This window comes from Vicugna pacos, chromosome X (genome assembly GCF_048564905.1).
Source record: "Vicugna pacos chromosome X, VicPac4, whole genome shotgun sequence".
NCBI classification, from domain to species: Eukaryota; Metazoa; Chordata; class Mammalia; order Artiodactyla; family Camelidae; genus Vicugna; species Vicugna pacos.
In genome coordinates this window covers 23,288,605-23,432,783 of record NC_133023.1, presented here as the reverse complement: position 1 = coordinate 23,432,783, position 144,179 = coordinate 23,288,605, and the positions used below count along the sequence as shown (strand labels likewise).

General features: G+C 38.1%; 1 protein-coding gene and 2 pseudogenes across 3 annotated transcripts; 1 reads left to right on the top strand and 2 right to left on the bottom strand.

Annotated features, from left to right (window-relative positions):
* Positions 1–28,393: 28,393 nt before the first annotated feature.
* LOC102545477 (tRNA 2'-phosphotransferase 1 pseudogene) lies at positions 28,394–29,141 on the bottom strand (annotated as a pseudogene).
* An 11,026-nt stretch (positions 29,142–40,167) lies between these two features.
* Positions 40,168–40,938, bottom strand: LOC102545732 (translationally-controlled tumor protein pseudogene; annotated as a pseudogene).
* Positions 40,939–42,613: 1,675 nt separating this feature from the next.
* Positions 42,614–126,822, top strand: TAB3 (TGF-beta activated kinase 1 (MAP3K7) binding protein 3). 3 transcript variants are annotated; one of them, XM_072956761.1, is made up of 10 exons: positions 42,614–42,837; positions 69,345–69,466; positions 93,450–93,641; positions 97,523–98,984; positions 99,839–99,999; positions 104,929–105,006; positions 105,424–105,517; positions 108,567–108,650; positions 114,570–114,671; positions 123,193–126,822. In XM_072956761.1, the coding sequence occupies exons 3-10, from the start codon at positions 93,540–93,542 to the stop codon at positions 123,339–123,341; spliced, it is 2,232 nt and encodes a 743-aa protein (XP_072812862.1). In that variant the 5' UTR covers positions 42,614–42,837; positions 69,345–69,466; positions 93,450–93,539; the 3' UTR covers positions 123,342–126,822. The 3 variants fall into 3 exon arrangements, with proteins under 3 accessions (XP_072812862.1, XP_072812863.1, XP_072812864.1); XM_072956762.1 differs by lacking the exon at positions 104,929–105,006; XM_072956763.1 differs by lacking the exons at positions 104,929–105,006; positions 114,570–114,671.
* Positions 126,823–144,179: the final 17,357 nt, after the last annotated feature.

The window sequence follows — 144,179 nt, the reverse complement described above, 5'->3', positions numbered from 1 at the left end:
CCATGAAGCTGAGCAAGCTTTAGCAGTGCCAGAGAAAGCTGTTGGCAAGAGAGCAAAGATAGACAGATACATTGCAGTGGGAAGCTACTAGCTTACTGAGAATGTCCACAGCTTCAAGTGACTCAGGCAAAGCAAGAGGATACCGGGCAGAATGTCAATGACATTTATTGTATTAGATGCCCTCTCTCCACTGATGGCTCCTGGAACTGTTCCAAGGTCTCCAAGCAAATCTCTCATCACTTCCAAATTTAATTTCTTCAAACTTATCTTCTCAGTAACTCAGGATAGCCACAGTTAACCCCTACGTCCCATGAGTTTCCCCAGGCAGGCACCATACCTAAATAACTGGAAAAGTGTTCTTTATTTTGTTTTTATAGTCAAGCTCTTCAGGAGGAAAAGTGGCTTTAAAAACTCAGAGTTCTACTCCCAGCCATGGTGGAATAACTGAGGCTCAACATACCCTCCCACTGTAAACACCACAAATCTAGCCAAAGTATGCAAGACAATAATCTCTGGACGTTGGAAGACAGGCAGTACAGGATCATAAGGATGTAAGGAAAACAGACAAATAAAGTGAGTCATACAGTCACTCCAGTTTTCTTCCCAGAGGCAATTTCCAGACTGTGGGGCAGAATCTCAAGCATAGCAGGGAGGTGCTGCTGAATTGAAGAGACGGATAGTGTTCAGGAAGACGTAGATGGCTGGAATTTGTGGGGCAGAGTACCAGGGAAGAGGGAGATGTGCAGAGAAATAAACTTAGAGGTCCCATTGAATCTGTTGCTGAATACTAAGCTACACACGCATAGGGTGAAAATACTGATGTGTCGAGCAAAAGGTGTTAGAGCAGGCAGATAGCTAGATATGAGCAGAGAAAGGGGGGCACGGGCCAAAGGGCAGGAAACCATGCATCTTGTGAACAATGGCGGAAAAGCAAGAACCTCCGGACTGATTAAAAAAATCACACATTTTGGGATGACAAGTGTCCTGGAGGCAGACAAAGAAAGGTGGGGAAAGGCAAGAATCTCTGGCGTTGGAATGTAACCTTTTGCTTATTATGCCCTCATACAATAAAATCAGCCTTGCAGATTAGAAGCACCCATCATGCACCGAAGCCAAGACACTTCCGATCCAGACTAAATAAGGACAAAAATCCCTCCTCCCCTTGGGCTGAAAATCAGGGAATATGACCCCCAAACCTCTCCCTCACCAATGGAGATTCCACTCATTCATTTTTACACCCCATATAACCAGCTTGGCAAAGAAACGGTGCAGCTGCTCACCTGAGCCTGCCCGCTCCCCTCTTGAGAACCTCCTATCGCTTAACTTAAACATCACGCAGGACTATGAAATGTTTAAATTGTGGCCAGCTAGAGAAATTTCATGTTGAATATCCAGGATTTCAATGAAGAGCTCAGAGGCACATGGTTTAGTAGTGAAACTAAACTAGCCCTAGAGTAAAGGCTATTCTAAATCCACCTCAATCAAGCTAAAAACAAGCCTCAGTGGGAACAAGTTGATCTGTAACTAATTTAAATGCCTATCAGTACAACGCCCAAAATGCTTTAAAGAAAAATGAGACCTAGCACCCCACAATGTAAAATCCCAATGTTCAGCAACCAATCAAAACTCATTAGACGTGCAAAGAGGCAGAAAGATGTTATTCATAATCAGGAGAAAAAAATCAGCCACCAGAAACAGAATCAGAAATGACAGTGATGATTTATTTAGAGGGAAAAGACTCTAAAGAGCTGTTATGACTATGTTCCAGTATTTAAAGGAAAATATGAGCATTATCCAAAGAGAATTTTGAGATAAAAAGTACACTATCTGAAATGGAATATTATAGCTACTGAAAAGAAACTCAGTAGATGTGATCAAATAGACTGGACCCATCTAACAGAAGGACTAGTTCATTGGAAGATAGTACTGAAGAATTCACACAGAATGCAATGCTGAAAAAGAAAATAATCAGAGAAAATATATAAAGACTCCTACAACTCAACAACAACAAAAACACAGCCCAGTTCAAAAATGGGCAAGGGACTTCAATAGACATTTCTCCAAAGAGAATATACAGATGGCCAGTAAGTACATGAAAAGATGGTAAACATCATTAGTCATTAGGAAAATGCAAATCAAAACCACAATGAGATACAACTTTATCAGATTAGAATGGTTATTATCACACACACACACACACACACACACACACACACAAACTGAAAATAAGTGCCGTTGAGAATGTGGGGAAATTGCACCCCTTGTGCATTACCGGTGTAAAGTAAAATGTTACAACCACAGTAGAAAATACTTCAGCGGTTCCTCAAAAAGTTAAACTTAGAATTGCCGTGTGTTGCAACAATTCTACTTCTCAATATATACTCAAAAGGATTAAAAGCAGGGACTCAAACAAATACTTGCATATCAATGTTCATGGCAGCATTATTCATAAAGAGCCAAAAGGTGGAAGCAAATCCAATGTGTATTAACAGATATTGGATAAACAAAATGTAGTACATACTACAACGGAATGTCATTCAGCCTTAAAAAGGAAGGAAATTCTAATACATGCTACAACACGGATGAACCTTGAAAACATTATGCTAAGTGAGGCAAGCCAGACACAGAAGGACAAATACTGTTATGATTTCACTTGCATGAGATATCTAGGCTAGGCAAATTCATAGAGTCAGAAAGTAGAATAGAACTTACCAGGGGTTATGGGGAGGGAGTAATGGGGAGTTTTTATTTAAAGGGTACAGAGTTTCTGTCTGGAATGATGAAAAACTGCTGCAGATGGACAGCAGTGATGGTTGCACAATATTGTGAACATACTTAATGCCACTGAATTGTACACTTAAAAGTTGTTAAAATGGTGATTAAGTTTTATGTTATGTGTATTTTACCTCAACAAAGTAAACTCTCAGAGAGAAGAGACATGGACAATATATTGTGAAGTTACATAGTATGTCTGACGGGGCTACAGAAGAGAAAGGGGGAAATAGCAAAAAGTGGCATTATTTGAAGAAATAATATTTGAATTATTTTCCTGTATTTAAAGAATAAAGTCCTCACTTTTTTAAAAAAGTGCATCCTGAGTACCAGCAGAATAAAGATAAATCACAATCAGATACAGGCATATTTCATTTTATTGTGCTTCGCATTATTGTGATTTTTACAAATTGAAGCTTTGGGGCAACCCTGCATTGAGCAAATCTATTGGTGTCACTTTTCTAAAAGCATTTGCTCACTTCATGTCTGTGTCACATTTTGCTAATTCTTGCAATATTTCCAACTTTTTCATCATTATTATATTTGTCAGGGGAATTTGTGATCAGTGATCCTTACTGTTACTACTGCAAAAAGATTACAACTTGCTGAAGGCTCAGATAATGGTTACCATTTTTGGCAATAAAGTATTTTTTAGTTAATGTATGTTCATTGTTTTTTTGGACATAATGCTATTGCACACTTAATAGACTACAGTATAGTGTAAATATAACTTTACATTCACTGGGAAACAAAAAAAAATTAGTGTGACTGCTTTATGGTGATATTTGCTTTATTGTGGTGGTCTGCAACTGATTCTGTAATATCTCGGAGGCCTGCCTGGATATCGTGGTGAAACTGCAAAATATGAGAAAGATCGAAAGCAAATTTTAGTTACCTACCCCACTGTTCAAGGTAAATAAAGCTAGATGCTGTTATATAGAAACAGTATTATTCAGCCATGAGAAAGGATGAATTTTTTCCATTTGCAACAACACAGATGGAACTTGGGGGACATTACGCTAAGTGAAATAAATCAGACAAAGACAAATACTGTATGATCTCACTTTTATGTGGAATCTGAAAAAGGCAAATTCACAGAAACAAAAAGTAGAATGGTGATTGCCAGGGGCTGGAGGGCAGAGGAAGTGGGGTGCTGTTGGTCATGAGTACAAACTTCCAGTTATAAAATGAGTAGGTCCTGGGGATCTAATGTACAGCACGGTGACTATAGTTAACAATACTGTGTCGTATACTTGGAAGCTGCTGAAAGAGGAAATCATAAATATTCTCACCACAAGAACAAAATGGTAGTTATGTGACGTGATGGTCTAACACTATGGTGGTGATAATTTTGCAATATATAAGTGGATCGAATCAACACGTTGTACATCTTAAATTTACACAATGTTATATGTCAATTATATCCCAAAAAAGCTGGGGGAAAAAGAAGAAAAGCCTTTCACATAACCTTCCAAGGATCCAGTCTCTGTTTTCTAGGTCCCTGTGATCCTTGGGGTCTTCCACTAGAACTGCTGTATCCAGCCCGGAGATAAGGAAACAGTGTGTACATAAAACACACCAGTTCTTAACTGCCTCATATTAGAAATGACACATCATTCACAGTGATTATCTGCATCAGAATGACAGTCTGATGACAGACTGCAAAAAACTGCAAAAAAATTCAAGGGGGTGGGGTGTCAGTATAACACAGACTTACAAACTGGCCCTAAACTACATATTAAAGGAAAAACTTCAGCACACAAGAAAATGAAACTGAAGGGAAGAAGCAGGGAAAGAAAAACAACAGTGATCATGGGAAGCATTTATATTTTGGTAAATTCGATGATCTGTTGTATTTTTTAAAAGACATATATTTTACCCGTAAAACTGAGAAGTGTTTAAAAAGAAAGATCTCACTTGCAACAATCACAAAAAAGCTTGTGTACCTACAAATCAGTTTCACCATTATTAAAGGACATAAAAAGTATCTAAAAAAAGAGAGAAAGGGTGTTCATAGATGATGCATTAGTCAGCTTAGGCTAAATTGTGCTGACTTTAGAGTTAAGAATCTGTTGTTACTTCTATTCATTGCTACAAAGTCCCAAAATTCAGCGCTCACTCTACTCCCTCTCATTCTTGCAAAGTGGCCCAAATTTTGGCTGGGGCTGTCTCTTACTTGTAGAATCTCTCCAAATGCAGCCAGTAAGAGTGAAGGCACAGTACTAATATTGTCCCCTGCCCTCTCTCCCTAAACCTACAGGCTCCTTCAGCACAATATATCTGCCTCTCCCAGGTATCACTAGTGAAGCTTTATCAAATGTTTGCCACTTCATAATATGATTGTCTTCTTCCCAGCCTTTAATAACTGTTTCTTTTCCAAACACCACTTAACTTCAGGGCCAATGCCATATCGTTTTATGTTTTTTATGGCAGCACCCCACTTTTGATACAAATGACACAGAAGGCTCAGTGCCTTATAACAACAAAGCTGACTTTTTGCTTTTGGATCATTGCTATCACAGGACAGCTGAGACTGCTTCATTCTAGAATTGTCTTAATTCTAGCATGCTGGCTGAAGAGGCAGCTGCAATCTGGGGGATCTGGGGTGTTGCTGGTCTCATTGGAAGAGTAAAAAGGAGACATGTGATGGCTCTTCAAGTTTCGTTCAGAATGACACAGGTTACTTCTCACGTCATCTTGGTTAAAGTAAGTCATGTGGCCAAACCTTACTTCCAATGGATGTGGATCTATGATGCTCTCCCAGAAAGGGGAGTGAATATTTTGAATAATTACATAATCTACCACAGATATGAAAACTCAATATTGAAAAGACGTCAGTTTGTGGGGGAGGGTAATAGCTCATTGGTAGAACACATGCTTAGCATGCAGGAGGTCCTGGGTTCAATCCCCAGCACCTCCATTTAAAATAAAAACCTAATTATCTCCCCTCTGCCAAAAAATAAAATCATACCAAAAAAAAAAAGAAAGAAAGAAAGATAAGAAAAGAAAAGAAGTCAGCTCTTCCAAAATAAAATGATTGGTTTGAAATGCAATTCAAAAAAATTCCAACATGGTTTGCTGTTGTTGGGCGCTGGTGGGGAGGGATGGATGTATGTATATATGTATGTATTTAGCTTTGGTTTCTGTCACCTGTTTTGTTTTCCCAGAACCTGCAAAGCCAATTCTAAAATTCTTATGGTGGTACACTGTACCAAGAATTGCCAAAACCATTTTAAAGGAGACAATCAAGGAGGGGAGAGTTCCTTTGTAAAATGTCCTTCCTCATTATAAAGCTATGTTAACTATGAGATTGGGACTTTGGGACAGAAATAGACTCAGCAATTTCACTTCTAGGAATATAGTGTAAAGATATTATTACACAGGTTATAAGAGAGGCTAAAGAATTATTTGTGATTTGAATTGCACTGTTTGTAATAACATGAACTTCGAAATAACCTGTATGTACATCAATAGTTGAATGATTTGTGATACATCAAAAAGTAAAATGCTATATTGACTATTTAAATAACCCAAAGCTACAAATATCAATATGTATAAATCTTAAAAGCACACTTTTAAGAGAAAAAAGGGAGTTGCAGGACCCGTACTTTATAAAAAAATTTATATAAAAATTTTTAAATGCAAGAAATAGCACATATTATATACATATAATATATAATACCCGTATTACTTATGTTTATACGTATATGGAATAATAATATTCATGTTATTACGTATGCTATATAATCCTGGAAAATATGGATTGTGCATTGAGGAGGGAAAGAGATGAATGGATTAGAGGGATCAATACAGAGGGCTTTGTCTCTGATGTTTCATTACTTAGAACACATCTGAAGCAAATATGGCAAAATGTTAGCACTTGATAAAGCCAGGTGTTAGGTACACAAGTATTTGTTATTTTATTTTCCATAAGTTTGTGTGTTTGCAGTATTTCATCATAAAATATTTCTAGCACCTAGCAATACTCAGTTAACATTTTTTACTGTAAACTTCCAGACCTCTTCTGTGCTTATATATGCAAATATGTAAGTTCATGTTTTAAACGATATTGAGTTCACAGACTTCATAGCACTTTGTTACATGCTATGTTCACACCAAGAATCATGAATATCTTTTATGTTAATGAATATACATTTAAAATGCCTTAATGGCTTTTAATATTTCATTATACATTTACATCATAATTTTAAACCAATTCTATATTATCATATGTTTCCAATATTTCTGATTCTGATATTTTTGATTCTGATACTGTCACAATCAAAACTGCAATGAATATTATTTAATAAATGTCTTTATTCAATTATGTATTTATAGTCTTATAAAAATTCCTTAAAGTGAAGATGCTTAGATGAAAGAAATACACTTTTTAAAGCTTCAACACATATTGTCTAAGTTTTTCTTCAGAGAAATCTAATCCAATTTACTTCAGGTGTGCCTGAGATTGTGTTTTTCTCTATTTTAGTCTTTGCCAATTTTTATAATCTTCATTATTTAAAGATTTATTTTTGGAAACCTAAACTTCCCAACTGACGGAGGGCAGCTAGGGCTGCTTCTCCATAAACTAGTTGTCTGAAGAGAGCTGTGTTTGCTTAAATGTAAAAATTTCTCAATGAACTAATTATAAATTGCATTTTGCTGAGTGATGAGAAATGTGACAAATCTTCGGAAAATATTGTCTATACCCTTGAGGACAGTGCTATATTTTTTACTATAGATATTTTGAGCTCTGTAGAAAGTGTAGTTCTCTTTCACTTCAACTGGTGACTTGTCCTGAAGTCTAATTAATCTAATTCGATAGGGAGATTAAAGGTTGAGAAAAGTAATCCTGAGCAAAAAAGATTTTTTTTTTATTCCATTTGCAATTTGCTGCTGCTTCTTGAAATTGCCCTGAGTGCCTGAGTGACACTTCCCCTTTCGTTTCTAACAACAAACCAGTGAAAATTAAAATCATGTTCCAAGTTTTGGTAAATGTGGGCCTCACCCTTCTAGTTTCTGGTTTGACGAGTACTGCTGGGATGCAACAAAACAAAACTTTAACCAGGTCAACGTGATGCCGCATGAAATGAGATACAGAAGAGGTGATCTTGGAGGATCTTATTAAGGTGAACCCTTATTACAAACTTCTTATTGCCTAAGAAATTGCTCTTACCCCACACATAGGCCAAGCAACAGTGTGGGGGTTAAATCAGTTGCCAAGTATGTCCATCACAATTATACATTCAAAGATTAGGAAACTGACTACCAGTAGGTCCATTAAAAGAGTAGAGACATTGTAAGCTAGACTTTGACCCCATATGACTCCATTCTAATAATGGGTCACAATGATGCTCTGAGTCTCTGTATATCAAGTATCAGCTCAGAGTCTATGTCCAATTGTCCTCAAAATGTCTGCATATTTCCCTTCCCTAACTGTAGGGGAGCAAAACTAATTTTCCCTCTATCCTTCTAGGTTCTTGGCTGAGACCACACTTTAATAAAAGATAGATAAATAGGAGAAACACAAATAGAAGTTTAGTAACATGCATCCCCTGTCTACACGGGAGAGACCCAGGAAAACTGAGTAACTTCCCAAGGTGGCCCTAGCTATCACCTTAAATACTATCTCCAGCTAAACATAAAAGACACTGGGGGGTGGGGGAGCCAGTTATGGGAGGTTACCAGAAAAAGCACAGTAAACAAGGGAAAGGTTGTTATGCAGATATAAGTTGTTGCCTTCTCCATTGATAAGAGTTCCTAGAGATTTAGTCATCCTTCTCTTCCTGGAAGAGAGGGAGACACCCTTACAAATGGAGATTCCCCTTGTAAATGTTTCTTAAAAAAAAAAAAACCTTCTACTCTGTTTTCATAGCCTTTCCTGTGTCTGCCGTTTCTTAAAAATAATCAGCTCAAGCTAATCCTTACTCTAAAGAGGCATATTTAGGGATGGCAGATTTTGCCTCCCCTTCAAGACCAAATTGAGCAAGAACAAGGAAGTTACACTGGGCACTTGCTGTTTTGGGTAAAGCACAGTTACTTCCCTTATATGGAACAAAGGGAAGTCTTGTAGCCAAGTCAGGTAACTTGTGCTGAGCAGGCAAGAGCAGATCTGTTGACCCAGACCTTCCTTTTCTGGGAGAGCCAAGCATAGAAACTTAGTAAGATTTTGGTTTGCTGACATGGGGCTTAGTATGAGTGACTCCATCTTGAGGCTAATCTGATTTCTTTAACACTGGGAAGCCAGAATCTTTAGGGGCATCCCCCACATATCCTCATCCTGAAAAGAAGCAGGACACTGTGCCCCACCCCCTGCCTCTTGTTTATAGAAAATCTGAAGTCTCCCAGGCCTCCCTGAGTCATAGAAGAGCAGGCTCAAGCCTTTGATGAGGACAAGCCTGCAGGCATTGCGGGATGGCAACGACTCTGATCACCTATCTAAACGATTAATTGAGATTATTCCTTCATTTCCTTTTAAAACGTTCATGGCTGAACAGAATCTTTGGAGATGGTTTTTTGGGGGTGATGCTGGGACCATCAGATTGCAGGCATTCTGATTAAAAGCAACTTTCCATTCTGTTACTAAGACTGTTGTCCCCAGGATCATACCCCTGCCCCTTCCTCAAGTAAAAACCAATTACTCTTACTTAAGTCTCAGGAGGCAGCTGCAGAGAAGAAACAAGAACTGGTTAGAACCAAGGGAGCCCAAGATGGTGGAGGATTTGACTTCTAGTGGACCTTGAGTCTCATTATAAGCTTATTGTAATGTATTAGCATGCTAAATGACACACCCACCAGCACCATGATCTTGATGATTGCCATGACAACAAGAGGAAAAGGCCATACAAGGACTGAGAAGCTTAGACAAGGACTGATTGGCTCCACCACACCGGGAAGGAGGACATGATGGCAGAAGCCTCTCATAAAAGTCTACGTGGCCCGACCCAGGCAGGAGCTGTCTCTACTGGCCATCTTGGCTGATGGCTCCCTGCTCCAGCACCTTTTCCTCACTTGAGTGCTTTTTTTCTCGAGCACTTTCCTTCCATTTCCCCTTATGAGCAATAAAGTGGCTCTTCATTTCATCCCTCTGTCTCAGCTGTGCCAATTCTTTTACAGCCAGCAGCAAAAACCCACACTTTGGTGGGCTTCCTAATTTGGGGATCCCTCTACCCGCTAACACTCCCATGTATCAGATTCCCAGGTTGCCCAAAACAGGGCTCTGACCTCAGCATAACAGACTGTCTCAGGTGAGCATTCAGTCATCTTTGAAGGTCAGTGACTAGTGTCGACTGAAATAAATGCGCAGCCTAAAAGTTAAGAGTTACGTTGTATTTGGCGGGAGGACTCGAGCTGGAATGACAGCCTCTCAGATCCTCTGAGGGACTGCTCCGAAGAGGTAGGGGAGGAGCTAGGAAATACAGGAGCTTTACAACAAAGACCAGGTAGTCGGAACAATGAAAGATTGCTTGTTACCTAAAGAAAACCAGGCATCTCAAGTTAAAGAATTTAGTGCTTTTCTATGTATGGGAGGAAGCAAACATTTGGGCTCACTGAATTCATTCCTTTGACAAGCACCTAGCTATCTAGGGCCAGTATCCTGTCCTTTCTTATTCTGAGTCCACTCAGAGGGCACCACTGTGAGTGGCTGCAGAGGCCAGGCTGCAGGCCCGTCCCCACTGAGGGGTGGCGGCAGCCCCTGATGACTTAGTTTCAGCATTCTTTGTTTGCTGATATGGTTGCAGTATTTTCACTCACATTGCAGTATTTTCGTTCACACTAGAATTATTAAATCTTGAGTTTTGTCTTCAGCTTTTTCCGCTTTTCCACTGCAGGAGATCAGGGCCTCTTTGTAAACTACCAAAGAGGCCTTCTGGCCTTCACATCTGTTTTTCAACTGTTTACTAACTGCCCTCAGTTTTTCATTATCTCTCTGTACAATGTCATTGAAACAATAGCAACAGAGAATTCCATGATTCCTTTGTTCTTCTACACATTGCCACCTCCCCCGACACCGCACTCCCACTCAACATCTCTGGACTTTTCAAATCCTTCCACCAGCCTCAGCATTCGCCTCCCATCAGAACCTTCTCCCAAATCACCCCCCCACCCCGTGTAAGATTTAGCAATTATGTTAGAGCAGGCAGACAGCCAGACATGAGCAGAGAAAGGGGAATGCAGGCCAAATGGCAGGAATTGAGCAGAAAGGAGGGGCACAGGCCCAGTGCAGGAAACCATATATTATGTAAACACCTGGGGTCTCTGGGCAAAGAAAGAAAAGCAGGATCCTCTGGGCTGATAAGTGGTCACACCTTTGAGGGTGAAAAGTGGCCCAGAGGCCAACAAAAAAAGATGGGAAAAAGGCAGAAATCTCCAGTGTCTGAATGTAACGTTTCGCTCATTATGCCCTCATTTCAATAAAACCAGCCTTGCAGATTAGAAGCACCCATCATGCACCTACGCCATGACACTTCTGATCCACACTTCCCTTTGGGAAGGTGGAGTTGGGATGAAAATCAGAGAATATGACCCCAGACCCTTCCCTCCCTAATGAATATTCTGCCCATTCATTTTTACACCCTATGTAACCAATTTGCCAAAGAATCTCGGGCAGCTGTTCACCCTTGAGAGTGCGCTATCCATTACTTAATAAATCCTCACTTTATTTTTTTGACCTCCAAGTCTTGTCTCTGAATTATTTCTCGGACGGGACAGGAACCTGGAACACCGGTTACGTCCACCAGCAACAATTAGACTGCCACATTAGGCCAGGGATGGTCCATGTCCTAAATACTATCCAGATTAGGGTCCTTATTGCCAGACAGGTGGTGAGTGACAAGTTACCAGTTCCCAACTTTTCTCCTGCTTTCTCATACCACGGCTAGTAACAGCTGTGTCAGTGCAGGTCCTCTGGGAGACCAATGGGGAGACAGTGAGGAGTGCAAAAAGTTTATTGGGGCTGCTTGACACTTGGGGAAAATGGAGAGGAAGCAGAAGCAATAGAGAAAGTCTTTAAACTGTGATGCAGATCAGACACCTATGAAAAAAATGGAGGAGAAAGTAGAATCAGACAGAGGAAGCCTCAGGCTGCAGGCAGATCTGACAGTCCCAGCCAACCCAGTGGGGAGCTCTGACCCAAGATTGCCCCGTAATGAATACCTACGTTGGGCAAAAATGGCCAGGCCTTTATAACCACCTTATACTCAGTCACCAGGTAGGGCTTGTCCCGAGAGAGCAGGGTCTCCCGATTATGTGCTGAGGCACATCTTGAAGACACTGAATTTGGAGGCTGTCAGCTAAGTGCACTTTTTGCAACTAATGAACAAGTTCCTTCTTAAATGAAGATACCAGCGGCACATCGTGTTTGCTGTGCCAGGGGAAAACAACAGATGTCTACCTCATTTTTATCAGGAATGTGAAAACCTTCTATGCTAAGCAAGCAAGTTACAAAGATTTTTATCCTCATGGTTCCTTTTTATAGAAAACTGCCTCACCCACAACCTCCACAGAGAAAAAAGTAGATAAAAAGTATATAATCATTACTATTTACTAAGCACCTGCTATTTTTAGATACTACACAAGGTGCCTGGTAAAAATTCTCTTTAACCTTTACATGATTCATTGTTCATGGGTAACTCTCATCTCCAAAGATGTACCATCCCACACTATTGGCAAAAGTTATCGAATAAAAGCTGCCACCTTCCCTGACTCAGATTCAGATTCACTCTGGCCCTCTTCCTCCCACCACTTTGTGTGTGACCTTGGCTGACAGACGTTCCTGGCTTTATCTCTGGGTTCCTTCTCCTTTGACTACATCTTAGATTCGCTGCTCATTTTTGCCTGGTTTCTCTTCTAGGCTTCGGTCCCTCAGATAGAGGGATCCAGGCCTTGGTCCATTTTCTGACCCACACCCTGGTACTATCAGGTCTCTGGCTCCTAGTCACGAGGGTAAAAGGTACCCAACACCATCTTCCGCTGACCAAGGGTCATCACTGCTTGGCCTCCTTTAGCTGGGGAGCAAGAAGATGTAAAAGAATCAAGCAAGATAGATATTGTCACCCCAATTTTACAGATGAAAAAGCCGAGTCCCAGGGAATTTAGGGAATTTAGATATTCTAGCTATTTTAGCGACATTACTTAAAACTTGGGAAATAAGGGGAGAATTGTGTTGCGTGTGTCATTTCAAAGTCATCTTGTGATGTTGACAGGATCACCTGAAGATTATTTAATTATGCAGGGGATGTATCTGTATGCAGTTGCCATCTACTATTAATTAAGGGCTCAGACTCTGAAGTTATATGGTAATTTTTCTGTCCAATAGAAATTATAACCCCAAAGTTACAGTTTCATTGCCCTTTGGACATTAACCAGTTTTGTCTCTAACTTAGTCAATTTATTTCAAACTGCCTTTCCTGGTGGACTGCAAATATGCCGTCCTCAAAATGTTCTTGGAACCAGAGTTACCATCTTGCTGATACTCTCATTAATGAGTTGAATAAAATCATTGACATATGTCCATTCTATATTCGTATGAGAGCTGTGTTTTTGACTTCAGAAAATCACTTTGACACCATGATGTTTGACTTCAAAGTCCTTGGTCTTTCCCTGCATTAGATGACCTTCCAAGATGGGCATGCTGATATACATTGGAAGAGGAGAACGGTGACCCTCTGAGGTTCATTTTTTCTGGAATTGAGAGAGAGATCGTACGCTGCTTATCTCTGCTCATGTCAAGGCTAGGCCCTCATCTTGGGCCATGTGTTTGAGAAGAGCTTTCCTCTTGCAGTGATTTCTAGGGGAAAGAATAGCTCAGGTACATTGACCATGAGATCAGCCTGAAAAATTGTTCCTGAGGTTTTTGAAATCTTGAAACAAAGCCTAAGTGCTTGAAGCAGATGCTTGAATTTCTCTTTGAGGGCTCTTTTGCTTCGGGAAGCCTTCAGGAGACATAAAAGTAAAGCTAAAATCTTATTCTGGAATGGACTGTAAGAGCTAATTGACTCTGTATAATGCAAAAAAAATGTCTTCTTTGTGGACAGGGTGACATGCTGAGAGTTTATGGTGCTTTTTGTCATGGTAACTATTGTTGCCTGGCAAGATGCTGGAGCCCCTTCTTCTACACCTACCACCAGAAATGCTAGATAAGAAAAAATTTTTTTACAACGTAGTTGAGCTCAAAAGCAAATCCCCAACGTGTCAGAAGAACGAGGAATGTTAGAATCAAAGCAGTGAGGAGGAATTAAGCCAGGCAACTTTTGGAATATTGGGCCTGAAGACACAACTTGGGCTACACTATGGACCTGAGAACAGGACTGGAAGCCAGGCTGAAGGAGCCAGTCAAATCAGGAAACCAGACCTAGACTCTCTAAATGAAAGTGGGCACTAGGCAGGGGTTTCCTTGTCCTTAGTCAGAGAATAAAAGTAGAATGTACACAAGCAGGGTGCCCACCTTGGGCCAGCGGAGGAAAGAGAGCTACTGCAAGAAACGGGAACCCTCAGCATCATCTCTGCCTGGGGGTGGGTACAAAGTTTGCACTACCTTAGAGTAGGAGTTTCCTCTGCTGAGAAACTTACTTGAAAATGATCTTGAATTTATGAATTTTGCAAGGCTAGAGCAGAGGCAAATGATAAACCATCCAACTGAGATAGCTCCTCAACCCAGGGCACACAGAGGACTCTCATGGAAGCTTAACCATAAACTCAGCAGAGGAACCAGATGCGCTATTAACATATACATAACAGGAGCTATTAGCCATTACATGTCTCCTTTTTTTCTGCTAACATCTGATCTAAAACAATTTTATTGTCTAAAATTTAATAGTTACAAGAGGAGACCTTGAAGTCATAAGGTTGCAGCTGCCAGCAGACACTGCTACGAGAATGGCTGACTGTCTTCCGAGTACGACACAGCTCAGAAAATTCGAGTTCTCAACAATACAAGAACATGTCTGAAATCACACCCCCAGTGGCCACCTAGTTTCACCTTGAATGTCTGAATCATAGCTACTCCGTTTTGACTTTCAAATGCATGCTCCTCCTCAAGGCCAAAGCAGATGCACAATGCATGTCCAAAAGGCCATAAAACAGGCCACTTCGGTAAGTAAAGTTTACGTTAAACTATGTGTAAATCAGAACGACTTTTCCATACCTCAGTATGTGTAGATTTTTCCATCATTTCCCCTTTTGACTGCACATTTTTCAGTAGAAAGCATTAATACTCAAAATATTCGTCCCTCAATGCTGGGGTGATGGCTCCTGCCCCAGATTCAGATCATGTCCTGCGGTGCTGGGCCTCCTTCATATTTGCCTAGTTATTCACGTTGGGGAAATTTAATAAGATGTTGTGAACAGGCTCAGAGGTATGTTATTGGGGAAACACATTGTCGGCCATACATTTTATCACTTATACCCAATTGTCACACAAGATTATACCTGTGCTTTTAGCAATAGACATAGACCAAGCATTGTTATACATCATGAGTAGTTATCCTCTGTGACAACTCCCTTAGAGAATTCTCTTTCAATCCTAAACATTGGGGGCAACAGTGTGGTTGGAAGTAAAACAGTAATACTGATAGGGAGACAAACATCTGATAAACAATTCAATTAGAAAATCTAGATTAAAAGCCAGTAATATCTTAGACAAAACCAAAAAACTATAACCATGTTCACCAGTCTACTCAATCCTATGTAATTAATCTTTTTTACTAACAGTTTTACAAAATCAGAGTTTTTGTTAAAATTTTAAACTTTCTTACCCAGTTCAGCAGTAGGATTTAAGAGAAACCTGTACTCGTCAAAAAGTCCTTTTTATGAATCTTACTGGAGATGAAGCAGTTTTGCAAAGCACCAGCTTAACTCTCTCTGAATAATAAAAGACTAAATAAAGTTAAAGACTAATAAGACTAATCAGACTAAATAAGTTTAAAAATCTGGTTGCAATGTTTTGTGGGGTTTTTTGTTGTTGTCTTTTGTCTTTTTTGGACAAAGAAGCGTAATCAAGTTGCTGTGGCATACAACATTGTAAGATAACTAGACTGGAACTAGAATTATGGCCAGAAAAACTAAAATTATGACTGATAGCATTATACCAGGACATATCTAAATTTCAGAAACCTTATAAAATTTCCAGAACGTCTAGGTTAATAACATTTATCCATATCGTATAATCTGAGGAGGTTTATCACTCATCTGACAATGCCATGTGATTTAACATATCAACCAATCCTAGTTAGTTTAATATTTTTCTCTGAGATGTCTCAGGGGTCCTCTGAAGCCTCCCAAAGTTAGCTGAAGTCAAAAGGACTTTGATTAGAATTTGATAGGAGGTGTGACAACAACATCAAAAAGTTTCACACAATCTGTTATCAGAAGCATCTGTTACCACAAGCAAGTAACCTTGTTCTCTTAACAGAGAGGGACCCAATCTAGTCCTGCACCAGTCTTCTTTTAATGACAAAATCCACATCTACCATTTCCTTAAGTTTAATCTAGCCCGACCTGCACAAAACTCCGTTTTTAGGGGTCCCTTTCTACAAACTTTTCCCTTAACAAATTGTAGTTCCATCCCTCATACTTTTTACTCAAAACATATATCCTACCTTCTCACTGTATACTGAAATATTTCCTGTATTATTTTAGTAGCTTTAACGACATATTTAAATTAGAATTCTCAACTCTTAAAAACCGTAATTTCTAGCAAAAACCAAGAAGTAAGCAATTATGAGCTGTCTTTTATATTAGCATTTGGTAGACCGGCAAACATAAATACCAATAATTTCTAAAAACATGTGGTTTTATAGAATACACCTCAGTGCGGCACCAGACATATCTGATAATAGTCCAAAACACCTTTAGTTTATCTGTACAGGGAAACCAATGTTCAGTAAATAATGTTCCAGCATCTTATTTTGTTTGGGAGTGACCTACCTATTTAACAAACTTTCATCATTTAACTTAAGTTAGTAAAACTCTAAAATTTTAAGTTACCAAGTATCTGGAGACATCATTTTTAAATAGACAGTCCTAAAACAGAATTATTTTCAATGAGTTCACCCAAAAACTTTTGTTATTTGCATTCAATTTACTTATAAGAATTTTGTCATACCAAATGAATTGAATTTTTTTTTCTTTCTGACAAACTCTGCAACAGAAACAACATGAATCTATTGCCTTCAGTATATCTAGGTACAATAAAAGATGTCTGTGTTGATTATACCAACAAGCTTAAGTAAGCTTTAATATCAGATATTAATTTAATATTAAAAATGTCCTAGATCATATGTGCCTAAAATTTGTTGTCTAGCTTCTTTTATACTTAGAAGTATTTAATCTTAAGTGCTTACTTTTAAGTCAATTAAATAGAGCTCTTTTACATGTTAATTTTACATAAATTCAGGTAGAACCAGCGATCTCACAGTTTTTCTGTGTGAGTTTTTAAAAAACAAACAAACAAACAAAAAAAACTTTTCCTTGAGAGCCCAGGTAGATCACTTACATCTCAAAGGCACAGAAAGAGACAAATTCCTCCTCTAACGGTTTATACAAAACCCAATCATCTTGGTTATTTTCAGGGATTTTTTTCCCCCAGCTCCCTAATATCCACTCCGCTTTAAAGAAATAACAGTAATAGACAATGAGATATATATCATTCACTCACATTCAGATGCCTCACTTTCAGCAAAACTAGGAAGAGAGAACAGGATTTGAACTCAGGCACCAAGATACTCATACACATACACACCAAGATAAAAGCCAAATTGCAAAAGGCCCACTTTGATATAACAGCAGAGCCATTAGGGCCACTGTTCTCCAGATCTCAGGGAGTACTGAGGCCACACAATGTTATAATAAAAAATACCATTTTCTTTTATTTATGGAGCATAGCTGAATATCTCCCAGTTCTGCAAAATACACTCTAGGAGGACTATATATAAGATAGAACAGAGCTCTAATCATCCTTAATTATTCACGGCCAATGTTATCAAATATCAAGCAAACAACAATTCAAAGTGGTCTCTCAGGGTCACAGTGCCCTAGCCCCAAAGAGAAACTCCTAACCAATGACCCATCAGTCCACAAGGGGAGAACCCCAACCATTGCCCCATCAGAGACAAAGCTGAATGAATGACCAAGGCTCGAAAGGGAACATCCCGACCAATGCTTCACCACAGGCGAGGCCAACGCAATAGAGATGGATACCCTGGTGTTGGCACATGTGACACGCGAGCCCTGTTACTCAAAGACGTCTCAACCAACCAATGCAAGTTCTGACACACATGTAAAAACATCAAACAAAAGATCAGGCAAGTTGTAGCCCCAAAATTCCACTTCCATTCCCAGACAGAGGCCTCCAAACAGATTGGCCCAGCTCTCAAAAGAGATGGACCCAGAGTGGCTCACTCCCTGCAAGAGAAGGAGCCCAGATGGAGCAGGTAGAATTTTCTCACCCTGCGCAACTGGAGTGGCTCACCCCAAAAACGATACACACAGGAACACAAACAACAAGTAAGCGATGGTCGCACAGACAATCAGAGGAGGTGTTGTCGAAGATTTCTACTTCCACTCCCAAACGGAGGCCTCCAAACAGACAGGCCCAGCTCCCGAAAGAGAATGGACCCACAGTGGCTCGCAATGAGCCCAGAGCAGCTCAGTTCCTAGTGGAAATGAGCCCAGATGGAGTGAAGAGAATTCCCAGCCTGTGCAAGCTGGAGCGACTCACCCCCAGGCAACTCTGAATGTGGATGGTAGCTCTGGATGTTCCTTGGCTCCAAACAGCCTCATGCGTAGGGTGGTCAGCGCCTGCGGGGGAGCATCCCTCCTGGTTCCTGGGAGCCAAGTGAGCTCCAGCAGCTGCTGGGACCCAGGGAAGGGGCTGCCCCTGGCTGGGGTCGACCTGCCACGGGCACAGACTCCTGCGCTGGCTCACCAGAATTGTTACCGAAGGCAAGTTCATATGCCCACTGCACCGAGGCCAAACTGAAACATGAAAGTTTGGAACAAGAGAAAGGTTTATTGCAGGGCGAAGCAAGGAGGATGGGGTGGCTCACGCCCAAGAAAAACCCCGAGCTCCCCAAAGGGTTTCAGCAAAGTATATTTAAAGCCCAGGTGAGGGAGGACGTCACAAGGTGCCTGACCAGCTCACGCACAATTCTCTGGTTGATGCTGAGGGAACAGGGTGATCAACACTATCAACCCTCAGGCGCCAGAAGGTCTGGGGGCTACGCATTCTCCATCATCAAGTAGTTAATTTTTTCCCTTTGGTGGTACTTTAAAGCATCTGAAAAACTCAGGAAATATACATGAGATACTATTATCTGGGTGCTTCAGAGGGGAGCTACAGCAGAGGACATGGGGGAGGGGTCTGATCCTGGAAGGCCCCACAGGGTTCTGCTCAGTTCCAATGCTGATAATCAAAGGATTCATTGCTAGAAACCACAGAGAAATCTAGTAAGTGTAGGGGAATCATCTTCTCCTTTTTCCTTATTCTTAATGAGCTTATTAAAAAGGAACATTTGCTTCTTGAAGCAATGGAAAGGGTTGGTGCCTTGGTTTGGGCCCCACCAGAAGCTGATTCTGAGCTGATTGCATTTAAGTGCACACAGTTCATTCAGGCTGTACAGAAATCAGCTGGGGCTGAGGAGTGCTGCAGGGAAGGCAAAGCAGATAAGGCACATTTTTAAGCCAACTTACTATGATGGGCACCTGGAGCTGAACTTTATGGGGCAACTGTGAAGTGGTGTAAAATACACACCTCAGAATTATCCCACCCAAGGGAAGCAGGAGCTGCGGTAGTAATTATGAGAAATAATTTATAATGGGGGATAATAATTACAATGAGAGTTTTGGCTGAGGGATGTTCTCAGAGTGTTCATTCCCTGGCACTTCTGCCCTGCTGCACCAAGCACAGTAGTTCCAGAAAACAAAAATAAAAACAAAAAAATCCTTTAAACACAGAGATGCAGCTACTGGCCAGCGGAAGTCAGAGAGAATACAATGAAAGATGGGAGGGCAATGGATGGAGCACTGAGAGTGTCAGCTACAAGAAACTTCTGACTGCATCTCTGCCTTTTCTTTCCCTTTACCTAGGTGGTCATGGGCAGAATATGGAGCCCCTTCCAGCAACACATTTGTAAGTTTCTTTTCTCCCTCTGACTCTCCTTTCTTCTAGTCCTTTATATAGCTTTGGGTGGTTCTGATTGATTTGGTCTTCTTCCAGATCTTTCTGTGTCTACCCTGATGCCTTCAGGGCCTTGGCTTTTGATACCCAAACCACTAAGGCTCTTGTGATCCAAAAATCTTTTCTCTCATACATATCAGTTCTGCAAAAAGCTTCAACAGCATATTTGGTAGTACAAAAATAAATGATTATATTTTCTTTCTGCTCATTTTCATAAGGAAAGAAATGCGAAGTTATAAAGGAATTACTAATAATGAAAATCACATTGGTTTACATTTCAAAATACTATTCTTTTTTTAACATTTTTTATTGATTTATAATCATTTTACAATGTTGTGTCAAATTCCAGTGTTCAGCACAATTTTTCAGTCATTCATGGACATATACACACTCATTGTCACATTTTTTTCTCTGTGACTTATCATAACATTTTGTGTATATTTCCCTGTGCTATACAGTGTAATCTTGTTTATTATTCTACAATTTTGAAAACCCAGTCTATCCCTTCCCACTCTCCACCCCCCTGGTAACCACAAGTCTGTATTCTCTGTCCGTGAGTCTATTTCTGTCCTGTATTTATGCTTTGTTTTTGTTTTTGTTTTTTAGATTCCACATATGAGCGATCTCATATGGTATTTTTCTTTCTCTTTCTGGCTTACTTCACTTATAATGACATTCTCCAGGAGCATCCATGTTGCTGCAAATGGCATTATGTTGTCGGTTTTTATGGCTGAGTAGTATTCCATTGTATAAATATACCACATCTTCTTTATGCTGGGGAGGCTGTGGAGAAAGGGGAACCCTCCTACACTGCTGGTGGGAACGCAGTTTGGTGCAGCCACTATGGAAAACAGTGTGGAGATTCCTCAAAAGACTAGGAATAGACTTACCATATGACCCAGGAATCCCACTCCTGGGCTTGTATCCAGAAGGAAATCTACTTCAGGATGACACCTGCACCCCAATGTTCATAGCAGCACTATTTACAATAGCCAAAACATGGAAACAGCCTAAATGTCCATCAAAATACTATTCTGCTACAGGAAATATGGCATTGCTTTGTTTTCTATAAATCACCTTAAATTCTGCTTTGAGTCTCCATTCTCACTGGGCAGATGGTCTCAGTCATTATTGAAACAACGCCCCTCTTGCTGTTACATCAGAATCCAAGAGTCCTAAAGAGAAAAGGGGAAGAGCCCTATGTAGTAAGGAATTTGGTCTTGTCAAGAGTGGTCTGGTCTTTGTCCTGACTCTTGGAGGTAACTTCTAAATGCTTAGAAATTCCCATGTGGTAGGAGTGTCTTTGTTATGCATAGTAAGCTCCCCGGACCACATCTGACATTTTATGTTAATGAGATGACTCAGGGTGGGACTAGCCACATTAGTTTTTCTGTGTGGGCTGCCCATACAAGGAAGACAAACCATAGGGAGGTGATAGAGAGGTAGATGGAGACTCAATTCAACCGCATTTCAATCAATCATACCTACATAATGAAGACCCAATACAAACTCTGAACACCAAAGCTTGGATGAGCTTCTGGATTGACAATATGCATGGAATATTGTTACACATTGATGTAAGGAGAGTAATGCATCCTGAGGACAATGGAATCTTTGAGTTTGGAACCCTTTGGAACCCTCCCAGACTATGCCCTATGTATGCATCTTTGGCTGATTTTAATATATCTTTTCCCCTGTGAGTACAATAGATTTCATTGAGTTATGTGAGTCTTTCTAGGGAATTACCCAACCTGAAGGTGGCTTGAGATACTCCTGCCTATGTACTGTTGGTGGGAATGTAAATTGATGCAGCCACTATAGAAAATAGTATGGAGGGTCCTCAAAAAATAAAAAACAGAACTACCATACGATCCAGCATTTCCACTTCTCAGTATATACCTAAAGGAAATGAAATTATTATATTGAAGAGGTATCTGCACCCACATGTTCACTGCAACATTATTTACAACGGCCAAGACATGGAAACAACCTAAGTGTCCATCAATGGATGAATGGATACAGAAGAAATCATTGATATATGGATATCTATTTATATGTGTGTGATTATATATGTATAATAAAATATTATACAGCCATAAAAAAGAAGGAAATCCTGCCATTTACAAGATGGATGTATTTATGAGGGTATTACGGTAAGTGAAATAAGTCAGACAGAGAAATATTGTATGATCTCACTTGTATGATCTCACTTGTATGTAGAAGCTAAAAAACAAAAAACAAAATGAAACTAAAATCCATGCTCATAGAAAAGAGATCAGATTTCTTGTTACCAAAGGTGGGGGTGGGGGTGGGGTAATTGGATGAAGGTGGTCAAAAGTTACAAACTTCCAGCTGTATGAAAAATAGGCACAGACAATCCCTGATTTCTGATGGTTCAACTTACCATTTGTTGACTTTACGATGGTGTGGAAGGGATACACATTCAGCAGGAACTATAGGTCAAATTTTGGATTATGATCTTTTCCCAGGCTAAAGATATGTGGGACAATACTCTCTCATGTTGCTGGACAGCAGAAGCGATCCACAGCTCCCAGTGAATGGTGTGATCACGAGGTTAAACAATCAATACACTTAAAACCATTCTGTACCCATACAACATTCTGTTTTTCACTTTCAGTATAATACTCAATAAATTACATGATATATTCAACACTTTATTATAAAGTACACTTTGTATTAGATGATTTTTGCCCAACTGTAAGCTAATGTAAATGTTCTGAGCTCATTTAAGGTAGGCTAGACTAAGCTATGATGTTCTGTAGGTTATGTATATCAAGTGCATTTTCGAGTTCCAATGGGTTTATCTGGATGCAACCTTATTGTAAGTTGAGGAGGATCTGTATTGGGGATGTAATGTACATGATGTCTTTAGTTAACACTACCGTTTAGTACATTTAGAAGTTGCTAAGAGAGTAGTAGATTCTAAAAGTTCTTATCACAGAAACAAAAATTTTTTTTTGGTAACTATATGAGGTGATGGATATTACCAAAACATTGTGGTAATCATTTTGCAATACGTCAAATTATTATGCTGTACACCTTAAATTTATGCAGTACTGTATGTTAATGATATCTCAGTAAAAACTGAAAAAAAAAGAAAAGAAAAGAAAACCCTTGAGCAGAATTGGCAGTCTGTCGGACTGTGTCTTTCACCTTGCACTTTGTCTCACTCCAAGTAGGCCCCTAATCATTTCATTATGGCTGATTGTTCTGTTGTCAAAGACTGAGTTTCACTTGAGATACAGCAGTTCCCTGCTTTTGTGCCCTGCATGGGTCACAAAGTTTGCAGAGGTAAGAATCCCCATAATTATGTCTACTTCGCACCAACTCCTTTGAGTGTATAACTAAATCACTATGCTGTACACCAGAATCTAACACAACATTGTAAGCCAACTGTAATTCAATAAGAAAAGTAAGGTGGTATCTTGGGCCATTTTTGAGAGATTTACTCAGTTTTCCTGAGTATTTCCCATGAATACAGGAGGTATACATATGATTAAATTTGCTTTTTTTTCCCCTCCTGTTAATCTGTTTTTTATTACAGAGAGGTCTCAGCCCAGAGCTCAGAAGAGTAGGGGGAAATTTATTTATTTTTCCTCCTTTACGTGGTTATTCAAGGGGTAAGGACTGAAAGAATGTACAAGGGGGCTTCTGGGACTCTGGAAATACTCTCTTTCTTGATTTGCATACTACTTTATGTGTGTGTTCACTTGGTGAAATTTTGTAGAGCTACACACTTATGATTTGTGCATTACATGTTATATTTCAATTAAAAGTTTGCATTAATATGGTATCCGGCTCTTCCTTTGACCTTAGGGCCACTTCTCTTCAGTGAACTCAGGGTTTAGAAAAAATTCCAGGATGGGCGGTGTCTTGTACTGACTTCTGCCTAGGGTGACCAACTTGTCCCAGTTTGCCTGGGACTTTCCCCATTTTCATACTGAAAGTTCCATATGCCAGAAACTCCCCCTCCACAAGTCCTGGACAAACTGGGAGAGTTGGTCACCCTTTTTCAGTCTACAAATATAATACAAATTTAAAAGACCATAAAAAGAATTGACTAACTTTCTGGAATGGTGGGAGGAAGAACATACATTATGCTCTCAATAAATTATCCCACTACAATACTTACAGCTTACTTATCACTGTAATTGACAAAAGACCTCTCTGTTTGGGCAATGAAAGGCACACTATATCACTTTAAAAGTCAGAACCTACATTACCCTAAAAGTTCAGGTCACACGCACACACACAGAGAACCATCTGAACCTAGATCCAGGGGGAGATATTCAAATGGAAAGTTTACTTTTAAAAAGGTCAAGTTATTCTTCCCTCAAGTTCCTATAGACAAGTGATTTCAGAGACAGAGGCCCCTTGAGATCTAAAGGAAATACTATTATAACACAAATAAACCTTCGTGCAACCCAGCTGTGACATTTGATACCAGAGAGAATATGACTGAAAATACACAGTACTACTCTGGCTTTTCTCAAATGCAAAGGGAATTGTCAGAGACAACTGGAACTTGCAAAGACAAAACCCAAAACATGTGAATTTCCATTTATAGTTCAAAGGATGAAGTTGCTGGGGGTGAGTGGTAGGGTTGGGCTGAAGAATAGCTGCTAGAAAGATGGAGGTCAGGCTTGGCCAAACATTTCCGAAATGAGAAGCCAGAAAAGAGAGGACCCACTTTAAGTGAACTTCTTAGTCAACAAGTCCCTTAAAGTGTTGTTTCTTTAACGTCTTCCATTGCCCAGTGGTTAAATAGGCTCCCACACAACCCTGATTAAAATCATTTTCTGGGGCGCATTTTTCCAATTCCAGTTCTACAGCACTTAATGTTCCCTCCAAAATTGCTTTGGGGAGAGCAATTGCATGTCAAGGAAATGATTTCAAAAGTGCTTTCCTATAAGGGCTGAAGGAAATACATACCTTCAATCTACAACTTGCAAAATACCAGGCTTTAGATTGCTTTTGGAAGTTCACACAATAAATTCAAGAAACCTGATATCGAGTGAGGTAATCTTTAGAGAGTCTACATACACACTTAGTCTTTAAAACTATCATTTTAAAATAGGCGATTACCAATATTCTGCAGCAGAAGGTATTTTTTACCCAAGTCAACTATTTGGGTAGCGTGTTTTGTAAGCATTAGCTTTTATAAAATACCTTCTTTTCAGAGGCAATACCTTAAAACTTTTGCCTTCACAACTTTTTGACACACTATATATTTAAATCCTGCACGTGCTCAGCCACAGACCTCAAAGGGATCCCATGCGGGTTTCTGGATCTTTTCAGTCTAGGCAAAAATAGACCTCATTTCTCACTGTGATCCAATCCACCTTACCTAGGTTAAGATGTCTATGGAGAGGTTTGGGAGCCAAAGTACTGCAGAGTGCGTATTAGTCTGCTTTGGCTACCATAATAAAATACCATAGACTGGGTGCTTTAAACAGCAGAAATTTTATTTTCTCATAGTTCTGGAGGGTAGGAAGTCCAAGGTCCAGTCCAAGGTGTTGGCCAATTCAGTTTCTGGTGAGAGCTTTCTTCTTAGAGTGCAGGTGGCCAACTTCTCGCTTTGTCCTTAGTGCATGTGTGTGGAGAGAGAGAAAAAAAAAATCTCTCTACCTCTTCTTACAAAGCCCCTAATTCTATCATGAGGGACTCACCTTCATCATCTTCCAAAACCCCATCTCCAAATACCGTCACACTGAGGGTTAGGGTTTCAACAAATGAATTTGAGAGAGAGACAAATCTTGAGTCCATAATAGAGGGTTCCTACTAAATCGTTTTTCTAGAAATCTATAACATGGTAGGTTGTTTGCAGAGAATTCTGAGACTTTGGCTCCAGTCATCATTATTTCCTTCTTGGAAACCCAACAAATATTATGTATCACTTTGGACACTAAAAGAGAAAAAAAGCCCTTTATTAACTCGGAACACATAATGGCATTACAACATTAGTACAATATCCTTAACAAGAAGAAAGGAAGATATGTTGCAGAAGAGGGTAAGGGACAGAGAGAGAACCACAGAGTAGCTGAATGCCAGTGGAGCATGACTTATCCAACGTACCTTGATTGTGAAAGACCTTTAGATCTTGGCTCTACCAATCAGCAGCTGTGGGACTTTGGACAAGTTACTCACCTCTCTGAAGCTCAATTTCCACATTTGTAAAGTGAGAATAGTAATAGAAACCACTTGTCAAGTTTGTTGTGAGACCAGGAAACTATATGAAGAACACATGAAAATGTTTATTTCAATATTAACATTGCCAGTCATTTGGACTAGTGTCTTCTCAGCCATTATCTCCCACCAGAGACACATATCTGAGACACCTGTATCATATAATTGTGTTGCCACAGTTCGTGCCCTTCCTCTTCCCTCTTGGTTGAATATTCAGAGACATCAAACTGACGTTAAATGTCTTTTTACCCTATATGACTGCTTTCATGAATTTAAATAATCTGATTTATATAATCCCATCATGCCTTCTCCTTGTTAGACTAGAAAAGCTCCAACTCTCTTCCAACTACTTTGGTTAGATATTTTCCAGTATATTTTAGGGTTATTAAAAAGAAAAATACATTAATTCATTAACCAAGTAGATATTTATTGACTGTCCACTAAACACTATTGTAGGTACCAGGTGTATAGCAGTGAACAAAAGAGATCAAAGTCCTTTATATTTCAGACCAGTATGAAAAACTATAATAATATAAACTTCTTGAAAGCCATTGACTTTGTTCCAGAACTTCTGTTTAGAATGGTCATTGTCTCCATTCTCAAATAAAATTGATATTTGATTTGTATTTAGATGGTGCAAATTAATGAAGGTATCTTTAGTGCTAGAGATAAAGGAATCTGGGGTAGATTTATCACACAATATGAACATCAAGAAAATGACATGTAATACTGAGAAAAGAAAGCGAAATCTCTTTGTGACAATCATTAATTTTTCATTCTCTTTAAAGGTTTATTTTATAACATAATAAGAGAGGAAACATTAACAGATATTTAGAATATATTACAAGTGTGAAATTCACATTAAATATATCTGAAAGAGAATAAAGAATTTGGGAAGCATCGTCGGCAATCTGGCAACCATATTACAAAATTATAATGATGCATGGGTTTTCTCATATTTACAGTTATTAAAGTCACTGTTTACCTGTTTCACTAGACTTTCAAAATCAAGTTTTTGACAGGGCCCCAAAAGTCAGCTTCATTGCTAGTTATGAGATACTCTTTGAGCATTTATATCAATCATATCAAAACTGGGAAAAGTTTAGCTGCAATTTTTGTGTGTATGTGGGAAGAGCCGTTTCCTTTTTGAAAGTGAGTCCTTTGATACCGTACGATATGGCAATCTGAGGGTGCCAGTTTCTACTTTGCTGGCCCCTGTGCCTTCTACAAATCGCTGACTCACTTTATGGAGTGGAATTAAGAAACTCTGAATCAATAGGCATTTGTGGCAGAGTGCTAGTTCTCACTCAATATCCATTTTCTCTTTCTTCTAAGGAAATGGAATTTTAGCTAGGCACAACATTAACCAAGATTGGCAAGCTCTTGGACAGAAGCTCCCAGGCATCGGAAGCAATGTCCGACAGAAGGGTAGACGCCAGTCAGAGCTAGCCAGACAGCAACCAAAAGTGGAAGAGAACATAGCTCTGTCAAGACTCATTCTTTGCCTGTGGCCTGTGATTTCAGAGCCCCACACAAGTGAAAATGCCAACTGCTTTCTGCAGCTTCACACTGAAGCATTTTAAAGGGGCTGCGAAAAGGGGAAGGCTTACAAGAGAAAAGACTGTGGCTCCTCAAGGACTTTCCTTCCTGACCAATAAATGAAAGTCAGAGCACAGGTATACAGTTAACCTCTGTATCTGCAGGTTCTGCATCCGTGCATTCAATGAATCATAGGTAGAAAATATTTGAAAAAAAATTCCAAAAAGTTGCAAAAAGCAAAATGAATTTTCAGCAGACCAACAACTCTTTATGTAACAGTCACATTATATTTACTATTATTTACATAGCATTTACATTGTATTAGGTATTATAAGTAATCTAGAGATGATTTAAAGTATATGGGGAGATGTGCATAGGTTATATGCAAACATTATGCCATTTTATACAAAGGACTTGAACATCCATGGATTTTGGTATCCTGGGGGTCCAGGAACCAGTCTCCCTTGAATACTGAGGAACAACTGTATTAAGGATGTCAACTTCCCACCCAAACCTTCTAAGAGCTTAAGGAAGCAGCTATCAAGTTCAATAAGAAGAAGATGAGTCAGCACAGAGAACAATGAAACAGTAGGAGAATTTGCCTGGAGGAGATCTCAGGCTATCACTACCTCTTTTTTCTTTCTTTTTTCAAACTTGAAGGGTTTTTCTCTTTACATTTCTTTTTTTTTTTAAATAAATATTTTATTGTTGAATCACCCTTCTACCTCTGGAGCTGTGCTTGGGGCCACTCTGACACTCTGTCTCCTCATTACCAGTCCAGGAGAGGGGCTTCTGGGCAGAGCATAGCTGCAGGGCCTTTTTCAAGTACTTGGGAAGCCGGAAATTATCAGTTCTTCCCTGGAGTCAGGGTCACTCCATTGACAGAGCAGAAGGGTGTTCCATCTGCCGGGGCCAGGGGCCATTGATGAATACCGCCACTTAGCCATTTGGCCGCATGCCACTGAGGATACCAGGGTCCCCAGGCAGTCCTGAAGCCAGGTGGCTGTGCATCCTTCCCTAGCAGGACAGGCCTTTGAGCAGGATGGATGGCCAGTGCTGCCAGAATGTGCCATGAACAAGCACCAAAGGCAGGGCCTGTGGGGTCTCCAAGGGCATCAGCCCCAACTCAGTTACTTGCAGGGATGAACTCAGATGAGAGGGCACATGCTGGCATCCCTCGGCCGCTGCGTGAACCACTGCTTCCCACTGGTGTCCACCACTCACTCACATCTTCAGCTGAGAAGCTGAGGACCTGGGGCAGATACAGGCGGGTGCCCAGGGGCAGGGAGGCTTTGTCCCCCATGGGTAGTCCTAGCTTCAAGGCTCCATGACCTAGGACATAGGACCAAGCCTTGGGTACTTGCACATCTTGGTCCAGTTCCCGGGGTCTGTGAGCCCTCCTATCCCTGGGCCCTGCTGTTTTCTGCCTCCTTCCTCTGGAGAAGTTCATGGCCAAGACAGACTCCTGCTGCGGGGCGGCTCATTACTTCTGAATGTGATTGACAGGCAGGAAATAGAACAGAAGCCTATTATTAAATGTTACAGGGAATCTGAAAGCCAAAGAAAGCATAAAGCCTGGCAAATGCCTATGGTTATTAGAGTCACTGTAGGGGAGGAAAAATAACTTTCCCTCTAAACTTCTGGGTTCTTGGCTGAGACACCCCTGTAATAAAAGACAGGTTAACAGAAGAACGACTGAAGTTTAATAATGTGTACTTCCCTGTGTACATAGGAGATGCTTAGGAAAACTAACTCCCCAAAATGACCTGAACCCACAATTAAATGCCAACTGCAGCTAAAGATGAAAGAAATGGCACTGGAGGTGGGGTGGGGGTGGGGGTGGGGAGCAGGGGCTGTCAGTTGTGGGAGGTTACCGGGCAAAGCACAGTAAACAAAGGTAAGGTTGTTATATAGATTTAGGTCGGTGACTTCTCCATTGATGACGGTTTCCAGATATTTAGAGCCATCCTACTCTTCCTGGTACAGAGAGGGAGACACCCTTACAAATGGAGGGTGTGTTATAAATGTAAATGTATCTTACAATAGGGTAACTTCTAATTGGTTTTCAGAGCTTCTCCTATGACAGCTGTTTGTTAAAAATAATCAGCTCAAAATAATGCTTATGCTAAAGAGGCATATTTTGTGGCGACAAATTCTGCTCCCCTTTTCCTCCAAGCAGTGTTAGGACCCCCAAACTGCTCAGCAGGAAACAGGCTGTGGAAATTGAACAATCCCAAGAAATGCCCACTGCAGATGTGGCTGTAATAATCAATAGAAATTAAAATTCCAGAGGGCAAAGACTAAAGCCATAGAGGAAAACAGACAAGGGGTTCCTTTAAGAGAGCAGAGCTAAAGATTGTCAGATGAGCCAACTAAGAAATTTAATCCAATGATAGGACAATGAGCTTCTGCATTTCCAAGCCTGTTGGACTCTAATCGCCATGAACTGATGACTACTGAGTGGTTCCGCTTCTCCCTTTCTAGTATCAATGTTTCTGTTCTTGTCATCTTGCTCCTACTCCACTATGATGTTGTGGCTGGGGTACATCACTTGTCTTTTTTTTTTTTTATAGATTTCAGAATCACAAGAAGACACAGCTGAACCTGACATAGGAGATCACACATCATTCAGAGATCCTGCACTTGAAGACGTATGCAGTGTAAGGGAGGAAAAATAATTTTCCCTTTCTACCCTTCTAGGTTCTTGGCTGAACACTCCACTCCCTGTAATAAAAAAAAGATTAAGAGGAGAAAAACAGAAGTTTAATAACATGTATACCTCCTGTATACATGAGAGAGACCCAGGAAACTTGAGTAACTCCCCAAAATGGCCAGAGCCATCACCATCTTCTGTTAAAGACAAAAGAAGGATGTTGGGGGAGAGGGGAGGCCAGTTATGGGAGGGGACCGGGAAAAGCACAGTAAACAAGGGTAAGGTTGTTAATGCAGATTTAAGTCTGCCTTCTCATTGGTAAGTTTCTAGGATTTTAGTCATCTTCCTTTTCCTGGTACACAGAGGGAGACACCCTTACAAATGGATTTCCCCTTATAAAACTCTCTTACAAAATGATAACTTCTGCTCTGTTTTCAGAGCTTCTCCTGTCGGTTGCTTCTTAAAAATAACCAGCTCAAGATAATCCTATTTGGGGGTAGCAAATTTTGCTCCCCTTCAGTGGTAATGGGATTGTACTTGGGAGCTCTCTCCCTTGGTGATGGGTGTGTTCTGTGTATGGGGAGAGGAGCACACATAGATGTTTGTGTGGCCAGAAGAGCAGAATGGCAGAGGCCAATAGTATCCCCCCAATATCTGTTCTCCACTGCTTCTATCATAATAGAATTTTGAACTGAGTATATGGCCATCTAAAATAAAAACTTCTTTTTCTAGTCTTCTTTGTAACTAGATGTGGTCATGGAACTAAGTTCTGGCCAACGATATGTGAGAGGAAGTGATGCGTGCAACATCCAGATTATGCCCTTAAAGGGAAGGCACATGTCTTTCTCTTTCCTACTTTCCACTAGTTGGAATCTGGAGGTGGTGGATGGCCATCTGGGCTCAGGAAACCATGGCAGCACTCTATGAATGGCAGAACAAGCTAGAAGGAGCCAGGGCTTCTGACATCATAGAGCACCTACTAGCCTAGACATTTATAGGAGAGCTTTTATTTATCTGTTACACAGTCAAACTTATGTGTTAATCAATAAGCAATTACTTATCATAACCTAATTCTAGAAATCCAGAAGAAAATAGAGTATTTTTAAGCTTTGTGTAAGAATAACAACTTCTTTAGCTTTGAGCAATATGAAATATAAAATGTGATAGAAAAAAGATTAATAATTATATCATATTAACAAGTCACTCAAATTTATAAGACACCAAACTCCAAAGTTAAGGGAATGAACAGACAATTGACTCTTGAGGAAATACATATGGTAAAGGAAAATCACTTGACAAATGTTTATCCTACATAGACATCAAAGATGTGAAAATTAAACTAATCTAGAGGTTTCACATTACAGCTGATAATTACATAGGCTAATGTTTATTGAGAACCTATTTCATGTGTTTTATATTTATATTTATATATTTAGTCTTCACAACATTTTAATATGAGAAACTGAAAATTGAAGATGTTAAGAAACTCACCCAAGATCACATGACTAGGAAGAGCTTTGAGCAGGATTTCAAATCCAATGGTATTTGAGTCAGTAGTCTCAACTACTATTGTCTCTCATGCCAAAAGAGCAACATTTATTTTTAAGTATAGTCAGTTATAATCTGTCAGTTTCTGGTGTACAGCATAATGTCCCAGTCATGCATATATGTACATATATTCATTTTCATATTCTTTTTCATTAAAGAATATTACAAGATATTGAATATACTTTTTTGTGCTATATGGAAGAAATTTGTTATCTGTTTTTATATATAGTGGTTAACCTTTGCAAATCTCAAACTCTCCGATTTATCCTTTCCCCTGGTAACCATAAGATTGTTTACTATGTCTGTGAGTCTGTCTCTGTTCTGTAGGAGCAACGTTTATAATGCACAATGCTGGAAAGACTGGTGAAGGGGTTTACCCATCCATTACTGTCCAGATACCTCACTGCCCTGTTCTTGCCCTCTGTGCCGTAGGTAACTATATTCTCCAAGTTCCTTTGTTCCCTGACTTCTGGGTAGATTTGGTCAATGGATAGTACTTTCAGAGAATTGGAGAGTAAGAAGATGAAAGAGTCCAAAGTATTTTTCTCCCTTTCTCTTTCTGTTTTTTTTGGTTATCTCTTCCATGGATCCAGCTTTTTCCACCTTATCCAACTGTCCCTCCATCCCCAAGGGTGGCAGAATATTTCTGGCGTCTCCAATCTCTGGGTTATTTCACCCCTGACTCCTTAGCTTCTTCATTATGTGTGAAGTCAATCTCTTGTTTTCTTTTCCCTCTAGCACTAGAGTGGCTTTCATGTTTTTTGCTGGAATCTGACTTAATACACAGACAATATACCCCTTTTGGGAATAAGTGTAGTAATTGTGGGGCCAACTGGTGCCCTTCAAAGTCCAATGACCCCCATTCCTGGGCTCCTAGATGTCCACTTGCAATCCCTCAAAAGATAAAGTAAATTATTTTCTGATGTGTGTTTTGCCCTAGCAGAATTAATAGCCTCAGGGAAGGGCTACTCTCACAATAGCTCAGACTGGTTTGTTTCAACCCGTATTTCCTCCTTATCAGAGTCATAAATCCCGCTGCTCCTTCACAGACCCTTACTTTCTCACCTCACATATATCCAATCAGAAACTTGTGCACGAGCTGATCATGCTGCCCACAACCCATTGTGTTCACCAACTCCTTCCCCATAAAAGACCCTATGCTTTCATCCTCGGTGTGCACACAGGCACATCTCATCTGTGTGGCCCACTGTTGTCTGTGGTAGTGTACCTAATAAACTCCCTTACTATTCTCCTCCTTTGTCTTTGGTAAATTCTTTTACTGCCCATTGTACCAGCCTGCCTTGTCCTACAACAATAATGATGATCATACACATTGACTCAGTTTTGTATGCTGAAAAATGTATCCTAAGGAAATAATTTAACAGAAACAATAAAACTTTGCACAGATGTCCATTTCAGCATTATTTATAACATCAGAAAATTGGAAACCACCTAAATGTCTAACATTGGAAGAAAGGACTGAAAAATCAGGGTACATAACACAATGGAATAATGTGCAGCTATTATAATCATTGTACCAGCCAGCTTTTGCTAGATTATGCTGCAGTAGCAGATAATCCCTAAATCTCAGTGATTTATCACAGGTTTATTTCTCATTCAATTATTACCCATTGTTTGCAGTTCAGCTGCAGCTCTGCTTTATCCCAGGACCTAGTTGGAAGGACTAGCTCCATGTTGATCTCAAGGCAGCAGAAAAAGAGCTAGGAGAGAATAATAAAATAGCTCTTAAAGCTTATGCTCAGATGTGGGATAGGTCATTTCTGCTCAAATTCCACTAACCAAAGCAAGTCACATGACCAGGCCTGACATCAATGGGGCATATAGGGAGACCTACAAAGAACTGGATCTGTAGAGATGGCCCCAGAGGAAAGAGACAGGAAATATTTTCGACAATAATAAAATATTCCACAATAATGAAGACCATGGAAATAACATGGAAAATGTTTGATATAATGATAAGTAATGTAAAAATCTACAAAAAGATATATATATATATTAAAATCCATTCTAACCTGCTTCCTGGGCATATGAAGTTAGACACAGTCATATGACTAAGTTCTAGTCAATGATACTATCTACCTGGAGATAATGTTAGATCTCACAAGTTAAGGACTCAGTCCCACAGGACTGTCCCTTCCCTCTCTACTTCAGATGCCAATCTCACATCCATGTTGTCACTTGTGCTTCCGAACAACTGACTATAAATTGGAGGCTCCCACAAACCCTTCCTTGGGTTCGATTAATTTTGCTAGAGGAGCTCACAGAATTTAGGGAAACAGTCTATTAGATTACCAATGTATTATAAAAGATGTAACTCAGGAACAGCCAGATGGGAGAGATGCGTAGGGCAAGATATGGGGAAAGGGCATAGAGCTTATATAGCCTTTCAGGACACGCCATCCTCCAAGAACCTCCAACGTGTTTACCAACCTGGAAGCTCTCCCAATCCTGTCCTTTTGAGTTTTTATGGAGACTTCATTAATTTAGCACTGTTGATTAAATCATTAGTCACTGGTGATTAGTTCAAGCTCCAGCCCCTCTCCCCTCCTTAGAGGTTGGGGAATGGGGCTGAAAGTTCCAACCCTCTAATCACTGACTCCTTGGTTCCCTTAGCAACCAGCTCCCATTCTTAGGGGCTTTCCAAAAGTCACCTTATTAGCATAAACTCAGGTGTAGTTGAAAGGGGCTTATTATGAATAACAAAAGGCACTTTTATAGCTCTTATGACTCAAGAAATTCCAAGGGTTTTAGAATTCTGTGCCAAGAATGGGACAGAGACCAAATATATATTTCTTATTATAAATCAAGTTAAAAAACAAGACTCAATTGAGTAGAATTTAAAGATTGTATTGGCTTTACTCGACGATTCACAGATCGGGCAGCACCTGTCTAGCAGACAGCAAGGAGCTCCAAAGAGCTGTAGATAATGGAAGACTTTTATAGGCAGAAGGAGGTAGCACAAGGAAGTTATTCTAGCAAAGACCTGATTGTTTCAGGCAGTCAGCTTCTTTTGGGGGACAGCTGTGGTCTATTAGGCAGATTACCTCCCTAGTGCTGACCATGTAATTCCAGATTGACTGGTTTAAGATTCCATTGCTGTAAGAGACTGAAACTGCAATTAGGTTAGATATTAAGCCTTGGTTTGGTATCATGGGCTTAGCACAAGTGACTGTATTTTGGGCCTGTTGTCCCCTTTTTAACAATCACAATATCACAAGGACTCACTCTCATGTACCCTGATTTACCATCTCTCAGTTATTCCCTCCCAATTTTATCAGCTGATGACAATTGGTCAGAAGATCACAGAGTGAAAAGTTAAGGAAGAGCACCTGATTGGGAGCACAGGATTTAAGTCTCCTTTTAGATATCAAAAGGAGAAATTTTTTTCTTGGTAAACGTAATTTCTCCTTGGTAAAATTGAAATAATAATTAACTATAAATATTTACTATTTCACTGACAACAACTGAGTATATATTCACTCGTTTTCATTATGAGTTTACACATGACCTCCTTTGGGACAGAGTCCCCAGACAACTGGCTGCTTTCTATAACTTTTCCCAACGTTCACTCTCCTACTTTCTCCAGAGCCATAGTTTTTAGAACACCAAAGGTATGAACTATGGCTTCATTTGCTACACTCCATATTTTTTTTAAATTTTTTTGCTCATTTGTTTATATGGCATTTTTCTCCAAAAGACTGGGAAATATCGTGAAGCAGGGACTTTGTCTTATTCAGCACTGTATATTCTCAGAACCTGGCTCAATAAATATATGTGAAACAATGAATGAATTCCTATGGCCATGACTAAAGGACACTGACTACTTCTGGTGTTCCTGGCAGAGAGCTCATTGCATTTGGGAAGGGAAGGCTCAAATTCCCATCTGGGCTGGACCAGTTACCTATTACCTTGGGCAATTCTCTTAATCTCAATTTTCATCTGTCAAATGTCTCTTTGTACTATTCCATGTTTACTATGAAGGGGAAACTGTGATTCAGAAAGACCTCAAGATCATCTGGGAGAGAAAATGTATGTGAAGATTCTCTTACAGCATCATTGAGCTTATCAAGCGTTACAGAAAGTCACAATGAACTCATTTAGAAGTATATTTTCTATTTGAAATGTACTTTTTGGGAAAAGAAATTAGAGATTACTTTGTACTGGTCAAGAGAACTGGTCCCCTAAATGCTTTTATTCCTATTACTAACTTATTTTAACTCCAAAGAAGAAAAAGATGTTGAACCAATTTGAACTACGCTCTTTCTTCTGAGAGGAAGCTTACCACTCCTGAGATGAGAGCCTTGGTAGAGATAAGCCAGTGTGGCGTTGACCACTGGACGAGGGCATTGGTGTTTAGAAGTGTGAGCCAGCAGGGAAAAGGAGGAATGTGAAAAAATGGATCCTGGTCACCAGCTGGAGTTGCTGAGATTGGTGTACGGTATCCAACCAGTTCGAGTGATGGCCTGAGACTCAATCCTATTCCTCTGGCTTTTCCTAAAAAGAGTCCTGGTGAGTATAGGTAAGTCGTGTTCCAGGAGAAGCACTAACCCATTAACCATCACCAGATACACAACTCCCAAGTCAGAGAATTTTGAGATGTGAAACAATGAGTATGTCCTTCCCCAAGACCAGGGATAAAAGGGTGGGGGTTATGGGCAACTGGTACCTCTTCCTTCTTTGTCCTTCGTACTTAACTAATGATTTCTCCCTCTTTAAGTGTCTTGATATAAAAAGGGCCCAATTCTGTTGTTCGTTGTGCTTATGATAGGGAAAATGAGAGCAGGCTACCTTTAGTTCTTCCAGCAAGACTGGAAGGCATTCTGACACTTTCATTATTTAGAGTACTGGCCAGTACAAGTGCTAATGAAGGTTAGGTGGGAAGCAAAGTAGGGGGTAGATTACAGGGGGAAATTTAGATTATAAGGAACCCCTTTCCCACTGAGACTCACCAAATCACAAGGTAAAAATAAATCAAGGGGTCTACACAAGTGAAAATTAACATAATTTAAACACAATATTTTAGTACAAATTTGTCTGGAAGTGATCTTGAAAATTCATGCTGAGTTGCAGGCAAAAAGCTAACTGGAGCCAGAGATCTGCCCTTCTCCCAGAGGGGTGGTTGCACCCAAACTCAGCTTCCCATGGGATTTCCTTCCCTCACAGGAGGACTGTACCATCTTATCAGCCTCACGTTTCCAGAAAATGCTTATGAACAGCTGGCACGCCGAATCCAGATTCCCTGGCACCAAGCAACCCGAGTAGTCTGCCATCAGTAAGGTTCCTCGGAGGCTTGCTCTACAACAAGGCAGAACAAGTGCTCCTGTCAATAGAAGCCAGGCTTGCCCTTCAGGTCCAACAAGGGTTCCCTCATACTAAGGCACAATTAGCTACCACTGGCCCAACCCACCACCTGCAGAAACCAACACTGATCCATATTATGGCAACATTTCTCAAGGAGAACAGCCAGCCACTTGGGCAAATTGATTATTTTGAATCCCTTCCACATGGGGTGTGTATCTGACTGTAGGGCAGTAATTCATTCTTTCCAGAACTGATTCATACTCTCATTATGAGTTTGCCTTTCCTATCCACAGTTCTCCCAGCAGCACCACCATTCAAGACTTTACAAAACGGTCACCTATTGATGTGGTATCCCACACACTATTGCCAAAAACCAATGGACCCATGTTACTGCAAAGGAGTTGCTCATGACCCTGAGAACCACTGGTCTCATCATATATGTCACCACTCAGAAGCAGACAGCCTAATGAAATGGCCCATTAAAGGCCCAGCTAACTTCTTGGCTTTTAGACCATACTCTGTGGTACTGGGGTCACTTAGTAAGAGGGAGCCATTCTGGGCCCCATGAATTGCCTCTATTCTTGTCACCATAAGTGACCCTGGCTGAAAACAGAAGAAGCAGTGCCCAGCTGAGCCCAACCCAAATTGTTAACTTATTGCATAAGGAGCAAATAAAATGGTTATCATTTTAGACTATTATGTTTTGGAGTGGTTTTGTTACAAGGCAATAGATTATTAATATAACAGATGATGCCAAAATATTTGAAATTGTACATAGGATGTGTCTGATACAGCTGAGGAGACTACATTCTAAGTTCTATCGCATTTGAAAGAGGGTTTCTAGGCTCTTCCCTAAAGGATCATCAATAGGTGGTGAAACCGGTTCTGTGACTATCACTCAAATACTTCCTCCAGCTGAAATAAGAGAAGGGAGATTTTTATTAGTTCTCATCTTTGAGAGAGTGTTGTAGATTTTCTCTCCCACTGGGGAAGGCAAAGCCAAGCGAGGGGGCTTTTGAGAGCTCAATGAGGAGTGTCTTCAAGGTGCGTCACAGTCCAGCTGCTTGGTTACTATACTGAACTGCAGCTACCTATAGGTCCAACCTAGGGTGAGAATTTCAGGGAGAGCCAACCACGTATCTTTGGAGTTTGGAGACCTGTGTTGACATAGACATCGCTGCCTGCTTCTTGCCAGAAGAATTCTGAAGGCAGGAAGCATATTGAGCAACAATGACAGGGCAGCATGTCTGTTGTTCAACCTGGCAAGGATATGTGAGTTTCCTGTGGATGAAGTGACTTTCACAGACAGCAAAGAAGCTTCAGCCTCTCACTTGTGCCCTGCCAGTGTATGAGGGGGATACTGGAAATAAGAAGTTGTGGGTATTCTACAAGAGGCAGGGACTGAGAAGAAGTTAGAAAAGGTTGATTCCATGTAAAAAAATTGTGCAGTCAGGAAGGTACTGAAGAGCCATGCTCACCCCATGAGAGAGCCAGCATTTTGATGCCTGGCACATAGAAGCCACTGACAGCCTAGAGAGGACTTACAGCAGCATCAAAATGTAAAAGAGACAAGGGGCTGAGGAGAGAGAGGCCAGATAGAGGAAAGAGCATCATTTGTGTCCTAGGACATGCTATCAAACATTCCCAGTGGGAGCCTAAGAACCCTCAAGTGAAACCAAGAGAGAGCGAGCTAATTTTAGACATTTTCATGTCCAGAGAGGACACTATCTTATGATTGTACCTGTAAAGCAATAATTTGCCCACCTCCATTCCCACCTGCTTCTTTCCTAGAGGAGAAGAAACTGTGTTTAGTAAAACAGAGAGAAGAAATAGATCCCTAAGGAACAGAAGTAAAAGGGTTATACCTGCTTTTTTTTTACTTCAAGCTCCTTACTAGGGGCAGGACCCAGCTGCCAGAAAGGAGAAGAAATAATTTTAAATCAAGGTCTGAGTTTTTATTATTTTATGGGGCTGCTGGTTGTCCTCCCAACCTTTCCTCTAAAGTCATAGAATTTTTAGTTAGATACAAGTCTGCTTAGAGTAAGATCCCATTTCCCAGTCTCCCCTGCAGGTAGACACAGTAATAGCATTAAGTGATGTTAACAACCCATGGGTAGTGCCCTTAAGGGAACTGGGTTTGTAACCGAGCAGGACCCTTTGTGGCCTTCCTGGGTCAGAACCCTCCCCTATATGTGCTGCTGTAGCTTCTCTCTGAAATATCCAGATAATAGTATCTCATGCATATTTCCTGAGTTTTTCAGATGCTAAAAATCACTAACAAATGGAAGTAAGTAACTATTTGATGGTCTTGAGCACCTGGCCCCCAGACCTTCTGGAGCTTAGAGGTTGATAGTGTTGACTGCCCTCAACATCAACCAATCAGAGAATCATGTGTGAGCTGATGATCACGAACCTGAGACCACCCCCGCCCCCTTACCTGGACTTTAAATATGCTTTGCTGAAATCCTTCAGGGAGTTCGGGGTTTTCTTGGGCATGAACCACCCGGTCCTCTTTGCTCAGCCCTAAAATAAACCTTTTTCTGCTCCAAATTCTGTTTCAGTTTGTTTTGGCCTCACCATACAATGGGCACACGAACTTGCATTGGATAACAGGTAGGCCTTCCTCTTTCTAAGCACTGGAATGTCATGTGGTGCCGAGCCATTCTGGACCAAATATACTAGGACGGCAGTCTAGGGATGGTGGAGCAAGAGGACAGAAGGAGACTAACTCCTGCTCATTTTGTGGAACAGAGCTGCTGTATTAGTCCACTTGTGCCATGTAATAAGCAAAAGTCTCAATGTCAAACTACGATATGCATTTATTTCTCATTCATGGGGTTTTTTTAATTTAAATGCATTTTATTTTTAGACAACCTATACATGTTTTTTTCTCAAAAACAATGCCTCCGCTCCAAATAAATCAACATCAAAATAAATGAAGCTCAAGATGGCATCAGTTCCATTTGTCTTTTAAGTCCTGGTGTTGTGTGGATGAAAGCAGTGGCCAGCCAGTTATGACGACAGGTGATAGATCCAAAGTAACAGCCAAATTTGTTAACATTTTTCCATTTCTAAATCATCCTTAAAGAAAATCATATATGGGGTCACACCATCCTCACGGTAGTCCAGCAAAGCCACCATGCCATCTGGATTCATGTTTTCACCAATAAAGAACTGATAGTTTTTGAAATTAGAAAGGATGTGCTTGATTTGTTCTGCAGCCCCTGTCATAAAAGGTTTTACTCTTTCTGGTCTCTGTTCTTCAAGTTTCCCTTTGATTGACTTCATGTAATCTTTGATGTACTTCTTGTAGGCTTCTTTTGTGAAGCTGGTTTCCTGCAAGTGATGGTTCATGACAATATCGACACCAGTGATTACTGTGCTTTCGGTACCTTCGCCCTCGGGGCCTTCAGCGGAGGCATTTCCACCAATGAGCGAGTCCTCAATGTTACCCTCTGTCCTACTGACCATCTTCCCCTCCACCTCCAGACACAGCCCGTCCGCGACCTCCCGGATCTTGTAGATGTCGGAGAACATCTCATCATGGCTGATGAGGTCCCGGTAGATGATCATGATGGCGGCTGGAGGGACACGACAGCGGCTCTAGCTTAGCTGGAGCTCGGAGCCAGCGCGGTGCAGCCGGAGCGGCGCTCGGGGGGAGGGGGGAGCGGGCGGAAAAGGCCGACTCTGCCGCTCCCCAACCTCATATAGAGGGCACGTCCCTCTACGTCATCGCCCGCTCTCATTCATGGGTTTGAGAGTTGGTTAGGGCAGCTCTGTTTGGTATGAAACCTTGACCTCGAAGCAGGTTTTCCACAAATATTTCAACAAAATGGTTCCCACTCTGTGTGGGTGTATGGTGGGAGTGAATGGCCCCCTTTCTGACCACATTCAGCTTCCAAAATGAGTTGTTCTTAATACAAGAGCTGGTCTGCTTCAGGATGTGGGTAAAGTTCAGCTCTGCTCTGTGTCTCATTCTCATTGCAAGGCTGCAGGGAGATTGGAAGCTCTCAGGACAGTGGCAGTTCCTTCCCATAGCAGCGGTTGGATGCAGTTTACAGTTTTCCCCACACTTGCAGACACAGCGTTTTGAGCAGAACCCAGAGACACCAGCATCAGCAGATGCTGCTTCCTCCTCACTGGTCTGAATTTTAGCTCCTCAAGGTGCCTCCTCTAAATATCTAAATTGTAACAATTATAACAATCCCAACCCCTTCCCTTGGTTCCACTAGCTCCAGGCATAGTACCAGTTGTTACCTCAGCAATGTATTGAGCTGTCGGTCTTTTCAGTTATCTTATTACCTGTTCTTTATATTAAATACTCTCTGTGAAAATAACCGAGGTAGTTTGTTTCCTAACATCACCCAGACTGATTCACTGGAGTAAATCCTACGAGTGTGAGACTCCCCTCAGATTTTTCTCTTTAATATAGTATTTTATGACATCCCACCCCCAATAGTTGTCACACCTCTCTGTACTCATTTCTGTCATAGAATTTACTGTGCTGAACTGTCATCAATTTTTTTTCCCCTCACCCATCTCCATCCTAGGACAATAGATCTGTGAGATGAGATCACATGTTTCCTCAGTACCCGGCACATGGGAAACTCTGAAAAAGAGTTTGAATGAATGAATGAGCCAGGAAAAATGAAACAGGGAAAGAAGCAGTTATTTTAGTATGAGATTTGGAAGGCTCCTGTAGCGCCAAAATGAAAGAGAAAGTCAGATGGTGATGTGAGAAACGGCTGTGGTTGCCAGCTGTGAGCCCAGCTCTCAGCACACAGCAAGCGCACCGACAACAGGAAAAAGGGGCATTTGAGACTTCGTAAAGAATACTCGGTGGCAGGGAGAGTAGGGAGAAGAATAGGGGTTGGAGGACTCCCCGAGACTCCACAGTGTGTAAGCCGTTTGTACTCCAGAGGGATGACCAACCCTTAAGGGACGCCTTTCACTTCGCCGCTGGGTCCCGCCCAGTTCTTTCCCGGGTTTCATTCCCGGTTACTCCGCCCCTTCCTCCGCCCCCCGCCTCCAGAGGAAACAGGTAAAACGCGGAGAACGGGGTCCTATTTCAGGGGCCGTTCTGGGCATGCGTCCTCTGCAGCCCGCGCGCAGGCGCGAAAACTTCCGCTGAAACTGGTGCTGCCAATTTCGATAAGGGGTAGCGTTTGCTGTGAAGCCAACTCAGGCTACCCTAATTGACCGACTTTCCCGTGGGCCCCGCCCTCCGGTAGCCGCTGAAGAAATCTCGCGAGATCCCCGGCGGCGCCATCTTTGTGCCTGGCGAGCGACGACGGTCCACGAGAGCCCTGAAGGCGGAGGTTCGCTTGCTAAGCTCTCACCGAGACCGGATCCAGGAAATACGAGGCGGGCCTCGGTGGGAGGGACGCACTGAGGGAGGAGGGAGGAAAGGGGGCGGCGGCGGCGGCGGCGGCGGCGGCAGCGGCAGCGGCAGCAGCGGCGGCTCTCACCGGACTCGGGCCCCGCGCGGCGCGCACCCGAGGGGGGTCGGGCGGGGAAGCGGCACCGGCCCGGACCCCCCGCGGGAGCAGGCGGCTGGCGTGAGGGCAAGGCGGCGGCAGCGGCGGACGGGGAGCAGCGGCGGACGGGGAGCAGCGGCTGTCGGGTGAGTGTTCGCAAGGAGGCCCGGCACCTGTCCGGGCCGGGGTGTCGGGGGTGGCCCCAGGGTCGTCCCTGTGACCCCACTCCCGGGCGGCGGGCGTGTGCTGGACTGCGGGTGTCCCGGGGGCTCGGTTCGGCCTGGGGCTGCGGCGGACGCCGGGAACTGCGGGACTGCCGGAGGTCTGCGCACGGCCTGGCGCGCCCGCGCCCGCCCGGGACGCCCCGGGAGGCGGAGGAGAGAGGGAGTGGCCGGGGGCCTGGGTTGGCCTTCGCCCCCCGAGCCCAGGGGATGATGTCCTTCCTTGCCAGACCCTGGACACTGCGAAGCGTGAACCTCTGTGGACTGGCTTCAAGTCCCAGCAAGGCGTTTGGGAATGAGGACTAGCAGCCCAAGGTTAGGGTTGTTGAAGGTGTTGAGAGACGTGGGGAAGATTAGAAGTAATAGTAATGTTCTGGATGAGGTATGCAAACGGCTATTGGCAGGTATGCGGAAAGGAGAAAATATTGTCGACATTCATTTAAAGATCACACAAGCAGTCCTCTGAGGTCCAACAACAGATTAGAGTTATTTCCAGTTGGTGTTCTGTAGTTTAATGCCGTGTGCCAGCTCCTTAAAGTGCCTAAAAGCAGGATTTGGGGGGATGGGATGGGGGACAAGGTGGGTTATAAAGTAAGCTGCATTTAAGTCAAAAGTACGTAACGTTGATGCAAAGCATTTCTGTCCTTATTGAAACGTAGTTTATTTAAATTGCTTAAGAAAACTTGTCACCTTTGGTCCAGACGGGGCTTGACAATTCTGTGTGTTCCTCAGTGACGTTGGTCAGTCAGACAATAATTTTGGCCTGTGATGTATTTACTTCTGGTTTGTAAAAGAACAAGAACGAATAGGAAAGAATAATTTGGCATACTTAGCCTCTTTCACACACTTTTTCATTTCAGAAGGACAAAGGAATCTAATTTTTTTTTTTTGCTTTTTCACGTGTTCTGCAATAGTATACCAGAACATTTGTAAGAAAAAAGAGACTTTTCGATTAAGAAAGAGCTTTTAAGAAGAGAGTTTAATTTTTCACATTATTAAATTTTAAAGGGCATCATCGCCCATGGTAAGTTTTGTGATGGCGTCCTTTTATGAATACTGGAAGAAATCCGGGGTATACACATACATAATTTTAAATCAGTATGCGATATGAAGTTTTTCAAATTTAAAATCCCCCCTGCCCCTTTGCTTATAACCAACTTAATCAAGAAGGACTTTAGTGAAGTAAATATTACATGTGATTTTCATCTTTAAATTTGACAGACCATAATAATCTGTCGCTCTAAATTTTCTTCTACATGTTTCACACCTTGTTGACACATTCTGTACAGTTTGTGTTGGACAAAGGGAGTCAATATTGAGTATTCAGGCACTGGGGTTGGTGGGTTCTGTATGTTTGCATTTAATCCTCATAGCTATCCTGTGCTAAAGATAATGTTATCCCCCTTGTACTGATAACGACACTAACCTCCAGTATTCTTCAGTAACTTTCCTAAGAAGGTCATATAGCTGATAAGTCGTGGAACTAGAACTCAAACTTACGTGTGTCTGATTCTAGAATATGTGCATTTGCTACTATACATAAGTGTATGTGCTTACTAACACCAATTTTGTGAAAATTGAAATTTTTGTTGCAAAGAAACCTTTCAATTTTTTGGTCAGCTTGAAAGCTTTCAGTGTCCTTGGCTGAAGATAATCTCACTTTTTTTTTCCTTTGCAAATGTGTCCATTTTCTAGCCAGAGGTAGCATTTTAGCAGAAGTCTGCTGATTAATGAGAACTCCTAGTAGCCAGTAGTGACCTATCTGAAATTCACATGTTTTCAGTGACTTTGTCTTCAGTTTCAGCATGCCCAAGATACTTCAAAGATCAAATCTTTTGTTTATTCTGGTCCTGAATAGATTTTTTCGAATTATATTACTGAAATAAAATACCAACCATTTAGGGCATTTGAATTTGCTTTATCATAACTTGCAGGTATACGCGCACACATACCTACCCACCTGCCTCCTCCAGCAAGTGGAGTACTTGATAACAGATGCTGTTTTTCTTCTCTTTAATTTAGTGCAGAGGTTTCAGACCCAGTTTGTGGTTTGCAGAAAATATGACAGCTGTTCTGGGATCCAGCGTAATCTTTTCTGGAGTTAGGGAGTGAAAGACCTTCCCAGTTCCCAGGGAATATCTGAGATGTTGGTGAAACAGTAGAAACATCTTGCCAGTGCATGGCCATTGGTCACTTTTGTCCCCCACTCGTCTCTGCTCTTGCATCTTTGATGTGCTGCTGAACTTGCTTACCTGGCTGTTATCTCTGCTCAATAGAGAGTTGAACTGAAGAGTAGCTGCTGAAAGCTGAAATTAAAAAAAAAAGAAAAAAAGGCTAAGTGCTGGCACTCATCCTCCAGCAGGTCGTTTGGTTAGGTTTACCTGTTGAATTAACTATCCCTGGCTGGAAGTTCTGGAAACATGGGTATAAGAGGCTGGAGGAAAAAAGAAATCCTGTGCTCCTTAGGATGCATCTGTATATGTTTTACAGAGTTTGAAGCTTTGCTGGGAATATAATACCTTTGAATCCTCATGGGCAGTGTTTGGTAATGAATGAGCAAGTTTTTCATAATAGTTATACCTCCAAAAAAGAGTTAAATATATTCCTCACTTGTGAAGGCAATTACTCCTGGTATTTGGTCTATTGGGGTGAAAAAATCAACAAATGATAATGTAACTGAGTGCTCACCAAGTAAATAAAAAAGCCTTTCTGAAATGATTTATATTGCCGCCATATGAAGAAAAGACACCAGGAAATTGTCTTATATATATTTAGTTTATTTTCATACCTTCCAGATAATAAACCTCAGTTTATTTCTTTGACCACAAATACTCATTTGTCTGAAAGTGAAATGGTTCTGATGAAATATTTGAAACTGTCAAAATGAATTAATCCTAAATATTTAAGAACATTTATTATAGTTTAGTTCATTGGCAGTTCTATTTATTTATTTGTCTGACCCTCCAACATCCCACTTCCTTCTTGCTTCATGTTTCTCTCCCTACTTTTCCTTCTCTTTCTGATGCTGTTTCTGCTGGTACCTGGAGCCTTCCCTTAGTTCTCAGTTGACACTGAAGTCTTTGGGAAAATGGATGTTGACAAAGAGGGCAACAAAACTCCCCTAAGTCCACTCCCCTTTTCCGAATCTATGTGCTCTAGGAGGTCAGGAAGGACCCAGACAAGACCCTTAACCCATTCCATTTTTTCTTGCAAAGGAGAATGAGAGTAACCAGAGTGAGGGAGGCAGTGTCAAGACCCTTGTCACAGTTTCTCTTTCTTTTCCTTCTCTCTCCTAAGCATTTAGGAGGAAAATTTGTAAAAGCCTGTCTGCTGCAGGAGCAGCCACTGTTCCCTCATCCTCTTCTGCAGGTGTTCCCCCCCCAGCCCCCATACTTTTTTCTTGCTCCTTTTAGTTAGCTACCATCCCACCCTTGGTCCTTCACTCCCAAGTAGGTCTTGCCTTCCTCATCCCAGGATCTCCTCCCACCACAGCTCTGTCTTTTTTCCTCCTAACCTAATCACTCTGCCGACTGCCCTCATTCATGCCTTTCCTCCTGCTCAGCCTTGACCATGGAAGCCTAGGCCTGTGGTCCTAGGGGAGCTCAGGCTCCCAGTAAGGGGAGGGAGGAATTCTTTTTTGCTTCCAAGGCTGAACGGGGCAGGGATAGTTGCTTTTATTCTAAATTGAATGCTAAGTGGGTTTTTCCATAGAAACATTGCCCACGCAGGTTCAGTATTTTATTATACTTCTGTAACCTTATGGGTGTTTAAGCTTTAGTGGACTAGCTTGGAAACCTGGCACGTAGATCTTTGTTTCCTGGGAAGGCAAGTTCTGAGGTTCAAGTAGATGATTTACAAAATCAGCTTGTGCTTCAGAGGTTGTTGGGGGTTGTGTGCTTGTTAATTACTCTGTTCTGTAGGGAACACACGTTTAAGCTATCAAAAATTATGTGTTTTGTCGATCAGGTGGCTCTTCTGGGTGATAAGCTGATAGCCTTTTTAGATGGTCAGTGAAAATTTTCTGAATTTAGGCACATGTTTTGAAATACAATTGAAGTTCAGTCCATCCTGGTTTATGTTTGTCATTAGAGCAGATGTTAACAGTGTTGTGGAAAGAACAGAGTTTTTTTTTGTTATAAAAGGAATATCTTGTTCCTGCTATTTCTTGCTGCTATTCTGAAACTTTTCAAGGGTATTAGAACTCTTGGGAGTTATTTGAACGAAGTTTGTTTAGTGGTAAATATGGATAGTGTTTTTGTTTTATCATATTTTTAAAATATGACAGAACATTGTAAAATGACTATAACTCTATAAAAAATGTTAAAAAAAAAAGGTAGAAAAAAAAAGAAAAAGTGAAAACACCCAGGGGTTGTCAACATATAAACCAATGTAGAATGTTCTGACAGCACTGAAATAAAATATTTCAGGATTTGTAAAAAAAAAAAAAAGATTTTAAAATAAAATTTTATTAGTCTGTTGAAGTTACATGCTGTTACCCCTGTAGTGTTCAAACAATTACATGAGGGATTTCAAAGTAATAAAAGCAAAGAAAATGCATTTAAAATTTGTTATCTGTAAATGTGTTCAGTGTTGACTTGGTTGAAGGACATATTCCTAATATAAGGCAAGATGGGCCTATTTTTTGGTCTATAAACCACTCTCGTTTTAAAAATGAATTTGAGTTAGTGCCCTTTGTTTAAGAGTTTACCAAATTATTTAATTACATATAGAGTGCAGTGGTTAAAAACAGTCTCTAGGGATGAAATGCTCAAATGTTCAAATCTTACTTTTGACACTAACTCTGTGATCTTAGGCAAGTTGCTTAATCTCTGACCTGTTTCCTCATTTTTGAAATTGGGATAGTGTAATATCTACCTCACATGATTTTCATCAGGATTAAATGAGCCAGAGGATGTATAGTATTTAGAACATGCTTAGCAATGGTAAATGCTCAAAAAGAGTTCTTATTATTACTTTGTCATCATCGTTATTACTGCTACTATTGCTGCTTTAACTGCCTTCTGAGATGACACTCTTTGTTCTTGGGGTGTGTGTGTGCTAGATATACTTGTTTATTTGGTAGTAATTTTTTAATGCAAAGCTTGGGGGCAGGGAGAGCAGTATATTAATTGCTGGGTACATCCAAAATTGACCGTAGTGCAAGAAGTCCATAAAATATGAAGCTAATTTTTTTCAGTAACACCATTTCTATTACGTTAGGTATAAGGAACTGCCATGTTGATGTATGAGCGAAACTGGATTATTTGAGTAACTGCAGTGTTTTTTAAAAAATTCACTTAACCTTCTTGGCATCTATAAAGCCAAAGTCTGTATAGACGGAGCCTTAATTTCTAAATGGTTGACTATAAGACTTTCTTTTTGGAAATCAGCACAATTTTCCCACAGAAATAATGTCACATATGGCCTTCAGATTTCCAGGCCAGCCCAGCGTATCAGAATTTGAAGACTGATAGTACTATAAAAACTAACTTCTAAGTATAACAGTGTCTCAACAAGAATATGCACCAAGTGCATCAGGTACTGAAAGATTATGAACATAATCTTGAAGATGGATTGGTGAGGTCACATTCCTTCACGATTCTAGCAAGAACTTCAAGCCTTGGGCAGAGGGCTTTCCTCTCTGGTGGAGGCTAAGGACAGGGTGAGTAGTAGGAGCTGGTCTCTAGAAGGCAGGAACTTTTTTCTGGCTCCTCAAAAGGCTGTATAGTGTAGTGGTTGCCCTCGAATCTATTCTAACACTTACAGGACATATCATATGTAAAATGTAGATATCAGTACTGCCGACTTTAATAAGGTTCGTGAGAGGGTTAAATGTGTTAATGTATATAAAGCACTTAAAATAGCACCTGGCCCATAGGTGAGTACATAAGAAATGTCGTGCATTTATTATTAAGCTTCACTGTTCTAGAACTGCTAGAATACCCTTCTCTACTTGGCTGCCACTGCCCGTATCTATTGTACTTAAATGGGTTTGTTCTCCCCCCCTTTCCGCTGAGAAGTAGTTTCATAGCTTTTCATTGTCATCCCTGTCTAAAGTGAGCATCTTTTTTTTTGGAGGCTTTTCTGGGGTTTATTTTCTTTAGTAATATTGGAGAAATTTAGAGTCCCTTCTGTGAAACTGCCCCCATCCCCTTTTTAGGCCTTGTAGGAATATGGAGACATTGCTTGAAGATATTTCATTTGATTGGGTCAGAATTGAGGTGCAAACTTTTTGACTTTGGTAGTTCTCACTAAGTGGTTTCTTTTTAAATAGGCAAAGATAGTACAGAGTTCCCATATACCCTTCACCCAGCTATACATAACAATGGTATATTTATGTCAACACTAAGACACTAACATTGGTATATTACTGTTAGCTAAACTGCAGTTTTATTTGATTTCACTAGTTTTCCCACCAGTGTCGTTTTTCTGTTCTAGGATCCAATTGAGGATACCATGTTGTATTTAGTTGTTCAGTCATTTTTAATCTTTAGTGAATAAGCTTCTATGGCTGTAAACGATTTTCTGATTCAAGCTTTCTGCAGGTCCTCAAAAGGCCAGGTGTTTCCCCTGGGGGTGGCAAGCTCAGAGATTCATCTTGGCACTGAACTTAATAGTTTGAAATAAAAGGAGAGGGTCCTATGATAGAGTAAAGAATTCTATGGTGATAGGTTAGAGACTAAAGCATTTTTATAATTTAAAAATATGTTTTCACAGGATTAAATGGGTTGTTTTATGTACTGTTCACTTTTAGTGGATTTAGCTTCAGAATAACAAGACATTCTTTAAAAATTTTTTTTATTTTTATATCTTATTGTGGTAGACAAGACATTCTTTTAAAAATGTTTAAGTTATATAAAAAGCATACTTCATATTGGATATAGAAGCTAACTGGAATGAATTGGAGAAAGTAATTTTTTAGTACTTATAATTCTGATTGGAGAAATTAATAAGTTATATAATAATTTATAGTTACTAATTTAGCACATTTGAATATATATATTGGCTTTAGTTTGTGGTCATCATTTTTTTTTGGCCTTTTTCAGGGGTATTATATGCTAAAGGTGCCACTGTTATTCTAAATTACCACATAGGCCTTAAGTTTGATGTCAGTCATCATTTAGCGTAAACAAAGTTTTCTGTTAGGTTGCATATCATGATCTTTACTTTAGAAAGTCTTGTCTTTTCTGCCGCAGAAATAGCTTTTGGCTATTATCATGGATGGCAAAGAAATTAATTTTGAGTTGGTAACAATTGGATGAAAAATTTTCAGTTGAAAGTGATATGTTGAGACACTGCCAGTAACAAACTCCCTTGGTAAACAGAAATCCCCTGGAACTTACAGAAAATTGGGAGAGGTGTGAACTTAACTAAATAACTTGGATTTTTTCCTACTTACTGAGAGATACTTAGGACCTTGGACAAATCACCCAACTTCAAGGGACCATGGTTTCTTCTTTTGTAAAATTAGGACATTTGACTAGATGTGTGAATCTATTCATTTCTGAGATTTGAAAGACCCTCTTATTTAATAAAAAACCTCTAAGATCAAGTTGTTTGTCTTGGATCTTGATGAATCAACACCAGCCACTAAGTCTAGATATGAATCAGTTTATCTTTTTGGGTTCAGATAGTTTCAAACCAATGTTGCTATAAGTTTGAGAGTCACTAGTTGGTTTGACAGCTCTATCAGTATTTTTCTGTAATTAGCATGTTGTCTAATTCCTGCATTTTTAGTTTTTGTTAATTACTCAATTTCTGTACTTTATCCTGAAGCAATAGACTTCAGACTTTTTTGTTTTCGTATCCCCAGCCATTTTGAAAAAGAGGTACTCCTTCACATATTAAAAAAAAAATTTAATATATGTGCCTAAAGTACACATCAGTAGCGAACAGTTCAGTGAATTTCCATAGACTGAGCACACTTGTGTACCAGCATCCAGATCAAGAAAGTGAACGTTACCAACCACTTAGAAGCCTCTTTGTGTGCCCTTTGGGTCACTTACTACGCTATCCCCCAAGCATTTCTCTGACTTTTGACATCAAAGATTAGCTTTGCCTACTTTTATATTTTATATAAATGGAATCCTATTATACTCTCTTGTGCAGCATTATGAATATGAGATTTATTTGTATTGTGTATAGTTGACTATTCCTTCTCATTACTGTGTAGTTCATTGTGTAAATATATCATTATATATCGTTCTGCTGTTGATGGGAGTGTGGATAGGTCTCAGTTTTTGGAGAATGTCTTTGTGACCTTAGAGTAGGAAAAGATTTCTTAAACAGGATTTTTTAACAATGATAGATATTTGTTTTAGAGTTCTGACTAGAGAGAGAATGAGGAAATAGTGTGTTTTAATATAGGCATCTATAAACAATTTTTTAAATATTAATATATAGTAAAACCTTTTACTCTGTACATCTCAGTATTTATAACTAGGTCTAGGTGACTGAGGTTTGTGCTTTTATAACTGTTTTGATGGAATTCCTTCAAAATCATGTCATGTACTTCCTCGCCTATTTTGACTTGCTAATTTATAGAAATTCTTTACCGTATGCTAGAAATGAGCCCTTGCTCGTTGCAAGGGTATGCTTTTTCATTTTGATATGAATCTTTTGATAAACCAAAGTTCTTAATTTTAATGTAATCTGATTTATCAGTATTTTCCTTTATGTTTAAACTAGACATCAGGTTTAAAATATCCTTTCCTATCCCAAGGTCTTGAAGGTGTTCCCTCCTTTACTGTTTTGGCTTTCATGTATAGATTTAACGTCTACCTGAAACTGATTTTTGTGCTTCGTGTGAGGAAGAAGGCAATACTATTTTTTTCCTACGTGGATGGCTAATTGTTCTATCACACTGTCTTTTCCCTGCTATTGTCAGGAATCAGATACCCCTATGTCTGTGGTTGTGTTTCTTGATTGTTCTGTTCCATTGGTCCTTGCACTGATATCATGCTGTCTTCCTTACTATAGCTTTATCATAAGTCTTCATGTTTAGTAGAACAAGTTCTTCCACTCAGTTATTCTTTGAGAGCATCTTGGCTTTTCTTGGCCTTTACACGTTTATATAAATTTTAGTATCATCTCGGCACTTTCCACACATCACACGTACACATACTAACACAAAATATCTAGGGATTTTGATTGAATTTGCATAGAATATATAGAGCAATTTAGGAAGAATTGACATCCTTATCATATTTTTTTTTACTTTTTTTATTGTAGTATAGTCAGTTTACAGTGTTGTGTCAATTTCTGGTGTACAGCATATTGTTTCAGTCATACTTATACATACATATGTTCCTTTTATCTTATTTTCTAATTCATGAACATGATATACCACTTCATTTATTTAGGTCCTCTTTAATTTTTCTCAATAATATGTATAGTTTTTCCCAGAAAGTCATTCATAAATTTTGAGTTTCATTCCTAAATACTTGATTTTTTGATATTGTATATTTTTTTTTAATGAAAAGCATTTATTGTATCTTCAAAGGAGGGGAGGATATAGCTTAGTGGTAGAGTACATGGCTAGCATGCACAAGGTCCTAGGTTCAATCCACAGTACCTCCATTAAAATAAATAAAAATAAACCTAATTGCCTCACCCCCCTCAAAACTTTTTTTTTAATTAAAAAAAAATCACGTAGGAAGAGTTTGATTTGCTCTCCACTTCTAAGCTAGTGGAGTTACATCCAGCTTGTTTTTTAAAATTGTTTTTTTACTTTCTTTTTTATTTTTGAATTTTTAAAAATTAAAGTCGATTTACATAGTCGATTTACAATGTTGTGTTAGTTTTGGGTGTACAACATAGTGATTCAGTTATACATACATATATATTCCTTTTCCTATCCTTTTTCATTATAGGCTATTATAAGATACTGAATATAACTTCCTGTGCTGTAAGTAGGACCTTGTGATATTATAAGTTTTTATCAACTTCATTTTGTTTGTTGTTTATAAAAATACAGTTGACTTTTGTATATTGACCTTGTATCTAGCAATTGTACTAAACGTTTATTGTAAAGTAATTTATCTTTGGAGTGTTTCTGTTTTTTCCTGTCAAATTGTTATACTTTTGTTACTGTGCTGACTCGTACTTAGATTATTATATCAAATAGAAGTGGTAATAGAGGGCACTATTGTCTTCTTCCCTTTCTCAAAGGGAAAACTTTCAACATTTTTTCATTGAATGTGCTTGCTCTAACTTTTTCCCAGTTACTCTGATTAAAGAAGTTTCATTCTCTTCTTGGTTTGATAAGAGCTTATATCATGAATGATAATGGATTTTATCAAATGCTTTTCCTACTGGTAATATAATCATATTATTTTGCTCCTTGAATCAAATTATGTTGATTGATTTCCTAATGCTGAATCAACTTTGCATTCCAGGAACAAACTCAGTTTGATCATTATCACATTTTCCTTTTATTTTACATAAGAATTTCGTATTTTTGTTCTTGAGTGAGATTGGCCTCTAATTTTGTTTTTCTTGTCCAGTTTTGGTGGCCTTGTAAAGTGAGTTAAGGAATATACTTGCTCTTTGTCTTTAAAAAAACGTTTAAAATTCAATTTATTTAAACTAAAAGGAAAAAATAATTCACTCATTTCTTCTACCTGCACCTCTTGCTTGCAATCACAAATCTGTTCTCTGTATTGTGAGCTTTTTTTTTTGACTCCATGTACAAGAGAGACCATGTGATATTTGTCTTTCTCTGCCTGACTTGTTTCACTTAGCATAATGCCTTTGAGGTCCAACCATGTTGTCACAGATGGCAAGATTTCATTCTTTTTTATGGCTGAATAATATTCCATTGTATGGCATGTGTGTGTGTGTATATACACACACACACACACATATACACACACACATATATACACTATAGTTTTCTTTTATCTATTCATCCATTGATGGGCACTTAGATTGTTTCTGTATTTTGGCTATTATGAATAATGCTGTAATGAACATAGGGGTGCATATATCTTTCCATATTAGTGTTTTCATTTCTTTAGGTAAATACCCAGACATGGAGTTGCTGGATTGTATGGTAGTTCCCATTTTTAATTTTTTTGAGGAATCTCCATGCTGTTTTCCATAGTGGCTGCATCAGTTTACATTACCATCAACTGTACACAGGAGTTCCTTTTTCTCTCCATCCTTACCAACACTTTTTATTTCTTCTCTTTTTGATACTAGCCTGTCTGAGGTGTGAGGTTATATCTCATTGTGGTGTGAGGTATGAGATGATATCTCATTGTAGTTTTAATTTGCATTTCCTTGATGATTAATGATGTTGAGCATCTTTTCATGTACCTTTTGGCCATCTGTATGTTGTCTTTGGGGAAATTTTTAATTTAATCCATTTTTAATCAGTCTTTTTTTTTTTTTGCTAGTGAGTTCTCTGTATTTTTCACTGTAGTTCTTCATATATATATATATATATTTGTATTGAGTTATAGTCAGTTTACAATGTTGTGTCAATTTCCAGTGTAGTGCACAATTTTTCAGTTACACATGAACATACATATATTCATTGTCACATTCTTTTTTGCTGTGAGCTACCACAAGATCTTATATATAGTTCCCTGTGCTATACAGTATAATCTTGTTTATCTATTCTGCATATGCCTGTCAGTATCTACATATTTTGAACTCCCAGTCTGTCCCTTCCCACCTTCCCCCCAGCAACCACAAATTTGTGTTCTATGTCTATGAGTTTGTTTCTGTTTTGTATTTATGTTCTTTTTTTTTTTTTAGATTCTACATATGAGCGATCTCATTTTTCTTTCTCTTTCTGGCTTACTTCACTTAGAATGACATTCTCCAGGAACATCCATGTTGCCGCAAATGGCGTTTTGTTGTCGTTTTTATGGCTGAATAGTATTCCATTGTATAAATATACCACCTCTTCTTTATCCAGTCATCTGTTAATGGACATTTAGGCTGTTGCCATGTCTTGGCTATTGTAAATAGTGCTGCTATGAACATTATATTTCGTATTAGTTCTTTGTATATTTTGGATTTTAGTCTTTTGTCAGGTATGATTTGCAGATATTTTCTCCCATTCTGTAGGTTGCCTTTTCCTTATCTTGATGGTTTCCTTTGCTGTACAGAAGCATTTGGTTTGATGTAGTCTCACTCGTTTATTTTTGCTTTTGTTGCCTTTTGTTTTGGTGTCAGATGCCAAAAAATGATCACTAAGACCTATGTCATGGAGCTTACCACCTGTGTTTTCTTCTAGGAGTTTTATGGTTTCAAACTGGTCATATATTCAAGTCTTTAATGCATTTTGAGTTGATTTTTTGTGTGTATGGTGTAAGATAGTGCTCCAGTTTATTCTTTTGCATGTGGCTGTCCAGTTTTCCCAACACCATTTAATGAAGAGACTGTCCTTTCCCATTGTATACTTTTGGTTCCTTTGTCATAAATTAGTTGACCATATATGTATGGTTTCATTTCTGGACTCTATATTCTGTTCCATTGATCTATGTGTCTGTTTTTATGCCAGTACCACACTGTTTTGATTGCTATCGCTTTTCAATATATTGAAATCCAAAAGCATAGTGCCCCCAGCTTTGTTCTTCATTCTCAGAATTTCTTTGGCTATTAGTGGTCTTTTGTGATTCCATACAGATTTTAAGATTGTTTGTTACCTTTTTGTGGAAAATACCATTACCATTGGAATTTTGATAGGGATTGCATTGAATCTGGAGATTGCTTTGGGTAGTATGGACATTTTAACAATATTAGTTCTTCCAGTCCATGAACGTGGAATGTCTGTTTATTTCTGTCTTCAGTTTCTTTTATCAGTATCTTGTGGTTTTCAAGATCTTTCATCTCCTTGATTGAATTTATTTCTATGTATTTTACTTTTGATGCAATTGTAAATAGGATTATTATCTTAATTTCTCTTTCTCATAATTTGACATTAGTGTAAAGAAACAGATTTTTGTGTATTGATTCATATCCTGCAACTTTATTGAATTTGTTTATTACTTCTAACAGATTTTTGATGGAGTCTTTAAAGTTTTCTGTATATGTCATCAGCAAGTATTGATAGTTTTACTTCTTTTCAAATTTGGATGCCTTTTATTTCTTTTTCTTGCCTAATTACTCTGGCTAAGACTTCCAATGCTATGCTGAATAAAGATGATGAGCATGGACATCCTTGTCTTTTTCTTGATCTTAGAGGAAAAGCTTTAAGGTTTTCACTCTTTAATATGATGTTAGCTGTGGGCTTGTTGGATATGTCCTTTTATTATGTTTAGGTCCATTTCTGTTTCATTGAGTTTTTATCATAAATGAATGTTGGATTTTGTCACATGCTTTTCCTGCATCCATTGAGATGATCATATGATTTTTATCCTTCATTTTGTTCATGTAGTGTATCACGTTGATTCATTTGCAGGTGTTGCACCATTCTTGCATCCCTGAAATAAATCCATTTGGTTATAGTGTATGATCTTTTTAATATATTGTTGAATTTGGTTTGCTAACATTTTATTGAGGATTTTTACATCTATGTTCATCAAGCATATTGGTCTGTAATTTTCTTTTCTTGTGGTATCCTAGTCTAGTTTTGTTATCAACCTAATGCTGGCCTTGGAAAATGAGTTTGGAAGTGTCCTCTCTCTCCTCTTCTATTTTTTGGAAGGCTTTGAGAAAGATTCGTATTAATTCTTCCTTGACTGTTCGCTAGAATTCACCAATGAAGCTGTCTGGACCAGAACTCTTGTTTGTTGGGAGATTTTTGGTCACTGATTCAGTCTCCCCTTTTTTGGTGGGGGGTGGTGATTAGATTTATTTATTTAGTCTTTATTTTTTTAAATGGAGGTACTGGGGATTCAACCCAGGACCTTGTGCATACTAGGCACGCACTCTACCACTGAGCTATGCCTCCCCCCATTTAATCTCCTTAATAGTAATTGGTCTACCCATATTTTCTATTTCTTCATAATTCAGTCTTGGAAGGTTGTATGTTTATAGGAATTTATCTGTTTCTTCTAGGTTTTCCAATTTGTTGGCATATAATTTTTCATTGTAGTCTCTTGTGATCCTTTGTATTCCTGTGGTATCACATGTAAATATTAGTCAATTTTGTTTACTTTTTCAAAGAGCTAGCTTTTAGTTTCATTGATCTTTTCTATTGCCTTTTTGGTCTCTGTTTCATTTATTTCCACTCTGATCTTTGTTATTTCCTGCATTCTACTAACTTTGGGTTTCATTTGTTCTTTTTTCTAGTTCCTTGAGCTGTAATGTTTCATTGTTTATTTGTGATGTTTCTTGTTTCTTGAGGTAGGCATTTATTGCTATGAACTTCCCTCTTAGAACTGCTTTTGGTGTGTGTCATAATTTTTGGCATGTTGTATTTTCATTTTCATTTGTCTCAAGGTATTTTTTTGACTTCTCTGTTGACCTGTTAGTTGTTTAGTAGCATGTTGTTTAATCTCTACATATTTGAATTTTCTAATTTTATGCCATTGTCAGAAAAGATGCTTGATTTCTTCTTACAACTGTTTGTGATTGCGTAGGTCTGATGGGAAGGGAAGGGTCTAGGGGAAAACGGGAAGTGACTGCTAATCAGTGCAGCATTTCTTTCTGTTCTGAAAATGATTATAGTGATGGTTGTACAACCCTGTGAATGTGCTAGAAAAACACTGATTTGTACACTTTAAATGGGGGAATTAAATGAGTATATGTAAAAACTGTTAAAAAGAATGGAGGAAACTTCATTAAGGAACCTTAATGAAGATAATATGTAGACAATAAACAGTAAAAGAGCATAACTGTAATGCCAATACATTTGAAAATTCAGATGAAATGGACAAATTTTTAAAAAAAATGTAACTTACCAAACAGTTGTAAGAAGAAATCAAGCATCTTTTCCAACATATATACTCCCCTACCCTCAACATCCCTCATCAGTATGGCATATTTGGTACAATCGATGAAACAACATGGACACATTATTATCAACCAAAGTCCATAGTTTACATTAGTGTTTACTCTTGATGTTGTACATTCTATGGGTTTTGACAAGTGCATAATGACATATAGCCACCACTGTGGTATCATACAGAATAATTTCATTGCCCTAAAAATCCTTTGTGCTCCATCTTTTAATTCCTCCCTCCCTCCCTGTCCCCAAACCTCTGGGAACCATGATCTTTTTATTGTTTCTGTAGCTTTACCTTTTCCAGAATGTCATTTGGTTGGAATAGTACAGTTTGTAACCTTTTCAGACTGGCTTCTTTAATTTAGTAATATGTCTTTTAAGTTTCTTCTATGTCTTTCATGGCTTGATAGATCTTTTTTTTTTTTTACTACACATACATTTTTTAATTTACATATATATACTGTTCATTTTTTCTAAGAATGTTTAGAGCTTTAGCTTTTTAAACTTACATAGTTATTAAAGGAATAATGCCAACCATAAAATAAGAATTAAGTCAAAAAGATACATACACCTTGCTATTAACAGCAACATTATTTATAATTGCCAAGATGTGGAAGCATCCTAAGTGCACACCAATAGTTGAATAGACAATGGAGATGTTGTATACACACACACACACACCTTGGCCATCATTACTTTAAACTATTTCTCAAATAAATTACCTGTCTCCTTATCACTTATTTCTTCTTCTGGGATTTTTATCTAGGTATATATATATACACCTAGAAATAAACTTAACCAAGGAGGTTACCTATACTCTGAAATATATACACACACATACACATATATATATATAATGGAATACAACTCACCCATAAAAAAGAAGTATATTTTTGCCATTTGTGGCCCTTTATTCACTTTTTTTTCCACTTCAAAAACCACAATTTTATAACTGGCAGAGACATTTCCATTACACCAAGAACAACAAAATACCTAGAAATAAACTTAACCAGGGAGGTTACCTATACTCTGAAAACCAAAATGACACAAAGAAATGGAGAGATTTCTTGTGCTCTTGGATTGGAAGAATCAACACTATCAAAATGGCCACACTGCCCAAAGCAATCCACAGATCCAGTGCAACCCCCATCAAAATACTCGTGACGTTCCTCACAGAACTAGAACAAACAATTCCAGAATTTATAAGGAACCACAAAAGACCCTGAACAGCCTAAGCAATCTTTTGTAGGTCTCTTTTCTTGCTTCTCTTTCTTCTTTTTGTTCTCTTCTCTTATGGTTTGATGACTAGAGAAGGTCTTTTAACATTTGTTGTAAAGCTGGTTTGGTGGTGCTGAAATTTTTTAGCTTTTGTTTATCTGTGAAGCTCTTGATTTCTGCATCAAGTCTGAATGAGAGCCTTGCTGGATAGAGTATTCTTGGTTGTAAGTTTCCCCCTTGCATCACTTTAAATATATCATGCTACCCTCTTCTGGCCTGTAGTTTCTGCTGAAAAATCAGCTGATACCCTTATGGGAGTTCTCTTGTAAATTATTTGTTGCTTTTCTCTTGCTAATTTTAATATTTTCTCCTTATCCTTAATTGTTGTCAATTTGATGACTATGTGCCTTGGTGTGTTCCTCTTTGAGTTAATTCTGTGTGGTACTCTCTGTGCTCCCAGGACTTGGGTGACTGTTTCCTTTCCCAAGTTGGGGAAGTTTTTGGCTGTTATCTCTCCAGAAATTTTCTCAGGTCATTTCTCTCTGTCTTCTCTTTCTGGGACCCCTATAATGCGAATATTAGAGCACTTCCATGTTGTCCCAGAGTTCTCTTCAACTATCCTCATTCCTTTTTATTCCTTTTTCTGTTCTGAAATAGTGATTCCCACTAATGTCTTCTAGCTTACTGATCTGTTCTTCTACCTCATTTAGTCTATTCTTGGTTCCTTCTAGTGTGTTGTTCATTTCAGTGATTTTATTCTTCAACTCTGTTTGGGTATTCTTTATATTTTCCAACTCTTTGCCAAGAAATTCACTCTGTGCATCTGTACTCCTCTTGAGTTCTCTGAACATCTTGGCCATCATTACTTTAAACTCTTTCTCAGATAAATTACCTATCTCCTCATCACTTATTTCTGGGATTTTATCTTATGCCTTGGCCTGGGAGATGTTCCTTTGCTGCCTCATACTGTCTTTCTATGTGTTTGTGTATTCCTTCCACAGACTTTGGGATTACTGTTTTCTTATTTCTGATATCTGCCCCTGGTGGATGAGGCTGGACTAGAGGCTTATGCAGGTTTCCTGGCAGGAGGAGCCAGTGCCTTCCCACTGCTGGGTGAAGCTTGGTCCTGGACCTCTGGTGGGTAGGGCTGTGTCCAGAGGCCTTTGTGGCTTAGGAGGTCTGATGATGGGTGGGGCTATGTTCCCACCATGTCTGTTGCTTGGCCTGAGGCTTCCCTACAGGCTGTTGGGTGGGGCTAGGTCTTGGTGCTAATGATCCAATCAAGATGTCAGCCTCTGGGAAACCTCATATAGATTAACACTCACAGAATGTCTGCCATGAGCTTTTATGTTCCCTGACTGAGTGCAGCCATCCCCCACATCACCAGGAGACCCTCCAAATCCAGTAGTCAGGTCTGGCCCAGGTTCCTGTGAAATCACTGCCTCTGCCCTTGGACCTGGTGCATGTGAGTTTCTGTGTATGCTTCTCAAGCGAATGGAGTCTCTGTTCCCCTAGTCCCGTGAGGCTCCCAGAGCGAAGCCCCTGTGGCCTTCAAAACCAGATGTCCTGGAGTCCCCTTCTCTTCCCAGTGCCCGGACCCAACCTGGGAAGCCTGACATGGGGCTTAGAGCTCTCACTCCTGTGGGAGGGCCTCTGTGACTTAACAAATCTTCAGCTTGTGGGTCATCCACCCAGGGGGTATGGGGCCCAATTATATCACGAGCACGCCCCTCCTACCATCCTGCTGTGGTTCTCTCTTTATGTTTCCAGTTGCAGAAGATCTTTTTTGCTAGGTTCCAGTCTTTTTTCAGTGGTTGTTTAGCATTCATTTGTGGTTTCGTTGTAGTCGCAAGGAGAGGCAAATTCGAGGTCCTACCACTCCACCATCTTGATCATAACTCCACCCATGTGTGTAAATTTTTAATCCAGTCTGATAATCTTTCTCTGTTTTGGAACATTTAATTCATTTATATTTAATGTAATTACTGACATTTTGAGATTACATAAGCATCACATTTTTGTCCCACCTGTTCTGTATTCCTTTTTCTCTTCCTTTCATTTGATTATTTTTTATATCAGCTTTACTTTATTGGTTCAGATATCACATATTCATTTCAATTATTTTCATGATTACCCTAGCACTTACAGCATGCATACTTTACTTAATCAAATTCTCATGTTAATTGATAATTTTATCTTCCTTGGGGTTGAAACAAGAACATTAAAACACTTGTGTTCCATTCACCCATCTCCAGGCATACATGCTCTTGTTGTGTAAGTTAATATCCTGTATGTATGTTTTTCTACAAAAAGCTGTACATATTTAATGTATGTAACTTGATGAGTTTGGAGATAAATTTCTGTACATGTTTTAAATCCCACAAGACATTTTATACAATCAGTGTTTTAGATTTTTCACATGCTTACTTAAGCTTTCATGGTTCTTTATTCATTTCTGCATCTGTGACCTTCCATTTTAGGTCAGTTTTCTTTATCATTTTTTAGTGAGGTTCTGCTCGATGTGAACTCTGCTTTTATTTGAGAATAAATTTCACTTTCATTCTTGATGGATATTTTTTCTGCAGTGGAATACTAAGTTGGCAGTTGTTTTTCTTTCTGCTTCTTAGGAATTCATTACATAAGTTTTTAGCTTTCACTTTTGTTGTTGAGAATTAAGATATCTGTGTAACTGTTCTTTGAAAGTAATCTTTTTCCTCAGAATGCTTTTAAGTTTTTCTTTGTTGATTTTTAGCTAGGAATTCATGAAAGTTCTTGAATTTGTGGCTTGACATCTTTGATCATTTTTGGAAATTTTCAACCATTCAGATATTGCTTCTGCCCCATACAGTCTCTGTTTTCCTTCCGGAATTCCAATTAAGTATGTTGGATGTTAGACCTTCTTACTGTATTCTCATGTTTCTTACCTTCTGTTCATTCTGGGCTTTTTTCCCCTTGACCTGTCTCTGATTCACTGTCTAAACTGTGTCCATTGGCTTTTAAAGCTGTTCATTGAGTTATTTCAGTTTTTATAATTTCAGTAACAGAATTACTCTTTGCTTCTTTTAAAAATCTGGTATATCACCTTTTTATGGTTTCTAGTTTATTGCCAAGATTCTTAAGTTTGGTTTCCATCTCCTTGAACATAGTAAGCATAATTTAAAATCTGTTTGATAATTCCAGTATTTAAAGTCTCTGAGAGTCTCTTTTTATTGTTTGTTTGTATGGCTTTCGATCTTCTCTTGTCTTCCCATGTGTGTGGTTGTCTTTAATTATATGCTGGGTGTTGGAGTTGAAAAAATAACTTGAGAAATTATTTGAGACGGGGATGATATCTTCCAGGAAGGATTTTTTTCATTGGGTGGTATCTTCTTGAGGGAATCTAGGATTACCTAGACTAATCTCAGCTTTCAAGATTTTTCTGGGCCAACCCGATGACTCAAGGCCAAATTGCATTCAGTGTATGGACTGTTTACTTTCTGGCTCATTCATATTTCTGAGGTGCAGCCTTTCAGGTTCCTAATCTGAAGATGGGAAATAGGATTTTCCTTTCGCCCCTCTGGGCCTAGCTAGGTGTCAAATACAGTTTAACTTCTAGTTTCTTCTGTGTTGCTGGGCTCACCTCTCTGAATTCCGGTCTTTTAGTGGATGTGAAAGCACTATCTTGTTGGCTCTTTGATCTTTAAGGAAGTCGTTTCTTATATTTTGTCTAGCTCTATTACTTCTTTTTAGTGGGAAGGTTGGGTCAGATTACCTAATGTGCCATAACCAAGAGAGGTCCTCCTGCTGGCTCTTTATAGTAGAACATGATTTTGTCATGTTTTCCAGGACTTCAGACTCAGCACTTAGTTCTCTTTAAGTTTTGTTTTATATAGCTGTACTCACTTGGATAATTTTGTACATATTTAGTATAAGGTTACTTTCTGTTTGTATGTGTGTAATTATAAATAGTTACCTGAATACTCAGCAGGATTTTAGTTTCTTTAGCCTTGGGCAGTTTCTAGCCCTTGACAATTGACAGATTTATTGTATTTAAGTTTCATCTAAAAATAGTCTCTGGAATGACTCTGAGAACATGAAATCCCTCTTAATTGCTTTTGAAATTGGGATGTACAATATCAAGTAAGTTTCTTTTTCTCTCATAGAAAAGAATGGTTTCCTAGTTATACTATAACCATCATGACTTCTGTCTTATGTACCTATTTGTAGATATAATATATATCTGTCCTTATGAAATAGAAAAAAAAAGAGGCTATTCTGCTGGGATTCCTATTTGCTGCCATGTGAGAGCTCCAGAACAACCTCTTGAGTGAATATGGTGCTTTACAAATTACAAACATTTTCCTTCTATGTAAATTAAATCTCACAACAGCCTTGTGAGATGTGGTATTAAGCAAAGGAGTTGGAAACAGGCCTAAGAGACGTTAAGAAACTTGTCTTTGGCCCCACACCTGGCGAATGGTATATGTTTGTCTATGACTGTTACAGTGTTTTATGTCAGCTGTTGTGGCCTGTTAACGCTTGTCTGTAGACAGACACTCACTGACTTCCCAGTCTTGTCATGTTATGTTTTCTTCTTTCTGTACATCATATAATATAATGACCTCATGACTCATATCCTAAAGATTGAGACGATTGGGAAATGACTCCTTCATATCCCATCCTCACTGCCCCTCACCCCACCCCATTTCTAGAACGTGGTCACACCAGCTTTGGAGTTTGCCAACTCCTCTGCCCTGTTGGAGAGCTTGCTTTGTCACTAATTCTTTCTCACCTCACATGTACAGTTAATCCCTTTCCCTCTCTTTCGACATGCCTCAGTTTCTCTAATTCTGAAAAAGATGCCTCTTTTCTTTCCAGTGCATTTGATATTTTTCTTGTTACTCTTCATGGTTAAACTCAAACTCTCTTACTCCCTTAACTGGGTATCTTCCGTAAGCCTTCCTTTCTTGCTTCTCTAATCTCTCTTGGTAAGATCCCAGCCAAAATCTTGTTTGCTCTGATCCGTTGAATCTTAGGGAGAGCAAAAAGCTTTTATGCCTTAGACCCCTTTCCCAGCAGTAGAGTCACTGCTCTTGTATGTTTGGTGGTGCTTCTGCTTCTGAATGGTGCTCACATCTCTTCAACATCCTTGTAATGATAACCTTAAACAGTCATCTTACATTAGGACTGTGAATGTCAAATGCCCTTGTTTCCTTGGAGCGTATTTAGTTACATGGTGTTCAGTTACTACATGTTTAAGTGTATGAGTATGCTGCTGCCTCAAATTTAGTAATACTCCATTTTATCTTGAGAACTAGTGTGTGTATGTTTTAAATTAATATTAATTGATGTTTAAATATAATGGTTTTGGCTCTTAAGGGTTTTATCTCTGGACTACCTTAAGAACCCTCTTAGTAGTTTTACATCTTCAGCTTTTTCTGTGGGCTCTGTACAAAATAATGAAAATCACCAGCTTTTAAGTATTATTTTGAATATATTGGTTTTTTTCTCCTTAAAGGAGAAATGTAGTGACTCTGATTTTTTCATTTTTAACTTTTTTATTTGTGTACATTTCCAAATAAACAACACAATAACACAGACAAAATAAATACAAAACACAAAAAGTTCAGTGAACCTCTTTGCTGCAGTCATCAACATTTCACCATACTCGTTTCACTGTGAAGACTTACTTCATCCCTAAATAACATGTATCTAAAACAACACATTTTCTTAGATAAGCACGTGTTGTCATATACAACATACCTGATAATGGTTCCATAATTGCATATATAATACTTAGTCCATGTTCAAGTTTCTCCAGTTGTCTAAAAAATTCTTTTTTTGTAGTCAGTTTGATTCATGAGAGGGTTCAGGTGGTGATAGCCTAATCCCATCATGAAGCCCCACTTTTCACCTAATGCTTTTACCATTCATTAATTGCCATTTCATGGATTATTTAAATAAAAGTTGCAAAATTATGATATAATTTAGTCACTTCTGCTATTACTAGCTGAAAATTTTCTCTCTGGAAGAACTTTTTCCTCATTCACTAAATAAAGCCAGTTGATTAACCTGTAGTATCTAGTCAATTCATGAGTTGTTAATATCCTCTATTGGGGAACAGAAGACTGCTTTTTTTTTTTTAGCTGAAACTATTTTATTTCATGAAGTCTTATAATGTACTTTTCTTCCTTCTTGATGAAGTTAAAGTTATTGTTGAATGGTATATTAGTGATTTTGTGGGTAGGGTTATGGGGAGTGCCTCCCAATCCTGAGTGAGCAGTTCTGATTCTCTTGAGAAGGTGTAGCTGCGGGGAGTTGGGGGGAAAAAGGAAAAAAACATACTCCCTTCACTGTTGGGCCTTGCACTGAGAATGTGATGTGTACTTGGAGTGTGGAAATTTAAACATTCTTGTACTTTACCAGAGAATAAATGAGAGTCAGCATAGAGTCATTTAAATTTATAGACCTGTGGCCCTTAAGGGGCCTTAGCACAGTTTTGTAGTCAAACCCATTAAAATGTAATGACTAGTATATCACGGGGAGCTGTAAGGACCCCTGATGTTTTGCCAGGGATGCAGCTAAGGTTTTTATACTAGCTTTCTCTGAAGCCAAATCCTCAGAGAAACTTTGGCAATCCCCTCTGCTGTTGGCTAGCTCTGCCTTAGGCACTAGAGGTGACTTACTGGGAAAAGGTACAGGGAAGTTCAAGCAGTCATTTCTGGTAGTAAAGGTGTGCAAATGGCTGTTTTCTTTTTCATGATCTTTTATTTATACACTGTGACTTGCTCACATGGTCTTCCTTAAACATTTCACAGTTTGAATCTTACCTCTTTGGTCTTTCATTTATTTAGGACAGTGTCTTCAGCGTTCTCTTCAAGTTTTTTTTTTACTGTGAATTATTGCGTATCAAACTGGACAAAGTATTAGTTGAAGTTTCACCAGTTGAAACACTGGAGGTAAGGAGTGTTTAGCTGTGTGTCTGTGTATTCTTGCAAAAAGTGAAACATTTTCTTGAAAACAAATCTGTATTGCTATTTAACATGTTGTTTACCCCACCCTCTCACCCCTGTCCCTTTTGTGCATTTAAGAGCAAGGATGAAAAAAATAAAAGATAGATGTCCAGGTTGTTTCATATGTTTAAATTTAGGCCCTAAATCAGGACTCCAAGTAAATTCTTTGTATAATTCATTTACTATTAGAAACCTCACCAGCAAATGAAAGGGTGACTTCGCAGCTGATTTTGAATAAAATCAGGTCCCAGACACAGTGGTTGGAGTTGGTGGAGTTTGAAAGACCTGCCCCAAGGAGTAACTGAGTGTGCATGCATATGTTGATTTTCCAACTTCCTAGTTTTTATCGTAATAAAATATTTTCTTAGTTTCAGATACATGTTCAATAAATGAGTTGTACTGGTGATATGTCTAGTATTATAAACAAATAAGGGTATAATTTTTTTCATGGTATTGGAGCATAATTCCATTGGTAGATCTGATCAGGAAAGACTGTATAGCAGTCTCAGCTTTGATTTCTAGATAGCTTATCTTTCCACCTTATAGTAATGTTCCCATTCTTGTTAACATCTGTTTCTTAGTGTAATAACATATGTGGGTGTGTGTTGTGAATTAAATACTAGACGAGATGTTATGAGGCCTGTTTTATAGTCTTGGCTTTCTAGCAAGTTTTTAAATCTCTCTAGCCTTCAGTTTCTTCTTGTATAAAACAAGGAGATTGTACTGAGGTTGGATTCAAGGTTTCTTAGCCTTGGCACTATTGATGTTTTGGTCTGGATGATTCTTTGCTGTCAGGGGCTGTCCTGTGCACTGTAGGATACTTAGCAGTATCCCTTACCTCTGTCATCCAATTGTCAGTAGCACCTCTCCCCATTATGACAACCAAAAATGTCTCTAGTCATTGCCACATGTGCCTTGTGGGGCAAAATCACCCAGTTAAGAACCATTACATTAGATTATGTGCAGAGTTCCTCCCAACTTTATAATTCTATTGTTCTTGTTTTAAAAAATCCAGTTCTTTGCAACCCAGCTTAAATGTCATCTCTTCCGTGAAGCTTTCCCCGTTTTTTTTGGTCCTACTTAAATATTTCTTTTTTCTGACAACTTATAAGACTTACATGTTAAGTCTGTTATAACTCTCAGTGGGTTACTCTCTCTTTGAGGACATGAGCTTGCTATATCTCCAAGCCAAGTGCTCAGATTTTATTAAATGAACAATGGACTCAGGAGTATTAAAGGTTAGACATTTTAAAATGAATGATTATAAATGGCATTTTTGTTAATCTTTTAAACCCTTCCAGTAGAAAATTCCCACAGTTTGTGATCTTGAATTTCTGGGTTAAGGACACTGATCTTATCTTTTCTTTTCTTTTCTTTTCTTTTCTTTTCTTTTCTTTTCTTTTCTTTTCTTTTCTTTCTTTTCTTCCTTTCTTCCTTTCTTCCTTTCTTCCTTTCTTCTCTTTCTTCTCTTTCTTCTCTTTCTTTCTTCTCTTTCTTTCCTTCCCCCTCCCCCTCCTCCTCCCCTCCCCCTCTTCTTTAGCTTTTAGAAGGCGGGAGCCTCCAATAGTATGTGAGGGAGCTACACAAAATACACTGAGGCTGCATTTGAGAAAAAAAGTCACACAAAAATTCATAACAGTTATTGCAGCTTTCATATCCAGACGTTTCTCTGATAACTTCACTTTATTCATTAGAAAGCTGCTGTCTATTGAGATAACAGTGAAAAGGAAAGTAAATATTTTTCTTATATAACCTAGAATATCTCACTATTCTAAGTCAGTATTTCTCAAAGCATTCCATAGTAAGAAATACATTTTAATCATGATCTAGTACACACTTCAAACAAGTATTTTGATTCAGTATTTACAATACCGTGTGAAGCACTGTTATTTTCTACTATGTTTTTTTTCTTAAATACTTGTCATCATCCAGTAAATGTATTATATAGTTTACTAATAGGTCACAACCCACCATTTGAAAAACACTGTTCTAAGGAGTCTCTTTAAGTAATAAAATGTCAAGATCTACCTCTGACATATGTTACCTATAGGTTGTCCTGTCTGTCTTTTTAGATAATGTTATTTAAGAATTGACTGGGGAGAAAACTGTTCTGATTCAAGCTGATGGGGAGAAGGTTAACGTGAATATGGGGTGAATTTTGCATTGTCATATCAGGTTGGAAAAAGCTGTTTCACATGGTAGAAAACAGCAGTCATATAGGTGTAAGTACTTCTTGCTCATACTTGAAGTTCATTTTTTGGGTACTGTTTAAGATAAAGTAACTCAGAAATTAAGATATAAGAAAAAGTATGGTGAAGCACTAAAAAATATACATTATATTATAAAGTTATGTTATTTTAGTTCTACTGTGGTTGTAAAATGAGTTTGAGTCGGGAAATTAAGTAGAAACTTGTATGCATGATTGTTCTGTTATAAGCCAGTGTTTGCCTAAAGTGATAAAGTTAACATTGAATTACTAGGTTTTTTAAGAATGAAAATAGTTTCTCAGTGATGGAGAGACAGAATGCTCGTCTTTCAAAATAAGCCAATAAGGCTGTACTATTCAATACATAAATTGTTCTTCCTTGGAACAGAAATAGTTTGTATAGCAGCATTTCTTTCAAAAGTTATACACTATTTTGGCTACACAATTGAAAATTTTATATGTGCTTGGTATGCCTGGGCTTCATCGTTTTTTCTCCAAATAGGGTGGGGCTCAGGATGGTAAGTCACAACCAGGTGTGCTACAGAAGCCTTAAGAAAGCAGGCAATGGACTATCTTTTTATCTATGTGAACTGCTGCTCTCTTCTGTGGGATAATGTTGAATTTAATTACTGTAGAAGACATTTGTGACCTGACGGAAAAGAAGAAGATTCTGCTAGTGGTGATACTTGGAAAAGAACCACCTGCCCTAAAAGTGTGATCTAGCATCCTGCCTGCTGTTACTTTAAGGCACCAGAAGTCTATGAGTTTTTGTCATTTTTCCATATTGAGTTGGAAAGTTAGTAAGAGGATAACTTACCTCCTCATCTTGTCAGATTTTTCAGTCTATTGAAAAGAAGGTGCTTTTGGAGCTGGAGAAGTGAATAAGACTCCTATGCCAGGGTCATAAATCATCTTGCGATAGTTTTTAAAAAATTTTTAAGTTGACTTTAGTTTTTAGAACTGTTTTAATTTTTCAGAAAAATTGAGAAGATAGTCCAGATAGTTCCCCTGTATTCTGTGCCCAGTTTTCTTTATTATTAACAGCTTACATAAATATGGTGCATTTGTTACAATTAATTAACCAGTTTTACCTAATGTGTTTTTTCTGTTTCAGGATCCCACCAGGATACCATACTACAGTTATTGTCGTGTCTCCTTAGGCTCCTCTTGGCTGCGACAGTTTCTCAGACTTTCCTTGTTTTGATGACCTTGTCAATTTTGAGGAGAACTGATCAGGTATTTTGTAGAACGTCCCTCAGGTGGGATTTGTCTGATGTTTTTCTCATGATTAGCCTGGGGTTATGGATTTTGAGGAGGAAGACCACAGTGGTAAAGTGCCATTCTCACATTCTCATCACCTCATGTCAAGAGTACGTGTTATCATGATTTATCACTGTTAATGTTGACTATGGTCAACTGACTGAGAAGATGTTTGTCAAGTTTCTCCACTGTAAATTTACTCTTTTTTTGGATTAAAAACTCCTCTCCATACTGTGTTGTTTGGAAATAAGTCAAAGTATAGTCCACATATAGGGAGAGGAAAGTTTTGCTCCATCTCCTTGAGGGTGTTCTACATAAATTATTGGGAATCCTGCATGGGAGATGTCTCTTCTCCCCCGTTTATTTATTTATTCAGTCATTTCTTTATATTAGTATGGGCTGATGGATATTTATTTTATATTTTGGGTCATAATTCAGTACTACCTTATTTGTTTTGTTGCTCGGATTTTTTTTCTGGTTTGGCCATTGGGAGCTCTTTATTTGTATGCATCCATTTCTATATATCTATGTGTATCAATATTAGGGTAAACATGAGTTCATACTGAAGCCTCCAACTCTAATCCATTACCACATAGGTCATTCTAGCCTTCTTCCCCTGCTTGACTGTAATCTCCCACTCCAACAGTGAGAAATCTGGCTCCCACCATTCACCATCCATTTACCTAATTGGTTAATCCCAGTTTATGTGTATAGATATATATCAGTTTTGTTAACCTCATACCCCCATGGATAACAATATCAGAATTGTTAACCTGTACCCTTATGGGAAGCAGCTTTATCAACTAGAGTACAGTGTTTATGTACAGTTTCTTTTGCTTTTAGTCTTATAAACTCCACTCGTTTCCAAAGTTATTTAGATCAGCATCTTCATCCCACCATCCCCTGCAGTGATATTGTTTCATACATTTGTAATACAGCTAAATTCTGTCATATGGTTTCCATATGGTTTCCTGGGATCCTCTGACTTTCTAAAAGGTTTTTTTAAGCTTGGATACTTTAAGGTTCACTCTTTGTGTTATAAAGTTATATGGGTTTTGGCAAGTGCATAATGTCTTTAAGTATCATACAGAATCACTGCCCTGAAATTCTCCTATACTTCACCTATGAATCCTCCCTTCCTCCCCGTAAACCCCTGGCAATCATGGATCTTTTTACTGTCTGTCATTTTGCCTTTCTCAGAATGTTCTTGAGAAATTTTTAAAGTCCCTTTCTATAGGAAACCTTTGATTTCTCTTAGATACCATTTTTCCCCAACCATCAACTCAGTATTCTTATTGAACAAAATATTTCTAATAAATAAGAATCAAGTTTCTTTTTTCAGATTCCTCTGTTTAAGGTCATAAAGCTTTGTTTATTTTTTAATATCCTTCCTCTTTGTTGCCCACTTCAGAATTGGGAGGAGATCCCAAGTACCTTTTTGTTGGGGAGGTTGGTTGGGGAAGGCAGGGAGTGGCACGTATGGTATATCCTGTATAGGTGGCAGCTGGCAAACAGATGTTCAGTTGTAGGGAGGGGTGTTAAGCTGAAATTTAATCTGAATATACTTCTGTTTGTTTCTGGGGGTTATATTTGATTTTCAAGTTGATGAGTCTTTTAATATGAATATTATTTTAGTCCATAGTCTATCTCTTTTGAGAATATAACAGAATATGAGGTAGATGCATTGATTATGTGACTATTTCAAAATGGTTTCCACTGTAATGAAAATCCTGTAGATGATAGTTTTAGAAATTATTTGGAAGGCTCATTTAGAGGGAAGAATAACTATCATATTCCTATCCCTTTTTGGTAGCATCTTTACATATATGCATGAAAATCCTGAAATTGGAACTCTTACCCCTCCAGTAAAAGATCATTTGTTACAATCCAATATCAGCCCCTTCTTGTTACTGTTTGCCTTGAAGGATTCACAGTCTGGTACAAAAACTCTTCTGTTTTAAAAGCTAGTTTTGCTTTAAACTGTACAATGTCTTTAAGAGTTATGACATCAGAATCTTACCATGTAGCCAACAATATAGGAGAATAATGATTAAAACATAGACTTCAGGTTTGTATCCTAGCTTTGCTTTTTGTTGACTTTGTGAGCACAGGCAAACTATTTGCCCTCTATGAGCCTTACATTTCCTCATTTGTAAGAATGTGATTATTACCTCTCCCATGGGATGATAATGGGGATTAAATGAAATAAAGCACTGAGTACATAGATATGGCTCAATAAATATGATCTAAAACCCTCCAAAACAGCAAGAAAATGAATGAAAGTTCCAAAGGTTTATGCTAGTATACATGTTTATGTTTAACAGTTACTACTTGGGCCAGGCCAATGAGAAAAGTGAATGATTCCTTTATTTTTTAATCTTAAAATTTCTCTAAGGACAAGACTAACTTTTCTTCAAACCTGGGAAATGCTCACCTCACCAAACTTGACACGCTAGTAGTGGATGTCAGCCTGAGATACTGTTGCCTCTCTACAGGCCATTTGGGGATGCTGCTGGGATTTTACAGGTGCGGCCAGGATGCTAAACACCTTGTGACACACAGAACAGGCTTGCATGGTGAAGAATTACTGTGCTCCAGATTGCCACATCAGTAGCATACTGTTGAGATACTAGACTAGACTAATGAGTACTGTACTATCTGTAAACCTTTATGTTGAACACATGTCAGGTATCACAGACCCAGCAAATATGTCAATGAATGAAGCAAGACCAGGCCTCAGTGTCTGGGACATTCTAGGGAGTGTAGGGACTAGGCAAGCTGGAGAGCATGGGTCCTTTCTAAACCAGGAAGTGAAGGTTCGGCTTCAGCTAATTGTTGTTGGTTGTTGCTTCATCTTCTGATTTTTCAGAGAAAAGCTAGATATCCAAATTTTTATGTGAAGTCTTCCTATTTTAAAGTATGGCTCAACTTTCTTTTTTAACGTGCCAAGGCCAAACCAAGCATATTGGTAGGCTGGATTCAGCCCACAGACCTTTGGTTCATAACCTGTGATATAATTATTTTAGGAAGTAAGCGAAAATACTGGCAGAGGTCAACAGTCAGGGCCATAACAGCGCTGTCCTGCATATTTGCTGAGCTCAGAAAAGGCTGTGGAAACAAAACACTAGGTGTAGGGGTCATTTTCTAGAGTGTGGAGGAGTGTGACTTCAGAGCAGAGCTCTGGGGGAGCTTCCTCTCTGGGTGGGAGGAGGAATTCTCTTCAGAGAAATTCCAGGACCTACATTTTGAGGAACAGATTCCATTGTGCCTTGAGGCTCCAGCACTCCTGAATTAGGGGGGTAGATGCACCCCTGGAGGAAGCCTCAGAGTGATTCCACTGCTAAGCATACCTTCTTGAGAAGCTCCTCAGTCTCCGTGCTGTCTTCAGAAATTAGGAGTTCCCTCAAAGGTAACAGGCAGCAAAGGGTCAGCCATACGGAATCTCCTGGTTTATGTGGCTTTGCAGCTGTAATAGTCGTAGGGTTTATGCCTTCAGTAGCTCATCCTGCTTCATCAAGGGCTACCGCCTACACAGCACCACAGTCCACAGCTATGGCCATTTGTGCATTAGTGGGAGTGTTGCAAGGGTGTCCCAGCAGTTTGGTCAGTTCAGTTCAGATACTGCTTGAGTGTTCTGCCTGGTTTTAAGGTTTCAAATCATCACCCATCACTTTAGTAATTTATAAAAAGTAGCAGCCCATTATAATGTTGATAAGAACAAAATCGGTATGTATTTTGCATAGTTGTTGCGTACACTATATATATATGAACAAGAATAGATGGTATGGCTTATCTGCATAATATTCAAATCTATAATTTGTATTCTGTGAGATTAAATACCAAACAATGCAGTACTTTACTATAAAACTTTGGTTTTTAAAGAAACAGGCTCATCTTATTGGCTGGAATATTTTCTTTGTCTTTTTTTTTAAACATTTTTTATTGATTTATAATGATTTTACAATGTTGTGTCAAATTCTAGTGTTCAGCACAATTTTTCAGTCATACATGGACATATACACACTCATCACATTTTTTTCTCTGTGATTCCCTGTGCTATGCAGTATAATCTTGTTTATCTATTCTAAAATTTTGAAATCCCAGTCTATCCCTTCCCACCCTCTGTCCCCCTGGCAACCACAAGTCTATATTCTATGTCTGTGAGTCTATTTCTGTCCTGTATTTACGGTTTTTTTTGTTGGTTTGTTTTTGTTTTTGTTTTTGTTTTTGTTTTTTAGATTCCACATATGAGCGATCTCATATGGTATTTTTCTTTCTCCTTCTGGCTTACTTACTTAGAATGACATTCTCCAGGAGCATCCATGTTGCTGCAAATGGCGTTATGTTGTCGGTTTTTATGGCTGAGTAGTATTCCATTGTATAAATATACCACCTCTTCTTTATCCAGTCACCTGTTGATGGACATTTAGGCTGTTTCCATGTTTTGGCTGTTGTAAATAGTGCTGCTATGAACATTGGGGTGCAGGTGTCATCCTGAAGTAGATTTCCTTCTGGATACAAGCCCAGGAGTGGGATTCCTGGGTCATATGGTAAGTCTATTCCTAGTCTTTTGAGGAATCTCCACACTGTTTTCCATAGTGGCTGCACCAAACTGCATTCCCACCAGCAGTGTAGGAGGGTTCCCCTTTCTCCACAGCCTCTCTAGCATTTGTCATTTGTGGATTTTTGAATGACGGCCATTCTGACTGGTGTGAGGTGATACTTCATTGTAGTTTTGATTTGCATTTCTCTGATTAATTAGTGATATTGAGCATTTTTTCATGTGCGTTTTGATCATTTGTATGTCTTCCTTGGAGAATTGCTTGTTTAGGTCTTCTGCCCATTTTTGGATTGGGTTGTTTATTTTTTTCTTATTGAGTTGTATGAGCTGCTTATATATTCTGGAGATCAAGCCTTTGTCGGTTTCACTTGCAAAAATTTTCTCCCATTCCGTAGGTTTTCTTCTTCTTTTACTTCTGGTTTCCTTTGCTGTGCAGAAGCTTGTAAGTTTCATTAGGTCCCATTTGTTTATTCTTGCTTTTATTTCTTCTAGGAGAAAATTTTTGAAATGTATGTCAGATAATGTTTTGCCTATGTTTTCCTCTAGGAGGTTTATTGTATCTTGTCTTATGTTTAAGTCTTTAATCCATTTTGAGTTGATTTTTGTATATGGTGTAAGGGTGTGTTCTAGCTTCATTGTTTTACATGCTGCTGTCCAGATTTCCCAACACCATTTGCTGAAGAGACTGTCTTTATTCCATTGTATCTTCTTGCCTCCTTTGTCGAAGATGAGTTGACCAAAAGTTTGTGGGTTCATTTCTGGGCTCTCTATTCTGTTCCATTGGTCTATATGTCTGTTTTGGTACCAATACCATGCTGTCTTGATGACTGTATCTCTATAGTATTGTCTGAAGTCTGGGAGAGTTATTCCTCCAGCCTCTTTCTTTCTCTTCAGTAATGCTTTAGCAATTCTAGGTCTTTGATGGTTCCATATAAATTTTATTATGATTTGTTCTAGTTCTGTGAAATATGTCCTGGGTAATTGGATAGGGATTGCATTAAATCTGTAGATTGCCTTGGGCAGTGTGACCATTTTAACAATATTGATTCTTCCAATCCAAGAGCATGGAATATCTTTCCATTTTTTAAAGTCTTCTTTAATTTCCTTCATCAATGGTTTATAGTTTTCTGTGTATAATTCTTTCGCCTCCTTGGTTAGATTTATTCCCAGATATTTTATTACTTTGGGTGCTATTTTAAAGGGGATTGTTTCTTTACTTTCTTTTTCTGTTGATTTATCGTTAGTTTAAAGAAATGCAACTGATTTTTGAACGTTAATTTTGTAACCTGCTACCTTGCTGAATTCTTCAATCAGCTCTAGTAGCTTTTGTGTGGACCTTTTAGGGTTTTCTATATATAGTAACATGTCGTCAGCATATAATGACACTTTTACCTCTTCTTTTCCAATTTGGATCCCTTTTATTTCTTTCTCTTGCATGACTGCTGTGGCTAGGACTTCCAGGACTATGTTGAATAGGAGGGGTGATAGTGGGCATCCTTGTCTTGTCCCAGATTTTAGTGGGAAGCTTTTGAGTTTTTCACCGTTGAGTACTATGCTGGCTGTAGGTTTGTCATATATAGCTTTTATTATGTTGAGATATGTTCCCTCTATACCCACTTTGGGGAGAGTTTTTATCATAAATGGATGTTGAATTTTATCAAATGCTTTTTCTGCATCGATTGAGATGATCATGTGGTTTTTGGCCTTTCTCTTGTTGATGTGATGTATTACATTGATTTGATTTGCGTATGTTGAACCAGCCTTGTGTCCCTGGGATGAACCCCACTTGGTCATGATGTATAATCTTTTTTATGTGTTGTTGGATTGTATTTGTTAAAATTTTGGTGAGGATTTTGGCGTCTATGTTCATCAGTGATATTGGCCTATAATTCTCTTTTTTTGTAGTGTCTTTGCCTGGTTTTGGTATCAGGGTGATGGTGGCTTCATAGAATGAGTTTGGGAGTATTCCTTCCTTTTCAATTGTCTGGAAGAGTTTGAGAAGGACTGGTATGAGTTCTTCTTTGTATGTTTGGTAGAATTCCCCGGTGAAGCCATCCGGTCCTGGACTTTTATTTGTAGGGAGGTTTTTAATTGCTATTTCTATTTCCTTTCTAGTGATCGGATTGTTCAAGTGTTCAGTTTCTTCTTGATTCAGTTTTGGTGGACAGTATGTTTCCAGAAACTTGTCCATCTCCTCTAGGTTATCCAGTTTGGTTCCATATAGTTTTTCATAATATTCTCGTATGACATTCTGTATTTCTATTTTGTTTGTTGTAATTCCTCCATTTTCCTTTCTTATTTTGCTAATTTGTGCTCTCTTTTTTCTTCTTTGTGAGTTTGGCCAGAGGTTTGTCGATTTTATTTACTTTTTCAAAAAACCAGCTCTTGGTTCGGTTGATTTTTTTCTATGGTCTTGTTAATCTCTATTGTATTTAATTCCTCTCTGAACTTTATTATTTCCTTCCTTCTGCTGCTTTTTGGGGCTTTTTGTTCTTCTTTTTCTAATTCATTCAGGTGGTGGGTTAACTTGTTTATTTGAGATTGTTCTTCTTTTTTGAGGAAGGCCTGTATCGCTATAAACTTCCCTCTTAGCACTGCCTTTGCTGTGTCCCATAGGTTTTGAGTGGTTGTGCTTTCATGATCATTTGTCTCAAGGTATTTTTTAATTTCAGCTTTGATTTCCTCACTGATCCATTGTTTTTTCAATAACATATTGTTTAATCTCCATGCTTTCCTTTTTTTCTCCTTTGTTTCTCTGTTGTGGATTTCCAGTTTCATGGCATTGTGGTCAGTAAAGATGCTTGAGATAATTTCTATCTTCTTAAAATTGTTGACATTTCTTTTGTGCCCAAGTACATGATCGATCCTGGAAAATGTTCCATGTGCACTTGAAAAGAATGTATATCCTATGTTTTGGGGGGCGTAATGCTCTGAAAATATCCACCAAATCTAGTTTTTCTATTGTATTATTTAATTTCTCTGTTGCCTTGTTTATTTTCTGTCTGGAAGATCTGTCTAGTGATGTTAATGCAGTGTTAAAATCACCAACTATGATTGTATTCCCATCAATATCGCCCTTTATCTCTGTTAGTAATTCTTGTATGTACTTAGGTGCTCCTATATTGGGTGCATATATATTAACTAGTGTAATGTCCTCATCTTGTATCACTCCTTTAATCATTATCAAATGTCCTTCTTTATCTTTCTTTATGGCCTTTGTTTTAAAGTCTATTTTGTCTGAAATCAGTACTGCAACAGCTGCTTTTTTGGCTTTTCCATTTGCATGGAATATCCTTTTCCATCCTTTCACTCTCAATCTATATGTGTCCTTCTCCCTAAAGTGGGTCTCTTGTATGCAGCATATTGAAGGTTCTTGCTTTATTATCCAGTCTGCCACTCTATGTCTTTTGACTGGAGCATTTAGTCCATTAACATTTACAGTAATTAATGATAGATGTGTGTTTATTGCCATTTTGAACTTATCTTTGCAGTTGAATTGGTATATCCTCTTTGTTCCTTTCTTCTTCCTTTTGTGGTTTGATAATTTCCTTTGTATTATCATGGATTTTATTTAATTTTTGTGACTCCCTTGTGAATTTTTGACTTGTGGTTACCCTTTTTTGTAAATCTATTAACCCATTATTATAACTGTTTTTATTAAACTGATAGTAACATGATCTCAAACCCATCCTACTGTTAAAAAAATTTTAAAAAGAAAGAAGAAAATATTCTATATTTCCCTGCCTCTCCCACTCTCAGTGATTTGTATGTCTTCTTTTATAATTTCATGTTTTCTTTATTTGTAATTCATGAGTTATCACCTTTCCAGTTGTGAGTTTCTCATTTCTGTAGCATCCTGCTGTTTTTCTATTTAGAATAGCCCTTTCAATATTTCTTTTAACATGGGTTTAGTGTTGCTAAACTCCTGCAGCTTTTTTTTGTCTGTGAAATTCTTTATTTCTCCTTCTATCCTAAAGGATAGCCTTGCTGGATAAAGTATCCTAGGCTGCATCTTTTTTTCATTCAGGGCTTTGAATATATCTTGCCACTCCCTTCTGGCCTGTAGTGTTTGTGTAGAGAAATCAGCTGAGAGCCTTATGGGGGTCCCCTTGTAACTTACTCTTTGCTTTTCTCTTGCTGCTTTTAGAATCATTTCTTTATCCTTGACTCTGGCCATCTTGATTATATGTCTTGGTGTGGGTCTATTTGGGTTCTTCCTGTTTGGGACCCTCTGAGCTTCCTGTACTTGGGTATCTGATTCCTTCTTTAAGTTTGGGAAGTTTTCAGTCATGATTTCTTCAAAAACCTTTTCAATCCCCTTTGATCCTTCTTCCCCTTCTGGGACCCCTATTATGCAAAGATTGGGACGCTTTATATTATCCCATAGGTCCCTTATGCTATTATCATTATTTTTTATTTGCTTATCTTGTAGTTCTTCTGAATGGGTGCTTTCTATTGCCCTGTCTTCTAGATCACTAATTCGTTCCTCTGCATTAACTAGTCGGCTTTGCACAGCTATTAGATCATTCCTCATCTCTGTCAATGAGTTTACCCATTCTACTTGGCTCTTCTTTATAGCTTCAATTTCATTTTTGACATATTTTATCTCTCTAAGCACTATCTCTTTTAATTCCTTCAGCAATTTGATCACTCCTTTTTTGAAATCTTGATCTAGTAGGCTATCGATGTCTATTTCATTGATCTTTCTTTCAGGGGATTTCTCTTGTTCTTTTAATTGGGAAAGTTTCTCTGCTTCTTCATCTTGCTCATACCTGTCTGGCCCTGTGGTTTATGGAGTATCAGTTGTCTATTTTGGATCTTAAGGATTTTATCTATCTAATGCCTATTTAGGAATAGAACTTAGGGAAAAAAAGAAAAAAATAAGAGAAAGAATTTTAAAAGAAGGGAGAAAGAGGGTTTGAAAACAGTGTATAATGAATAATAGAAGAGCGAGTTGAAGCAGAGTATTAATCGGGTTGAGACGTCCTTTTAAAACCTGTGAAAAAGAAGGGGGAGTAGATGAATAGATGTATTTGAAACCTGTGTCTAATCAATAACAGGACATCAAAACCCAAGAGAAATAGAAATGAATTAAGAAGTAAGAATTAAGAGAGTAATAGAAAATAGAACAGGTAAAAACATTTTAAAAAAAAAGGGGGGGGGGAGTTGTCGGTGTTCTCCTGGAATCTGTTAGCTTTTAATGTGAAGTCTTTCTGTCTTCGTCCTGTTTTGGAAGCTCAGCTTGTTGTTTTCAGAGGTCCTCCGTTGGCGCCCTCTTCTATGCTGCTTCCAGCACCTGTCAGCAAGCAGATCGCGCCTCCTCCTAACATGGGGTCAGGTGCAGCTCTCCTCTGCTGTGGGCGGGCGGGTCATTGCCCCTCCGGATGCCACAGTCAGATGTTGCAGACTGGCCAGGCAGGAGGGCAGGTCGTGCCCCCTCCCAGCACCTCGGTCAGGGGCTGTGTTCCGAAAGGCGGGGGGAGGGGGGGCCGCCGGTAGCTCCGCTGCCTCCGCTGCTCTGTGCAGCTGCGTGCTCCGCCCTGGTCGCGCTCCGCCCTGGTCGCGCTCCGCCCTGATCGGTGCTCCGCCCTGGTCACGCTCCGCCCTGATCGGTGCTCCGCCCTGGTCGCGCTCCGCCCTGGTCGCGCTCCGCCCTGGTTGGCGCTCCGCCCTGGTCGCGCTCCGCCCTGGTCGGCGCTCCGCCCTGGTCGCGCTGGGCCCTGGTAGGCGCTCCGCCCTGGTCGTGCTCCGCCCTGGTCGCGCTCCGCAGGTGGGCTGAGGGAAGACCGAGGGACAGACTTGTCCCTGCCCCGAGTCAAGACCCAGCTCCTTGTTTGTCTTTGTGGAGCAAGTTCTCTGAGGGACCAGGATGGAAGGATCCCACCTGCCCCGGGCTGTAGGCCCGTCTCAGTCTGGCCCTTGAGGCTGCTGAGCCCTTCGGTGCGGATGCAGGTTTCGCCCCTGCGCCCGCCTGGGTGCTCAGCGCCGGAGAACATGGCGGCTGTGCCTGGGCCCCTCCTCTCTTCCCCTGAAAAGTTTCCGCGGGTTTTCAGAGATGGGGGTATGCACCCTTCCCCCGAGAGCACATCAACCTTGCTGTTTTGTGTAGGGCCCAGGTTGTTCTGTCCTGTACACCCACAGCCCCGGCGCCCAGCCCCGTGCAGTCCCCCGGGGCTGCCTCCGTGCCGCCGCCCCCGTCCTCCGCCCGGCTTGTGCAGCCTGGCCCTGCCCGCCGCTGCCGGCCGGCGTCTCAGGCTGGGTGTCGGGGGGACGCTCTGTGCCCGTTTAACTTAGTTCTGTCAGACAAGGGCTGCTCTGTACAGATCCGAGCCTCGGAGGCTCCCCCTCCGTCCCGCTGGCCTCTCAGTTGGAGAGGGGAGACCCAGCGAGCGAGCGCCAGTCCTCCTTTGCCGCTCCCTCCCCGCGGGACCCGTCCTGCACTGCTTTGCCTTTTGTTCTTTCTTTTTTCCTTTTCTCCTACCAGATTTTTGGTGTCTTTATCTTTTGAAGAGGGTGATGTTCTGTCGGAGTTCCGCAGGTGCTCTGGTTGGCTGAGTGGGTCTGTAGATGTGGGTCTTGGTGTATTTGTGGGAGAGGGTGACTTACGAGCGTCCTTCTACTCCGCCATCTTCTCTGTCCGGCTCCATTTTCCTTTTTTATTTTGCTAATTTGTGCTCTCTCTTTTTTCTTCTTTGTGAGTTTTGCCAGAGATTTGTTGATTTTATTTACTTTTTCAAAAAACCAGCTTTTGTTTTGGTTAATTTTTTTCTATGATCTTGTTAATTTCTACTGTATTTATTTCCTCCCTGATCTTTATAATTTCCTTCCTTCTGCCTTTTGGGGCTTTTTGTTCTTTCTCTAATTCATTCAAGTGGTGGGTTAAATTGTTTGAGATTGTTCTTTTTTGAGGAAGGCCTGTATCGCTATAAACTTCCCTCTTAGCACTGCCTTTGCTGTGTCCCATAGATTTTGAGTGGTTGTGCTTTCATTATCATTTGTCTCAAGGTATTTTTAAATTTCAGCTTTGATTTCCTCATTGATTCATTGTTTTTTCAATAGCATATTGTTTAATCTCCATGCTTTCCTTTTTTTCTCCTTTGTTTCTGTTTTTGATTTCTAGTTTCATGGCATTGTGGTCAGTAAAGATGCTTGAGATAATTTCTGTCTTCTTAAAATTGTTGAGGTTTCTTTTGTGCCCAAGTACGTGATCAGTCCTGGAAAATGTTCCATGTGCACTTGAAAAGAATGTATATCCTATTTTTGGGGGGTGTAATGCTCTGAAAATATCCACCAAATCTAGCTTTTCTATTGTATTATTTAATTTCTCTGTTGCCTTGTTTATTTTCTGTCTGGAAGATCTGTCTAGTGATGTTAATGCAGTGTTAAAATCACCAACTATGATTGTATCCCCATCAATATTCCCCTTTATCTCTGTTAGTAATTGTTCTATGTACTTAGGTGCTCCTATATTGAGTGCATATATATTAACGAGTGTAATGTCCTCATCTTGTTATCACTCCTTTAATCATTATCAAATGTCCTTCTTTATCTTTCTTTATGGCCTTTGTTTTAAAGTCTTATTTTGTCTGAAATCAGTACTGCAACACTTGCTTTTTTGGCTTTTCCATTTGCATGGAATATCCTTTTCCATCCTTTCACTCTCGATCTATATGTGTCCTTCTCCCTAAAGTGGGTCTCTTGTATGCAGCATATTGAAGGTTCTTGCTTTTTTATCCAGTCTGCCACTCTATGTCTTTTGACTGGAGCATTTAGTCCATTAACATTTACAGTAATTAATGATAGATGTGTGTTTACTGCCATTTTGAACTTATCTTTGCAGTTGAATTGGTATATCCTCTTTGTTCCTTTCTTCTTCCTTTTGTGGTTTGGTAATTTTCTATTTGTAAACTGTTTGCTTAACCTCCCAGTGAGCAGAAAGGAAATTGCTTTTTAAAAAGTATTGTAGTATTTTGCAATCATTCAAAAAATTAAGTTTATTTAAGAGTGTTATATGTTTTGAAATATTTAATGATTATTCACATCAGTTAGTGCTGGTGTGAGTGAATGTTTGTACAGGGCAGAGTGCTAATCACTATTAAGATTATATACATAATCCCTTGAGGAGAATATGTTTTCATTAATTTAAATTGTTAGTCGTGAAAAGTAGGTCTCCTGTTGATCATCTTTTCTGATAGTAGCCATCTTTGTGGGTCGGTAGGTTGGCTTCGAGTTTAAAGATGCTTTTTAATGTTTTTCCCAAAGGCAAGTATTTGTAAAAATTAAAAACAAACCCAGCACCTTTTTTCCTTTAGCACTGTTTCTTGTATGCCCTAAAACGGCTTATTTGTGTGAGGGCTCTTTCCTCACCTCTCAGCCCTCCACCTCCCACACACCTGTAACCCCCTATTTGGATGATAAGCTGATAAAGGTTTGCTGTGTTTTTTTCACCAGCCATTCAAAGAAGGGTGCTCATCATCACTCTGCTGGGAATGTCCTTGATACCTACCAATGACATAATGACAAGACTTTGGAGAAGGCAGGCTTCGGTTTGAGTCATGATTCTGTCATATGCTCATTCTCTGAGTTTGTTTCTTATTCATAAAATGGGGATAGTTATAGCTCCCTTTCAGGGCATAGTTGTTCAGTGAATGGTACCTGATAATAACATTGATAAAATTAATAGTAACTTTGGCCTTGGTAGCACCTGAGATTCTGAAAGCTGATAAAGCTAGCCTAGAGCTAATGGCTCCCAAGAGCACTGAACTAGTGCAGGGGTCCAGAATCTTGACACCTGAAACATTGTTCTTGTTGACCCCTGGTGCCTTTTTTTTCTTTCTCATAAAAAGGCAACTATATTGCCGTTATGTTTTAAGGACTTGAAATTTACATTGAAAAAATGAGTAAAAAAAAAAACAAACTAGGAAAGGTTGAGTTAAGCCTTTGGGTGCTTCAGAAACTCTTCATTGGCAGTTATTAAATAGCCATCAAGTGCTCTCAATGTGGTTGGCCTCTCAAATATTGCAGAATCATTTCCTGGTAGGAAAGCTGTTATTTCTATAAATACAGGCAGATTTGATTACCTGAGTTCATTCCTATAATTAAATTCAGTGAATTCCATTTTGTTCATTTCACCTAACAGATATTTATTGAACACCTAGTCTGTGCTAGGCCCTTTGCCCAGTTAGTTGTATACCCTCAAAAGAGATATTGAATTAGGGAATGTAAGAGTTGTAGGTCTTCGCCTGCCATTTAAATGACAATCCTAAAGGTTTAGAGCTGCAGTGACTAGTAAGGTGGTCATGACTAATAGCTGAGCACTTGAAATGCGGCCAGTCTGAACTGAGATGTACTGTAGATATAAAATACACACTGGACTTCAAGGACTCAGATTGAAAAAATATGTAAAATATCTTAGTGATTTTATATTGATTACATGTTAAAACAATAGTATTTTTGATATTTTGGGTTAAATAAAATATATTAGAATTAATTTCACCTGTTTCTTTTTACTTTCTTATGTAGCTACTAAAACATTTTAAAGGACTTCCAGTATGTTTTTATTGGAAACATCACTGCCTTAGTGCTTCAGTGACTGGGCAAGGTTACTCATCCAGTTAGGACTCTTCTGGCTAGTGCAAATTGTTGGTTGCCTTCTTTGAAAATGGCATATAATGTTTGATCAAAAAGGTGGATAATTCAAGCCTTGTGTCAGAAAAAGTTAAATTAACACTAAGGACTTTGAATAGTTTACACTTTAAATTAAAGCATAGAATGTTAATCTGGTAGAATCTCTTAGCATTTCACATTTGGGATTATTTAAAAGGGATAAACTAGAAAAATATGCCTACTGATTCAGTAGACTAAAGCTATTTTTCTTGTTTCCTAAACATTCACAAATACATAGGTGATCTGTGATTCTCCAGTATTTTATTATGGGGGAGGGGGTGTGCAGGAGAAGAGGGGACAAGGTTCAGCTAAATGTTCATCTGTATATTTTTCTATCCTACTAGCTAGATTGGTTTAGTATAGTAAAATTAATTCTTAGTTATTCAACAAACCTTTGAACAGGTACTAGGTTGGGCTTTGGAAATGCAGTGATAAACAAGGGATAATCCCTGAATAAAACTATGGTCTTTCTGTTTGTATTTTGTTTTGTTTTGGCTTTTTATTTGAAAAATAATTCCAAAGTTACAGAATTTGCAAGAATAAAAATAGTTCATCATATACCCTTTTATCCAGATTCATGTATTGGTAACATTTTTCCCTGTACTTTTTCTATTGAGATATAGTTGATTACAATATTATTATTGGTTTCAGGTGTACAACATAGTGATTCAAAATTTTTATAGATGATACTCCATTTAAAGTTAATATAAAATATTGGCTGTATTTCCTGCACTGTACAATATCAATATATCGTTGTAGCTTATCCATTTTGTACTTAGTAGTTTGTACCTTTTAATCTCTTACACAGATCTTGCCCCTTCCCCCATTCCTCTCCTCATTGGTAACCACAATTTTGTTTTGTATATCTGTGAGTCTGTTTCTTTTGTTGTATTTACTACTTTTTTTAAGATTACACATGTAAGTGATAATATACAGTATTTCTCTTTCTCTGTCTGACTTATTTCACTAAGCATAATACTCTCCAGGTCCAGCCATGTTGTTGTGAATGGCAAAATTTCAGTCTTTTTTTTTTGGCTGAGAAGTATTCCATTGTGTGTGTGCATAATATATACATACATATATATGTGTGTATGTGTGTGTGTGTGTGTAAATATATACATATAAAATACATACCACATCTTCTTTATCCAACTTAGGTTGCTTCCCTATCTTGACTATTGTAAATAATGCTGCTATAAACATTGGGGTGCACATATCTTTACAAATTAGTATTTTGTTTTCTTTGGATATATACCCAGGAATGGAATTCCTAGATCATGTGGTAGTTCTATTTTCAGTTTTTTGAGGAACCTCAATACTGTTTTCCACAGTGCCTGTGCCAATATACATTCCCACCAACAGTGTACAGTGGCTCTTTTTTCTTCACTTCCTCACCAGCATTTATTTGTTGTCTTCTTGGTGATAGCCATTCTGACAGGTGTGAGGTGATACCTCATTATAGTTTTGATTTGCATTTCTCTGCTGATTAGCGTTGTTGAGCATCTTTTGTGCCTGTTCACCATCTGTATGTCTTCTTTGGAAAAGTGTCTATTCATGTATTCTGACCATTTTTTTAATTGGCTTGGGGTTTTTTGATATTGGTTATATGAGCTATTTATATATTTTAGGTATGAACTCCTAATTGGTCATATTATTTACAAATATTTTCTCCCATTACATAGGTTGTCTTTTTGTTTTGTCAATAATTTTCTGTGCAAAAGCTTCTAAGTTGAATTATGTCCCATTAGTTTATTTCTGTTTTTCTTTCCTTTGTCTTAGAAGACAGATCAAAAAAAATACTGCTACAATTTATGTCAAATAGTGCTCTGCCTATGTTTTTCTCTAGGAGTTTTATGGTTTCAGATCTTACATTTAGGCTTTTAATCCATTGAGTGTTTTTTTGTATATGGTGTAAGAAAATGTTCTAATTTCATTCCTTTACATGTAGCTGCCTAGTTTTCCCAGTGCCACTTACTGAGAAGACTGTATGTCCTCCTTTCTCATAGATTAATAGACCATATGTGCATGGGTTTATTTCTGGACTCTCTGTTCTGTTCCATTGATCTATGTGTCTGTTTTTGTACCAGTACCATACTCTATTGATTACTGTAGTTCTGTAATTACTCTGAAGTCAAGAAGCATGATACCTCCAGCTATTTTCTTTCTCAAGGTTTGGCTATTTGGGGTCTTTTTTGTTTCCATACAAATTTTAAAAGTATTTGTTCTAGTTCTGTGAAAAGTGCATTGGTATTTTGATAGGGATTGCATTGAATCTGTAGATTGCCTTGGGTATTATGGTCATTTTAACAATATTCTTCCAATCCATGAACAAAGTATGTCTTTCTGTCTATTTGTGTCATCTTCAGTTTCTTTTATCAGTGTCTTACAGTTTTCTATGTGCAGGTCTCATATCTCCTTAGGTAGATTTATTCCTAGGGATTTTATTCTTTTTGATGTGACTATAAATGGGATTGTTTTCTTAATTTCTCTTCCTGATAGTTCGTTGCTATTGTATAGATATGCAGCAGATTTCTGTATATATTGTATCCTGCATTTTTACTGAATTCATTGTTGAGCTGTACTGGGTTTTTGTTTTTTTTTTTGTACTGGGATTTTTTGATAGTGTCTTTAGGATTTTCTGTGTATAGTATCTTGTCACCTTTGAATAGTGACATTTTGACTTCTTCCTTTCCAATTTGGATGCCTTTTATGTCTTTTTCTTGTCATTGCTCTGGGTAGGACTTCCAATACTGTGTTGAATAAAAGTGGCGAGAGTGGGCATCTTTGTCTTGTTCATGATCTTAGAGGAAATGCTTTTAGCTTTTCACCATTGAGTATGATGTTAGCTGTGGACTTATCATATCATATATGTGGACTTTATTATGTTGAGGTACATTTCCTCTGTACCCACTTTGTGGAGGTGTTTTTTTTTTAATCATAAATGGATGTTGAGTTTTGTCAAAAGCTGTCTCTGCATGTAAAAGATGATCATACATTTTTTATCCTTCAGTTTATTAATGTGGTGTATCATGTTGATTTGTGGATATTGAACCATCATTGTCTCCCTGGGATAAATCCCACTTGATTATGGTATATGATCCTTTTAATGGATTGTTGAATTTGGTTTGCAAATATTTTGTTGAGGATTTTTGCATATTATGTTTGTCAGTTATATTGGCCTATGCTTTTTCTTTTACTTTCTTTCTTTCTTTTCTTTTTTTTTTTTCTTTTTGGTGCTATCTTTGTCTGGTCGATGTTGGCCTTATAGAATGAGTACAGAAATGTTCCTCTGCAATTTTTTGTTTCAGAAAGATAGGTGTTAACTCTTCTCTAAATGTTTGGTAGAATTCGTTTGTGAAGTCATCTGATTCTGGGCTTTTGTTTGTTATGAGCTTTGATTATTACTGATTCAGTTTTATTACTGGTAATTGGTTTGTTCGTTTTTCTTCCTTGTTCTGTCTTGGGAGATTGTGCATTTCTAGGAATTTGCCCATTTCTTACAGGTTGTTCATTTTATTGGTGTAGAATTATTTTTAGGAATTTCTTACCCTTTGTATTTCTGTGGTATCAATTGTAAGTTCTCCTTTTTTTCTTTTTGATTTTATTGATTTAGGCCCCCCTCTCTCTTTTTTTTAATGAGTCTGGCTAAAGATTTGTCAATTTTGTTTATCTTTTCAAAGAGCCAGCTCTTCACAACGTTGTAAACTGACTATACCTCAATTTAAAAAAAAAAAGAACCAGCTCCTAATTTCATCGATCTTTTGTTTTTTTTTTTAGTCTCTATGTCATTTATTTCTGCTCTGATCTTTATTTCTTTACTACTAACTTTGGGTTGTGTTTGTCCTTCTTTATCTCGCTCCTTTAAGTGTGAGGTTAGGTTGTTTATTTGAGATTTTTTTGTTTCCTGAGAAAAGCTTGTATCACTATAAACTTCCCTCTTAGAACTGCTTTTTCTGTGTCCCATAGATTTTGGATAGTTGTGTTTCTGTTCTCATTTGTCTCCAGGTAGTTTCTGATTTCCTCTTTGATTTCTTCAAGGAGCCATTGGTTGTTTAGTAGCATATTGTTTGGCCTTAGTGGGTTTGTGTCTTTTGCAGTTTTTTTCTTGTAGTTGATTTCTAGTCTTATAGCATTATGGTCAGAAAAGATGCTTGACACTGTTTCAGTTTTCTTAAATTTACCAAAAGTTGTTTTGTGGCCTAGCATGTGATCTATCCTGGAGAATGTTCCATGTGCACTTGAATGTGTGTTTTGCTGCTTTTGGATGGAATGTTCTATACATAACATTAAAGTCCATCTGGTCTAATGTGTCATTTAAGGCAATTGTTTCCTTACTGATTTTCTGTCTGGATGATCTGTCTATTGATGTACGTGGCGTCCCCTACTATTATTGTGTCACTATCAGTTTCTCCCTTTATATCTGTTAATATTTGCTTTATGTATGTAGATGTGCCTATGTTGGCCACATATATATATTTACAATTGTTAAAATCTTCTTGGATTGGTCCTTTGATCAGTATGTAATATCCTTCTTTGTCTCTTGTTACAATCTTTGTTTTAAAGTCTGTTTTGTCTGATACTAGTATTGCTATCCTGGCTTTTAAAAAAAAATTCCACTTGTATGGAATACCTTTTTCCATCTCCTCACTTTCAGTCTGTATCTCTGGATCTGAAGTGAGTCCCTTGTAGGCAGCATGTATATGGGTCTTGTTTTTGTATCTATTCAGCCATTCTATGTCTTTTGATAGGATCATTTAGTCTGTTTACATTTAAAGTAATAATTGATAGGTCAGTACTTACTGCCATTTTGTAAGTTGTTTTGGGGTTATTTTTTGTTCCTTTTTTTCCTCTTTTTGATATGATGACAATCTTTAGTATTATGTTTGGATTCCTTTCTATTTTGTGTGTGTATGTATTATAGATTTTTTGATTTGTGGTTACCATGAGGTGTACACACACAAAATTATTTCAAGTTGCTGATCTCTTAATTTCAGATTCATTTTAACAACCCTTCGTTTTTACTCCGTACGATTAGTTTTTAATTTTTTTAAACATTTTGTTTTTTGTATCCCTTAACAACTTATTGCGGATATAGACGATTTTACCACTTTTGTCTTTTGAACTTCCTACTAGCTTTGTAATTGGTTGATTTATTACCTTTACTGTACATTTGCCTTTACCAATGAGCTTTTTCCTTTTGTAATTTTTATGTTTCTAGTGGCTGTTTTTTCGCCCTTTGAGAAATCCCTTTAACATTTCTTGTAAAGTTGGTTTGGTGGTACTGTCCTTTTTTTAGCTTTTGCTTGTTTGTAAAACTTTTGATCTCTCCATCAGATATGAATGAGAACCTTGCTGGGTAGAGTGTTCTTGGTTGTAGGTTTTCCCCTTTCATCACTGGTTTCTGGAGCATATGAGATTTTGTATGCACCCTTTTTAAGAGTGGAATCTCTGCTTCTCACAGCCCTTGATTCTTTTAAAGCAAAGCCCTGCTGGCCTTCAAAGCCAAATGTTGTGGGGGCTTGTCTTCTCGGTGCAGGACCCTTGGACTGGGGAACTCGGTGTGGGGCCTGGACCGCCTGCTCCTTGGGGAAAACCTCTGCAGTTGTAATTATCCTCCTGTTTGTGAGTCACCCACCTAGGGGTTTTGGTCTTGACTATACCACGACTCTCTCCTACTTATCTCATTGTTGTTCCTTTCTTCATATCTTTAGTTGTGGAAGATCTTTTCTAGTAGATTCCAGTCTTTCTTATCAATAGTTGCTCTGTAAATAATTGTAATTTTGGTGTGCTTGTGAGAGGAGGTAAGCTCAGTGTCTTCCTACTCAGTCATCTAGCTGTAAACTTTCTGTGTGCTTTGTAAATTGCTCCCTCTCTATGTGTGCACATGTGCATGTATGTTTATATGCACATAATACATACATATGTTTTCTTCCTGAACCATTTGAAGGTAAGTTGCATACTTTATGCCCTTTACTCCTAAATGCTTCATTGCTTAATTTCTAAAAATGATATTCTCATATATAACCACAACATAACTGCTAGGTCAGTTAATGTATTAAATTCAGTAAATTTAATATTGATAGAATACTTTTCCTAATTTGCCATCCGCATTTCATTTTTGTCAGTTGATCAGTTCATTTCTTTTATAATATTTTCTTCGTTTAGTACAGGATCCATTCTGGGATCAGGTATTGGATTTAGTTGTTATGGTTGTATCTCCTTTAATCTGTGGTTTTTCTAGCCTTTGTCTTTTTTGACATTGTTACTTTTAAGATGACATTCTCACCTCCCAGTTACTGCTTTTTTTTTTTTTAAGTAAATAGACTGTTTCTCATTTGGGGTTTGGCTATTCTTTCTTGAGTAGTTTCAGATTATGCATTCCTGACTGGAGTAATGGGAAGTGCTATGTTCTTCTCAGGATATGAAATCTGGAGGCATATGCTGTCCATCTCTGTCCCTCATTGGTGATGTTAATTTTGATTACCCAGTCAAAATATTGTTCGGTTTATCCACCGTATAGTTAAATTTTACCCCCTTGCAACTAAAATGTAATTCTTCGTGGAAACACTTTAAGACCATTTTTATAGCCTATTCTTCAACCAAATTTCCCCCTAGATTTAGCATCCATTGATGATTCTTGACTGAAGCAGTCTGTACTGTGATGTCTGCAAAATGATTTTACAACTCCAGCACTGCCTGCACATGTTTACCAGTTGGATTCCACTGTAAACGAAAGCCCTCCCTCCTCCTTTGTGTATGTGTGCATGTAATTATTATTGATAAGGATTCAGAGGTTCCTATTTTCTACAGGCCTATAATTTATTACTGTCCTTGATTTTTTTTAACATTTTTTATTGATTTATAATCATTTTACAATGTCCTCGATTATTTTGATTCTCAAATTATCACAGATATGACCAGTGGGAGCCTCTTCATGCTGACTCTCAGGTCCTTATGACGAGTTCCTATCACTTTTTGCATACTTCCCCACTCTAGCTTAACACATTCTAGTGAAACTACAGTTTCATACAAGAGACCTTCAGATACACAAGTGGCTTCAGTGTAGTGTGTTATGTGCTCCTGTGAGGATAAGCATAGCCTGCTATGCAGGTAGGAGGCGAGTGTCAATGGAAACCTCCTTAAAGGAGGAGGTGCCACCAATAATGACAGGTATGGAATCAGTATGGCTTGGGGAAGCAGCAGGGAGGGAGGAAGATAGAAATGTATCTCAGGCAGATGGATGATCATTGGCTAATGCCCTGAGAGGAGGTGGCGTGGGACATCCATGCACAGGATCACACATGGCTCTGTTTTGTTGAGATGCAAAGAGTGGAGAGGACATCATCAGATTTGCATCTTCCAAAGCAAATACTCTTGTGATATGGAGGAAGGCAAAACCTGAGGCAGGAAGAGTGGCAGGAAGTTGCTGCTAAAATGTTGATGAGAACAATAATCAGACGTGCCCTGAGAAATAGTAACTCATGCTTCCTGACTTGTTACTGTTTGCTGATTTTTCTACAGCCCTACAGTTATTTCCATTTTACACATGAAGCTTCAAAGGCCTAAAGATTGAGTTTCTTTCCTAGTTACTACTATATGACAGAAGCAGATTGCTAACCATCAACCACTTGACTTAATGTTCTTGTTTAGTTGGTTGTACAAGAAAGAGAGGTAAAGGATCACACTCCGGTTTTTGGTTTTGTTAACTGAGTGAATAATGGTAACATTGATGGAGACAACACAGCATTTTGGGAAGGATTTTGGTGAGGCATTCCTTTTTGGACATATTGACTGATATCTTTGGGTATATCCAGATAGTGCTATGCAGTAGGCAGTAGTTTCTATGTGTATGGAGTCTTGGAGAGAGCATGATGGTTAAGATAGCAATTTGAGGATTGTCAGCCTTTCAGTGTTACTGAAACCTTAGTAGTAGTCATCACTGGACACAAGGATGTAGAATGAGAAGCAGCGGCCACTTAGGGCAAAAACCAGGCAAGTGAGTGGGAAGAAACCAGGCTAATGTGATGTCACAGAGGCTCAAAAAAGGAAGGAATAATCAGTAGTGTCAGATGCTGCAAAGGTCAGGGGGCATAGGGACCAGAAACCACAGCCTCTGGATTTAGCAGCAGAGTGATGATGAATAGAGTATTTCAGTGGATCAGTTTATGAGCCAGGTTAGAGCAGACTAAGGAATGAATTGCAGGCAGCAGAGTAGTATAGAGTGGCCAGGAAGCCTATATATGTGAGAATTGGAAATTACCTTTATTCTTTTCCCACATTCTAATTTTCAGGTTCGTTAGGCATCTTCCATGTTGATGGTTGGAAGTCATTAAAGCAGTCCCTAATAGCTGTTTTTACCTATGGTTAGGCAGGGTCTCAATACACTGGGGTTTTGTGGCCACTTGTAGACAAAAGGAGTTTATATAAATCTTGACAGTCTTGGCTTGGAAGGAAGAGGAGAGAGGTAGATGCCCAGTAAAAGTCAACAGATTGCATGGAAAGTCAAAATCCTTGCCTATGAAAGTCAAATTTGAGGTTGCATGGTATTTAGTTTTCAGTTATATACTTAAATATGAATCAGCAAAAGAAATTCAATATTTTCCTTAAACATTTTAAAATTTAAAAATGTTCTCTGTAGTTTTATACATTGCCACAAATAATGGTGTGATTTAAAGTTTCTGGCCTTTTTGCAAGAAACAGATTTGGTGTGGGGTGACCCTTCCTTACGTGTGTGGTTTAGTCATGTGTCTTATAATCAGGATTTCCATGCATCTTATGAAGATGCAGGTGTTTACTCCTCATTCTTAAAAGTATTTGGCCATCTAGTGAGTGAACACAGCAGAAATATTGTGAGATTGTATGGTATACACTGTTTTTTCCCCTTGCGAAAAATGGGGAATATAGATTAAAAAGTGGATCTATTAATTGCCTCTTGATGCTGCCACTTGAGTTATGATTTCATTGTTACTCACTAGTTACCTTTATTTACATGGGCGCTTAACTTGACATGTACCAGTGCAATTGGGGATCACTTTGCTCTACTCAGACTGTACCCCCCAATCCTAGCATCTTAACACTTGTGCCAGTGGCACCAGAACTATGTAAAAGTCTAACTAGGCAGGTGTGGCTGCTGATGGATCACCAGTGTCATCTTTGGAAACAAAGGATTCTGCATTTCCATCTTTGTTTGCCTTGTTGTTTCATTTGGACATTGGGTTTCGTTTCCTTTACTCAGACTTCAAATTCAAACCTTTGGCTTCAAAGTGTAGGGAGAATGTAAGGCATACAGGACAAGTGTGCTTTGTGGTGTTACTGTCAAGTCCTGTTGCCTTATTATATTACTTCAGACATTAAAATGATTACTGTTTTAGAGGAGTAATGTGATAGACCTTAGGAAAACATGGGTGATCATATATAGTTAGGTCTTTCTCAAGACTAGAAAAATATAGTTGCCAAATAATAATACTCTGTATTTTTTAATCAAGCTAATTTTTCTTTTTTTAAACATTAAAATGGAACTGAAGTTTTGAGAGTATTTTGTTGTTGTTTTTAAACCAGTGATTGGCTATATTACATCAGAAGAAGTCTTTGGCTAAAAAGAATTTCAGTTTTCCAACTTTAGAATTAGTTATACTTATTTTAGATATCTCCATTTTAATGTATTGATGGTTTCCATTGGAATAAAGTGAAATATGTAATTAAATTTAACCATACTTTCATTTCTTTTCATAGAAAATGACTGCAGTATTGGAAGATCGTTACTATTGGAAGGCCGGTTAGCATCCATTTCCTAAGAGAAACTTGACCACCATTTTCTCTGGCATGGCGCAAAGCGGTCCACAGCTTGATATGCAGGTTCTCCATGACCTCCGACAACGTTTCCCTGAGATTCCAGAGGGTGTGGTGTCTCAGTGCATGTTACAGGTAGATTACCCCCTATTGATACTGATGTTAAATTAGAGTTTACTTATTAGAGCTGGCTTTGTGTTGTGACTAGAACTCAGTTAAATTTTCTTGTTTATGTTGAGGGGACATTTAGAGCAGGATTTCTCAACCTTGGAACTGTTGACATTTTGGGCTGGATAATCTTTGTTGTGGGGAGCTGCCTTGTGCATTGTGGGATGTTTAGCAGCAGCCCTGCCTCCACCCACTAAATGCCAGTGGTATCCCCACAGTCGTGAAAACCAAAACTGTCTCCATGTGCCATGGGAGACACGATCTCCTGGCATTGAGAACCAGTGATTTAGAGAAAAGAATAGAGGCATTTAACAAAAAGATTCTTCACCCATTATACTTCTTAAATTTGGGGGTTGTGTCATCAGTCCCTGAATTCTTAGAATTGAGTTTTGAATATCAAATTTATCTTTATAACTTCTTAGGCTGTATACTTTTTTAGCCTATATTTAAGAGTTTTTAGAGTCCACTCCCTTTCTTACTGATTTTCTAGTTGGTAAATGCTTGCTAATATGTAATTTTAAGTATAAGGCCACTTTCTTTAGTGATTTTAAATACATTATTTTTGTCTTATTGCCTTTTATTGAAATAAATCTTTCATCTCTGATAGAACATGTCTTCCCACCCAAGGGGCAACATAGAAATAGGCCTGACACTTCCCCTGTTGGGTTTTACATCATCCTTCACAGAATCTCAGTGTGTTTTGGGTTTTAGCATTTCCCTAGTTGGTTGACGTTTGGAAGCAGCATTTCTATCCTACCCACTGGACTTCCTCACGGACACAATCAGTTCAAACTCTACGTTATTGCATAATATATGCATGCTCTATCTTACTATATTGGGAGCTGCTCAGGATATAATGTAAGCCTATATATAGTTGAGGTTAATTACAAATAGAGACTCATAGGTCATTGGTGGTGATAGAGGTGCTTCCTTTGTTTGCAAGCCCTTCTACTAGGTCCAGACCTTTAGGCTTACAGCTTTTATATTATAGTTTGGCTTTATTTTTCCTAATATACGTTCCTCATCTGAATTTCCACCCTTTTCTTTAGCCCCATTTTGGTTTCTGGTGGAGCAGAGATACTTCCCACTGGAGTGAAACCAAGCATGAAGGAGGCTTCCAGTTTAAACCACTTCCTACCAAGTACCTTCCTCATCTATCTTAGGGCCCCACCCAGCTCTGACCTTGTTTTTTAATTTAATTTTATTTAGCCCTTTATTACCTATATTTTTTCATGGCTAAGTGCCTTCATGTTACTTATTGAATTTAAATAAGAACTTCAAATTCAACTCAGTGAACATTTGTTGATAACTTACATTGTCCTCAGTCTTAGTGTTTTTTGTTCCTTTGGGATTAATATTGTTTATTGGTATAGAGACTTAACACTTACCAGCTCTGGGAAGTGTCTCTGTTTCAATTAAAATAAGATACTCAGTACTTTACAGTTAATACACCAGTCCTAAAACTCTAGGATATCATCCCCCAATTTAGGATAGCTTTTAGGGATATGATATTTTTTTTGCCTCAGTCCTTTCATGAGTGTTCATACATGTCTTCTTAAAAATCCGGTTCTCTTCATCCAACTAAATAATTTTAATTTCTTTATTCTTCATATTTAGTGTTTGATAAATTATCTCATTTTTTTTCCTTTTAAAACAGCAGGTCAGATATATTTGAATCTATTCTGGTAGTATTTTGAAAATACTAATAATGTAAAGATATTACTTAAATATCTTATATTTGTGGTTTTAAATTTTTCTTCATTAGACAGTGTAGTCCACTTTGTCACTGTAGACATACATTTGAATAGGCTGACAAATTTAACTGTGTCATTTTGATTTTGGATCCTTTTGTGGCAATATTAATTAGGCTACCTAATTCATTGTAGAAAACATGAAATCTTAGGATCATTAATAAAAATGTCAGATAGTAAAGTGTCCATGACTGCTTTAGGTTTCAAATAAAACCCTAGTTTTTGTTCTCCTTTTAATTTTCAAGTTTATAAAAAAACTTGGAGGTATTTTATTTTCACTTTTTGTATTTCTTTTCCCTTCAGTATCTGTCAGTGATGTTTTCTTCTAGTTGTCAGTCAGTTAAAATCCTTTCGCTCCAGATTTGCTTAATATCTGGGTTTCCTTCCTCGATCAGCGTGATTTCAAGCAGTATGAGAAAAAGGCCAGACTTAATTGCTTTCTTCTGAAATTTCAACAATTACTTTTTTCTATGGCTCAGAAAGTATTTTAAAAAGTATTTGAATTTTAGTACCAAAAGGTTTAATTAAGGAAAAGTGTAAAAGTTGTTACGCCAATTCTTTACATTTCTGAGAATTCATTTTACAAGGGTTTGCTTGACAGAATTTTCTTTTATTCCCTAAAGCTTCAGTATAGTAGTGTACTTTTGGCCTAACGTCTTATCCTTTGAAATTACTGTGTTTTAGTAGAAAGGGCACTGGGAGTCAGGAGACCAAGAATCTGGAACTGACTCTCCATTATACCTAGTTACGTGCTTGTTTTCAAGTCATGTAACTTCCCAGGCATCCCTTTCCTCACCTGTAAATGAGTCGAATTGGAGTAGGTCAACCCCAAGCGTTCTCCCAGCTCTAAAATGATGTTATATGCCCCGTTTTAAATTTAACTTTATTTGGTTCTCAGCAGAAGTGAAGTGTTTGCTTTCATTTTTATATAAAATGTACTTTCTCCTAAAGTAAATATGCGGTAAGAATATGTACATATCTATATATATATTTATGAAATACAGAAAAGGTCATGATAATTGAGAAACTTTCACAGATTATTTGAAAAGCAGTGAATAATAGTGTTTTAGGCTAATAAAGTAGTTCTGAATTCTGTATTTTAATGGAAAACTGCCTTATAGTACCTTAACATTTTAAAAGGAGGGAGCCTTTTATTTGATTACTGTCTGTTGGAACATCTGAAATGTCAGTTTGCTATTTACCTCTGTGTGTGTGTGTGTGTGTGTGTAACTCAAAAAGATCAAATCTTTCAATGATTTCGAAAGTTTACCAAGCTACTTTTCAGCGGGTAAAAACTTTCGAGACTGTGGGGGTGTGAATAAATTTCATAAAAGCAGTTGAGACCTGGTTTTGTGTTAAATTAACATAACTTTGGTGAAGTCATGGTACCGTAATTCAAAAAGTGGATTTTTTTCCTTTACTGATTTGTTTGTTTAACTTAATCTTTCATAATATAACAAGATAGTTGAAGTTATATAGGGATAACTTAGTTACCTGCATGACAGTTATGTTTCCTCAGGGGCACCCAATCCACAATAGGTAATCAATGTGTTGAAAGAAAAGTAAAGGCTGCTTTAGGTTTTTTTTATTGTTTTGACTCTAGGAATTTTATTGTAATTTTTTTCTCTTTGGGGTTTCAGTGCCTTTTGAAAACTAAAGCATGGTTATTTTCATGTTTATCAGTTTAAATGTTAATGATGGATATTACTTATACTTGTATATTGCAGCAACTGTGGTGAATCCAAGATTAGCCCAGCATCTTAATTTGTTGAGATGCAACAAGTGTAAAATGAGTCCTGGATTTGGAGTCAGAAAAGTTGGGGTTGAGTCACAGTGTTCATTAGTAGGTACTTTACATTTCTGTAGCAGTAGCAGTAGTGGTAGTACTAGTTATGTGAGCTAAATGTCTGTAAAATAATATAAATCATTTGGGATCTCCTTTTCAGGATAGATGACCATGAAGCTTTTTGTGCTTAAAATACTATTCTCTACTTATTCTGTGACAGTTGTATTTACATAACTCTCTGGCAAAGCTTGACTTTCATTATTAGGGTTTGTTAATTTTGCTAATGTTACTTTTGCCATTTTTCCTTCTAGCATAACAACAATCTTGAAGCCTGTTGCCGAGCCCTTTCCCAGGAGAGTAGCAAATACTTATATATGGAATACCATAGTCCAGATGACAACAGGATGAATAGAAATCGCCTTTTGCATATTAACCTGGGTATCCATTCTCCTGGTAGCTACCACCCAGGAGATGGAATGCAACTTAATGGTGGTCGAACACTGGTACACAGTTCAAGTGATGGACATATTGATCCACAGCATGCAGCAGGTAAACAGCTTATATGTTTAGTTCAGGAACCACACTCAGCTCCAGCTGTTGTGGCTGCTACTCCCAACTACAATCCATTTTTTATGACTGAGCAGAACAGAAGTGCAGCTACTCCTCCTTCACAGCCACCTCAACAGCCATCTTCCATTCAAACGGGAATGAATCCATCTGCTATGCAAGGGCCTTCACCACCACCGCCGCCACCTCCTTCATACATGCACATACCTCGGTATAGTACAAATCCAATTACTGTTACAGTATCCCAAAACCTCCCTTCTGGACAGACTGTACCAAGAGCTTTACAAATTCTTCCACAAATTCCAGGCAATCTTTATGGGTCTCCTGGTTCTATTTATATTAGACAGACATCTCAGAGTTCATCGGGAAGACAAACTCCTCAGAGTACGCCGTGGCAGTCCTCACCACAGGGCCCAGTGCCTCATTATAGCCAACGTCCTTTACCTGTTTATCCACATCAACAGAACTACCAGCCTTCTCAGTATTCTCCCAAACAACAGCAGATCCCGCAACCTGCTTACCATTCACCACCTCCTTCTCAGTGTCCTTCACCCTTCAGCTCTCCACAGCATCAAGTGCAACCTTCCCAGTTGGGCCACCCAAGTTCCCACGTCTTCATGCCACCTAGTCCTTCAGCTACTCCACCCCATCCATATCAACAAGGACCTCCTAGCTATCAGAAACAGGGAAGCCATTCAGTAGCCTATCTCCCGTATGCAACATCTAGCTTACCCAAAGGATCCATGAAGAAGATAGAAATTACAGTTGAACCCTCTCAGAGATCTGGGACAGCAATTAATAGGAGTCCTTCACCTATCAGTAATCAGCCATCTCCACGGAATCAGCACTCATTGTACACGGCCACCACGCCACCTTCCAGTTCACCTTCAAGAGGGATATCCAGTCAACCAAAACATCCATTTAGTGTTAATCCTGTGTATATCACATATACACAGCCAACTGGACCTTCTTGTGCTCCATCACCATCTCCTCGGATGATACCAAACCCAACTACAGTTTTTAAGATTACTGTAGGCCGAGCAGCGACTGAAAATCTTTTAAATTTAGTGGACCAAGAAGAGCGTTCTGCAGCCCCAGAACCTATTCAGCCCATTTCAGTGATACCAGGCTGTGGGGGAGAAAAGGGAAGCCATAAATATCAGAGGAGTTCTAGTTCTGGATCAGATGACTATGCCTATACACAAGGTAATTTTAACCCTTTTATGAAATTCATTCTTTATGGTAAGGTGTCAATCTCCTATTCAAAAAAATTTATATTAGCTGTTTAATTAAATATTGGGTAGAAGCATTCCTATTAGAACAGGGTTAGTGCTTCAGGATTGTCTATACTCTGTTAAAGTATAAAAATACAGGCATGATAATAGTGAGCTAAGAAGACTTTTTTTTTTTAAAGGAAGAACATTCACTGGGGAAAAAATATAAAGTGAAACCAATATTGTCAAAAATACAAACTACAGAGTGGGAAAAAGAGATTCATAGAGTGTGGACTGAATTTCATTAAAGTGAAAAAAATTTGAATCTTTTCTAGAGGATTGCTTGAAGGGTGTAATGATGTTTTTAAGTAAAGTATATTTGTAAGAAGTGGGATTGGTGTTGAAGAACTTTGTTGGATTAGTTCACAATGGACCTAACTAAATATAAGGAGAATAGAATATTTTAAAAGTCTGTTTCAAAATATCTAAGAATTGAATATTCTTTCAGTATATAAGGGAAGTAATTATGATTGTAATTAAATATGCCAGGTATCGAGCCTGTTTAAAATGAACACAGGTACAATTAAAGAGAATCCTAGGGAAACTAAGGATGATAGAATAAGAGGGATGTATAGATGATGTCATTTTGGCAGCAGTTACAAGAGCTAAATTAAAGTAGATATGAAGGCAGAATAGCATTAGAAAGACATGAGAAGAATAAATGCGAACTCAAGTTGGAATACTGGGTTCCTTACGGGTATTTCATACATTAGCAATGCATATGGGAATTTTCCAGTTACTTGTTCAGTGTTATTCTCTGCAATGACTTTATCTGTAATGCTATAGCCTTGCTGTTACATCAGCGAGCAAGGATGGAGAGGTTAGCAAAGCAATTGAAACTTGAGAAAGAGGAGCTAGAGCGGTTGAAGGCTGAAGTTAACGGTATGGAGCATGACCTGATGCAGAGACGGCTCAGAAGGGTCAGCTGCACCACTGCAATCCCAACGGTAAGTGATCCGTTAGGATGTGTGGATAGGAAGGTGGGGGTGTTGGCCGTGCGGGCCAGTTGGTTTTCTTTTAGGTTCTGTTCCTGGCACAGTTGTTTTCGTTTCTGAAACAATGGATGAAGGACTTTTGCCTTCAGTAGTTCTAGTCGACATAATTTGATGATTTTTTGCAAATGTATGAATTCCATATGCTTATCTGTATTTTCAAGTACTGACATTTATAATCACGGTATAGATCTCATTTACTATAAATAAATCACTGTCAGAATAGAAACAAAAAGTGCACCTTGACCAAATATTTTATAAAATGTTCTCATGTACTCATTTATTCTTTCAAGCATCTAAGTTATTCTTCTAAGTGCATTAATTTATGAGTTAGAACAAGATAAATATGCATTTTGAGAAAGTGTTGACTACAGAATACTTTAAAGCAGGTCAGTTTTGTTAAGTGTAAATAATTATATAAACTAAAATAACAGTATTGACAGTGCTCCTCACAGGAACTGCTGTAATGAAAAGATTCAGGTAATATTTTGGTGGCGGGGGCGGGTAAGGTAATATATTGTCAACATATTGGTTAACATGTATGAGTTCTAAAGATCTTAGAAAATTCTGAAAAATTTTAAAGCAAGTGTCCTAAAATCTTGTGACATCACAAACTCTGTGATCCAGCCTATCATTTCACCTTTCGGCATTCATTCATTCAACAAGCATTTTTTACAGTTTATAAATGTGGTCCTATGCTAGGTGCTTAGTGTTTTATGTGCTGGTGGGAGAAATAGATCCTCAACAGATAACTGTAATACAGTATGGTAAGTGCTGTGTCTGCTCACAGGTAATGAGAGAACTCATAGAGCAATTGGTTTATCCGTGTATACTCAGTGCACTTCGTTTTCTCACATTATCTTCCTGCTGGATTGTTCTGCTAAAGCTCTGTGTGTGTAAATCATCTGTTCTTTAGGGCTCAGCTTAATCTCTTCTTTTTTCACGGAACCTTTCCTCATGTTCCTACTCTCTTTAAACTGAGAGTAATCTCTCTCTTAGAGATTAGAAATTTAGAGAAGTGAGCATATATGTCAGGTCTCTTGCAGACAGCATGTCTGCACCTTTGCCCTCAGAAGATTTTAATTGAAATTCGTGGCTTCAAAGCGTATCTGTAAGTCCTTGAAATTATATGCAGTTTCGTGTGTTTATGTGAAAGGCAGGTCTGTAGCTTGCATCTGATTTTCATAAGGTTATTAGACCTCACCCTTTTTTCCTTCAATCTGATAACCTTATGAAAGTATTACAGCAGAAGTTATTAATACTAAGTGGTATAGTATTGCTATATAAGCAAAGAGGAAAGGGGGAAAGGATTTTAGAAGAGAAAAGTTGAGGTAACAAAGGCTTGAAGTCAAGACAGAAGTCGAGTCAACAACAGCTCCCTTGCTTAAGCTGAGATTTCTGGTGTCTTAACAGGTCAATGTGCAGGTTGATGCTAGTGTTTGAACTGTACTCTGCTGGTAATGGGGAACCAGTGGAAGTTTTTGAGATCAAGGAGAAACAGGCATATTTAATAATTTAATGAAATTTTTTTCTAATATTGACTAAAATAGCTAAGTATAATCAGTATTAGAAAGGTTTTAATTAAAACACATGGATAATTACAAAGCTATCTTTAACTAAAAGGTGATATTAGTATAAATCATATTTATGCCTCATTTTCCCTCCACTGGAAATCTGAATTATATCCTCTGCTTGGTTGAGATACTGAAGAATTCCCACATGGGAATCCACCAGTGATGTTTGGGCACTTTGGAGTCCTTTAAATACATGTGGAGTATAAACAAAGAAGTCATTTTTCTCTAAAATAACCATATAAACTTTGTTTAGCACCCTCTTGCTGTGTAATAATCCATGCTAAAACTCTATTGATTTTGGGGGTTGTTGGCTAATGTAGCATAGAGTAGTGCTTCAAAAAACCCGAGATTTTACATGAGAGTTTTTATTGAGACTTCTTTAGTAGAAAAAGAGAGAAGTTAGTAAAACTACTCCCCTAGGCCATAATTTAATTTGTTGTTATTACAGGGAATTTCAAAGGTACGTAAGGAGAATAGGATAGTGAACCTCTGTGTAGTAACCACCCAGCTTCAGAAATTAGCAGCTCACGTGGGTGATGATATTTGAGAGATGAGAAATTTGAGTGTGTGATTCCCATGTATTGCCAATGCCAGGCCTAGAAGAAGATGGAAGACTAATAAGAGTGCAAGGTTGGTGAACAGTTATACATGGTGGTTTAGATGTAGGCTTTCAGTTTCAGGTGTGAATTTGAATCCTACTTCTGCTACTTATGTGTCGCTCATATATCCTTGGATAAGCAGCTTTCTTTATGCTTGTTTTCTTATCTATAATATATATGTGAATACCCATTGCATGGGATTTTTGTTAGGATAATATAAGATACATTAAACAATTTATACAATGCCCAACAAATAGTATTCTTATAAAATGTATTGTTTACAAGATATGGGAAAAAGTCTGCTCTCATACATACGTGCAACACAAATTGGAACTATTTTGCAAAATTTGATTTCCTTTTAACTTTAGGAACATGCATAACATAAAGGTATATCATGTAGGAAATTAAGAAATTAAGTGTTTGGTCAGAATTCCCTTTTTGTTCATAGAGACTCACTCGTGACACCATGACATAGTTGAGAGAGTGCCCACATAGGCTCTGGAACCAGAGTAACTCTGTGCTCACTGGTTCTAACTTCTCTGCATTTGATTTTCTCTATCTTTATAGCGGAATTATAAGAAGTACATTTTAAGTGCCTCGCTCAGTAAATGGCTATCCCTATCATTGTCCCACTCACGTAGGATTATGCAAGATAGTTGACTTTTTTGCTACTAAGCACATATTGCCACCTTTAAGTTTGCAAACTAATTTATTATCAAGCAGTATATAGAAACTTAGTTAGAAACCCATGTGCCTCATGAGACTGGAATGCACATTTGTGACCAGCTATATGTGCAGTTGCAGAAACTTAGAGGGGCAGTGAAATAATCTTTGCAAGGAAGGCAGAAGTGAAAGATGCATGACGACCATCATTTCTCAGTCTACTATTTGCAAAGCATTGTATAAAATGCTGTGGAAGATGTCATCTCTTAAAGAGATCTGAATGTGAAAAGATACACATATATGTCTATGAACCTGTATGCATGTGTGGGTGTGTGTAAGAGAGAGGGAGAAATGCTAATGTAAGACAGTAAATCAGAAGTGCTGGCTGGCTAAATGGTAATGATATTAAGTACTTTTAGAGTTCTGAGATAGAAGTGTTAGCTTTTTGCTACTAGGGCTCAAAGATGAGACCGTTCCACGGAGAAGGGGGAAATGTAAGTTATTCCTTGAAGGATAAATAAGATTGTAATAAGCCGAGAGCTTCCAATTACTCGTTCGTTCAAGTCCCTCCCTCCCCATCTTGTTCTGATCAATTGGGTTTTTGGACCAACGCACAGCTTTAAGTCCCACATGCATAACTGGGGCAAGCCACCCAAGAACACAAGTTCTTAAAATGCTGAAACAGTTGACCTAAGGTATTTCTGCTAGCTTTTGAAAAAAGATTAGACTTTTTTACCTAGAAATGTCAGATATAAGCATCCTAGTTTTTATAAACAAGTCTGAAATTACACACAGCCAATCTTGAAACCCCCTCCTTGATGAGAATACAGCGTACTTTTTGACAAATAGTAACATTTCAGAAGCAGCTTTTTTTCCCTCAATCAGAAGCTATGAAAAGGGACATAGGAATCTTACAGATAAACTGTTAGTTTAGTGAGTTCCAGTGGTTCTGCTATATTTGGAAATGAGCCTGTTGACAGGAGCTGTGTTGTGATTGTTATAAGCAAATGTGCAGTAGCCTCTTAACTGTAAAGTTTATTATAATGTTTCCATACTTAGTTACAGAGCTTCACTATTCAGGACCACTGTGACTGAAACATCCCCGTTTTCCCCCAAATATGTAAGTGGGATCACCTCCTTCAGGTACTTGACTTTTCCCAGTGTGATTCTACAAAAGAGTAGATTCTTTCCCATATTCCTAGGAAGACATCATCACTCTCTGAAACCCTTGAACAAGTGCTTTATTTTTAATATAAATGCTCAGATATGTTTTAAACTTTTCAGTGGTAATATTTAATATAGACAAGGGGTAAGCATTTTATATGTTACAGGAGTGAGAAAAGAAATTACTAATACTAAATATTTCTAAATGACTTTTGTGTTCCCCTAGCATTTTCAGGGATTATAATTTTTAAACTTCTGACACGTGCTAATTCAATGGGCATTCCTAGTTAATCTGCTAATATGTCTCGACAGCATGAGATCTTCCATTATTCGGAATTAAGATAACTCTTCTTGCTCATTTTTTTCCACTCTTACATTTAGTTTTTGGCAAAATACATGTTTTTAACAGAATAGGATTTTATTGTCTTCCTATCGTAGCAGATATTTATCTTTTATTTTATATAGTTGAAATCACCTTAATAACTGAGTGAATAGCTAGACTGTGCTGAAAGCTTCACTCCTCATGCCTCTGGAGTCTAAACTGTACATGTAAATAATAAGGAAATTCAGAATGCCAGGGGAAGTAGAGGTGTCCAAAAAACTTTAGGGCTCTTTTCACCTTTTAGTGTCTCATGTAATGCCCCTGAGAGGCCTAGGGAGTAGGCTGGCTCAAAGATTAAGGCAGAAGGAAACAGAATTGAAGAATAAGGTTCCTGAAATTTTCACGTACTAGGTTAATCGCTGGCTTTGATCCAGAAAATAAGAACTTGAGAAAAGGATTTCTATTTAAGTTTATATAGAGGACTTCTATATAAATCCTGACTGTACCAATTACTAGCTTTTATTACCTTGTGATAATTATATATAACTTCTTTGTGCTTCAGCTTCCTCATGTATATAAACGGAGTGATATCAGTACTTACCTTGCAAGATTGTCTTGGGGAAAGAATGAGAGAATTCTGGTGAGCATAGTGCCTGGCACTTAGTAAGCATTAATTAGTACTGCTGTAACTTTTACCAGCATGGACAGGACTAAAATAATGGACATTGCTTGTTTATGATTCATATAGTTGCCCTTATCATGAAAACATAGAAATAAAATATTCTCAGTGCTGTGATTAAAATGGTAGCATGTGTATGAGAGAACATAGTCTAGTATTATAGCCCCGCCACATTATGTGCAGTTTTTGTTTATATGTGGCTATACTGATGTCACCATTAAAAATAACATACAGGACTTGTTAAACATGCCCTCTTATGGATTAAGGCCATACTCTTGGTAATAACCAATCAGAACAATTAACGTGAATAGCAGTTCTTAAATGTTGGGCTTGATAATGACTTTCCCACAATTGCTATTTTGGGTCCTTTCTTACTAGCCTGAGGAAATGACAAGATTGAGAAGCATGAACAGACAACTGCAGATAAATGTTGACTGTACACTGAAAGAAGTTGACCTCCTTCAATCTAGAGGTATAGACTTGATTATTTGGTAAACCATAAGTTATAGTGTGGTGTTTTAAGCTGCTTAAATAGCGATCATTTTGGTTTTACAGAAATAATGGATAAAAACTCTCTCTTAAAAGATTACAATCCTGGTAAAGCGATCCCTCCACCCTGCGGTCATAGATCAGATTTGGGTGATCAAAAAATATCTTTACTTAGGCAACTTCATCATTAAGTTCTTATCATTTAGACTGTTCTATGTTGTTACTCTGCATTTATCCTCTTTTAGTCATTACTGTGCATATTTTATAAATCGATGAATTTTAATCTAAAACTTAGTAGATTCTTATTTTATGTGATAGTCATCAAAAATATCTGTAAAAGTAGGGATCCCAAGTGAGAACATCAGATTTCTCAGTTTAAAAATGAATTCCATATGCCATTTTTTTGTTACGTGTTACATGAAAACATTCAGCTCTATCTTAGAGATTTGTTTTGTTTTGTTTTGGGGTTTTTTTTGGCTTTCTTATAGAAGTGTACTACAGTAGAAGCTCTCTTAATTGACTTTGATTTACCCAGCTCACCAGGCTAGAGAGATTCTTCATTTCCTCTGTGAAATACACTGACCGAGTCTGCAGCCACCGCATGCTCCTGATGAGGAGGCTGCATTCGGGCGTGTCCTCATACTGTTGCTCCTCCCATCAGTTGAATGGTCTACTTACCAAGAAGAGTCAGGTGTATCTCTTCCCAAACCTGTTTATACCAGTTACTATACTTCTGTAACGTAATGTTTTTTAAACTGACATGAATGCAGGAGCTGCTTCTTTCTATAAAAACCAAAGGCACATGCTTTTTAAAGACTCAAACAAACACACAGTAACAAAAATAGGGACTGTGAATTAGATATGGGTGAAAAGAGTTAAAGAGGAAAATCTAATAGGGTTCTGTTCTCAAATTAAATATCCTTAAAGTGTCTTTCTTGCTCCATTCCAAAATCAAAACAGCAAATTATAGATCAGGGTTCAGCAAACTAGCCTACTGCCTGTTTTTGTACATAAAATTCTAATGGAACAGAGCCTTGCCCATTTGTTTACATATTGTGTGGGGCTGTTTTTGTGTTTCAACAGGACAGTTGAGGGCTTACAACAGTATTACAGTCCACAAATCCTGACATTTTAATTTTCTGGCCCTTTACAGACAAAATTTACTTACCCCCCACTTTAGATCCTCATGATAGGTGTAGTTTATTAAGACAGACAGACAGACAGTATAGAAGTCTAGTCAACAGACACCTGAAGAAGAGGTCTTGGTCCAACATAAAAATATTGCTGTTTATGTATGTTTTGTTGCATTAAAGTTGATGTGATTATTCTTTAACAATTTTGTGTTTTACTCAGAGCCCCCACCCCCACACCCCACACCCCACACCACTTAATGTTCTTAATTATGGCAGCTAAGAGAGCTTCTACTGTATTGTAAGGTACCTCATTGCCATTTTAGGCAAGATTAAACAGTAGAAGCAGGGGAACCCAAAAGACGTGGAACTACGTGAACAATAGACAGAAGCAAATTTGCATGTGAAAGTTGAGCAATCTCGTTGGGTATCCTTAAAGTTATTTTCAGAAGCTTAGTCACTCTACAGCCTACTGGCGGTAAGCAATGAATTGCTATGCATGATGTGGGGGTTATATAAACTTTGCTACTGTATTAGAAGGTTGCATCAATTTTTTTTTGCTTGTGTGTTCTTTGAAACATTTGGTTAGGATATTTATAGTAAGCCTTATGGGATCTAGACAGTAGATCATCAGCTGTAACGTAAGTAATTGAAGAAATACATAAGCAGCATCTTAAACTGTAAAAAGATCTAATTAATATATCAAATAGCATTGTGGCTTTTATGAGCCGTCATAGGAATTATTTTCAGAAAATTATTTTAAAATTGCATATCCAAATGGATAAAGGCATTTGTGTAATAGGACTGCAAGGGAAAGCATTATTAAGGTTTTATAAGCAAAGAGCTGTGTTTTTTGTCTCCATTGGGCAACAGAGAACTCTTTTTGGTGCTTAAGCATTTCTCAGTCTCCTTTCATAAGGGGTCCAAATATATCCACTTTTACTAAATTCTATTCTCGTGCTCTGGAAAATTTTTATACTGAGTTTCCAATCTAAACTTTTAAGTGACAGAGTAGAAGGAGATCAGTGTATGATTTGATGAAAAGCAGCTCTGTTGGTTTTGGAGAGGAAAATTTCTGTTGGGGAAAAAAATTGGGTCTAGAAATCAAGAGATCCAACATATGTAAATAGGGATGGATACAGGTAAAAAGCTTACTTGGAATTGTGCAGACCAGATTGCGGTGGTAGGTTCACAGATGTGAAGGTAGGACCCAAAGCTGGCAGTGGATCAAAAGTGATCTTGGAGGAGTCTTGGCAGAAGGGGCTGAAACAGACTCACTAGATCAGGGAACGAACATTTTAAGAAAGGTGAAAATTTTGTGGCAAGCCAAAATTTTCAGGGATTGTTCTTATCATTTTGAAATTGGCAGCATGTCATCTTCTATTGATATCTGTAGGCAACATTTTAAGATTCTCCATTTCTTAAAGAAAGGAATCCATGATGTAACAACTTGATTAATCTTTGTAAATTTATATATTTAGCTTCTTCCATAGTTGAATTTATAATGGATAAAATTTTAAGGTAAATTATGAAAGACACAAAAGTAAGCTTTCTCATGGTTTGTTCATTAAAATCAAAACAAAAACAGTTCACTCATCCTTTCATTTCTCTTCATTTACCTCCCTAAATGCGCCACAAGCTTAATTCTGTGTAGAATTGAGCTTTACAGTTAGAAAAATAGTCTTTAAGGTGATACGTTGTAGACAGATACTGGTATGGTAGCTTGCTTGGGTCTTTTCTCATCAGTGTCAGTGGGAGGAGAGTAGGATACTATAATGAGTTTTGAGACCCTGGAAAACAGTTCCCCTTCTTACATGTTTTATTTCCATTTTTTCCTTATCAAAAAATTCAAGTAACAGGAGAAAGAGGCCTAAATGCCTGCTCATTTTATTTTCTTTATAGGAAACTTTGATCCAAAAGCCATGAATAATTTTTATGACAACATAGAACCTGGCCCAGTTGTACCACCCAAGCCATCTAAAAAAGGTGAGTAGGGAAATGTCACAAACATCATAGAAATAAATATCAAAATTCTTTGGAAGTCCATATATAATGCAAATTTCTTCAGCTATAGAGATAGCATTAAAAAGTACTAAAGTTAGCAACTCCTAGAATTATTGTCAAAGTTAGTTAGATGGGACACTTTAAAAAAAGTTGAAGCAATATATTAAGTATTAAACTTACTGAGCACTGTGAAAACTGTCAAAGGTAATTCTTAAATTCTTACAAAAATAAGAGAATTTTAAAGGTGTTAGGTTTGTTAGAATGGAAAATTTGTTCTCAAAGGACAGAGTAAGTCCTACATAACCAAGATTTGAAGGAATCACTTGGATAATTGTTAAATCATTTCTGGGTGATAATTAAAGGTATCAAATCTGTCTTTTTTATGTACAAAAATGTTTAATGGGCATTTTAGTATCTTAAAAACTTAAACTTTCACTGCCCCATTCGTACAGTTATCAAGACTGCAGTAAACTACGCATTTCATATCTTAATCCTATTTGCTTTAACCAACTCAGGATAAATTGATAATGAAAACATGCAATAGTGGAGAATGCCTTAGCTTAAAAAAATTACCTAAATTAAAAAATCTCATTAATCAGGGAACGTACAAATTCTACCTAAATAAAGTTACCTGATCTAAATTAAGTTTTGGTTGAAACAGCTTTCTATGTATTTTAAGCTCAGTAGAGAGTATTTTTAAGTATTTTATTTATAGGTTGAAATGCAGTATCTGTTCCTCTTTTTATTGTTTACTACTACCAACCATAGATGTTTCAACTAATCTACATTTCTAAAAATGGTACAAAAAAGAATCTTAGTGGATGACTGCCAAGTACCAGATTTGGCACTCTGGCAACTTTATATGCAATTTCAAGCTGGGTTATATCACTAATCACTTTAACCATTTAGATTAATAATATGAATCTTTCAAATTGATTTTGCTTGAGTGTCTGCTAAGGAAACATTACCTAGTGGTGATCCAGTTAATTGATTCATGGATTATCATGGAGGAAGCACCCTTTTTAAGGTAGTGCGTTGAAAAGCTGTTAACCTGGGAACAGAGGACCAAGGTGATGATAAATGAACAGTGTGTCCACTACGAGCCACCTTAATTAGCATAATCTCTAAGGTATATAGTCTGAAGGATCCACCATAAATACAAAAACGCTCCTCTCACTTAACCTCTAAAATCTTGAAATTTCTCATCTTCCAGGAAAAGCTAGACCTCTCTTTGGGCAAGGTCAGATTCTTTGCTGTACAGTAGTTAAAGCAGTGCTCAGAAGGAAATGTATCGCTTTGAATGTTTGTTTAAGACAAGAAGATGTCATTGACCTAAAATTATACCTTAAGAAACTAGAAGAGAACAAATTAAGTAGAAGAAAGGAAAGAAAAGAAATGTCAATGAGAGAAATAACAGAGAAAGTTTATCAAAGTCGAAAAAGGTTTGATCTCTGAAAGATAAACAAAATCAGTGAACTTTAAGGTTGACTAATCTAGGGGGTCAGAAATGAAAGATGTGTTACCCATTAAAATAGTCAAGATGTTCATTGCATTGCCTTATGTTAATAAACTCAACACCTTAGATGAAATGGACACATTCCTTGATGAAATAGGACATATTATAGCTATGCATCTATTAAAGAAATTGAATCCATTACCAAAAGTTTTCCAACAAAGGAAAACTCCAGATCCAGATGGCTTCACTATGGGTGAATTCTGTCAAATTTTTAAAGGAAGAGATGTCAGTTACACAAACTCTGAGGGAAAAAAGGAGGAAGGAAAACTTCCAATTTTTTTCCCCCTTTAGTGGAGCCAGCAGGATCCTGATTCCAAAACCTGATAGGCAATACCTACCTCCCAGAAAGAAAACGAAAGTTACATATCGGGAACCCTCATGATCATAAAAACAACAACAAAAAAACCCTAATAAAATATTCACAATATATAAAGGAGATAATACATCACGACTAAACTGGGCTTATTAGGTCAGGAATGCAGTATTAACAAAGTAAAGGAGAAAAAGCCTATGACCATTTTACTAGGTACAGGGAAAAACATCTGACAAAATTCAGATGACATGATTATTTGCAAGGAAAATCTAGAGATGCCAAACAACTATTAGAACTAATAACTGAGTTTAACAAGGTTTTGGGATATTAAGGTTAGCATCCTTAGCAAACAATTGGTATTGTAATGGTCTCTTTCACTCCATTTTCTATCAGAAAGCATAACATTCTTATTAATAAATTTAACCAGAGATCTATGTTGAAAGTTATAAAAATAGTTATAAAAGTAACTGCCAAAAGAAATTAAAGACCTAAATAGTGCAATAAAACCATGTTTATGATTAAATCAGTATTGTTTTGAAATAGGCCTATTCTTTTCATCTTGATTAGTAGATACAATGCAATAACAAATTTAACTCCACTAGACTTTTCTCTTTCGGTAGAAATTAATAAGCTGATACAGAAATTCATAGAGCAATGTACAAAACTTAGAGTATCCAACACAAACTGAAAAAGAAGTCTTTGGGTGTCTTATGTTAACCAACTTAGCACTCACCATAAAGCTACAGTAATCACAGTATGGTACTGGCATAGGGATTAAAAAAAATAGATTAACTGCAGCAAAATAGCTCAGATGTAACTGTCACTTACACTGCCAGTTGATTTTTGAGAAACGCACCAAAGCAACCAGTGGAGAAAGGAAAGTCTTTAACAGCCAGTGCTGGAAGAACTGGATATCCATGTGGGAAAAAATTTTTGATCCTTACCTCATACTATAAGAGCTAAACTCCAAAGTTTCCAGAACAAAAACACAGAGTATCTTCGCAGATAGGACACAGGAAGCAATGAAAAGAAAAACGATTGGTAAATTAGCCTTCATTAAAATTCAACACCTCTGCTCATTCAAGACACACTATTAAGTAAAAGAGCAAGCTGCAGATTGGGATAAAATATTTGCAAAACAGGTATCTGGTATAGAACTGGTACCCAGAATATATAAAGAACCTTTATAACACAATAAAAGACAACCCCGCTTTTAAAAGTGCAAAACATTTGAGCAGACATTTCCCAAGAGAGTACATACATAATTTATATATATATAAATATATATATAGCCATTTATATATATATATAGAGAGAGAGAGAGAGAGCGCGCGAGCGCGAGAGAGCACCAATAAGCATGTGAAGATAGTCAATTTGAGTAGATACTAGGGAAAGGCACATGAAAACCCTGATACCACCTCACATCAACCAGAATGCCAAAAAACTCCAGAGACTGATAGGAAGTATTAGAATTCTTACGCATTTTTGGTGAACGTGTAAAATGGTGTCACCATTTTGGAGAATAGTCCAGCCATTTCTTTTGAAACCAGACATGCCCTATAGCCTATCAATTCTACTTTAAAGATTTATCTAAGAGCCTCTAAAGCATATGTCCACAAAGTGACGTGTACTAGAGGATTCACAGCATTTTTTTCATAATAATCAAAAATAATCAAAAACTGAAAATAGCCCAAGTATACATCAGAACAGTGGTTCTCTCTCGGAGTTGAGGTGGAAATTAACTGGGAAAGGGCATGGGAGAATTTTCTGAGTTGATGGTAATGTTCTAAGTCTTGATAGGGTTTGGATTATCCAGGTGTGTATATGCTTTTGGTAAAAACTCATCAAACGGTACACTTCAGGTCTGTGTATTTCATTGTATAAATTTTACCTTGAAAATTCACAAAGAAATAAAAGGAAAATTTCCTGAGGTAATACCATAGAGTAATTGCCAGGAGCCCATGTATACTAAGTTTTCTAGTAGTGGTAAGGTCCATGTAGATATGTCATTTTGCCTTCTTTGAGATCAGCGCCATGTATTTGAGGTGAGAGGTTCCTGTTTGGTATACGTCTCAGCTGGAAATTGTGCAGGGCTTGCATTAATATCAAGCTTCATCTAGCTCCCTAGAAGGAACTTTACAGTAAAAGCGCTCTTTTCCATGGCACTTTTAATTCTAACAAAATTTGCTAAAATGATATTGGATAGTCCCTTAGAGTTATAATGGGATTTAAATTACAATTAACGTCTTAAAAATGTATCAGACACCCAATATGTAGACACATTATGTAAATACATACATCCGAGATCCCACAAAGGTAAGACCTAACTCTTACCCCAAAGCAGTTTTTACTCTACGTATACACAGGATTTTTTTTTTTTTAAAAACGAAAAAGTAGACTAGAAAGTGATTACTTTAACACCTTCACTATAAATGAATTTCTGCTTTGGAAATTGAATTGAGTTTTATATAATTAGTGAGACTACAAAATGGTGCTATTATATACTATATACAGTTTTTAAGTCTTTCACTTTTTTATACTAAGACTTAAACAGTAGAACTTGATTACAATCTGCAATTCTTTAGGAAGCCTTCTCATCACAGAATTGTAAAAGCTATTTGGTTTTCTATTGTTTTCTTTTAAGCGCTTGGAAGATTCTCTTCTTTTAGTTTATCTTGTTTAATGCAGATTATCTTGCAGTACCACTTAACATTTTACTTGCTTTTAAAATGTGAGTAACTGGGAGAATTGGCTTATTGGTTACAGTAAATGTCCTGAAGTTACTTCAGAGATACGCTAAAAATCCAAATGGAATATAGATGTTTATCTGAATAACAAGTGTGGTAATTAAAGAGAACGAGAGAGTGAAGGAAAGACAGGGAGAGAGAGAAATGTTTTTGGAATGGACTTAAGTTAAGTAACCCAGTCTGCATGTAAGCTCATCAGGTGATTCAGAAAGTACTCCCCACCCCGTGTTTGGTAACTCATAGTGGCGACAGCACTGACCTTGGACTTGAGTGCTGGCCTTGGTTGTCTTGGTCACTTGACTATTAAGATCCAGTGTGTGCACCAGGGAGGTGACCACTCCAGACATTTAGCTGGTGTATTTTACAGGGTCGTTGTGGCAGTGAGGAGATGTGTGATACTATAAAAGTGCTTATAAATCTAAGAAACAAAACTGCTCCTTACTCTTTGGAGCCTAAGTAGATGTCCCTTCTGCTTTTGTTTCCTCTGATAATGGAATGTGTAAGTACCTTGCTTAGGATTGTGGAGCACTGATTTCCAAAGGTGGGTTATAATAGGGGACTTTTTATGGGCTCAGAACAGGTTACAAAATGCGGTATCTTTGAGTCTTAAGGGTAAATAATACGAAGTCTGCCCTTTTTTGTTTTTACTTAATACAAAAGATTACCTACTAATTACCTATAAGTTAATAGAAACAGTAGTCTAGCAAGAAATTGGTATGCCTGCACTCCATGGTGTGAAGTGTCTACTGAGCTTTTGCACACATAGGTAGCTGGAATTTATGAAATGATTGTGGAGCATGTGGTATCAGTACATAGTATTATTTTGAGTTGGTTCTGATTTTTTAAATACTGCTACTCTTATTCTTTAATTATGTACTGCTGTAGTTTAGTGTTACCATTAGTGTAATGGGTTCTTTGGTTAGCCTTATGCATAGGGTACTTTAAACACATAACTTTCTAATAACTGTTGTTTGATCTGGCAGTTGCTAAGGTATGATTCCCCAAATAGTGCTTTCATATTGACACTTAATTACTGTCATTGAGTTTGCACCCCCAGCCCACTAGAAAGTGGGAAACTGGTGAAATAAGTCATTTATTCCAAGTAGTTAGAGAAGATGGAAAAAGGTGTAAGAACCACTGCTCTGTATAGGTTGAAAGGCAGTATTAAATATGACACTTACCCTTACGGGAGGACTGCAGGTAGCATGAAGTGAGAGAGTAAACACTTGAACTGTGAGCATCCTGTGAGAGATCCTTGTGAGCCTGTCCACTCTTCTAATGAATGGCTTGATCCCTTCTTCCTGGCTTTGCTTCTTCTCATACAGACTCGTCAGACCCCTGCACAATTGAGAGGAAAGCCCGAAGAATTAGCGTGACCTCCAGAATACAGGAGGACGTCCATGACACCCAGGCAGCAGCTGCAGATGGTTTGTACTTGTGTGTCTGGAGTTTGTGCAGAATGTCCAAACACACGTGTTAACCCATGTAGAGTTAGCATAAGTAAAGGCCAACTGTTGTTCCTTTAAAAAAGTTACTCAGTTTCTAAGGCTGCTCTGTTTAGTAGAAATACAATTCAAGCCACATCCATAATTTAAAATTTTCTGTTAGCCTAAGTAACAAAGTAAAAAAGTAAAAAGTATCTTTTCACTATGAAATTAGTATAAAATTCTTAGTGAAATGTTTTTTACATTCTTAAGTTCATACTGAATCTTTGAAATATTGTGTATGTTCTAGACTGATAGCACGTCTCAATTCAGAGTGGCTGCATTTCAAGTGGCCAGTTGCCACCATATTGGACAAAGCCCTCTAAGATAATAGTATTTAGAAAGCAAGGCCAAGTCAATAATAAAATAATTTGAAAGCTCTGGAATTTTTAAGTTCTCACTGAAGTTTTCTAATGCTTCTTGAACGTTACTCTGGGATTCAGTTTAAATGAGTTTTCTATAAAGGCTGTATATGTTTTGAGTTTGTGCGAGTATTCTACTTGATATTTCTTAAATTCCCCTTAATGCAGAAATAATATTATATGACTAGGTGGAAAGATCCCAATGCTTAGAACAAACCAAGCATGAAACTACATTATACTTCATATTGTTGAGAAACAAATCCTGCCTCCTTTACCTAATCGGCATTATTTCCAGTTAGTGGGAAAAGAACAGCTTTTCTATGAGTTTATTTATCTTTGAAACTGTATTTGAAAATTTTCGTTGCATCCTTCTAATTTTTTCTAATTCCTATTTTTCATTGAAGTGTAGTTGACTTACAATGTTAGTTTCAGGTGTACAGCAGAGTGGTTCAGTTACACATATATATTCTAATTATTATATAAAGAATATTGATTAACTGATAAGTTGTCACTTTATATTTGTAAGGATAGTCAGTTTTGTGGAAGATTAGCCTATTAAAATTAATCCATGTAAAAATACTCTCAAAGGAAAAAACCTATTTACTTCAATTCTTACTCATGTATAACTATGCATATTCTGTTGAGTTTTTAGTTTTCATTTTCTATAAGGTGTGAAACATCTTTGCCTTTTAAATACTCTGTGGAAAAGAAAAGATTTCACAATTTCACACCTTCAAATCAAAAGAAAGTGGAAATCTACCATGTCTTTGGGGTTTTGATGCTTCTGTTTAATCAGTACTTCCCTGTGATGAAATGAGCAGTGTTTTTGTTTGTTTTTTAAGGACCAACAATAATTGTAAGTTAGGAGCCTTTTAAATGTATGTTTTGATAAGTTACTTCAGAGTAACTTATTATTCCAAAATGTTAAGATACCAAAGGCTAGCAAAATATGCCTGTTTGGCATTAGGACTACTTTGAGAAACTGCAGACACTAGAAAAGCTCTGAAAGTAGAGTAGAAGATACCCTTTTGTAAGGGACACGGCATTTCTAAATGCAGTCTCCATTTCTAAGTGTCTTATGACTCTAAATCATAAGGGAGTCAATGGAGAAGGCAATGACATAAATTTGCTTACAAACTTTACGCTTATTTACTGTGCTTTTCCTGGTGACTTGCACCATCCCAGGAAGTTAACTTGTTTTCCTGGGTCTTTCCTATGTATACACAAGGTATTCAGGTTATTAAATCTTTTTCTCTTGTTAATCTATCTTTTTATTGCAGGGGTATCTCAGCCAAGAACTCAGAAGGGTAGAGTGAAAAATTTTTTTCCTCCCCTACATTAAAACAGTGACAAAGGTCCCCAGGTATCCTTGGATTAGTTAGGTTAAAAGAGGTTTTCCAATTATTTACGTAGTTTAGGAAAGAGGAATTAGGAAAACCTTTTCATACTAAACATTTACACTGCCACAATCTAAGAATGAAGGCTATGTTTGGAGTGAGTTAGCCCAGAAAGATAGGAGGAGGAGGATAAAGGTGCATTCGGGGAGAGTAAGGTAGCTAGAGAGAGGCTGTAGGCCTAGCATGCAGGAGGTCCTAGGTTCGATTCTGGAGGAGGCAGAGGGAGAGGAAGTGAGGAGATTCCATCATGGGAGAAAAGGGACTTACCCGTGCCCATGGAGAGCCCCTGTTTTCAGATTGATGTTGTTTGCTTTTTTTTTTTCAATGGAGTTATCATCAGTTTACGATGTTGTGTCAAATTCCAGTGTAGAGCACATTTTTTCAGCTATACATGAACATACATATATTCACTGTTGCATTCTTTTCTGCTGTGAGCTACCACAAGATCTTGTATATATTTCCCTGTGCTGTACAGTATATAATCTTATTTATCTGTTCTATATATGCCTGTCAGTATCTACAAATTTCGAACTCCCAGTCTGTCCCTGCCCACCCCTCTGGCAACCACAAGTTTGTATTCTACGTCTATAGAAAGCATTAGGTAGTCAAATATTTGGTCCCTTTATGCTAGGTTAGTTGCTTACCTGCTCTAGGCCCATCAGTGTTGGGTCTTAATAGCCCAGCTCTTTCTTTTTAGAGGGTTGTATTAGTAATATGTCTGGCAATTACAGTCAGTCAGTTCCAAGTTTCCCAATAGCACCTATGCCACCTTTACCTTGCGTGTGCACTATGCATATGCATTAATTTATAAAGAATTATAGATGTGATAAGTAGTTTCAAGTTGTTTAGACAGCATTATCTTATTAGGTGATACACAATGCAAAAGGCAAGAAACTACCACTTTATGAGTTACACAAACTACAGTCAAATTGCCAATTGGAGTAAATGTCATTAGCAAAGGTCTAAGCCAAGATCCTCCTAAACCAAACCATTTTCCTAGTATTTCCCTTAAACTGGGAAAAGGATCGGTCGGAATAGAAATTTGATTCTTCGTATGTGTCATAAGCCAAGTTACACTAGAAGGTATCAGGTATAAAACCCAACACTTAATATGTATTATAGCACAAATTCTTCCTCTGGAAGCAGTTCAAATATTGAGGGCCATGCAATTCTGTAGGACCAATTTTCTCATCATAGAGACTTCCAAATTGAGCAAGCTAATGGCTTGCTTACTGTCGTTTAAAGCTTGCTGAGTAAATTTTGTTAAGGCTCTGTGTGATTAATGATACTGTCTATTCAAGTGAAGGAACAAAGGTAGCAGCCAAATGGTCATACTGCTGGGTGGAAAACTGATCAAAAGCATGCTCAAATTAAAAGATTGGTAGGAGCTCTTTCCAAGGCTACCCGTGGGTGACACTGAGCCAAAGTAAACCAATTTTACCATCTTCCTAACCAACCTGGGGAGAGCCAAGGTCATAAATTTGTTCCATAAATACATTGGGTTCTGTTAGGAGCTACCCAGTATTTAACATCTGGTGAAAAGGAGTATTTTATGGCTAGGCTTAGAACAGGTGTCATCAGTTGGCCAGGTAAGAGGGTTCCACTTAAGTGATATTTTCAGTACTTGCATGGTACTGGAGTTTCTTCTAAAATAAATTTTTAAGGGCCATCCAATTAGAGCCTTGGAGAGAAGAAATCCACCAAGGTAACCTAGCAGTGCTGAACATACGTAATTGGCTGCATACCCAGCAACTGGATTGATTTTTGAAATGTGCATATGATTGAGCCCTAAGAAATATACTTGGTTCATAAGCAGATGTGTTAACAATTACCAGAGTAATAAGTATACAGGCCTGGTCCAGCATCTGGGGTCAGCTGTTTACTTTCAGATGTTGTCTTTTTCTTGTTGTCTGGTAGTGCTGGTCCTAGTCAATTTCAGGTCTCGAAAATAAGAGATGTAGGGCCTGGTATGACCCCCTTCCACTGTGGCTGTGAAGAATCCAACAGCAGCACTAAATTAAAACTTAATGTCCAATGAGACATTTTTTTCCCCTAAAATTACCCTCATTTCTGCTGAACATAGCCAAATTAAGACTGATTTATTTGCAAAAGAAATCTGGTCTCAATAAACTTGGCCTGTTTGTTTACATAAGTATAATTGATCATACAGGCTCTTTCAAGTTGGCTGTGCTGGAACTTTATAAGGAATCTTAAGTTGACCGTTTAAAAGGCCTCTCAAGGCCACGATAGCTACACCAACGACTTATCATCAGATTCAGCCTGGGATGTCTATGGATTTGGGTGGATTCCTCTCTTCTGGAGGTCTGCAAAATATCGAGATTCCTGAAGCTGCCAGGAGGCAGCCTTTCTTATTCATCTGATAAGGCTGCTGGAAACTCAAGAGTTTGCAATTTTTGTAGGGATCAGGTAGAGAGGAAAGGGTGAATGTTTTAGTTGTACTTACAAAGGTGTAATTTATTTACCAAATTGCTGTAAGTCCTAATTAGCTTAAAGGGAAGGGTTTCCTTTTATCTGGAAAATACAGATTAAAACCCAGTAATATTTCAGACAAGAAAACCAAAAGAAAATTATAACCATATTCATCAGTTTGCTCAGTCCTATGTGACTAATCCTTGATCTTAATCTTCTATAAACAGTTCTGTGAAGCCATCAAATTTTACATTAAAATTCGATGGCTTTTTACCCGATTCAGCAGTATGATCTGAAAGTTATCAGAAACCTGTACTTGTCAAAAAGTCCTTTCTATGAATCTTCTTGAAGATAAAGCATTTTTTGTAAAAGCATCAGAGTAAATGACAAAAGACTTTAAAAGGCACTGTTAAAGATCTGATTACAATGCAATTGACAAAAACTTGGTTGTTGCTGTGGTATACATAAGATAATAACTAGAATTATGACTGATAACATTTTACCAAGACACATTTTTAGGAGTTCCATATAATTTCTAGAATATCTACATTAATAACATTTACTCATACAGTATAACCTAAGAAGGTTTATCGCTGCTCATTTGACAGTGCTGCCCATGGAATTTAACATACCAGAGAAGCCTCATTAGTTTAATATCTTTCTTTGATAAGGAGAAAAAACATTTCTCTTGAGGTGTTTTAGGAGCCCTTACCAAAACCTCCAAGTTAGCTAGAGGTCAAATGATCTTCAGTTAGAATTTGATCTTTGGAAATTTTGCCAAAAATATCAAAAAGGTTTTTGTCAAAAATACCAAAAAGTTTTTTTTGACACTTGGTCAAAAAAGATCACAAGTCACTGTGGAGCAATGCTTACTCACTTAACCAAAGTGACATAAGATTTCAAAACCAAATAGAGAAAGTTACAACAGATTGCTTAAAATGTAGATACCTTAATGATATGCATCCACCTATATTGGAATGATTTTCTTTCCCTCATTTAACTTAGGGAGAAAACCATGCACACAAAAAATTCCTATCAGGCTTTGAATATCAGCTACATGGTCAGTTTAGTCAGAAGTGGCTTCCCATCTTGATCTTCCATTTACAAAAACTATTGAAAATTCTTGGGTTTAAGAAATTCTTTTAACTATAGCACACTGCGACCTTTGATCTAAAGGGGCTTGCCTTCAGTCTTAAGTGGTTCCATTTCTAAAAGCAACCATTTAATAGTCTCTTCAGAGTGGAAAGGCAGTTCAGACAGAGGATTACTCGAATAAGTACTCCAAGGATAAAGGGGAGCAGTAATGTCACTCTTCAAGTTTGTATCATTACTCTTTCATTAGCCTTCTATAAGAAATATTTCCATGAGGCTATTTTGGAATTTTGAAGCCTTTTGGGGGGTTCTGCATACCAACTAAAGTAGGTACACTATTTTAGGATGAGAGCTTTTTAAAAATGTTAACAATTTAGAAGACTTTCCAATTCAAAGGCTCCAAAGAGCTAGCCCTATAAATATCTCCTCCTGCTAATCTAATTTTAGGCAAGAGAAATCACTCTTGTTTCCAGTCAATCCTGCAAGATCCGGGAGACTGACCTGGTAAGCCCAGACCGCTAGGCTTTCTCTCACTACAGCTTTGGAGTGCCCACAAATCCCATCTTGGCCATTTCAGGGTGGGATTTCCTTTAACTCCCAATTATGTAAGTACTTACAAGCATATATAAACCCAGCTGGTATCCCCATAGGTGGCTGTCCATCTGGGAGCTGCTGGGCCTTTGAGGCAGTTTCCCATTATTCATTTGGTAGTCGAATTCAATTATGAGATAGGATCTGAACAACTTTCTGAGGATAGTGTGATGGATCAGCAGACATCAGACCGTGTGCTGCTTCTGAGTCTGGCTCCCCAAGGAATTACCCTTTGGTCGGTTTGACTCTTTCATGTCCCGGTTTCTCTTACAGTCTAATACTGCTGTGGGTGCTTGGAGAACTGGATGATCAGTCCTTAATCTTGTCCATCCCTGGAAGAGCGGTATTAATGGTTGTAGCGGGGTTCCCCTGTTGGATCACTAGACGTCACAAAGACTGATTCTCAGACAATTCTGCTAGGTTCTCAGTCACCCAAGAACACCACATGGCCGGAAGGAGCACACGTCCCTTGTTCTTTGGAGGTGAACAATTCAGGCTCTCATTTCACTAGCAAAAGTCTTTTTTAGACCCTATAGCAACTTGTTTTTTTTTTTTTTTCAGTTGAAGCCAATTTAACAAAAACCCAGCCACCTATATGTTTCCCTGGGCCCTCTGCCTAGATCCCCCTAGGTCTCTGCTTAGAAATGCACCCGTGCTCTTTAAGACTTGAAGTCTTAAGTAAAAACAGCTCAAATAACATTTTTAGGATCATCAGTTAAAAGCTATGAGATTCAGATACTGGAAAAACTCACCAGAACCCCAGCGAAGTACCAGAAAGCCGGTGGGGATCAATAGGCCCATGCTGGTACCAAGTGCTGGTTCAGGGAAGACTCCAGGTGTCCTCTGATGGGTATCTCTGATAACCTGCCAGCTACACCCTGCATGTATCAATGGAAAACACTAATCAGTAGTAGATTTAAGAAATAAATGGAAACTTTTATTTGAGCCAACCTGAGGATTATGACCTGGGAGACAGTCAGGAAGCTCTGAGGTCTGTTCTGTGCATTAGAGGTCAAAGCACACAGGTTTTTATTAGTTTTTGACACAAAGGATTATACTTCAGATGACAAGTGGATAGTTTAGACAGTCCAGATCTGTGTCTAGAAAGGGAGTAGTGGTTTCATCCGGACTCTTGACAAGATTAAGAAGGAATGTTAGCGCCTAAGGAGGGCTGGTTGCTGCAGATGCATAGTACGCACTAACGCGGAGGGAGGCCACCCAAACTGGCAGAGAATGATTTTGTTTAAATTTTCCTTGTCTTTACACAAAATACGAACTTTATTTCATTAAGCCAAAAGATACAAGGTGGGTGATAATGGCAGTTAAAAGCAAATAGATCAACCAGAGTGACAAGCCCATCTCCTTTTTATAGTCATAGGAATAAGCTGAGTAACACAGTGGTTTTCTGTTCTTGTAAGGATAAAAACACCTTCCTGATTAAGCCTGAGCCTTATTATGCCTGCAGTAAGGTTCAGGGTCTAATACTCAGTTCTCGTTCCCTCTTGGGAAATACTCACACCAGCCGTATGTCATGAAAGACAAACTGATAAACCGCATTTCCAAGGGAAGATGTCCTTAAGCCCAAGTAACTGATTAAAGCTTCCCCAGAATTCGGTTATTTTGTGTCACCTGCTTAGGAAGGCTACTTGCCTTAGATCTTAATCTCATTTGTGGTTCATAGGATTTCCAGGTTTACAGGTAGATTTTCCCAGCCTGCTGATCTTCCCGATTTAAGGGTGTATTCCATCTGAAGCTCTTCACCCTTCTAGCCACTGACCACACTTTCAAAATAGATCCTTTAAAAGGCAACTCTAGGAGCAAAGAACTTTTTTGAGCCGAAGGCCAGAGAGAATGAGGACCTAGGAGGAAAAAGAGTTTCAAGTTTTTTAAGTACGGTTGCCAGCATTTTATACTGCCAGCTATAGACATTTTTTTTACAACACTTGAAAGACATTTCAATGCCAAAAAGGATAAAAGATAATATTTTATATTGAATGAATTTAGCTTTATGAAAGACTAGAGTCTTTTTCTTTCTCTTAACCATTCTGGGAAAACCTTTTTTCAATGAACTGTCACTGCCATTTCTAAATCATTGTTATTAAAAACATGCATATGGTGGAGCTGAAGGTCTCAGGAAAGAAAGCACACATTTAATCGATGTTTGATTTAATACTATGGGGGGTGGGAGTCATGGGCTGGCCGAAGTGGTGAAGGAAAATTCAGGGAGGAGGCAGAATTTCTTTAACATACTGTTTAACATTTCTCATTTTTTTCATTTGGCTGGAATATAGCATAACTCCTCACTATCTGAAGATAATGAACTAGGAAGGTAATCTGTGCTGGACTTCTGTGTATCTTTTTCTTATAGCAAAAAAGTAAATTGCTGAGAACAAAGTAGAATATATATGATAAACTTACTATTCGGTTCTGTATGTCCAGTAGCTAGCTTTGTATACTGCTTGGCTTTCACATTTCCCAAAACCACGTCCCTTGCTTTGTGGGGGATACTTTTTAATTTCCATTGGGATCTTACACTTAGAAAAAATTCAATCTGTTTTCTGTTTTCTCGCTTTTATTCCTAACTTCTCTCAGAGCATCTAAGTGGCTCCAAACAGAGTCCTCGGACACAACCCCAAGATGAAGACTACGAAGGGGCTCCATGGAATTGTGATAGCTGCACCTTTCTGAACCACCCCGCACTAAATCGCTGTGAGCAGTGTGAGATGCCACGGTACACTTGAATTCAGAAGAGTCTGCACCACGTCAAGAGTCAAACCCATGAGAAGAAAAGGAAAGCTCGGAAATCTGTCCATCTGCCCAGCCTTTGCATTTCAGATTATGTGGGGGGCGGGGGGAGGAATGCCGCCATAGCTGCTTGTGCTTGCTTAAAGGGGGGGGTCCCCCGCCTCTCTAACTCCCCGCAGAGTTAGAAAGGGATACTTGAAACGGGGAAAGGATTCACTTTTGAAAGAATGTACACAAAGAAGTCAAGAGCTTTTCTGTGGAATCCCAACTGTTAAAGTTACTGCTGAGTGACCCTTACTTCATAAACTACAACTCTGAATTGTGGTGTGCCATGTTACAGTTTATGCAGACAAACTGTGAATTGCCAGAGCGGACTTACCTGGTCACAGCTCTCTGGAAAACCCAGGCTCCCCGGGCTTCTTCCTGATGCTTCCTACTGAAGAGCACACAGGGAAAAGCAACCAGAGGATGATTTTTGGGGGGCAAAATAACAAGGGTATTTGTAATTGCTGCTTTTTTCAGGGGTAATTTCAAACATACAAATAAGATGTTTTAAAATGTGATTTGTAGCAGTCAGGAATTAGGCATATTGCGCCCTTTGTTCGAAAGTACAATCAGAGGTGGTAAGATCCATTTTGCTTGTACAATGATTCATCAAGCTGCATCAACACTGGTAACTAAGACCTAATTGCCGCATAATAGATATATTTTTACAGTTACTGCATGCTTTTATTAGGCCATTGGTTCTTAAAATAACCAACAAGTCCTTACAAGTTATGATTTTATGAATGACCTTCTCGTAAAACTGCGCTTTGCCAATAGCACAGTGAATGTACGCTGAATGTAAATCCATTCCAAAATCCACTTGGAATCTTGAGCTCAGCTGTGGATCTATAAGAAATGTTTGCAGTCCATAGCCTTTTCCCCCCCCTCCTTTCAATTTTGTGACGAGTACATGATGTTTACAGCACAGATACTTTGTGCCATAATCCTAATTTAGCTGAAAAAAAATCAACATTAGCTGTTCAATAAAGATGTATTTGCACATGTTAATAAACCAGTGTGAGAGAAGTTATAGTTAGCCAATATCAAAGTTGCACACTGCATTATGTGGGGAGGAAGAGAAGGCTAGTTAAGAAATGATTAAGAAAAACGTGAATACAAAGGACTTTGAAACTAAGAACTTCTAAAATTTAACATACTGTATTCAGAGATAATACTGAGTTTGTTCAGATAGTTCAGGTGATACTAAAGCACTCCTTATTTCTGAAACTAGAACTTTAGGGTGTGAATAACTGAAGAGATATAAAATCACTCAGTAGGGTGCACCACTGGAAAATTATTAAGACATTTAATTACGGTCTCTACCATTATTGACTTTTCTTCCAAGCTCAGAATTGCATTTTGGGATCTTCCCCTTATTTGGGTAAATATAAACAGCAATAAAACTGGTGGGTTTCTTAAGTGTGAAGGACTTTACCTGAAATTATAACCTTAGGAGTATCTACTCTCACATACCGGGTGTCCTAGACACACACAGACTTCAAGCTGTCACTGTGTTCTAATTTAGCAGTAATCTCTGGCAGACCTGGAAAAACAAGCTGCACTTAATAGCATAATGAAATCAAAGGCATACTAGTTCATCATAGTTTTCCATCAAAATCATAATTTCACACTGTACCTACAGCAGCTTTGAAAACATTTTTTCATATGTGGAAAATGTCCTCAAAAACATCTGCTCGTCTCACAAAGTCAGCGTGGCTATGTTATTACACTGATAAAACATCTCTCCTGCGACTGTGTCAAAACTGTGAAAATAATGGTGAGAAAGCAGATGGGCTTAAAAGCCTTGACCTGAAAACAGCATTCATTCTTTAAAAGCTTTTGTGGCACTGGTGTCTGTCAGTCTCTAATAAGTCTGTCAGTCCTACTGTTCTGTGGTATGCCAATACCTTTGCCTTTGTATGGTTTCATATCTCTTTAGTGATGGTCAACCCCACTTGGTATTAAGTAACAATCTAGGGGGAAAATATATATACAGCTTGGTGTTCTAGCTAAAGGTTTACCCAGTATTCTTAGTGATACGCTGAAGCAGCAGCAGTTACCTTGGCAGTTGTCAGCTGAGAATGAAAGTAGCATGTATGAAAAGTCTGACGCTTTATTAACACCGTGTAGATGACTTTAAAACTATTGCATGAACATACATCCAGGTAACCGAACTGTTATCACACAGTAGATGCATGGTTCCAGTGCTTTGGTGATATATCTAGTAAATCATTGTTTTCACCTGCCAGGAAGAATGAGAAACCAGTCCACTCGATAGGTGTAGAGGGTGGGGTATGAGACATCAAAGACTGATTTTTAAGGAGGTTTTGTATGTGCTTATTTCTGGTTGTGCACAAGTTCCATACACTGACATAGGCTGTGTTCAGCTTTTAAAATAAGCAAAATTATTTGACACTGATAAATTTGATATATTTAACTGTGACCCATAAGTAGGCTACTTCTTGCCTATCAGCAGTTTGAACAAGAATTCAGTCCACTTTCAAGATGCCTTTTCAAAAGGATCTCCTGGTTGGATTGCTGTGTGCAGACAGCTGGCGTAGAAGTGGGTAGGATAGAAGTTGGATGGTGTCCACCTGCTGAGGTGCCTGTGCTTTTTGGATCAGTCGGTGCACTTCTTGTTTCTAGTAGAAAGGTTTTTTCCTTACAATACAACTAGTTTGATGAATCTGGTAACACAGAGACCTGACTATACATTTTACATTATTTCACTGTTTTGTAAACGGGGTTTTTAGAAAGCACATTTGCCATTTTGTTAAAGTACGTTGCCCCTTAACTTTTGGAGTAGGTCTTAAGTGTTTAAAGTGGTGATAGAGGAACCAGAAACTTTCTAAGCGTTGTAAAATGTTTTGAATAATGATCTTGTTTGGGAGTGTAGAGGCAGCGGGTTTTAAAGAAACAAAAGAAATGCATTGTTAAAAAAAGGTAGTTTTAGAGCAGATTAATGATGGTGGGGAAAGTGTTGCTAATTTGTTTATTTCCCTGGAAAACCGGGAGTGTGATGAGCAGTTGAATAATTTTAAGGAGCTGGTCTCAATTTTAGGACTTATAAGAAATCGGTGTTTCCTTAAATTTTTGTCATTGCTCTGTCCCAGTTATCTACAGTTAATTTCCAACTTTCTGTGGCAACTCAATTTTATATAGTATTTTAAAAAGTAACTGTAATGTCTTTTGACAGTGTAAACAAAAAGCAAGAATATAAGGCATAGAAAAACTGTCCTTTCAAAATGTCAATGATGTATCCTGGAATGTGAAGATGTCCCCTTATAGTTAAAACTGATTTATTTTAATATTGTAATCACTCTTTAGACCTTAAATGAGTCGTTACAGTGTGTGTCTGTATATCCGTAGACAAAATGACCATTGAAATGTTACTTTAAAATCAGAATAAATTGGGCACTGTCTGTTGCACCACTACTGTATCTTTTTGAAAGGATTAATAGTATTTTCTTTTGTAGAAGTTAATTCTCATGATGATTTCACATTCACCAGACATGCATTTTTTTCCCTGTATTATTTGCATCCCCAAATATTTAATACAAGTAAATTTTGCATGGCTTGGGCATTCGGAGATTAACAGAATGATGACTCAGTTTTAATTTCTAAAGCCATGAAAAGTTGCTTTGAGACTGAACAATTCTGAATTCTTATTTATAATGACACCCAATATCCATGTTTACTTACTCTAAAAGAATCGATCAGTTTCTTCAGTAAAACAGCAAGACTTATTAAATCTTGTAAATACCATGTCTCTTTTAGATTTCTGTGTATGCTGTGAATTGAATTATTTTGAGGTGAAATTGTACAGAGGCATTTTAAAACGCTATGCATGCATCGTACCTCCAAACAGTACATATTCGGAAAGTCAACAATTCCTGCAAAATAAATTAATAAACTAAAAGCAAACACTACATTCTGCATCTTTTCTGTGTAGTTAGCAATGATTTACAGTATCAAACTAGCCCTAGTTCCAACACTTGTATATTTATGGACTGAAATATGCCATCTCAGAATCCTGATCTTTCATCACATTTATGTTCCTCTGTTAGAACATGTAGTGATCTTAGATTTGGGGGATTAAGTATTTGTACATTACTCTAACTTAAAAATTGGGTGAAAGTATATATAAGCAAATTTCATATTAAAAGGTACGAATTTACATTTTTACGAATTTACACTTACTCCACTTCAATAAGTTACTTACAAAAGAAAGTGATTTTTCTCTTATCTTTGTCATTTGTAACTATAGTTTTTCAATGGGCAATAAAATTTGCAAACATCCACAAGTACAGAAGACTACTATAATCCCTCATTGACTCATTACCCAGTTCTCGGATTTATCCACGTATAAGCAATTTTATTTCATATAAATTCTCATCTACCACCCTCCCATTATTTTGAAACAAATCCCAGACATCCTAACAAATCATCTGTAAATAATCTTTTTAAGATAAGCACCAAATACTACATCTTACAAGATAATTTAATATCAGATATCCAGTGTTAAATCTCCCAAGTGGTCTCACATTTTTTAGTAAGCATGCCTAAATTAGGGTCCAAGTAGAATACTTGAAGTTGATTGTTATGTCTCTTACACCTTTAATCTGCACATATATTTTCCTTCTTTCCTTCTCTCCCTCTTCCTTCCCCTCCTCTCCCACCTCTGCCTCTTTTCCTTTCAAAAATTGTTAGGAAACTACCTCATCAAGTTATTTGGTTACCCTTCAACCGCATTTTACTGTAAAGTAATGCATAGAAAGAACATCAAAGAGAACTTTAAAAATAGTATGTGAAATATTTTTTATTCCCTTTCTCCCCTTATCATCATATGTTACATCTTGCATTGTCCCTTTTAAACCATCTATTTTAAAATAGAAAATTACTTCAAATCTGGTTACCACAATAACGATTCATTATGCTGATCTCCTTGTTAGTAATTAAAGGCATCTGTCTGTAATCCCACTGTCCAGATGATGATTTCTTTTCAGGTACTGACCAGCTCAGTTTCCCAAGCAAGTGTGAGGGACTGCTTGGTGTGAGACAGCCAGTGTTTGTCTCCCATCCTGATTCCCCTGAAGACTTCCTGACTTGACTTTGGCCTAGAGGCTTTTTTCTAGGACACTGTCCAGGTGATGCTTTGTGATGGAGGTTTCAACGGTTTTAAAAGGGTATATAATATGTGAGTCAGACTTTGGTTCACCAGTTCCAGACTCTCAGAGCAGTCAAACCATCTCACTTGTCCTGTCTCTAATAAAAGAATGGTGAGTGTTCTTTTGACCAGGCTCTCGTGACGTTCGGGTGGTAAGAAACAGAGTATGGGGAGTCAGGTGATACAGCCTCGCTTTGTACGGTTTTGCACTGTGGTTTGGGAACAAAATGCTGGTTAACTATGTTTTATATTAACCTTGCTTTCTTTTGACTTATTTGTGTATTTACCCTCTTGGGGACTGAATCTGTTTTCAGGTATTTCTGTTCCCTTCATCAAGAACAACAAACAGCCATTTCTAAATCCTATCCCCTAATTCTGTTTTCTTTCAAATCACTAAAAATAGTCTGCTTTGAGTGTACATGATTCAAAAAACTGGATCTTTATTTGAAAGGCATTGGGGTCGGGGGAGGAGTGAAATGGCTCGCGTCCCCCACGCACCTTGACAATCAAATGATCACAGGTTGCAGCACTACTCTTCCCAAATTCTACGGAAATCATTAATGAAAACATTTTTTAAGGCTTGGAGAACAGGGGAAAGTGTCCTCAGGGAGTAGGAAATGACAGGATGCAGATGGTGATGTGTTAAGGGTGGTAGCAACCAGTGTCAGCGAGCCGAGTTCCAGCTGCCAGTGAAGGTCAATCACAAAGTAGGTCTGTGGACTCCCTGGTAACACCCGTGAAGACCCCCAAATTCTGACCAGCAAATAGAAAGATCTGTGTGCTGGGCAGAAAGCATGGAGACTGCAGCTTTTGCCTTCTGTCTCACCTGCACCACAGTTCACTAAGTAAGAAAGGTACTGAATGCACGTGGTTTGGCCACATGGATAAGGGGTGCGATGGGCCCAGTAACTTCAAACTGCCACATGAACATGAAGGAAAAACTTGCTTAGCCTAGCTGAGGATTCCAGGGAGCAATTTTCAACCCTGCCATGAATACGTAAGCAGCCCCCACTGGTGCTTGCTTATTGAGTGGCTAAAACAAACGCTTAGCAAAACATTGAACCTCCCTGTCCTTCCTTTACTCTGTAATCAACTGATTTCTAATTGAGAAAAACAAAGCTACAGAAAAAAGGAGAAAACTTTATGCTTTCTTATTCATTAAGGATTCAAAATCAGTGTGACCCACATAATCTTTTAAAACACTTAAGAAATCAGTGAACATATGGAAAGATTTAGCACTCTGAAAGGACTTCATTCTACAGAAGCAGAGCAGAAGAGCAAATCTTAATTTCTAATTTCAATTCCAAACAAAATTTACAGCAATGTTGTATCTCTCAAAAAGGGCTAATCAGATCAGGAATGGTTGCTTTCAAATGAAAACTAATTTTTATGAAACATAAATAGTGAGACCTCAGAAAACTGACTCGATAAAGAAATTATTCTAGAATTCAGAGGAAAGAGATAAAGAGATGAATGCTAACATGTAAGAAATGTGAATTCTAAATCCAGGAGATGCAATAAGGAATACTAGAAGGAATGACCAGCCAATAGGGGAGAAGCAAAAAAATAAAAAAGAAGCGTGAAGATGAGAGGCTTTAAAAATATTACCTCAAAGATAAACAACAAAAGTGACATTAGAATTCTCCTAGATTTTTGTGAAAAACTTGAACACAACTCTCTAATTCTGACATGCAAAACAGAAAATAATGAATATTATAATCAGCACGGTTAAAACTCCCTATAATAAAATTTTGTTTCTCCTGTGAACTAAATGTTATTTCAAATGTCCATTTACAAATAACCACGAAAACCTCAATTTTTAAAACAGTTATACAGTCTATATTTTTGAGTGCAAGACATTAAATCTAAAAATTACTGAATCAAATCAAGCCACCTGAAAAAACAAACTCTTCTAAAGCTCTTGATTAAAAACTAGAATTAAAAATGATTAAAGTCAGATTTAGTTCAGGCAAATCCTCAAGAAGAGGCTTTAGCAAAGATGTTATCTCAAACTAAAAAGGCGGCTTTCAACTTTAAGAAAACAGGGCAGAATAAGTATATCTCACTGAAGTTTTAGAGAATACATCTGTTGAAATATTTCTATATGCAAATAAATTGTCCATACTTGTAAATTTTGGGCATACTTTTGGGCAAAAATTTGCCCAAAGAAATGATAATTCAGAATCTGAGTTGCTTAAATACATTTGTAGTGTTTGTACAAACTCTAATAGACAAAAATGTGAAAAATCACAGCTCAACTATACTGTGCAGAGAGAAATAACATGCTGCATCTAATGTGGTCAGTGTCAAGAATCCTTACAGGCTGGAGGGCTCCAGGAAAGAGCAGGATCAGAGGTCTTCTAGGGACAAGCTGATGTGTAACATGTATGGGAAAAAAGTGTTTTTAGAAGCTACCAACTTGGGAAGGCAAGTGAGTACACACAAAGGAGTCCAACGCTACATCTGCCTCATGTGTAGAAAGATATTCACCCACTGTAACCAGCTGAAAACCCATAGAAGTCATACTGGTGAGAAGCCATATAAATGGTTGATAGAGGATTCGCTCAAAAATGCCAAGTACTCATCCATAGTTGCATGCGTTGTGGTGAGAAAAAACCCTAATGAATGTGATGTATGTGACTGACAACTAACAGCTTCTGCAATCTCAAGATTCACAACATGGACAGATAGTGGAGAGAAGCCATATGTCCAAGATAGGAATGGACAAAGATGTGCCCATGCCAGCACACTGTCCCCTCCCAGTCGCAGGTTTACTGGAGGAAAGCCTCACCGGCCTCATACCAAGAAGGTAGGTGCTGTCTCCAGCCCTCCTGACACAGCCACTCAAAACACTCAGCGGAAAGCCATGCACAGGTGGTCATCTGCGGGAAAACTTGAGCTCAAAAGCTTTCAGTCTCATCGATAAGAAAGACCATTATGCAGAAATACTCATAAAGATATTAAAAATCTAAAGAAGCATAAGATGAAAAGTCCATTCTGGAACAGACAAAACTCTACGGTCCAGTGCTACATTCCATATGGAAACGGCCTGTATCAGAAACTAAGGATTTGAAGCTTTCTGAAATGACTTTACCACCAACCAGCTCTTGCATTTAGGATTGAGGACCTGTTACTGATAATCACTTGCCTCTAACAGATACTTCGCTGTAGTTACCTGGAACCAAAGTTGCCCATTTTTTTGTGGGGGGACGGGGGACAGTTATACTGACTTTCTGAGTAATAGAAAATTGCTCAAATGTCTCTCTTAGTACACATAAATACCTCTGGTTAGACTTTCACTCACTAGAACAAAAGCACCTGATTCTGCATCTTCACTGTGCAATGCTTGTCTTGACTTTTGGCCTTGAAGTCTTGACATACACACAGCTTTTTAAGGAATGAATGACTATGGCAGTTATTTCAAATAGAACACTGTTTTACTTTTTAAACTTTACTTTCAAGCTGCCTTCATCCCATCTTTATTTTGCATTTTACGATGGCTTTTCATTTACTTAATTAGAATCTATGTGATAATGCATTCAACATATAATCTATTCATGATTCATTTATGACCTATGAGATTTTTGTTCCTTTCCTCCCCTCCAAATTTAACCACAATTCTTAATAGGATCAGCCCAAGACTGTTGCTCTTGGTAAACCCCCTAGACAGTATGTAAACTATGGGGGAAGAAAATGAAATTTCACATTTCTGATTAAGATATTTGTGCTATTTTCCTCTTAACATATTCTATCGGAGGTAGCTTTTCTAATGAAGTGCAAAAGGAAAGCTTCACCTAAAAACTAGAGAACTATATAATTTTTTAAAAATGCTTTATTAAGGTATAATGGACATGCTTGTACAGAACTCAGTATTATGGAGGAAACTGAAGGGCAGTGCTTTGGGTTTGAGACTACATTTTGAACGTGGATTTTAAATAGGTAATTGGAGTTTTTATCTTGCCAAAAGATAATTTCAAAATTCAATTTATCTTGTTTCATTTTTAACAAAGTTGATGAAGGAAAATATGCTGAGTTCTGAACACTTTTGAGAATCCTCTTGTATGCATGTTATGCACTTTTTAAAAATAAATATTAAATTCCAAAAAGGATTTACTAAATATAAACTAAATACTTGTTTTCTGAATCTGCTGAGTTATCTTACATAATCTATAAGCTGTGTATTTTTTTTTCCTGCATTAAACCACAGCACCTGGTTACTGTGGTAGTTTCACAGTGGTCGTTTTCCTTGCTCAACGGACATATTTTAGGATTACCTGATGTTAACTACCACACTTCCCCTTCATACTCTGTCCCTACCATGATTTACTTCACTGCCTGATCTTTGGTAATGAAGTCATCAGTTCCACAAACTCAGTTTCTACCCTGCTGATCAAACGCCCTGGTGATACTGTTACTTCAGTCCTGCACTAATTGTGGTTTATTTGTCTCCTACTTTTAAACGACACCTGTAATAAAGTTAATGTATTTTCTATTGGTATTGATTTCTGTAGTTGTAATTTTCTGTTTAGGGGTCCAGGTCATGAGAACCAATTAAAGAAGATAATTCCTGTAGATTGTAGCGCTCTTCACCATTTCACAGCACATTTCAGCATTTTCACAAAAAAGTGCCACCAGTGAGATTGACTTGACTGAATAAGGAATTTGAAAAACTGCCTTTGTATCATAAACATTAAAATTAGGATTTAATTATTTATCTAAAAAAAACCTAATTGTACATGTTTATTAATAATACACTGGCTTTAAATAAAATTCACAAACTTAAAAGATCATCTACTCTGGCTTGAATTCGATAGCAATCTATTGGAGCAAATATTTGAGTAACAAATGTGAACAATGCAATATCCAGTGCTTGGGGACCTCATTTATGGCTAGAGATCATTTTGGCAACATTTAATTGAAATCTAAATGTAGGTCCAGTTTGGGAAATTGTTTTTTCCAAAGACATTATTAAGACAGGTGTGCAAAAAACCATGTATCAGTCAGTCAAGGTACTGTTTGTCACGGTGAAGAATTAGAAGTTACCATTAATGGGGTTGGTTAAATACATTGGGAAACATCTACATGATACCATTAGTTTTTGTCAAAAGTCATACTTTAAATATTATCAAATTGAAGGGATTACAGATAATTTTTATTTCCTATACATTACTTGACTGAATTTTCAGAATTTTATTGTTATTTAAGATGGCATGTAATAATTTTATAATCACAAGTATCAAGAAGTCTACAGAAAGGAGATCAGCCAAAATGGTGGACTAGAAAGACCCTGAGCTCACCTACTGTCATGGACATAGCAAAATTGCAACTATTTACAAAACACTTATTGATTAAAAAGACCTACCAGAACCAGGAAACAATCAGAGAAGATCTTCTAAAACTAAAGACATAAAAAAGGAACAACAACAAAGTGGTTAGGAGGGACAGAGTTGTGGTATAGTCAAGACCAATATCCCTGCTGTATCAAAAAAAAAAATTTTTTTTTGAAAAAGATACATGCACCCCAGTGTTCATAGCAGCATTTATTTATAATTGCCAAGAATTGGAAGCAAGCTTAAGTGTCCATCAACAGATAACTGGATAAAGATGTGGTGAGTGTATATGTATGTAAGTATATATGTATATATACACATACACACACACAAATGGAATACTACACAGCCATGAAAAGAATGAAATTTTGCTATTTGTAGCAACATGGACGGGCTTGGAGGGCATTTTGTTAAGTGAAATAAGTCAAATACTGTATGATATCACTTGTATGTGGAATCTAAAAAATACAACAAACTAGTGAATGTAACAAAAAAGAAACAGACTCACAGATACAGAAAACAAACCAGTGGTTCCTAGGTGGGGGGTGGGCAAGGGAGGGTAGGGGACTAAGAAGTACAAACTACTATGTATAAAATAAATAAGTTATAAGAATATATTGTACAGCACAGGGAATATAGCCAATATTGTATAATAACTATAAATGGAGTATAAACATTTTGAATCACTATGTTGTAATCTGAAACTAACATAATACTGTAAGTTAACTGTACTTCAATAAATAGAAAATAAGGAAAAAAGAGGAACTCTAAGGAAAAATGAAGAGGTGATGTTTGTGAGAAACAAGTACAGGATCTACACAGATAATGTAGAAAATTTTAGCTTCCCTAGCTTATCCAGTGTTGTCAATTTTATCCATAGTTTGAAAAAAATTATACAGTAGTTTTTTGGGGGGTCACGTAGAAGCTAGAATCTCTGCTGTTGTATCACCAAATTATTTTCATTTTAGGAGTCAAATTTGAACTAAAGACTAAGAATTTAATAAATGAAAAAATAAATGTGTCTTTACCCCATCAGTATGCTAGTTTCCAATAGTAAATGTGACTGTCAGGATTAACACTTAGGTACAAAGAGCAAAGGTTTACCATCTGAACAGCCACGATGAAATGAAGCATTGTCTTAACTCCTCAACTTGTGTTCATGCTCTAAAATAATCATATTCCTCAATTGTAAGCACACAGAGTAACACATACACTACATTTTTTTAATGCCACAAAAATTCTTACGGTAGTATTTTGCATTTGTTTCAGAAGTGAGAAGTGCCTGGGCTATTAATGGCTAAGGACTGTGGCTGTGGAGGTGGACTACCTACCCTGCCTACAACCTATTTGCTGTGCTATCTTCTACCATTTTTTTTTAATTTATTTCAAACTTACTCACCTCACCTGTGAAATGTGGACAAGAATAGCACTCTACCCCGTCATTGGGTTGTTGTGAAGGTTAAATGAATTATTATATGTGAGACACACGAAACAGTTCCTAGCTTATCCTAAGTGGTCAAAGCTGGTAGCTATTATTGTCATTGTTATTATTACTATTTTAAAACTATCATTATAATCACAAAACATATGAAGCAAACTGATAGAACTGAAGGGAGAAATTGTTCGACAAACAGTTGGAGACTTCACTACAACACTTTAAATAATGGAAAAACATCTAGACAGAAAATCAATGAAGATATAAAGAACTGGAACACTGTAAACCATTTGTACCTAACAGACACACAAAATATGCCATCCAACAACAGAAGGCACATTTTCTCAAGTGCACATGGAACATATTCCTGGATAGACCATATGCTAGACCATGCAAGTCTCAATATATTTCAAAACATTAAATCATACAAAATATTGTCTCTAATCATAATGGAATAAAATTAGAAATCAGCAAAAGAAGGAAAAGTGGAAAATTCACAAACACGTGGAAATGAAACAACACACTCAAACAACCAATGGATCCAAGAAGAAATCAGAAGGGAAATTAGAAAATACTCAAGAGATGAGTGAAAAAGAAAGCACAACATACCAAACCTTTTGGGATGCAGCGAAGGCAGAGCCCAGAGGGAAATTTATAGCTACAAATGCCTATATTAAATAAACAAAAACAAAAACAATGAAACCAAGTGTTGGCTCCTTGAAAAGAAAAACAAAATTGACAAACCTTTAGCTAGATTGACAAAGAAAACGAGATGACATACAAGTATTTAAAATTAAAAATAAAAGTGGGATATTACTGATGTTACAGAAATAGAAAGGATTATAAGAGAATACCATGTACTACTGCACATCAACAAGTTAGATAACCTAAATGAACTGGACAGATTCCTAAAACATACAAGTTATCTAACTGATTCAAGAAGAAACAGAAAATCTTTACTGATTCAATGTCTTTGCTTATTAAAAGTCTGTTACCAAAAAACCTCCCAAAAAAGAAAAATCCAGGAGCAGATGGTTCCACTGGTAAATTCTACTAAGCATTTAAAGAAGGATCAACACAAATCCATTTCAAGCCCTTCCAAAAAATAGAAGTGAAGGAAACACTTCCTAACTTATGAGAATAGCGTTACACTGATACCAAAGCCAGATGAAGACATCACAAGAAAATTACAGACCAGTTGATGCAAAAATGCTCAACAAAATACTAGCAAACTGAATCCAACAGCATATTGAAAGGATTATACTCCATGACCAAGTGGGATTTAATCCAGGAATGCAGTAGTTCAATATAAGGGAAAATGAATAAATGTGATATATCACATTAATAGAATAAAGGGGGAAAATTCACATGATAATCTTAATTGATGCAGAAAAGGCATTTGACAAAATCTAACACCAATTCATGATAAAAGTGCTCAGAAAACTATGCTTAGAAGAGAACCTCCTCAATACAGTAAACAGCATTTAAGAAGAACCCACAGCTAACACCGTACTCAATGGTGAAAGGCTAAAAGCTTTCCCGCTAAGACAAAGAACAAGATAAGGATGCCTGCTTTTACCACTGCTAGTCAACACTGTACTAGAAGTTCTAGCTAGAGCAATAGAAAAGAAAAAGAAATATACGGGATCCATATTGGAAAGGAAGAAGACCATCTCTGTTCTCAGATAACATAATCCCATATATAGAAAATTCCCAACAATTCACATGAAAGCTACTACAGCTAGTAAACAAATTCAGCAAACTTGCTGGGTTTAAGAACAGCACACAAAACCCAGCTGTGTTTCTACACTCCAGCAATGAACCATGTGACAAGGAAATTAAGAAAGCAATTCTATTTACAATAAACAGCATCGAAAAGAATAAAGCACCTGGAACAAATGTAACCAAGGAAGTGAAAGACTGGTACACCACAAAGTACAAAACACTGCTAAAAATCTTTTAAAGGAGACCTACATACATGGAAAGACATCCTGTGTTCATGGATAAGAAGACTTAATATTGTTCACATGTCACTACTACCCAAAGTCATCTACAGATTCAATGCAATTACCTATCAAAATTCCAACAGCTTTTTTTTTTTTGCAGAAATGAAGGAGCTGATTCTGAAATTCATATGGAATTTCAATGGGTCTGAGTAGCCAAAATAATCTTGAAAAGGAACAAAATTAGATGACTATTCAAGTTCCCATTTTCAAAAACCTGCAACAAAGCTGCAGCAATCAAAACAGTCTGCGGGTGGGAAGGGATAAATTGGGAGCTCGAGATTTGCAGATACTGACTACTATATATAAAATAGATAAACAACAAGTTTCTACTGCATAGCACAGGGAACTGTATTCAGTACCTTGTAGTAACCTATGATGAAAAAGAGTATGAAATGAAATACATGTATGCACATGGATGAAACATTATTCTGTCCACCAGAAATTGACACAACATTCATTGTAAGCTGACTATACTTCAATTTTTAAAAGTTTAAAAAATGTTTTTTCCTTGATCAAGACTATGTCCCTAGTCCCAGCAGATAATGTGGCATACCACTGTCCACAAGATGCCAAGATCATTTTAGTGCAAATCTCCCATGTAAAGGATATTCCTTTAAAGTATGTTTGGAATTATCTAAATTTGTTTGGGATAGAAAAAGGTAAAAGCAAATGATGGGTTCTGAATTAAGTTTTTGCAGGAAAAAAAGGCCTCATGTTTTTCTTCCTCTCCTTGTCAAAACAGAGACACAGACCATACCAACATGTTTAAAAGTTCAGATATTGGAAAATGTCTTGTTCAAAAATGAAAATATGCTTCCCTAGGACCAGGTGGGTGTTCGAATCAGCTCTCTTGGCCTTGACAGTTCTCAGCTTCTCTCCTGCTTTTAAGATGCCTACTGAATAGATTATAAACCTAAAGTAATATACTGGAAATCTTAGCTCTGTTCATGTATCTACATGGATGGGTTGCTTTACCAAAATATTTATATATATTTCAATTAAGGAGATACCAAATAGTGAATATAATGGTTATTTACACAGAGATATACATGTACAGGAGTATCATTAGGTTTTGAAGTAACACATCATCTCTTAGAAAAGCACAATTCAGTCTACAGAATTGAATGTCTTATGATGTGACTTAAGGATTGTCACGTTAGTTATAGGCAACTGAATATTGAAGATGTTCAACTGAAAATTTGAGGATATGTGAATTTAGAGAGACACAAAGGTTGATCAGCTAACCATTATGCACTGTGCTAAATTTAAGGCCGAGGAAGCTCAAACAAAACATGTTCTATCTATTGAAGGGTTCCCTTGCCTAAATGAATTACCACTTCGTATACAATTAAAGGTTGTATCTCTTAAAAGAGCATGCCCCCACTCTTTTTCTATACATTTTTTTCAGTAGAGCCAGATGAAATGACACCTGAGATGAAATTATTTGGCCAATCAGTTTGTGTCCTCTGCTGCAAATCCTGACTGAACTCAAAACCATTATTAACATACAATGATATTATGGCATTACCTGCCAGTCATATAAGATGTCACCATTGGGGGGAAGCTGGGTGAAGGGTTCATGAGACTCTCCGTACTATTTTACCACTTTCCTGTGAGTCTACAATTACTTCAAAATAAAAAAGTTTTTAAAATGCTATCAAAGATACCCAAACCGTAACCCTGTGCTCCAAAGTGACTCACTGAATGCTGCATCCATACTAGATCTTCCAATTTTCACAATGTTGCTACAAATACTCATTTATAAAAGAGTGCTCTGTAATGCTGACTTTCAAAAATCTAAATGACAACCAAGTGAACCTCATGTTAATACAACGGAATCAATCTAATTTCCACTTTAATTTTAAACCTAATTATAGAGATTTCCTCAAAAACATACCAGAAGTAACTACTTCATTACTTCTTTATTAGTCAGGAGAGTTTGTAAAACTATGCTTTAATCCAGCCACTGAAAGGAAGAGGTAATTAGGTAATATGATAGAGGTACTAATTATGGCTACAATGGCAATCATATTACTACATAAAATTGTATCAAATTAATGTCGTACACAACATCATGTCAAATATATTTCAATTAAAAATAAGAAAAATTTTAAAAGAAAAACACTTTATTAAAAAAAACTACAGCATTAAATTTGCATGTACTTGTGCTGTTGGAGATGTGACTGTCACACTCTGATTTTCAAACTGTATTACAAAGCTATAGTAATCAAAATACTATGGCACTGACATAAAAAGACACAGCGATCACTGGAACAAAGTCCAGAAATAAACTCAGGCATATATGGTCAATTAATTTATGGCAAAGGAGCCAAGAATATTCAATGGGGGAAAGGACAGTGTCTTCTATAAATGGTGTTGGGAAAACTGGGCAGCCACACGCAAAAGAATGCAACTGGACCAGTATCTTACACCACACACAAAAATTAACTCAAAATAGATTAAAGACTTGAATGTAAGACCTGAAACCATAAAAATCCTGGAAGAAAAATCGGCAGTAAGCTTCCCGACATCAGTCTTGGCAGTGATTTTTTGGGGGATTTGACACCAAAAGCAAAGGCAACAAAAACAAAAATAAACAAATGGGACCACATCAAACTAAAAAAGCTTCTGTACAGCAAAGGAAACCATCAACAAAATGAAAAGGCAACCTACTGAATGGGAGAAAATATTTACACATCATATAACTGATAAGGGGCTCATATCTAAAGTATACAGAACTCTGAAGTATACAAAGAACTCATACAATATCTAAAGTACACAAAGCACCTCAAATGAAAAGGCAACCTACTGAATGGGAGAAAGTATTTGCAAATCATATAACTGATAATGGGCTCATATCTAAAGCATACAAAGAACTCATACACTGATAGCAAAAAACCCCAAACAATCCATTTAAAAATGAGCAGATCTGAAGAGACATTTTTCCAAAGAAGACCTACAGAGGGCTGACACAAGCATGAAAATTCGTCAACATCATTAATCACCAGGGAAATGCAAATGAAAACCACAATGAGATACCACCTCACACCTGTTAGAATGGCTATTATCAAAAGAGAAGCGATAACAAGAGTGCTGAGGACATAGAGAAAAGGGAACTCTTGCCCAGTTGGTGGGAATATAAATTACTGCAGCCAGTACGGAAAACAAGTATGGAGGTTCCTCAAAACACTAAAAATAGAACTACCATATGATCCAGCAATTCCTCTTTTGGGTATTTATCTGAGGAATATGAAAAAACTAATGCATATAAAGATACATGCACCACTAGGTTCACTGCAGTGCTATTTCTAATAGCCGAGACATGGAAACAACCTGTCCTGCGATGGGTGAATGAATAAAAATATGGAATACTTCATGTACATGTGTACATTTTAGAAAATAGACTTTCTCTGTCACTGTCCAGGGCACGCCAGACCCCAAACTGAAAACAGAAAAAAATGTTTCTAACTACATTTCAAAGTGAATGCATGGTGGTTGCCTGGGAGATGAGGGGTGGAGAAAATGGGCAGGAGGAATACTTGGGGAGTGAGGATGGAAATGTTCTATATCTTAGGAGGGAATTCCACAGGTGTATACACTCTGCAAAAACTAGTCAAATTGCACACTTTAAACAGATGCAATTTACTGTACTGAATTTGTACTTCAATAAAGTTGATTTAAAAATCTATCTAGGAGCTTAGAAGGCATGCTATAGAACCAGATATGTTTCCTACAGAGAGAGCCAGCTCCTGGGGGGTGGGATGATCCCAAGGACATCCGTCCTTGGAATGGAATACTATTCAGCCATAAGAAGAAGGAAATCCTGCCATTTATGACCTAGAGGGTATTATGCTAAGTGAAATAAGTCAGACACAAAAAGACAAATACTGCATGATCTCAGCTACATGTAGAGTCTAACACAGAAACAAACCAAAAAACCAAGTTTATAAATACAGAGAACAGATTTGTGATTGTCAGAGAAAGAGTAGGGGGAGGAGGTATCAGGGTAGGGGTGGGCCAAATGGTTGAAGGAGATCAAACGTACAAACCTCTAGTTATAAAATAAATAAGTCATGGGGATCTAATGTACAGCATGGTGACTGACTATAGTTTATACTATATTGTATATTTTAAAGTTGCTAAGAGAGTAGACCTTAAGTGTTAATCACAAGAAAAAAATTCTGTAAATACGTATGGTGATGGATGTTAACTAGACTTACGGTGGTGATGATTTTGCAATATGTACGAACATCAAATATTATGTTGTATGCCTAAAACTACTATAAAGTTGTATGTCAATTATACCACAATAAAAACAATTACATGAATACTTTTGCTGCTGGGGATGTAACCCTTTGTCCATTCATTAAGAAATATAGGCCACAAGAGGGACCTTGTTTGCTTAGATTTCTACTTTTCCTCAGAATCATTGTGTATGCCCTGAAAAACTCTTTATATATCATGACTTACTTGCCCACTTGGAAATTAATTCCACATACTCTCTCCCCCAGGGAGTGGAAATGAAATAAATGTGTATTGTAGGTGTAAAAGTGTGCATGTATGTGTATCTTAAATGCTATCATTACTTTAAATGTGTCTAATTTTTAGAGTCTTCTGAATTGTTTCACCCCTGCCCCCCCAAAAAAGAGTTTAGAATTCTAAAATGTAGCTGAATTCGATTCTTTCAAAACCAAGCTAAAAATGAGTATGATTTTTGACATGAGGAGGATTGGGTAAGCTTTGGCAGGAGATGAGCTCACAACAGCGTGAAGTGAGGACTCTCCAACGGACTGCTTTTTTATGTTTCCGAGTTCGATAACACTCTCACAAATGGGTATTTTGACAAAAGCACCTGCTGATCACATTTCTGGTCTCTAGGTCTCCTCTGAGGGAGCCCCATGTCTCATCTCCAGCTAGCCCATCTCTACCTTAGAAAATTGGTGAGATTAAGTTTTATACCCCAGCTTTGAGCAGGTACCCTTTGCCCTTGGTTTGGTCTTTAAGGATGTTTGCCTGGAGCATGATACCTGACGATTGGGTCCCCTAACATTGCTGGAGTTATGGAATTTCAGTTGATGGATGGATGACTGTTTTACTCCCTTTATTATCTTTTTAAGCCAATGTGGATGACACAAATCTATTCCCCAACCTTCCCAAGGCACAGTGCTGCGCTACAGGATTTGAACTTGCTCAGACCTCACCTGAACCAGAATTTGTGGATGGTGGGACCCAGAAATCAATATTTTAACAAAGCTCCCTATGTAATTCTAATTTCTAGCCAAGGATTACAGCTACTGGATTAGGATAGCCTATTTACTTTTAAAAGTCTGGGCACTAGGATTTTGTCCTCCTGACATAGCACCTCCTTCAGTGAAATATCTGAGATCCTGTGCATGAAGCAACTGTCCGATTCCATGTGAGTGAGCCTCTTTCTCTGTGAGACTTACAAGTGTACCCTCATTGGAAGTAAGTCACCAGAGGTGGCTGAATCACATGCCCATCACAATACATTTGGCCTCAAGTACCTTTGCATCATTAACTCTCTTTTTCAACTCTGACAAATTGTGTGCTGCTGTTTTTGGCATGAGAAAAAAAAAAGTTGAAAGAGCCCTCTCTCTTGCACATTCACACACACACGCTTACTTTTCAATTTTGGATTCAGAAATTCTAGCTTTTTTTCTGATAACCAGTTATTGGGACTGTTATAAACACATTAACTGAGTAATGGACAAGCTTTCCACAAGGAACATTCTAAGCTCTCTCTCTCACTCATAAGAAAATGTAACTGAGCATTTTGGCTGACTTGGGGCTGGGACTTGAATCTTCTGCTAGGTATTTTAAGCAACACCTTCCTACTACCTACCAGCTACTTCCATCCCGATTTATGGAATGCTAAGGAGCAGCTTAGGACAAAGAAAAACTCAACCCAGGTCCCTAGTGATGTTTTATATACACATATACAGTGTGCACGTTGCCTGGCAAATAATAAATGCTCAATCAAGACAGTTGAATGAATGTTAGGCATACTTGGGTCAATGAGCAGAGGGGGCTGCTGGGAGTGGGGATGGGGAACTGACAGTAGTCCTGTTTTATGAATGAACAGTGGGACCACTGAGAGGTATTTTTTATGAGGGAAAGAAGCTTGCTTGGCACAGCAAGCCAGCCTCAGCTAAGGGATAAAAGGAAGTGATGGCTTTGCTGGTGAGAACGCAGCAGGCCAGAGCAGCCCCAGCCGAAGGCTCCAAGGAGGAGTGCTCTGCCCTAAGCACAAAGCCTGCAGGCAAGAGCCAAGCTACCTGCAGTGTTCCCAGGCCCCAGCACCCCTTCTCTAGGATCATTTTCTCACTGAGAAAAACAGAGAGGGAACGATGGTCCTAAGCCTTTTCTTTTTAAAAGGAACATAACTGGCGGAGGCATTTTTAAATTATCAAGAATGAACAAGGCAGAGCTGAGAGCTCGCGCTCCAGCGCTGCGGAGCTTCGGCAGAGTAACCCCAGCTCCGCTCGCCGAGACAGCTTGTCCCCCGGCGGGGCGCGTGCCAGTGGTCTGGGGGTCCCCAGGCACACTTGCTCTGTACAGGCTCCGAACTGCCCTGCAGGAGTCATTCTCCACATCTTCCTCTTAGTTCTAGAACCAACCTCTCACCACGTTCTAGTGTATGACTTCTGTTTGTGGTGTCTATGAGAGTTTCTGTTATTAAAAGGAAATTTTTAATTCTCCACACTATTCCAATCTACTCTGGAATCCCTACCCTATTACCATACCGGGGATTTTTACTACTATTCTATAATGCCAAGCTAAAGAAAGAGTTGACTATACAAGAGATTTGCAAATTAACATACAAGTGTAAA

Bases quoted from the DNA above. Each gene is read 5' to 3' on its own strand.
- TAB3 (XM_072956761.1), top strand. From the start codon at position 93,540: ATGGCGCAAAGCGGTCCACAGCTTGATATGCAGGTTCTCCATGACCTC. The intron at 98,985-99,838 runs GTAATTTTAACC...GTAATGCTATAG, and splicing joins TGACTATGCCTATACACAAG to CCTTGCTGTTACATCAGCGA. The intron at 114,672-123,192 runs GTTTGTACTTGT...AACTTCTCTCAG, and splicing joins CCAGGCAGCAGCTGCAGATG to AGCATCTAAGTGGCTCCAAA.